General features: G+C 40.6%; 1 protein-coding gene across 3 annotated transcripts; it reads right to left on the minus strand.

Annotated features, from left to right (window-relative positions):
* Nucleotides 1–25,506: 25,506 nt before the first annotated feature.
* LOC119655249 (protein yippee-like CG15309) lies at nucleotides 25,507–115,691 on the minus strand. 3 transcript variants are annotated; one of them, XM_038061043.1, is made up of 6 exons: nucleotides 115,277–115,691; nucleotides 32,537–32,758; nucleotides 32,176–32,421; nucleotides 28,404–28,447; nucleotides 28,233–28,341; nucleotides 25,507–28,174 (listed from the first exon to the last, which is right to left on the minus strand). In XM_038061043.1, exons 3-6 carry the CDS (start codon nucleotides 32,275–32,277, stop codon nucleotides 28,085–28,087), a joined length of 345 nt encoding a protein of 114 aa, XP_037916971.1. In that variant the 5' UTR covers nucleotides 32,278–32,421; nucleotides 32,537–32,758; nucleotides 115,277–115,691; the 3' UTR covers nucleotides 25,507–28,084. The 3 variants fall into 3 exon arrangements, with proteins under 3 accessions (XP_037916971.1, XP_037916972.1, XP_037916970.1); XM_038061044.1 differs by lacking the exon at nucleotides 115,277–115,691 and adding an exon at nucleotides 67,014–67,782 and having other exon boundaries at nucleotides 32,176–32,322; XM_038061042.1 differs by lacking the exon at nucleotides 115,277–115,691 and adding an exon at nucleotides 67,014–67,781.
* Nucleotides 115,692–121,563: the final 5,872 nt, after the last annotated feature.

A 121,563-nucleotide genomic window follows, 5' to 3' on the forward strand; every position in this document is an offset into this window, starting at 1 on the left:
TATGAGAAAGATACCCAGAAAAGAAAACCAACATGTACGAATTGGGCAGGAGTAAAGTTACCGTGCAGGGGCTCGGAACACCAGTACCGGCGGCTTTTGGGAGTGAGCAAGCGGGTTCCCGGCCGTCGATATCCCTCGACCGCAGTGCCTCGGTGGTGGACAACTTGGCCAGATTTAGAGAAGGAGATGTTCAAACAACTCCGCCATGCTATTAACATAGTACGCTGCTCCCAAACCCAAGTGAAGGAGAAGGGTTTGAGGCAAACCTATTTTGTACTATTTCCAGTACAATAAAAATAAAATGCTGAGATTAGGGAAAGAGATAAATAGGGTATAGTTGGAGTTATTCCACTATGCTCAATCCTACCTGATCTCTCTTGCTGACAGGTCCCGCGACAGGCCGAGCAAGAAAATGCATACAATGTCGTTAAGAACATGATGATTGAATTGAGCCACAAGCCTCGGAAAAATGCTAGGGCGTTCTCAGTTGACGCAGCAAGACGGGCCCCGGTCCTGTCGAGAAATGGGTTCTTGACGCATAGACGGCGTCAGGACGGAAGGAAGTTAGTCTAAAGAAAACGAACAAAACAAATACGTGTCTGCACGCTAAATGATGGCATCCTAAGTGGAAAGACCGAGAAACTCACAAGAGCTTTTCAAAAAAGGCGCATTGATATCTGCGCTCTGCAAGAAATCCGATCGTCTGGTGCCAAAAGCTGCGACATTGAACGCGAACGCTGCAAAAATGGCTATAAACTTCTCTATTTTGGTAACCCACACACTCAATATGGTTTTGGCATTACTATCTCAAAGGGTTTCCGTGATGCCATTAAAGAAATCGAACGATTTGATAACCGGCTGATGAAGCCCACCATTATATAAGCATATCGCAATATTCACTGTTTTACCGCGTACACACCACAGACAGGTCGACTTGATGCCGAGAAAGATGCCTTCTGGCAACTTCTCGATGAAAAGACTTGTCACGTCCCTGCTGCCGACTATTTCATCATTGCCGGCGTGTGGGTGAAAAGGCAGACGGTAACAGGTGCCATGGGGGAAAGGGGTTCGGAGCGCGCAATGAGGGTGGCCAGCGTATAATCGATTTTGCGGACACCCATAAACTTGTACTTATGAATACATGGTTCATCTAACGATTGTCTCATCTTCCTACATTTTATAATGAGAACAGTAAAACTCAAATCGACTATATTCTCATAAAACGCCGGCATTTCACCGCTGTCACTGATTGTAAAGCCGTTCCCTATGAGACCATTGCACCTCAACATCTGCCGTTGATTGCCGTCCTGCCAGTTAAGCCACCGATAAAACACCGGGAAGCAAAGAAAACAGTCGCTGTCACCCAAGCGGACCATTACAAAAATCTTTACGATAAACTAAACATTCGTGATGGCGAGAGATCTGTATCGACTTGCCAAAAGCCGTAACGAACGCAAACAGGATATCGGACACTTCTGTCGCGTTAATGACAAGGACGGTACTTTGCGCACCAACCGTCGAGCCACAACGGATAGATGGCGACATTTCAACTGAAGAATTTGTTCATTCTCCACTTTCACAATCATTGCCTACATATGGAGCATTTCCACCTGTCAGCGCAACTGAAGTCGAGTAGGCAATAAAACGAATGAAATCCGGGAAAGCCACAGGACCTGACGATCTCGCATCTGAGCTCTGCAAAGCGAAGAGCTGGGACCCAACACAACGGCTCAGTGAATTCTTTAATCGGGCTTTTCAGGACGGAAGAACACCATCTCACTGGCAAGAAATTACTACAGTTCCAATATGGAAAAAGAAAGGTAGTCTAGCAGAAAGTTCAAATTGCCGTCCGATCCGGTTAGTTTCCCATACCATGAAGATTTTGGAACGCGTTCTTGACAACCGTATTCGCGAAATCGTTGAAATAACCGTGAATCAAGCCGGATTTGTCAAAAACTGCGGAACTAGTAACGCAATGCACGCTGCGCGATTACTCATAGAGAAACACTGTGAAAGGCATCGCCATCTTTACATTGCATTTCCAGATCCAGAGAAAGCCTTTGACCGTGTGCCAGAAGAAAAGTAAAGATCGAAGTGTAGCGGGTGTATCAAAATCGCTTCGTGTCCCTGTTGGTGTTCATCATCGGCAAAAGAGAAAGCTCAAGGAACCATAGCAATTGAAAAAGGTGAAGGAGTCTGTAAAAGAAGTAATCTGGTCAAGACTGACCGAGAACAGAGCTCTGACCCAGAAGAATTACCTTTTATACAGCTTTGGGCTAAAATAATTGAGCTAATAATTCGCTAAGGACAAGCAAAACGTGCACCAAGCCATTAAGAACATGGTGAGAGCCATCAGGGGGCTTTACAATAGGTCACAAGAAGAAGAAAAAAAGCCTTAGGAAAAGCCGAATATCCCGGCCACAAGAGTGTCACAGGCGACCCAAGTGACACCAAAGCACAAGGTCATCGACCTTCGATCAAGTACGAGAGTGCGAGACAAAGAGGGGGAGGCTTTAGGGAATGAATACCATCATCATCATCATCAACCGGCATCCGGCCTAGGCTTACCTTAACAAGGAACTCCAGGCATCCCGATTTTGCGCCGAGGTCTACCAAATCGATATCTTTAAAAGCTGCCTGGTGTCCTGACCTACACCATCGCTCCATCTCAGGCAGGCTCTGCCTCGTCTTCTTTTTCTACCATAAATATTGCCCTTATAGACTTTCCGGGCTGGTCGATGGGGAATCAACAGGCACCTAAAAGGAAAAAAGGAACCTTGACCAGTCCAACAAACGGAACTAAAAGTTCAGAAGGGCCCAAACTACCCAAAGTAAGAATGTCGGCTAGCAAAGCGAAACCGAAATAACATAAGAACGGTGGTTGAACTAAGGCCGTGAACAAAAAAAGGAACAAGAAACCAAAGGTGCGAATTCGCCCGAGAGAATGGTAATCTCCAGCAAAAGAAATCTAACGCATGCAGAGATACTGAAAAAAGTGAAATATAACCCCGACCTAAAAAAAAACTATCATTCGTGAACCGTACAGAAATCTTGACAGTGGTGTATGGGTCGCAGATTCGACTGCTGGAGCGGCGAAATAGGCGTGCGGTCGTCAAGCAATATAGCATGGGTCAGGCGGCTAGTGGTTTTGTGTGGGCAAAAATAAACGGTATATTCGTATACAACTGCTACGCCCCACCGAGCCTCACACTACCTGATTTTGAAAGCTTGTTAGACGACCTTGTTCACGATGCAGTGGGTCGAAGGCCAAAGGTAATAGACGATGACTTTAATGCGTGAGCTATCCAGTGGGGAAGCAAAGAGACTCACGCAATTGGCGGTGCTTATTAGAAGCATTCGCCCAGATCGATGTAGTTCTGGCCAACGAAGGTAATGTAAATACTTATCGGAAATGGAGATCTGGTTTAATTGTAGATTTGACTTTTGTTAGCCCTACGCTGGCACGTGACACATTTTGGCAACTTAGCGAGGACTTCATTTAAAGCGACGGACGGAGCCACAAAGCAGGAGACCTGCACCCCGGAAACCGAAATCCAAAAGAACATCAGGGTGGCCTGCAAAAGCGGTGGATGAGCATTTAAGTGGTGTGGTTAGATCTGTCTAGCAAAGTAGGCACCTCCACTGATAGAGCTCTCTTTGTCACACAAAGCATCTCTAAAGCATGTGACACGGCGATGCCTAGGGGATGCTCATTACCCACTAGAAGACCCAATTATTGGTGGAATAGTGAACTTGCCAGCCTTCGATCGATTTGTCCCAGAGCCAAACGAACGGCTCAGAGGGAAATAGGTAGGATCGATCAAGGGCAAAAGGAGCATGCTTATAGAGAAGCCCGCAAGAACCTCAAACTCGCCATCCAGTGGAGTAAAATGAATGTTTTAAGGAGCTCTGTTCAGAAGCAGACATAAATCCGTGGGGTAACGCCTATAAAATCGTGATGATTCAAAGACCGACCATCACCGCACATCACATGCCTATGCTCTTGTTGTAATCCAAGGGCTATTTTACTAGGAAGAGACGGGTACTGACACATTCCAGGGCCCCTGAATGTGACGCCGATTCCACCAGGCACCAGGAGCAAGCTGTTGGAGATCTGCAGTCGAATAGGCGATAGCAAAGCCTTTACGGCATACGGAACAAGGCATGTAAGCTTGCTGTCACATATAGACCGGATATATTCGCGGAGCTGTTCGAAACGTGCATGTCCAAGAGTATCTTTCCTGTATCATGGAAGTGGCAGAAGCTGGTGCTGTCGCCTAAGGCTGGCAAACCTCCAGGGGAAAATGTTGGAGCGGGTAATTTGTAATAGATTATTCCCAGTCGTCGAGAGCTAAGGGGGCCTTTCAGATAGGCAGCATGGGTTCCGTAAAGCCAGATCAACCATTATGCCATCAAAATGGTTATTGGCTTGGTCCAAAATGCAATTCACGGAAGGCGTTGTACCGGCAAATATTGTGTGGTGGTGACCCTGCATGTGAGGAATGCAACCCAATTGGGCCAATTAGAACCTTATACGAAAGTCTCTGGCGACCATCGATGTTCCTGCCTACCTCGCCGCTATTATCGATAGCTACTTGCTAGCGGACGCTCTGGTATAATACTGATAATGAACCCAAGGAGTACATTGCCTCCACGAGTGTCCCACTGTGGAACATCATGTATAATGAGGTACTTAACCTTCCGGCTCCGGAGGAGGCCACGGTGGTGGGTTATGGCGCTTGTGGGCGCAAAACATCGCGAGGATGCTGAGTTGTACTCAAGCGAAATAACACCGCGAAAGCTGAAGTCAGTGGATATACGGTCGTATCAAGGCCGGCTCTCAAATACCTGGTGGTGATAATTGACACCAAATTTAGTTTTAGAAAACACCTAGAATATGCATGACAAAAGGCAGGCAGTGCAACCGCGGCACTTGCAAAAATGTTGCCGAATATTGGTGGATAGAACACTATCGTAGATTGCTTCTAGCCGGAGTGGTGTGTTCCATCCCGCTCTACTGTGTGGACAGAGGCGCTTGCAAACTCTCAGAAATGGAAGCAAGTGAACTCGGTTTACCGACTGATGACTTTGAGGTTTTGCAGTGCTTTTAGATCCACATTAGATGAGGCAATATTGGTGGTGGCAGACATGATACCTGTCGACATTCTGACAAACGAAATGAGTCTGCTGTACCATGCAAGACGTATGGAGGGGCACACAGAGCGTAGAAATGTGGCAAGGTCAGAGTCGCATGGTCTGAAGAGTCGGTGGTCGCATAGGCTCATTCCCAATAGCACGGTGTGGTTTGAACGGAAACATAGGAAGATCAACTACCACATTATCCAGTTTCTCACGGGACACGGTGGTTGCTACAGGCAGTATCTGCACCGCTTTGGGTTGGATGATTCTCCGAATTGTCCTAAATGCGGCATCCAGAGAATGTGATGTTTCACTGTCCAAGATTTGCAAACCATGCTATCAAATCATGCCTCCAAATAGTGAAATTGGACCTGACGGAAGATAGGACGGAGGCGGTCCATATTACCAATCGCAGGAAAAATAACACTGTCAAAATCCGCGTTGGTAGGTCATTTCAAAATCGATCATTAGATATCTGGGGGTAAAGATCGATGTCAAGTTGAGCTTCAAGGGGCACCTGGACTATGCTCGCAAAAAGGCAGCAAAGTCTACTTCATCTCTAGCAAGGATGATGCCAAATATTGGAGAACCAAAATTTAGTCGCCGGCTGTTTATCGCAGGGGTAGTAAAATCCATCCTGCTATACGCGGCTCCTGTCTGGGCGTGCCCACTGGATAACACAGCGAACCAGAGAAGGGTAAGTTTGGTATACTGGCCAATCCCGCTGAGGGTGCGCAGTGCATATAGAACGGTATCAGCTGAGGCAGTGTGCGTCATCGCGGGAATGATTCCGTTGGATCTTCTTGCGGATGAGGGACCCTGCCTCTACCGGAGAAGGAGAGTGAATCCGACCGAAGTAACTAACGCAGTTCCTTACGGGGCACGGTGGATACAAGAAGTATTTGCACCGCTTCGGGTTGGATAAGTCTCTAGACTGTCCCGAATGCGCCGCTACATCCGAGGACTCGGAACATGTTATGGTCCATTGTCCGAGATTCGCGAATGAAAAAAGGAAGATAAACGATGCCCTCAACGAAGTGATCAGATCCCACAATATCGTAGAGAAGATGCTGAGGTCCGCAGCAAACTGGAGTGCGATAAACGGAACAGCAACTGCGATACAGGAGAAGCTGAAGGAACTAGAACGAACTTGGAAAACATGACGGACGCGTGACTTAGCTGCGCTGGTGTAAACTAGAACCCTCCTCGCGAAGTAATACTTCACGGTGGTCTCGCGAGGATATAGCTGGAGAAGCGGCGGTAGTTTCAGTGGATGAGAATCCCACACACTGCTGCAAACTGGCGCAGCAGCGTCTTTGTAAGATTTTTTCCTCCAGCCGAATAAAAAAAAAATATATATTTAGTTAAAAAAGCCCACGGACCCTCTTCCGGACCGAGGGGCGACCAACCTAAAGATGGGCTAAAGGCAACATCCGAAGGCCCGCATCAAAACGGTGATGCGTTTTAACGCAAAGTGTGTGCGACCATGCGAAAATGTATTACTACCTCCCGATTGTCGCAAACACTTCAGCCAATGACGCGGAGGTTCTACACTACAGAGACATGGATCTTATATTGAAGACAGTGCGGATCGAGACTGAAACCCATTAGGTCAGATTGTTACCGGACAGGACTCTTCGGACTATAGCACAGGTTGCAAGGATAACCGCTTTTTGCATCTCCATGTATAGTCCAGCCCAAAGATCGAGCGTTTTCTGCGGCCCTAATCCCGTCGCTGAAATTACCACTGGGCCTACTTCCGATCTTTTATAGTCTCTAAGTCTGCTTCATATCGTCTGCCAAGGGGCCGTAGTTCCGGATTTTTTCGTGCTGTTGTCAACAGTGTTCCGGTCCAACGGTACGGCTACATCGATTATGAAGCACGCTCGTTCTTCCTTCAGAAGCAGAACTAGATCGGGTCTGTTATGATTAACACTGTGGTCGGTGGTAATAGTGTGATCCCACAGTAATTTAACCCGATCATTTTCCAAGATTCTCTGCGGAGTATACTCATAGTAAGGATGGTAGGTTGCCACTAAGTTATACTTCAATCCAAGGTTTTGATGGAGAATCTTGCAGATGGAATTATGACGATTGGTGTACTCGGTACTGCTCAACATCCAGCACGCAGATGTTATGTGCTGGATGGTCTCCTCTTCACAGTTGCATAACCTACAACTGGAGTTTGTGAATGAGGAGTCGTGAAGAATGTACCGTTCATAATTTTTTGTTGGGAGCGAAGCATCCTGAATTGAAGTTAGGAATGCTTCGGTCTCATAGAAAAGTACACCATTTGTCAACCATTTGTTGGAGGCTTCGATGTCAATGCCTGACAACAACAAATTTTTTATATGACCTCCGTGAATGGCTTTCTCTTTCCACATGTCGATCTTCTGTTGGACTGAAGTAACATTCGACATGGGATCCCATTCTCTGCTTCTCAAGATCAAAGGAAATAATTTATTATCTGCCATGACGGCAGCCTGGTGTATTTGGCTAGAGGATTGTTTCTCAAAGAAAAACTCTCGACGAGAATGCACTTGATTGTAGTGCAACGTTTTTAAATCAAGTACCCCCCTTCCTCCCTGATGACGAGGGATAGTGATCGTCAATTTTTCGGCCGCTCTATTGCATGCATGTTGTTGTTTGCAAGAACTACCCTTACCCGTCTATTGACAGATTCTAAATCCGTATTACTCCACTGTATCACACCGAAAGTATATAGAAGGACGGGAATGGCGAAGGTGTTGATTGCCGTGATTTTATTTTTCCCATACAGCTCAGTTTTAAGGACAAGATCCAGACGCCGTTCAAATTTCCCCAGGAACTCAGATTTGATTATTGCCACAGCAGGTGTAGTTGCTTGCAATATGCCGAGATATTTGTACACGAGACTGTCTGTAAAAACTGTATACAACAACAACCGGATACAATTTTGATTTTTATTCTTTGATTCATTTTTTATCTTTTAAATAAAAAGAAAAAAAACTAAAATTAACACGCTACAGTCGACTTCCGAAATAACAAATCCCCAAAGAACGAACGCCCGTTTTTCACATTAGGTACGCTAAATCACGCACAACAAATCGCTTGAAATAGCGAATACAACTTTCAGGACTTTCAACAAAGTTTAAATTATTGGAAACATTTCTCGTCTTTTGTCAGCATAATAAAATGGCAATAATACACGATACAAATTTAACGTGAAATAAGAGAAGAACAAAAACTGAAGAGGATATTCTAAAACATTTGCATAAGCCTTTGGTTGATGCCTAGTAAAAGATAAGCAAACACTTTTTGCAGTTGTTTATTATGGCATAGGCTTATATTATTTATTTATTTAATTTAATTTAACGGACAACAAACAGAGAAAACTCCAATTAATTATTGTCCTCAGGAGGAGGAGAAAGCAAAAAACTTATCCTACGCTTAGAACTACTTCAAGTAGAGAAGTACAAAGGACCAAGTTGTTCTGCATTGTAATTTCGGCAAAGTCAAGGAATGGGCGAATGAAAGTAGGCTTCGAGCTCTGCGAAGGGCACATTGAAAATATCTGCGTTATGTGTGTTATAAGACGCAGGACGGCAGGTGATGTCGTCAGCGGCGGAGCAGTCTATCAGACCCGAGGAAAGTTTAAAAAATGCACATACATAGATCCAGATAGGATCTACGCTGTTGTAGGAAGAGAAGGCGCAGAAAGCGGAGGCGAGAGGGGTGGTCCACACGAGGGAAACTTTTCTTAAAGAAGAGGGAACGGGTGAATTGACGTTGCACATTTTCAAGGGCAAGACAATCACAGTTACGGGAGGGAGACCAGATCACGGAGCAATACTCGAGGATATTCCTCACGAGGGAATTGAAGAGAGCTAAGGAAGATTGGATGGAGTCAAAATCAGAGGAGGAGCGAAGCATCGAGGCAATGGGTGTCAAAGCGGAGCTTATTGTCAAAAGTGACTCCGAGGTTTTCAGTGGAATTTAAGCAGGAAAAGGAATGCCCGTTAAGAGAGTAGGAGAAAGAAGTGAGTGAGGATTTTAGTGAGTAATACATAGAGTGACACTTTCTGACGTTTAGCGCTAAACCATTAGTCGAGCACCAACGAACCAGAGTGTTCAGGTTAGATTGAAGGGAAACACAGTCCATAGGTGACGATATAGCGGAAAACAGCTTAAAGTCGTCTGCAAAGAGCAAACAGGGACAAGTAAGGAGGGGAGGAAGCTCGTTAATAAAAAATAAAAATAACAAGGGACCCAGAATATATCCCTGTAGAACGCCAGAGGAGGGGGAGAAGGAGCGGGAAGTACAGCCGTCAAAAGAGACGCGCAGGATCGGTTGGAAAGGTAAGAGGCAAGTCATAAAACAAGTTGTATGGGAACGTTTAGAGACGAGAGTTTGGATAAAAATGTCTTATGATTTATAGTGTCGAAGGCTTTAGCACTTCTTGCCGTGAATATAGACATTTGGTGACAAAGTTGGTAAAGTCAAGCAGGTTGGAGGTAGTGGACCTACGTTTAACGAAGCCATGTTGCTCTTTCACTATGTATTGGCCAAAGTGAGCGGACAACCAGTCGCTGACATATCTTTCCAGGATTTTGGAACTGGAGGAGAGGAGGGAAATGGGATGGTAATTCTCGGCAAGGGTACAATCGCTGATGAGAGCCTCTTTCCACAAGCCGGGAAAATGATTCTCTTCGAGGTTTTTGTTGAAAATAAGAGATAGTGGAAGGGATGTGAACTTACCAGTTTTGAGCAAAAAGAGGTTTGGAAGACCATCGTAGCCAGATCCGAAATTGGCATCAAGTTTGCCAATGAGGTACTCGACAAGGACAGGGGTAAGAAGTGGAATAGTAGCCGATGCGGGGCAGGCTGCATCCTCTATCAGGAGGGATTCGGAAGAAGGAGGGCTTAGACAGGGAAATATACACACGATATGATAAAGGGACATACGTTTGGCGGAAAGACAAATATGGTGACAGAATCGTAGGAGGAGAAGGGGGAGGAAAAGATGATTTCGGCACGGAGAGGGGATTTGACAGCTATTAGGGCTTCTCCGCCAGTTGTCTTGCCAAGCGCAGCGCGGTCTCTGTCACAATGAAAGACAGAGTAACCTTCGAGGAGATCAGAATCTAAAATCCTGTCATCCAGCCAGGTTTCAGAAACGCAGATCATGATGTTGGAATGCTAAGGCAGGCAGTTTGAAATCCGACAGCTTGATCCTTAGACCCCTTACATTTTGGTAGAAGAGTATATAGTTGCCGGAATCATTCAAGTTCGGCGTAACAAGCGGGCGGACCGGAAATTTTCACGAAGCTTAGTCCTCTGATAAGGCTTGACGAGGAGCCCCTGTGCCCAAAAGGAAGATTGGACGATAACGTCGAAGCCGGGAGGGTATGTCACTTCGAAGGAAGCTATCACTCGGTGAGGAGAGCCATCCTTCGTCAGCTTCACACATGATTATATATAACGCAGGTATATAAACACCCTTAATATACTTCTATGTATTATGTGCAATATCCAATATGAATATTTAATGTTTTATAGCACCCCGTGTGGAAGAATAATTCGTTTTTCGTATAAAAGGCAACCGGTTAGAATTTAATTTACTGTTAACTTCCTATGTATTTCCCTTCATACTTTAGCAAGCTTAGGACCGTCAACCTAACGTATTAAAATTGTATATGCATGACTATTTACGCCCATGAAATTAATATTTTACCATTGAACAGATTCTAAAACCAAAAATAAAAGAATACGCTTACTATAGTCGTAAAACAGAGAGAATAGTGAAGCCAAAGTCGGAATTTTTAGGATGCAATAAAATCCGGTTTATTATTATTATTTATACCCTTACCATATCATTCAGATGCCAATAGAAATGGACAGAACTAATAAAAATTACGGATAGAGTATACATATATACCTTAGATAAGAGCAACACGTATCATGAACTCGGCTGCCTAGCTGAACACATCAATCAGCAGCCGAACGATAACATTACGGATCAACTACTTAAGGCAAAGAATCTGCATCCACGTATTCATTTGCACTCGAAATAATGTTTCTAGCCGAGAACCAACCCAAAACCAGCCCAAAGTCAGTACAAAGCCAACCCAAAGCAGCCAAGAGAACAATCATAACAAAAATAGATCCTCAAGCGATGCTCAGGTCGGCTCATGCTAGGTAATGCGGTGTTGCTAGCTGGTGTTATGTTTTGTAATATTTTGACCGCGCTCGTTGATGCTAATATGGTTAGACCTTAGGGTGATATCACTTTTGTAATATTACATACCCATCTCACGGGCCAGGATATTCTCTCTGCGAGCTTGGATCCTTGGGTGTATGTAATTTAGTGCCTATTTATTGTGTCTTTTTTTCCAGAATACCTAGATATCTAAGTTTTTAGATTCTAGTTTTTCTGGATTTGCCAATTTTGCGACCGATTGAGAAAGGTGTAAATCCGCTGTTAAATTTTAAATCCTCCTAAGTTTATCTCCCATTTGGGCATATAAAGGCTTGGAAATGCCAGTTCTAATGGAAGTGTTGAAAGGCAACAGAGCACGTAAATATCAAAAATTTGATGAAGCTGTTTTCGAATGGTTCAGTTTAGTGAAAGGAGGGAACCTCCCCATAGGAAGAATTTTGAAGAAAAAAATCCCATGATTCGTAAAAAGTTTGTACTGTCCAGCTTTCAGAGCCCGCGACGGTTAGTTATAGCGGTTCAAAATTAGATATGGGATCAATGAAAAAAAAATATCTGGAGAAAGCGCAGCAATCAAGAAGCGGTGGATGGCTGATTTCAATATTGTTCTATAATTCCACAACTGAAAATATAAATGAAAACGTTATTTTTTAGAAGTGCTTACCAAACAACATTTTGGTTCTGAAAGCAAATTGTATTGATTGTAGCCAACGTAGCTGGGTCAAATAAGCTGGAATCTTCAATAATAGGGAGAAGTAGTAAATTTCTTTGTTTTCGACAATTATATGTTAAACAGTCATGGAGGGCAAGGGATTTTTTTCTTGTTGGTTGATCGGTGAGGACAATAATGGGTAAAGTTCAGTCAAGGAACAAGGGAACCATTCAGAGTTTCAAGATATATTTTCAGAAATGTAGTTTGAAGAAAGTCCTGCCACCTTTGGCAAATCAAAAAGAAATTTCAGTCCGTACTTGAGACGTTACGGCTACCATAAACATTTTTTGGCACTGCGTTTTTTCATGCATGCGGGAAATCAACGAAAATGAAGCACTAAAAATTTGACAGCTTATTCGAAATTGAATATAAAGTAGATGGTTCTCAGCTATTGGACTATGTTGAGATTGACGACGATTTTCTTGATGAACATCGAATTCTGGGAGATGTTCCCTAAATTGCAGGAAAGCGACAGTGAGACTACTTTAAAAATTTAGGGATATAAGCAATATAAGATTACAATCTTTTTTATTAATAATTATATGGTTTGCTTACATTTAATTATTCGCGGAAGGAGTCTTCGAATTTTATTTTGTTACATACATATTTGGTTCTTGTCTTACTCTTTTGTATTAAAGATATGTATATATACACATATATAAAATACGAACATGTGGCTGTGAATTTTAATAATAATAAGCGAAATCTCTTCCTGGTAAATGAGAATTCACCTAGAGAGGTTTTACTATATATATAGTTCAAAAAGCCCAGGGACCTTTTTCCCGCCCAACCGGACCGAGGGGCGACCAACCTAAGGATGGGCTGAAGGCAACATCCAAAGGCCCGCATCACAGCGATGATGCGTTTTAACGCAAAGTGTGTGCGACCATGCGAAAATGTATTACTACATCCCGATTGTCGCAAACACTTCAGCCAATGACGCGGAGGTTCTACACTACAGAGACATGGATTTTATATTGAAGACAGTGCGGATCAAGACTGAAACCCATTAGGTCAGATTGTTACCGGACAGGACTCTTCGGACTATAGCACAGGTTGCAATGATAACCGCTTTTTGCATCTCCATGTATAGTCCAGCCCAAAGATCGAGCGTTTTCAGCGCTTTATGTAAGTTCTGCGGCCCTAATCCCGTCGCTGAAATTATTACTGGGACTACTTGGATCTTTTGTAGTCTCCAAGTCTGTTTCATATCGTCTGCCAAGGGGCCGTAGTTCCGGATTTTTTCGTGCTGTTTTTCAACAGTGTTCCGGTCCAACGGTACGGCTACATCGATTATGAAGCACGCTCGTTCTTCCTTCAGAAGCAGAACTACATCGGATCTGTTATGATTAACACTGTGGTCGGTGGCAATAGTGTGATCCCGCAGTAGTTTGACCCGATCATTTTCCAAGATTCTCTGCGGAGTATACTTATAATAAGGATGGTAGGTTGCCACTAAGTTATACTTCAACCCAAGGTGATAGAGAATCTTGCAGTTGCATAACCTACAACTGGAGTTGGTGATTGAGGAGTCGTGAAGAATGTACCGTTTATAATTTTGTGTTGGTAGCGAAACATCCTGAATTGAAGTTAGGAATGCTTCGGTCTCATAGAAAAGTACACCATTAGTCAACCATTTGTTGGAGGCTTCGATGTCAATGCCTGGCAACAACAAATTTTTTATATGACCTCCGTGAATGGGTTTCTCTTTCCACATGTCGATCTTCTGTTGGACTGAAGTAACATTCGACATGGGATCCCATTCTCTGCTTCTCAAGATCAAAGGAGATAATTTATTATCTGCCATGACGGTAGCCTGATGTATTTGGCTAGAGGATTGTTTCTCATAGAAAAACTCACGAAGAGAATGCACTTGATTGTAGTGCAACGTTTTTAAATCAAGTACCCCCCTTCCTCCCTGATGACGTGGGATAGTGATCCTCAATTTTTCGGCAGCTCTATTATGCATGTTGTTGTTTGCAAGAACTACCCTTACCCGTCTATTGACAGATTCTAAATCAGTATTACTCCACTGTATCACACCGAAAGTGTATAGAAGGACGGGAATGGCAAAGGTGTTGATTGCCATGATTTTATTTTTCCCGTACAGCTCAGTTTTAAGGACAAGATCCAGACGCCGCTCAAATTCCCCCAGCAACTTAGATTTCATAATTGCCACAGCAGGTGTTGTTGCTTGCAATATGCCGAGGTATTTGTAGACGTCGTCCGAATCCATGCCCTCAATTCGGATGTTATTTTGGCTGTATCCTTCGTTGTCGGTGTGTTTTCCCCGAACAATTGTTTTTATGCGACATTTCTCCAAACCCAACTGCATGCCGATATCCCTGCTGAACTGGATGGTGATGTCCAGCAAGGAGCGAAGTTGGTTCTCGTCTTTGGCATACAATTTGATGTCGTCAATGTACATTAAATGGCTTAATGTACATTTCGACAATATGCCATGCTTGACTTGGAACCCGTATTTGCTTTCATGCAAAAGATGGGATAGCGGATTCAAAGCCAAACAAAACCACAGTAGGCTTAGAGAGTCGCCTTGGAAAATGCCACGCCTGATTGGTATCTCTCCTGATGTTTGTGAGGATACCGATAGCTTCGTGCTCCAATTCTTCATTACTGTTCTCAGAAGAAGAACGACATTCGGGTTGATTTTATACAAGCGTAACACTTGTAGTAACCATGAATGTGATATAGAGTCAAATCGATGTAGGATGTCGAGATATTTCGTTTCTGATGGACAGCCTGCTTTACCGCGACCGTATCGATTATAAGCTGTTCTTTGCAGCCTCGGGAGAGTTTTGCGCATCCTTTTTGCTCCTCAGCTATCAATTTGTGAACATCACGATGTTTTGAGATGTTCGCGCACAGAACTGAAGTGAAAACCTTATAGATGGTAAGAAGACAAGTAATTGGTCGACATTTTGAAGGGCAAGAAGCATCCTGTTTCTTGGGGATGAGGAAAGTTATCCCCTTGGTGAAAAATGGTGGAACTAAATCAGGATCGGCAATCATCTGATTAAATTGATTTGCCAATATCCTGTGAGTGCTCTTGAACCGCTTCAGCCAGAAGTTGTGAATCTTGTCAACTCCTGGCGCCTTCCAGTTACCTGCCTTGTCAAGGACTGCTTTAACGTCGACTTCAGTTACGTCAGGCATGGTCATTTCGGGGAGGGCCTCGCATGAACGCATAAGGTGTGGGAGCCACGCTGCTTCTAAATTGCAACGACTGGATTCGCTCCAAACACTTCTCCAGAAGTCTTCTGCCTGATCCAGATCGAGGTTACTTTCCCTATCTGAGCTGGTGAGATTTTTGTAGAATCCCCGTTGGTTCTGGAAGAACAAGGTGTTGTCTGTCCTTCGCTGAAAGCTTTTCTGATACCTGCGGATGCGATTGGAGCATACCGCAAGTTTCTGCTTCAGCACCTCGAGGATTTCTTCGATTGGCATATCATTGGACAGATGGTAGTTTCCAATGATGTTCGCAACGCATCTATGCACTCTTGGTGATGGATTTCCAAGGAGTGCTTGCGTCACACGACCAATCTCCTTGCTCAACTTTTCGACTCTTTTGTTGAGTCGAAACACCCAGAACGGTAAAGTCCTTCTGCGCATACCTCTGTTATTCGGTCTAAGATGCTGGTTATGGAGACGAATAACCGTGGCAGCTGCAACGTAGATCAGGCTGTGAACCTCTGTAGCAGTAATCTCGCTAGCCGAACGATCAGCCAAAATTCTGTCAACGGCAGCAATGATGTTAGTAGTTGCCGAAGTAAACTTCAGTTTTGGGATCTTTGGCCTAGCGTCTGGGAGAATCTCAGCATACTCTGTGAATGCGACCTGGAATGCGGTCAAAGCCTCATTATAAATTGGGTCGACATCCCCAGTTACTCCTGACTACTGGATTCATGGAGTGCCTTACAGGTGGAGTACTTGTGTTACTCCTTTGACTAGTCCGGTAATTTGATGACTCCAGCCCGAGCTCAAGTGAAACCTCTTGGAAAATTTGTTGCCTAGTTGGTAAGGCAACTCGGTTGTTATTCACGATCACCCGGTACCCGGACGACGTTCTGTTCCGGAACATGACTTAGCTCCGGAAATCGGGTTATGAACGCGTCATGTAGTCGATGTCTGTACCCTGATGAATTCCGTTCCAAATCCGTGACACGGTAATAGGCGCGGACGATAAATTCGTTGAGTTGGTTCGTCCAAACCATACGACGCCTAGGTCTCCCGTCCCTGGTGGTTGACGGCATAACCGCCAAAACATCCAAGGGCGAAGAGCCGCTCTGATGTTGTTGAACGACCCTTAACCGTGTTGGGTACTGTCTTCGTGTCCCTGGGGTCCCATTTAAAGAATTTAAACCAAAGTCCCCAATTTTATTCCCACGAGTATTGGGGAGGCAGTCAACCCTTCAACAGAGCCCCAATGTTGCAATGTCCCAAGGTTACCTCCAAAGGTAGGGAAGGTATTTGGAGGGGAGCCGCTGAAATACAGTGTAACGTCACTGCAATTCATCCGATTACGGATTACGGATTTGTTAAGGAGGTTTACTCCCCCTGAACGGGAAGAATCGATAAGGGAGGACGAACAAAAAGGGAAACGTTCTGCTTGTCCGCGGCTACTTATTTACAAGATTAACTTGCGATATTCGTAGCTGACCCGGTGGGTCATGTCATTATCCGCAACCCATGACACGCGCCTGGTCGCATGCAGCTCTGCGTTTGCAACTCAGGTGAGGATAAACCTGGTACCTGTATATATATATCCTGTGTGGAGTTGCCAAATCTCCCATCAGAGGCATCCCTTCGTGCGGACAAGGGGATGCTCGGCGAATGTGTCATGGCCATGCACATGCACGCATTCGGAGATGTGCGTGTATGGGTATACTTATGCGCACGCCGAGTAGGTGGGCAGTAAACGTCCACCCGTGGATAAAAATTGGCTATGGGAAGGATACCCAGAAATAAAACCAAACATGAAGGAGCAGAAGGAGAATGGAGTTACGGTGCAGGGCTTCGGAAACCCAATACCGGCGGCTTTTGGGAGTGAGCAAGCGGGCTCCTGGCCGTCGACCGCAGTGTATCAGTAGTGGGAACCTCGGCTAATGTGGCATCTAAGGTTACAAGCGTACGAGAGGGACTGGAACTAGCTCTATTGACGGATCCGTTCAGAAGGAGCTCAACTCTTCGTAGATCCCCTCCTACACGGGCGCAGGCCCCGCGATCGCTACCCGAGCGGGAAGCGCATAGCGGAAGTCTTCAATGAGGAAGAATCGTTGACGCCGAATCACCCCAGCGATATTTTAGGCAATAATCAGTCTGGAGCTGCCTTTACTGCCCTCGGTAAAAAGATCATGGAACTGTGTGAGTTTATAAAGGAGCGCAGGAACATTCACCAAAATATAAGGGCCATGATAAGAGGCATCCGTTTGGCGTACGGCAAGGCCCAGAACGAACGAGTGGGAAGTCGTCGATTGTAAAAGTGAACCAGGCAACTCAAGTAACGCCTGTTCAAAACACAAAAGGGGAGATACCGGGGAAGAGGCTGTGCGAAAAGCTGAATGACTCAACAGACCAGCAAACTCCGAAAAGAAAAAAGGACTCAACTCCCAAAAAGGCGGAGTTTATGAAAATTACCACTGAAACTGTCAGTGAAACTACTGCAGCGGCGACCTCGAGAAAAGGGATCGGACCTTCAATGACGGATGCAGAAGCTCGGAGGAAAGTAGAACCGCGGAAAAGAAATGATCGGAGGAAGATAAGACCGGAGGTGATTATCATTTCCAAACGAGGCGAAGGGTCATACGCCGACATTCTCAGGAAAGTTAAGGCAAACCCCGAACTCACCAATTTGGGAGTCAATGTCAGCCGCATTATACGGTGCCAGGAGGGAGATCTTATGTTGGAGCTTAAGAAATCCAAGGATGTAACTGCGGACAAATTCTTGAGCCAAATCGGAAAGACTTTAGGGCAGGAAGTCGACATAAGGGCTAGCAGGCCGGAGATCACTATAATCTGCAAAGATATAGATGGAATCACGACAAAGGAGAAGGTTTGCGAAGCGTGGGGGAAGCAGTTCGATCTTGCTGGACTACAAGAGTCAGCGGTGAAAACGCTAAGGAAAGCCTATGGAGGAACCACAAACCGCCATCATCAGCCTACCAGTAGAGAACGCACTCAAACTGTTAGTAACAGGGAGAGTGAGAATAGGCTGGGTTGTGTCGTCTTAGGGAACAGGTAGCGTTAAAACGGTGCCTTAGATGCCTTGGCTTTGGTCACATTGAGAAGGCATGCACTAGTCCAAATGACAGGTCAAAGCAATGCAGGAGATGCGGAGTGGAAGGCCATATCAGCAAGGACTGCAGAGCTGACCCAAATTGCCTACTGTGCACATTGCAGGCAGCAGCAGGTGCCCGGAATACAGGAGAATCCTTAACATAAATCGCAGATGAGGTTGATCAAATTAACCATAGGATCAACGCTGCTGCTGCTACTGTACAAGACAATAATCTTGCCAGTCCTCATGTATTCCTGGGACACTAGGGGATATCGAATTGGTGTGAAGAGATCTAAATTCCGTGCACTGTTCCAAGATGATGTTGATGTGGTCAATGCAGGAGGATCCGGAGCGAAAACCAGTCCGCTCTCTGTCGATGAAGCTTCCAAAATGTTCTTTGATTCGTTCCAGTATTATTTTAGATGTTATCCTTGCGACACCAGGGAGCACACAGATACCCCCCAATGGTCACACTCAAAACGAGTGTCTTTCTTAGGAGTCTTAACGATCATCCCCTTCTTCCACTATTTGGGAAAGGTCTCGGATTCCCAAGATTTCCGTACGAGTGGTTGTAGCAGATTTGCAATAACTGCAGATGCAGTGATGAATAATTCGGCAGGGAGACCGTCAAACCCAACGGCTTTACCCTGTTTGAGTGCATTGATGGCCGAAATGATTTCTCTTCTGCTTGTTACGGTGACTAGCCATTTCATCTACAACAGAAGGAACTTCACTGGATGAGGTCCGGTTAAGAACCATGATGAAGTGTTCTTTCCACCTCTTCAGTTGTTCATCATTGTGGATGAGAAGTCGACCGTTGACGTCTTTCATAGTACCATCGGAAGATTTGTGACTGCATGCAAGTTCTGCATGAAATCACTGCGATCTTCCGCTCCCCTGAGCAGCGCAATTCTGTTTGTCACGGCGTACACTATGCTGAACTTCTCGGGATTTCGCTCGATATCGGAGTTCGAAGACTAGGCTATTACTCGTAGTGGTCAGTAGAGCCTTCAACCTCTTCCGTTCATCGATCCGCTTCCACGATTTCGCAGTCAAACAGATCTTATGAGGCCTTTTCGGGATGCAGTCGACATTCAGTGTAGCACATGCGAAAAGATCATTTTTGATGGCATACCAATGCTTATCGATATTCTCAGGCGGGTTACTCAATGTATCTGCCCTCTGATTAGCACTCCCACTGTCAGGCGACAGCTGGATCATGCAAGCAGTCGATGTTGAACTTTGTGGGTCGCAGTTCTCCAACCCTGCGAGAGTGGAGTGCAATGTGCAAGCGAACGTAAGCGACCATCAGATGGTGATCCCTTTCAAAAGGCGAGGTGGGAGTGCTTATCGCCAGGGTAGTGAGATTAATCTTACTTTACATAGCTTCAATTTGGAGAAGGCTACTTCAGGTCTCCGGACGAGAAGATGAACCTAGCTCCGTAAGAGAAATTTTAAGTGAAATGCTGATACGGGAAAATCTGATGCTGCCAACACAAGGACACCAGGAGAATTCGAATGCAACAATTCTGGAACATCTCATTAGTAAACATTGCTATGAAAAATCTGTTATCAAAACTTTGAAACGCTTCTTACTAGAAACCACATTTCCAAGTTCCAGGAAAGCACTTATCACAAATTATTCAACGAATTACACATACATACCGAGGCGTGGAATAATTGATCTTTTAATACTATTTTTTTTAATTACATATTTAGTATAAGAAAAAAACGACATTTTATCAATTTTAAAAAATGTTTGCACATTTTAAGTTGTGGAAAATTTACAGAATGCAAAGAAAGTGTTTTTTTTTCTGATCCAGACTACCATAGAATATTGTGTGTTCTCCCGCGATACGTCATTTTTTTCTGAAGGAATTCACTTTGGCTATGAAAGACAAATAAATTTGTGTAAAATGAAACACAACAATATTTTCTTACATTTTAAGATGCTATTAAAATTATATTAAGTTGTTTTCATATAATCAGAACTGCTACCAATAATTAAACCCAGAATTCCTGTTTAGTGGAAGAGACCGAGTTCTGTGCAAAAGACGAGGGAATAGTAATCGAGAGTAAAAAGGGTGCAATTCTTCGCTATAAGGGAATTCCTCCAAATTATAAGTACAATTTTGCGTTTGGAAATTTATTACTTGCAAAGCGAATAAAGCAGAAAGCACACGAATAAATAAATACACTTGGCCTGGGCGTTTGCAAAGAAGCGACAATAATAAATAGTTGGAGAATGAATGTGAAAAGTATCCCGAAAGCAGAAAATAATAAGACCACAAGGAAATTATCTCCAAATTATAGAAATGAAAACTCTATTATTCACCAACAGTGAGCAAACCCCTAAAGCCACCGAAATCGTTTTCGGATAGAATTCATACATATTAAACTGCAACTAGGAAGTTTTAATGACCCGATGAAACAAATACATAATCAACTGAAATTAGATTGAAACAACTATAATGGGAGTGAAATAGTGGCTATCGTAGATAATTTCGATAGCAAAATGGAAAAAGTATGAAAAGTCCGTTTTTTTACAGAAACGTTGGAAAACGAATCAGAAAAACTTTAGTCCAACGTATAACACTATAAATTATCGGCAAGAACAATTTGAATTAAAGAAACAGGTACGATTTTTTGGACTTCAGTGGGGAGTCTGTCATGTAATATTATTTTTTTTTTCATTTCGTTCAGCTTGCAAAATCTCTCTATGTAGAAACGTAACGAGGCCCGATAAAAGCAGGCCAGGTAAATGTGAAGGGCACCACCCTCTTCAAGTCTCTCCACTCGTCTATGCTGACGATATCTCCATCATGGGAAGAACAACCAGAGATATACAAATTGTCTTCATCGCGAGATCTGCTGCACATTAACGAGGCAAGACGATATATATTTGGCAACATCAGCATCCAAAACGAAAGAAACAACAGCAAATAACCCTTGTCAATTGAAAACGATAAATATAGGAGACTACAACTTTGAACCGTTTATTTCTCCTATGATTATGAAATTCGCGCACGGTTATTGGCAGGTTACAGAGCCTTTTTCAGTTTACAGAAACTATTTCGCTCGAAACTCTCACCATACGGTCAAAGCTATTACTGTACAAAACAATGATCTTGCCAGTTCTCATGTATTCCTTGGTGGTTTGGGTTCTTAGCAAGCAAAATTGCAATCTCTAGCCACGTGGAGGAGAAAATTCCTTCGAAGAATTTTTGACCTCCTACAAGTAGCCTATATAGTGACGAAATCTACATATAAGCAATACCACGACCGTCTGGTTATGATAAAATCCAGTTCAATAAGTTAATCCATATGGATGAAGATGATTCAATCCGGAAAGTTTATAAGGGCAATATCTATGGTAGAAGAAGACGTGCCAGACCCTGCTTCAGATGAAGTGACGTCTGGAGTTCCTTATTAAGAAAAGTCTAGACCGAATAATACTTGTTGCGTCGTTGATGGTAATAATTCGAGGTAGAGCTGACCCATGAACTCGATGACTTAGCATTAAAAATTATAACTGGAAGTAGCGGAAAAAAAGTAATTCTACTCACACAAAATATCTTATTTCATTCTACAATGCAACGGCAATGATTTTGACCCATAACAGCAATTGTATGACAAACAGGGAGTTTCAAAACCACCAGACAAACGGTATGCCTCATGCCATTCTCAGCAAAAATATAGAATATTTTTTTTCCATTTTAATTTTCATTTATAATTGCAATAATTCAAAAACTATGATAGCTAAGGTATTGAAATAAAAGCTGGGTCATAGATAAGACTTCGCTCGTAAATATGACTTGTGAATAAATAACGTGAGCCGTTTGTAATTAATAAATTTACAAACACAAAAACTATGGTTTTCCCTCCCAACATTTTAATGTTTAACCTGATTTTTTCTATAATTTTCTTACAAAAAATAAATCTCTGTTTTACTGTGCTATCTTGATCTTGTTAATATCATTTTACCCTAAGTACTCAATTTGTAGTAGTCATAAAAGGTTAAATGGAAATCCACTCATTGAAAAAAAAAACAAATCCTAAATCCAAAGACATAAAACAGCTAAAACCTTTCCATAACTATTAGATAATCCACATAATTGATCTTTGTTAAGTTTCATTCATTGGAAGCCACCATTAACACTTCAGAGTAATTGGCTTTTACAAACTAGGATTTACGTGAGAGCAGTTGAAATATAATTTAACTATAGACAAAAATTACCAATTAATTCGGCTACCATTCTAAGTGTTACTGTAACTTACTAAAATCATCATCATCTGAAACAAGCATAACTCGCAAGCAACTTCAACAACAAAACATAAGAAAGTGGATTCAGTAGTCTGCTTTTGCGATTGGGTGCAAGAGCGAATTGGGGAAAGTCCTAACTTCACTTAAAATATTTTGTTCGTTGACGAATGTCTTTTTGTGCAAAAACGGGCGGTAGTAGTTAGAAGTAGACTAACTCGTGAAACATATGTATTATCAAAACCGGTTAAATTTAAAAATCAGGCGGAAATTATTAGAGGCCAACTAAAGAGGCTTTTATTCTTCCAAATCTATTTACAGATCGCCGGATTTAAATCACTGGAAAACTCCATGTAGTGATATTTGGAAGAAATGGTTTGTAGGGAGACTTAAGGTTCTTAGAAAAGGCTCCTTCAAAAATGGCGAATGTTACTGCAAACATATCAAGCAGAATTGTGAAAAGTGTAAACACAAAACCTTATAATAATTTGTGTAAACCCAAAACCTTATTAAAATCGGTTTACTGTCTGTCTGTCCGTCACACGCATTTTTCTCGGAGACGGTTATAGCGATTGACACCAAATTTGGTAGAAAGGTGGAAAATGTGAACGCTCACGCATACAATGAGTTGCATCATTTTACGTTGAATTTAAGGGGGGTCCCCATACATGCAAAAGGGGGGTGTAATTTTTCTTTTCATCAAATATAGTCGGTCTCGATAAGTACTTTCTGAAGCTAGGCTTAGTTTTGAGATCTGTTAGAAAGATAAGGAGTCCGGGGGGTTGAAAGTGATCATTTCTTTAAGGAGGCCATTCTCAGAAACCACACAACCGAAAAATCTGAAAAAAATCAGGAGGCTGCCACTATATGGTGCCTGGGCTCCGAAATACCTTCCATCATACCGACATCAGTTGAAATAAAGTTAATAATTATATATTACCATAATTTTTAGTAATTGGCTGCAAACCCCCTTAAGTTCATCCTAGCACCAGTTGCAGTGCTATAGGCTATAATATAAAGCATGATCTTACCAAGTTTGGTGGAAATCGCACCATTCCTAACAAAGTTATAATACCTCAAATTTGTTGCTTCTTTGAAAATTCAAGACTATGAATATCGATATCACCCGAAAGTTGATACTTTCGAATAATATATTTACGTGCTGCCTACTAAGAAATGTACAAAACCTTTCGTGTCTGAAGCGTCCAGCTTCCGGTTTCCCGATTAGTTTATATATATATTTTTTTTAAAGAAACATTCCGAATACAATTATCTTTGAATAGTCATTGATCAAAACACCGACCATGTGTTTTTTGTCCGTTAAAAGCAAATTTCATCGTTTCCATGCTAAATTCAGCGTGTCATTTTTATTTAAACTTGTAAAAGTAAACCATATAGGTTTGTAACCGCCCCTACTTCGAATATTTAGGATAAAATGATGTTAGCATGATTTTACTAGAATAAAAGATTATTTTTTTGTAAAAAAAATAGTACATTGTGTATGGGTTCGGGTAAAAAGAAAAATTTTGGAGAAGTACAATTTTTGCGTTTGGAAATTCATTACTTGCAAAGCAAAAAAACACAGAAAGCATCTGGATAAATAAATCGACTTGGTCTGGGCGTTTACAAAGGACGACAGTAATAAATTGTTGAAGAATGAATAATATTCCGAAAGCAGAAAATATTAAAACCTTGAACGAATGGTCTCGAAAAATTAAACAAAGTGTCACAATTAGCGTTAGCAAAAAATTATAGCTACTATTTAGTACTCTATGGCTTGCGTATTTCATTTTTGCTTCTTTTAGCCAGGAACAATTACTTCTGAGAAATTCGAAATACAAATTAGAGAAATGCATCGGGAATTGCAGCAAGTCGTTCAACATTTGCAATTAAGAAGAAGTAATTCTTCTTAATGATAATACTCAATCCCGCATTGCATAATCAACAACCCACAAAGGAAACAAACTAGGATATCAAACTCTGCTTCATCATACTTTACAAACAATGCAATGGTGATTTAGCGCCCCGGTTTTCAATAATTTCCAAGGTCATCAATGTCTGAGATCCTCTAAAGCGGATAGACTAGTACAAAGGCCTGATTGCTGCTACGATTGCCCGTTCATATTAATAACAAAATACACGCTTTCCAAATTTAGCTCCCATTGACTACCTCTTGTTTGAGCACTTACTGAATGTCCCTTCAAATTCCATCATTTACAAGACAGCTTCAAAGAATTTATTTGAATGAAAAAAATAGTTCTAATAATAAATAATAATAATAATTTTATTTAAGGCGAAAGAACGGTTTAAAGCCGACTTTTCTTTTGTAACAACCCAACGGTAAAATACTGACACTTACGGCTATATAGATATCGCAAATAGGAAACGTTATTCGGGCATATAGTGTGAAACTGCAAAAAATGCAGTGGTACGGATTGTGTTAAGTGGCTTAAGAATGGAAGCTTTATGCCTAGGAAAACATTTGTGCAAGATGAACGTTAGCTTATTTCAAAGAAAAGTATTTCGTAAAGTTGTCCATTAATACTAGACACTTATGCTAAACATTCTGCGATAGGTCGATATTTGGATAACACGGAAAACACTTCAAGATCAAAATATCTGTGCTTATACTTCATCAGTGTGGACGATGTATGAGTCGGCTGCGGTTATTTAGCAGACACTTGGAAATAGCCTAAATATTACTGATAAAATAATCGGATTTCCAGCTACTAACTACACTCGAATCGATGCAATTCGTCTAAAGCCTGCAACGATTATTCATTGAAGTTTAGAAACCAATCATGGATTTTATAAAATTCACACTTTCCTATTGTTCAATATATTTTTAGGAAGCAACTGAAGCTCTAGATTACTACAATTCGTTTTAATAATTCCAAATTAATAGCATTGCATTGGTTTATATTTCCGTTTTTATTTAGTGTTATAGTATGTATTTGTAGAAATTATAAATAATGTAAGAATCAGTTTGTTCTAATTTTATATTTTAAAACCATCATTTGAATTATGAAAATATTTTATAGTTACCAATGTATGTACTTCTTTTTTAGTGTTTTTCCATGTAATACAACTATTGTTTTTATACTTTATTTTTTATTAATGAATATCACACATTTTCCTTAAATAGTTTGGTCTCACCGTTCTCATATTACAGATTAAAATTATTAAGAAATTTTCTTATATCACAATTGCACATTTTTCTTTCTATGTATAAAACTATAAAGAACAAAAATAAATCCACCTTATCTGAGGATGGAAGAAAGCGCAAATTAAAATGTTAAGGGCTTATGAAAACTCTTAAAAAATCAATACTGCTTTAACCTCGGAAAAATTTTAGACGACCAATTCACATTCAAAGCTGAGAAGAAAACTTGAATTTGCATTGATTGTGACTGGTTGTGTTTGCTAATATTCTCTCATACACTGATGTTTACAAACAAATAGATTTGAATATTTAAAAATATAAAGGATGACGGAATCGAAAGCTAAAAAGAAATTTGATCAAGTTTAAACTGTACTGAATTGAATTCAATTGCCAATTCCTAATGGAGTAGAATCAAGTAATTCCGGCCGAATTTTCCTGGTGCTTGAACTTAACATTAGCCCATCATTAATGTGAGGTAAATGATCTTAAAGCATGAGTTCATCTATTGCATTTCACGCGCCCAATGCTTGTTGGAGATTCAGATTATTTTTTTTTTTTATAATAATATTAATTCTACACATTCAAATGTAGTCCACTTAAATTTTGAATATTTTTTCAGTATTTCTTCTCAACATGAAGCTAGCTGGATGATTTTCATATTTAATTTCCAATGAATCGTAGCAAGAATTAGGGGGAAATAACCTAAGTTTTTTCGTGGAAGTGGAAATTAACTCAACCAGTTCACGAATAGACTGCAATACAGCTTGCAAGAGATAACCTAGAAATAGGATCATCCATCAATGAAAGTGTCCCAAATATGACTTTCACCACAAACCTCAAAAATAATATATTTTCTTCATTGTAAATTCAAGTACCGATCTCATTTTTGATCCTTTTGGATTTATTGGCAAAATAAATAATTATTCTAGGAAAGAGTTAGCAACTTAATTTTCCACTCTCGATGATAATTCCATCTTTACAAAGCAAGACTGTATCGAGCATAAAGTACTCCATTGAGAAAAAGTAATCCAATTAGGAATTGTCATAAGCCTGACATTCTTAGCAGACTGCAATCACTACCAATTACACATCCATAAGGTTCAGTTTCTAGCTGCTAACCGGTTCATAACGAGAGCGTAAACGCATATCCGCGTTGTTGCCGCCATTTTCTCTTTCTCATTATCAATTCTATATTTTTCATGTTCATACTCGTTTACTTATGGTGTATTATAACCTTAATAAAATTATTCCTAATATTTTTATTCATTAGATTGTTTGGCAGTTTCATCGCTTGTTTTAATGTATTTTTTGCTTGTCTAGAAGTTACACAGTACACGATATATTTTTCTATTGTTGGTGATGCATATCTTCAAAGTATACCGCATGTATATACGATGGTTTTTGTGAACTTCTTTGCTTTATCTTACAAATATTTAAGCCACATATTGGGATTTCTGTTTACTCATATAGGTGTTGGAACTCTCGAGGTTCTGTCCTACCCGGATTTTACAAATATATTTGTAGACAGCACGACGAGTATATTTCAAGAACATGTTCATATTACTTTAGAATTGTGCAACTTAGTTCCATATTTTTAAAGCAAATAATCATAGATGTGTGAAATTATGTAGTAAATGAAAGCTATCTAATATATTTCTTGGATATACTCTGCATCTTACAAAACAAAGTGTGCTCCTTCAATCACAGATTTCTACGTGATTTTAAATTTGTTCCGTCACCAGTGCAGGAGTCTAATTCGAAAGCTGCTTGCATTTAGTGGCCTCAAATGTCAGTGCAACATTAGCGGGCTAAAAATATTATGATCTGAAAGTTCTACGCAGCTAAATACTAGCGCGATTCATCAGCTGAAGACTAGTTGCATTAAAAACAATTGAGCAGCCATTCTTGCTCGTCTGCTTAAACGGACAAATTTCGGCAGCATTCTATCAAGTGATCGAGTTGTAATCCCAAAGAAATAATTATAAAAAATTCGTATCCGAAGTGGACATTTAGCCAAGGCGCAAAACATGTAAGCCCACGTATATGTCAATCCTTAAAAGCTAAATCTGATCTTACATCCGAATATTATATACATTGCGACGTTTCGTCTATTTACTCTCTTAAGATTGTTTCGATAGTGAACAAATTTAGAAGGGAATAAGAGATAGACAAATGTGAAGCTTGTGAAGCTGCCGTCGTCAATTTTACATTGATAATACATCTGTATGTTTGACAATGTGCCATCTGCTTTAAGAAAATCCTTTCTCGGCTACTCCATTCACATCTATAAACACGGTCAAGCGTTTACAAAAGCACATCAATCCCAGCCATTTTCCTTGATCATATGAGCTAACTCAATAATATATTTGCCTTCCTTATATTTTTGACTCGATTCGAAAGCGTGTTCCTGTAGGAATGAACCTTTTTAATGTTCTAATAGATATGACGAGATAGGTAGCACTTACGTATTTCCATCCTAGTGGCGTTTTGCAACATTCACAATAAATGTCGGCAACTGCGTGAAGCCCGGTTAGTAGAATTCGTTCTTCTGCCTGGCCACAGGCTACATTAACTCTATAAAGTGAACCTTTCATTAGCAATAGTTCATTACGATTTAGAAAAATTCGCATACTTACACTGAATTGAAAAGATATGCTCTACCTTGACTACCTTGAAATGACTGAAAAATCATTAAACACATTAAGTTGTAGTCGAATTAACCAAATGCTTCTAATTCACTTTCACAAGCTTTCTAAAATTGAAGTAAATTTTTATCCTTGAGCCAGACATTTGAGATTTTATTTGTCAAAATTAAAATTCAATCAAATTATTAGACAATATCCTGAAAACAAGTGTTGAAAGGGCACGAATTTCGAACATGTCTTTTTTTTATTTCTCTCAGCACAAAGTGTGCATATACGTACACCTGCATAACCTGATTAGGGACACTGAGCGTTTAGACAAAATATAATATTCTAACACAGCAACTCGAGGGAAACATGAAATTTCCGAAGCGAATATAAAGAAAATACTTTTTTATATTATTAAATAATACACAAATATCCCAAGAATAACAAATGGAGCAAATTATTTACTAGATTTTCTATACTAATATAGAATATCAAAAGTTTTACTTGTTGGCAAGAGATAGATAAACTGCAATTGGAGTTATTCTACTTTGCTAAATACTACCTGATCGCATTTTGCTGCTAGGTCTCGCGACACGTCGATCACGAAAATGCATTCAATATCGTTGCAAAAAACAGAATATGCAAATTGACATCTCAGTCGACATAATATCGCTAAACATAGTAAAAACTTCTTCGCTTCCCAAGTCCGGGTAAATGAGGAGGACAGCATGGTAAGGCGTATCTGGATATTGCCTGGTGATAGATTACCCCAGGCCAACTAAGAAAATGCATGTAATGTCGGTAACAAAGTGACCATGTCATGCGGAAAAATGCTAGGATGCAGTCGATGTGGTAGTGCAGGTTCCCTTCCTCCCAAGAAAATATGCAGCAGGAGTCATTGATGCAAGGACGGCGTAAGGACATAACCATAAGAGGGTTTGTACACTTTACAATGATACTTTCCCGGTAAGACGGAATAACTTTTCAGAAGTGTATTGATATTTGTGCTCTGCACGAAACTCGATGATGATCGTGCAAAGATTTGCGACATGGAAGGTACACGTAAATACGATTATGATCTCCCTACTTTGGTAATCAACATACTTAACATGGTGTCCAATCTGTGCATTTCTGCGACCCACTTAACAATGTCCAGCGAATTGATGACCGCTTGGTCCTCTAGAATGGATCTTTCAATGATAGACCCGGCATCAAAAGCGAACAAACCATTTGCATATTTTTTTCATGGAACCTGCGCTCCCTAAATACAATAGAAACTTCTAAGCAGCTAGCCAATACCTTGTTCCATTATAAAGGCTGATGTCATAGCGTTACACTAGTTATGCTGGAGAAGAGCCAGTACCCCATATATTATAGCGGCCATCCAGTAAATAGGTGCTTGGAGTAGGTTTGTTAGTCAACAAAAAAAAAATAAATCTGCTGTTATCGGCTTAGAAAACAGAAGACGACGGAGAAATGTTGCCACCACCAAGCATGAAAGAAACAATCTGTGTAATCATCGTCTTAAAAATCATCGTGATGCTGAGATTTGCCCCATCCCCTTCAAGTCCACACAACTACTGCACTATACTGACGATGTCGACAGTAAGGGAAGAACAACCCGGATTGTACAAACTGCCTTCATTTATTGGAGAGAGACCTTGGGCTGCACATCAATAAAGGCAAGACGAAATATGTGGTGGCGCCAAAAACCAAAGAAAAAACAAATTCAAATAGCACTGCTCAACTGAGAATAATAAAGATAGTAGAATACCACGCTTGATAATGTCTCCTATCTAGGATCGAAAACCACAAATGATAATAGTTTTGATGGCGAAACCCGCGCACGTTTATTGGCAGCCAAAAGAGTATGTTTCAGCTTACAAATCATAGGCTCAAAGCTCTTACTGTATAGTACAATGATCTTGCTAGTTCTCATGTATTCCTCGGAGACGTGAGTTCTTAGCAAGAAAAATTGCGCATTCGAAGGAAAAATTTTTTGCCTTCTAGAAAAGGATGGAATATTCCGTGGTCTATATAATAACTATATTTGTTTGGTCACGGATAAAGTCCGGCTAAATAGGTTGCGGTGGGCGGATCACTTAATCCATATGGGTAAGAATGATTCAGCTATTCTATAAGGGCAATATCTATGGTAGAAAAAGAAGACGTGGTAACCCTGGCTCAAATGGATAGATAGTTTTTAGGAATATCGTACTAGTGAGCTTTGAAGCAAAGCTGGGTTGTCTAGACCGCCATTGATGATGACGATGACATCAACGCACAAAGGATATCGAACACTTCTATTGTGTTAATGTTAAGAATGACAAATTGCTTCGCAATTGACGAGCCTCGACGGATAGATAGCGGGAATACTTAAAGCAGATTTCAACGGAAAAACTTCCTCATCCACCTTGTCTGCAAGCACTGCCAACATTTAGGAATTTACAATTCCACCTGCCAACGCCACATAAATTGAGGAGATAATCCAAAGAATGAAACCAGGGAAAGTTTTTGAGACTTTGCGACTGAGTTCTGGAAACCAAAGGGCTACGATTTAACACGCTGGCTCAGTAAGTTCTTTAATCACCTTATTGAGGAAGATAAAATATTGCCTAACATACAAGTTTCTGAAGAACTTTGAAATAAAAGACATTGGGCTCCCTAAATTGCATTCCTGGATCTAGTAAAGCCGTTCGCTATTTGGTATGCGCTGTGAGAGCATCTAGTGCCAGAGGAATTTGTATGTTGAGTAAAACTTTCCTAATGTCTTTGCAAAGATGTTCGCTTGAATTTAGGCCATAATACGCTAGGATTACATCTAAAGTGCGGCCATAAGCAATCGGTTTGAGATTACACCCAACGTGGAAAAATTATGAAGCGAATTCGATAGCATGCTCACGTCATTTGCGTTCACGGAAACTCATTAATGAACGGCCCAAAAGCCGACGAAATAACGATAGCTTTAGATAGGTTATGATTTAAAAGCCTCTCCACTTCACTCGGGCTAAGCCTGCTACCCAGCAAAGTTGCGAATCAGAGCCAAAGTCAATCTTCCAAAAGTGACAAAGGGTAAAGAAGAGAAAAAAGAAAGTAGGTAGGTGCGTGATACTATTGGCCAATTGTCAAGAAGAACATAAAAAAAGATAAAATGGGATTGCTCGTAGGAAGCACCGCGAACAGCATATACAAACAATCTTCATCTATCTGCACCATTCATCTCTTCGGTACAATGAATTGTCACAGAAAATTAGGTTAGGTTTTATTATAACCTTGTTCAAAACAAGAACTCTGCAACTTTAGTATTTATATTTAGCTTTACACTTTTAAAAACAGTGCTTGGTCTGGAATCAATTAAAAAGGAATTAAAAAAATATTGAATAATTTTGTAATTTTATTTGCGCAAATATTAAAAAGGTTTGCACTTTGAAATCCAGTTTTCAATTGAGTAGTTTATGAGGATGAGATCTAGAACACTTTCTAGCCGATTGTGAGGTAGCGATTCATTTCAAAAGTCTCGCAATCGTGTTAGGTGCAGATTCAATGTTCAATATGACTAACTTTCAGTAAAATCTCAGATTGCGTGAATATCCTATACTACATTCTACATAAACATGAACAATACGTAAGGTGGGGATCTCATCCCATATCCACACCAGATCTTGCATAATTTGGCCGAAAATTAGGTAATTTTAGACTGGAAGCGAAACAATTTTGATGTTGTAAAATGAATATATGTACATTCTTTCTTTCACTTGTATCAAATCAATGTACTCACCTTAGATATAAGCTCGTCGTGACTAGCTAAATGCGCCCGACAATGGACGCAGGAGTAAGTTCGGTTAGTCGGAGGTAGGTAGGCTTGAAATGTTTTCACCATTGTGCCGTTAGATGCTGTGCCGTTTGCGTGCCCGTTGGCCGCGTCCTTTGTTAGAACCGTAAGAAATTTCAGTTATTTTCAACGTGAAATTATAAATTATATCCAAATTGAAGTAGTTGTGGATACGACACAACTAAATGAAAACTAATGTAGAAAAAAAGAAAGAAAGAAAGAGAAAGAACACAATAAAACAAAACGAAAAAGGCATTTATAAAGTGCAAAAATCAATATATGAAACAGAAGAAAAAAATAGAGCTACCTGGTTTTCTCTGTTCGAGTCCAGGCCGATGCCGTTGGTAGCTTTTCTTTTTGAGAAGCAGTAACCTATTTTGCAAACTTTTATAAAGCGTTTCAGAGAAAAAGACCTCAAACTACTGCACTATCTTCAGTATGTATATGAAGCGAGTTGCCGCCGTTGATTTTCTTCGTTTGCTATTATGAACGCCTCCGCCTGCAATTTCCTGTTCCCAAGCAGTATATTCTGGAAAAAAACAGCGAAACACCGAATTTGAGCAAACTTCATATAACCATATCAACAAATATATATCTTGTTACCTACTAAGATAATATTAACAATATCAGCGACAATGAAATTATGATTGAATGCTTCACTTTCAAAACAAGTAGAAAAACCGAAAGCTAGACGCTTCAGGTATAAAACGTTTTGTGTTTCTCTATGTGAGTTAAAAATTCACTTACCCTCTCCTTTCTTAAAAGCCATTTACAAAAATAATTTGATCTATTATAGATCTGTGTTAATAGCAGACAACCTGATACGCTTTTCACTAGGAGTTCAATATTCTTAGCAAATGTGAAGAAATTAACCCAACAGATACAAACAAGTCGGGTAACCTCAAGCTGGACGCTTCAGGTATGAAGAGTTTTGTGTATTTCTTTTATAAAAACATTTGAGTGGACATTTGTCCCATCAGTTCCTAGCACATAATATATGCATATATTATGTAAGAATATCCACTTTCGCATGATATTGACTTTCAAAATCTTAAATTTGCAGAGAAGTGACAAATTTGGCCAGTGCGATTTTCACCAAGGATTACGCTGTGTGTTATAGTCCATCAATTATAGTCAATTACTAAAAATTATAGTAATATACCATTTAACTTTATTTGAACAGATATCGGTATGGGGGTATTTTCGGAGCCACGGCACCTTATAGTGGCAGCCTCTTGATTTTTTGGTTGGGTATTCTCTGGGAATGGGTCCGTGAAAGAAATAATCAACTTCAACCCTCCGCATTCCAAACCTTTCCAACAAATGTCAAAACTAAGACGGCTTCGGAAAGTACTAACCGAGACCTTTTATTTTTTACACTACATGACAATATTTGATGAAAAAAAGTGTACACCCCCTTTTGCATGTATGGGGATCACCCCTTAAATTCGACGTGGAATGATGTAACTCACTATATGGGTAAGTGTACCTTTCCAACAAATTTAATGCCAATCTTCATTTCCGAGACAGAACAGAACAGGTATGACAGTGAATCGATTTTAATAAGTTTTTGTTTTACATAAAACCTTAAAAAGCTATTCAATACTCATCAATCAATCGATACACTATCAGTGAAGAATTACAACACAAATATTTATAAAGAGTCGAATTTTATTAAGATTCTGCCTGTTTTTAAGGTTTTGTGTAAAAACCTTATTAGAATCGATTTGATGTCTGACTGTGCGTCTCTCACACCCGATTTATTCGCAAACAGTTAGTCAAATATCTCGGAAGTAAGTTGATATTTTTGAATAGCCAATTGGAAAAAAAACAATGCATTTGTATGTGCATTTTCTTCCGTTATTGTTTGATTAGTTTTATTTTAAACAGAAAAGTAGCAATAAAACAAAACAAGTCCGGATTGTCATTCAAAGTCTTGAATTTGCAAACAAGTCAGGAAATCGGAAGCTGGGCGCTTCAGGTGTGAAAGGTTTTGTTTGTTTCTTCTGTTAGTATATTTGAGTGTAGAACAATCCCATTTGTACGTAGTCCATTATGTATATGCATTTAGCATGTCTGACTACCCACTTTAGTGTCATATTGATATTTAGTTGCAGTAAATTTACATGGTAAAGTCAATTTTGGGTTACTGTAACTTTGTTACTAATAGTGTGATTTTGATCAAACTTAGGGATAATATGCTTCCTATTATATTTTATACTACTACCAACTTTTATAACTCTGGGATAAACTTGAGGGGGGTTTTACTCAATTTCCCCAAAAGCATGGTAGTATACTATTATTAACTTAATTTTAACAGATATCGATATGGAGAGTATTTTGAGGCCTGGGCATCATATAGAGGCAGCTTCATGATTTTTTTCAGATTTTTCGGTTGGGTAGTTTCTGAGAAACGCTTCATAAAATTTAATACAAATAGTACAAATTGGCTAATTAATATTTTTGTAGTGTTCATCAGTTTTTAAAATTGTGAGAGACCTTCTTTTCATTGATCCTACAAATTTTTCGGCAACTCATGCAGGAATAAACCTCCAGAACTCCTTTATGTGATTCTCCAAGTTCTTTTTGCCTGTTATCTCTCTTTTGTTTACCTCCTTTTCAACGTGTGCCCACAAGAGTCTTATCAGACTTAAACCTGGGTTCGGCGGTGGCTGAGCAAAAGTCTTTTGACATTATGGAATGGATCCTTCCTTGCCAACCCTAGGCGTGTATGTTGGACCATTGTAATGATCTCTCCTTCTCTGTTATGAAAATTGCCAACGGTTTTAGAACGACCTGCTACTTTGTACCAAAATTCTTTTTAATGGATACTGCAGTTGGCTTGGAGATGTTTCCCAAAATCTGCCGTTCTATTTGGTCCGATTAGATTTTCATGGTTCAATCACCATCTGTTTTGCCAGAAACGGATCCACTTTTTTTAAAGTTTTTTTTTTATTGCATAATGAATAGTAAACTTTTGCTTTTTTGTTTTTGAACTATTTTCTGAATGCTTTTATAGTATTCAGTAATCAACTCATTGGAGTCGCAGAACAGCTCATTGTTCATCTTCGGCCATTTAACGCGCAACGAATTGATCGTTTCGTATAAGCCAGGGAGTGCAAAAGTTCTATTTACAACACGAAACATAACGGCACCTCCCTTTGAGCAGCAATCGCGTTACGATTTGTCATATAAAATGAGAACTTGAGGTGTGAAAGTTTTTCTGGTTGCGATAAACGCTCACTGTTTTTGTGTAATATTTCTGTGTAACATATAATTAATAAAATAATAATAACGATACTAAACACTCATAGAGAGTTAGTTCTATCTTTCATAACTCACTTAAAAATATCATATGGTTTTCAAGATAAATCAGCCATGCTATTGACATAGTATGCTGATCCGAAGCCCAGGTAAAGGAGGATGGTTTAAGGCAACGTATTTTGTATTATCCTCAGTAAAGCAAAAATAAAATGCTGAGATCATGGCAAGAGATAAATATAGTTGGAATTATTCCACTATGCTAAATCTTACCTGACCTCTCTTGGTGATAGGTCCAGCGACAGGCCGAGCAAGAAAATGCATACAATGTCGTTAGAAATAAGATGATCGGATTGAGGAGCAAGTCTCGGAAAAATGTTAGGGCATCCATCTCAGTCGACGCGGTAGGACGGATTCCGGTCCTGCCGAGAAATGGGTATGGGTTCTTGACGCATGGACGGTGTCAGGACGTAAGTAAGTTAGTCTAAGGAAAACAAATACGTGTCTGCACACTAAATGTTGACACCTTAAGTGGAAAGACCGAGGAACTCGCAAGACCTTTTCGAAAAAGACGCATTGACATCTGCGCTCTGCAAGAAATCCGATGGACTGGTGTCAAAAGCTGCTACATAGAACGCGAGCCCACACACTCAATATGGTGTTGGTATTGCCATCTCAGAGTGTTTCCGTGATGTCATTAAAGAAGTCGAACGATTTGATGATCGGCTGATGAAGCTCACCATTATATCAGCTCATCGCACTATTTACTTCTTCACCACGTACGCACCACATATAGGTCGACCTAATGCCGAGAAAGATGCCTTCTGGCAAATTATCGATGAAAAGACTTGTCACGTGCCTGCTGACGATTATATCATTATTGCCAGCGACCTTAATGGTCATGTGGGTGAAAAGGCAGACGGTAACAGGTGCCACGGCGGAAAGGGGTTTGGAGTCTGTAATAATTTTGCGGACACCCATGTGCTTATGAATACAGGGTTTACTAAACGGTTTTCTCATCTTCCTACACTTTATAGTGGGAATAGTAAAACGCAAATCGATCATATTCTCATAAAACGCCAACATTTTACCACCGTCACTATGAGACTATCGCATCTCAACTTCGGCCGTTGATTCCTTAATTCCTGCGAATTAAGCCACCGAGAAACGCACTGGCCCGTCGCGTATTAAATGACGGCGATTACGATTACCCATAATTACGAATGTGGAAGAATCGTGGAACCAAATTAAAGACATGATCCACAAAGCGGCAACCCTTGGGGTCACCAAGTCAAGTAAGCGGTACATCAACCGAGATACTTGGCTTTGGAATGACGATATTCAAATGAAGGTCCGTGAAAATAAACGCCTCTACTATAAGTTTCTCGACAATAAAACGCTCGTAAATTTGTAAGAATGCCAACCGGGAAGTAAAGCAACTGCACATTCGTGATGGCGCGAGAGATATTTATTGACTTGCAAAAATCGTGACGAACGCACACAGAATATCGAACACTTCGGTTGCGTTAATGACAAGGACGGTAATATGCTTACCAACCGTCGAGCCGCAACGGATAGATGGCGAGATTTCAACTGAAGAATTTGTTCGTCCTCCACTTTCACAATCAATGCCGACATATGGAGCAGTTCCACCTGTCAGCGCAGTCAAGGAGGCAATAAAAGAAATAAAATCAGGAAAAGCCCCAGGACCTGACGACATCGCATTTGAGCTCTGCAAAGCGAAGAGCTGGAACCTAACTTTAGGACTCAGTGAATTATTTAATCAGGTTATTCAGGAAGGTAGAACACCATCTGACTAGCAAGAAAGCACCACAGTTCCAAGATGCAAAAAAGGTAGTCCAGCAGAATGTTCAAATTACCGTCCGCTCCGATTACTTTCCCATACCATCAAGATTTTTGAACACATTATTGACAACTGATTTCGCAAAATCGCTGAAATAACCGCGAATCAGGCCGGATTTGTCAAGAACTGTGGAACTACTAACGCAATCGTGAGAAGCGTCGCCATCTTTACATTGCATTGTTGGTCTAGAGAAATCCTTTCATCGTGTATCACACGAAATCATCTAGTATGCTCTACAACACTTAGTACCAGAAGAATTCGTGCGCTGGGTTCAATTGGTCTATCACGATCCGAAAAGTAAAGTTCGAAAGTGTGGTGGATGTATCAAAACTGCTTCGGGTCTCTATTGGTGTTCATCAAGGAAGCGCCCTCACCGCGCCCCTTTGTTGTTGTTATAGACACCGTCACATGGCACATTCAACGTCCAGCGCGCTATACACTGCTTTATGCAGATGCTGTTTTCCTAGCGTCTAATAGCAAAAGTCGTCTCGAGTAACTTATTCAAAAATGAAATTATCGCCTCACGTAACACGATCTCATGCCGAATCTCAATAAAACTGAATTTTTGTCGACTGATCCCCATGAAACAGGCACAATCAATGTCAGCGGCAGTGACCTGCCCAGAAATGAGCGATTTAAATATTTCGGCTCAGTGCTATCAACCAATGGATAACTGCGTTATGATATTGCTTCACACATTAACGCAACCTAGATGAAGTGGCATTCCACAACTGGTGTTCTTTGTGATCGATGTATCAATGAACGTCTCAAATGTAAAATTTACCGTAATATCGTCCGTCCTGTCGCTCTCTATGGTTCTGAGTGAGAGACTATAAAAGACAATGAATGGCGTCTTACGGTAATGGAGAAGAAGATATTGCGTTGGACTAGTGGCGTGACAAGTTTTGATCACATCCAAAATGAGGATATCCGCGACCGACATGAGGTTGCACCGATAGTGGAAAAACTGCGAGAAGCGTCTTTGCTGGTATGGTCTCGTAATTCACGCAAACGAGAATTCACTTGCCAAGATTGGTATTATATGAACATCGAAGTCGATAGTAAACGACCAAAAGGCCAGCCGAAACAACTTTTGCTTGATACGCTCGATGGGGATTTAAAAGCCTCGCGATTGCATCCAGATCAGGCATTTGATAAAACAAAATGACGAAACCGATCACGACAAGCTAACTCCGTTTGTGAACGGGACAAAGCTAAAGGAAAAAAAGATATGGTTTCGAGATATTTGACTTCAAAGTGTACTGCAGCAACTCTCCAACTTTTTTCATATACAAACGCAGTTTGTTTTTTTCAAACGAAAGATATATGCACCAAAGGAAATCAACTGAAATTTCTTTTAATTGTTAAACAGTAGCAAAACTTACACTTTATTTTCAGCAATGCTTTACAGGAGCTTTATTCCATAAATGTGAATATGTAAGTATTGGCATTCTATCATGAACAACCAACATAATAGGAAATTAATCATGTTTGATTTTAGAATTCAGCTGGTTATATAAAACAATATCTACATCAATCAATTCGACTATGAATCCAGCAATTTTAGTTTAACCTCATATTTTGGTCAGAATTTTTATTCTTAAATATTTTTAAGGTTTTGTATAAAAAAAAATCTATTCATCAGAAAGTTCTGAAAAGCCTTCCTCAATTCATCTTAGGACAACAAAGTCATGAGAACAAAGATAATATTCAGAGACAATCGAAAAGAAAATGCATCCGTAATAGACAATATTCTTCCATTTTTAACACCCTTATTTTTCCCATCCCCGAAATGGAAATGAATACCATAAATCATATACAATTAAAAAAAAATACTCATTTCATCTATCCATAAAACCTCTTTCCTCTCTCTGAAAAAAAATTTAAAAACTCATTTATTTATTTATATACAAATCGTCAATTTGAATGTGAATATTGCTTGGCCGGTTAAAAGAGAACATCGGCCTTGTAATTAAAATTGATCGGTTCCTGTTTCGGAATGCCGGCCTAACGATTGTTCTGGTGGAGGCGAGAAGAAATGCATTTTTGTCGCAAAGATTAGCGGAACCGGAGACCAGCTAATGAACTTGGAGCAACTTTGAATTGGAAAAAGAATCTTGAACAGTACAAGTAAAATTTCAAAGAAAGAGTGTGTGTTTTTGTACATTCGGCAAGTTGAGGAAATTGTTCACATTCAGGCTTTGAATTTGTAGGCGATTTTCGAATAATGCAGGTGAAATTTGAAACAAGTCGGGAAACCGGAAGCTTGACGCTTCAGGTATAAAAGGTTTTGTGTTTCCCTATGTGAGGAGTATAACGTAGTTCTCCATTGGCTTATAGCATTGACCCGAGATATTGAAATCGCTCAATTGTGGGCAGGTTACTGCCATTGCGAGAACTCAGCGATATAAATATGTCGAGTCAATGCTATCTGCCAATGGAGAACTGCGTAATGAAATTATTTCACGCATTAATGCAACCTGGATGAAGTGGCATTCCCCAACTGGTGTTCTTTGTGATCGACGTATCAGCGCACGTCCGAAATCTAAAATTTACTGCAATGTCGTCCGTCTGCCGCTCTCTATAGTTCTGAGTGTTGGCCGACTATAAAGGACAATGAACGGCGTCTTGCGGTAATGGGGACGAAGATGTTGCATTGCACTGGTGGCGTGACACGTTTTGATTACGTCTGAAATGAGAATATCCGCGATCGATATGGGTTTGCATCGATCGTGGAAAAACTGCAAGAGAGGCGTTTTCGATGGTGTGGTCACGTAGTTCACGCTAACGAGAATTCAACAACCAGTATTGATCAGAACATCGAAAGCAATGGTAAGCAACCAAAAAGCCGGCCAAAACAATGGTGGCTTGATACGCTGGATGAGGATTTAAAGGTATCGCGATTATATCCTGATCAGGCATTTGATAAAATAAAATGACGAAACCGATCATCACGAGCCGACCCCGCTTGTGAACTGAAGGCTGAAGAAAAAGAAAAAGATGTGAGGAGCGACGAGTGCACGACAACTCCGTGTAATATAGCTAAAAATTCCATTGCCCTCTATTTTCTAGAAGGCGATTCAAATAAATCATTTGATGGAAAGCCCTGTGTTGATAATGGTCAACCTCATACGCTTCACACTCTCAGTTTAATATTATTAGCGAATGAAAACAATTTAACCAACATCAAATATAAAAAAGGGCTAGGGAGAATTAGATTCTTCTTAAATGGAATTTTAATATTTCACTGGGATTTCAATTATTCTCGTTAATTATGACGTCAGCATCTTATTTGTGTGGCTTAGAATGCTGTTAATTAGCACGAAATTGATAAGTTTGAACTGCTATAACCCCACTAATAGTTGGATTTTCATGAAACCTGGCATGTGTATGCACGAGGCTGTCCTCTATGTCGGTGCAAAATTTAGTACACTTAGGATGAACTTAAGGGGAGTTTTTTAGTCTATTTCTAAAAGTTGATAATATACTATTAGTAGATTTTTTGAGCAGATACCGGAATGGGACATCTCTCGAAGATTAGATTTCAGATAAGTGTTTTACACAAAACCTTGAAAAGTGCTGCAGATAAATAGATTCTTCATAAATGCGACTTTAATATTCCACGCGAATGTCAATTATTCCGGGTAATTATGACGTCAGCATCTGATTTGCATGGCTTTGGAAGCAGTAAACTCGCGCGAAATTGCTAAGTTTGAACTGCTATAACTTTGGCGTTAATTGCCTGATTTCCATGAAATTTAGCACGTATATACGAAATATTGTCCCCTATGCTAGTACAAAATTCGGAAGTCCTAGGATGAATTTAAGGGGGGTTTTTCAGTGAATTTCTAAAAAGTAGTAATATACTATTAGTAAGTTTATTTGAGCAGATATCGGAATGGGACATATTTTGAGGCCTAGGTTTCATCCAGGCGCATCACACTGATTTTTTTCGGATTTTTAGGTTAGGTAGTTTCCGAAAATGAGTCCTGTCTCACTTCAAGTGCGTACATTTTGACTCTTTACCCACGCGCTTTGCAATTTATGCCGAAACTAATGTCAGTTTCGGCAAGTGCAAATCGAGAGCTTTCATTTGATACCCTACACAACTATATCCGGTGAAAAAAATTTTTGAATCGCCCCTTTGCATGTATGGGGAGCCCCCCTTTAAACTCCACCTAAATTTATGGCACTCACTGTATGCGTGGGATTTCATAGTTCCCATCTGTCCACCGAATTTCGTTTGGATTGGTTTAGCCGTTTTGGAGAAAAATGCGTGTGACAGACAGACATTGAATCGATTTTAATAAGGTTTTGTTTTACACAAAACCTTAAAAAAGGAGCGTGCGACTTTTGAAAAGCTGGCGAGTGTCGAACAGTAAAGTAGTGATTTCTTTTTTCTAACTTTTCCTGTTGGCGGAAAGAGCCCCGCGCACGGAATTCTGGGGAAATCTGGAACAACCGTGTGGTTTTTCCGCACTCGAGAGTGTGCGGCTGGAAGGGTTTGTGCCTGCGCCTGCTTGTGGTTGCTTGGCTGCTCCGTTCCAGGACAACACGCCCTCGGCTTCATGCAGGACCAGGACAGTGAAGCCCATAGTGTTTTATGTAGGCACCTGTCGTGAGACTTAATCCTACGGTCCTCTTCAGACACGGATTGACTTTGTGACCACACTCAGAACCCCGTCGAGACAAGCAACAACGGTACCAGTCTATACCAAGTGCATGGCTTAGCATTCATACTGGTGGATGCAAGAATTACCTAAATCTCTACCGAACTATGGAGTACGGCACCCGTGTTGATACGCAACACCACGTCGAGGCCCGTAGGTCTCTTCTCGCTTGAGCATAACCACAACCACCATGAAACTCCCACTAGAGGGCCCAACCGCAAATAACCGAGCTGTCCTCACATACAACAGAAGTTCACCCGAAGTATGTGAGTTCAGGGGCTTTCCCGGTTCCCATGGTACCAGTATACCCCTGGTAAGGTTTCGTGACCAATTTGCCACTTCAGATGAGTCCCCGTGCAGACTCGGGTCTGATCGCCCTGATTAGGTCTTTGGAGCATTCGCCTACTGAATCACGACCGGCAAACCAAAGTGGTTACAGCGTCTCCCGGTGCCACCGCTATGGAGGTTCTCCTCGACCACTTGGTTTTGGTTGCCGCCCCATCTTCCTCGCCGCCACCTCTGAGCACCACAGGACCAGGACAAGTACTTGCTCGACGGAAGCGTATTTCGAATCTATTCATAAATAATTCACACATGCTTATTCACTTTTTACACACACACACGTGTCCGCCAAGATCCGGGATTGAAATATTCAGTTTGAAGAATTAACGGTGTTCTCATGGATATTTATTATAGTCAACAAGAAAGGTCAAAGTAATCCCCCAGAAATCTGAGAGCATTGCATTGGTTCCCCATACATGCAAAAGGGGGGTGTGAATTTTTTTTACGGTTCCACGTGCGCGGTAGCGCTTACAACACTACATGGAAAGCAACTTGTTACGAAACCACAACAGGAGCCTTGGAATGAACTGATAACACAACGATAATGGAATAACGAATTGCGCATTTTCTCTTGGAACGTGGGCTCTCTGTACAGAGATGGAGCTGCCAAGCAACTAGCCGATGTTCTGTCCCAATATAGAACTGATGCAACAACGTTGCAGGAGATGCGTTAGGCAGGGACCGGTTTCCTGGAGAAGAGCCGCTACACCATATATTATAGCGGCCATCCAGTAAGCCATGTGCTCAGAATAGGTTTCTTAGTTAGCCAAAAAATGAAACCTGCTGTTATCGGCGTTGAAAACACAAGCGAACGGCTATGCACTCTGTGCTTGCGAGACAAATTTAGAAATATAAGCCTCATTAACGTTCACGCCCCTATGGTACAGAGGAGACTGCAAAGTCCGAGAAGGATACCTTCTACGAGACAGTAGAACGAACCCTCGAAGCCTGTCCCAGATATGATATTAAAATCATACTTGCGGCTTTTAACAGCCAAGTAGAGATGAAGCCCGTATTCAGGCGATTCGTTGGCTGGCTGGCAGTGTCACACAAAATGATTGTTGGAAGTACCTGGTTAGCGCGAAAAGCGGTACACAAGCATACGTGGGTCTCTCCAGACGGGGTCACTTTCAACCAAATTGACCAATTGCTGATCGAACACCGCCACCTCTTAGCCTTAATGAATGTCAGAACATTAGCGAGCCAATATAGACTCGGATCACTATCTCGTTGCCATGGTGCTCCGAGCTCGAATAACAACACCATCCAGAATCCCCTTTGACAAATCCACAACACCTATAAGAGGGAAATGGATACCGCAATAGCCGCAGTCAACAAAGATCCTGGAGATGAAGCATCAACCAATGATCCTCACAATCACCTGCAGAACGTTATTATAAAAACCGCCACAAACATACTCGGCCCCTGCCGCAAAGAGTCGGAACGGCTGGTTTGATGGCGAATGTAAACTAGCTACGGAGTAATGTTGCACTCTCGCAGAGACTTATCATGTACTCCGGCGAGCGGAGAAGCGACTTCACAGATGGAAAAAGGAACCCTGGGAGAACCAATAAGTCTGTGAACTCGAAAAGTACAGTGAGCAACCGCACCAGGTCGGATAGTCCCATACGCCCCAGAACATCATTGGCCTATACCAAAGAGGCTTCGCTCCAGGCAAACCAGCAACAGATCAGATTATCTCTCTGCGGCAAGTGATAGAAAAACTGTTGGAATATGGGCACCAGTTGCACCATATCTTCATCGACTTTAAAGTCGCCTATGATACCATAGCCAGGGAGAAACTGTACACGGCCATGACAGAATTCGATATCCCAACGAAATTGATAAGAATAACTAGGCTGACCCTGACCAATGTGCGAGGCCAGATAAAAGCAGCAGAACCATTGTCAAGACCATTCGACATCAACTACGGTCTACTACAATGGGATGCCCTATCATGCGTCCTCTTTAACCTGGCCCTGGAGAAAGTGATCCATGATGCTGAGGTAAATGCGAGGGGTACGATCCTCTTTAAGTCCGCCCAACAACTGTCCTATGCTGACAATATTGACATCATGGGAAGAACAACCCGAGATCTTGGGATGCACATCGATGAAGGCAAGACAAAATATATGGTGGCAACGTCAGCACCAAAAACCAACCAACAGCATCAAACCGCACTGGTCAAACAGGAGGAATGAAGATAGGAGACTACAACTTTGAGACCGTTGATAATTTCCCCTATGTAGGGTCGAAAATTACAACCGATAACAGCTACGATGATGAAATCTGCGTACAGTTGTTGCCAGCCAAAAGAACCTATTTCAGCTTTCGAAAACTGTTCGGCTCGAAACGTCTCACCATAGGGTCAAAGCTCTTACTGTACAAGACAATTATCTTGCCAGTGCTCAAGTATTCTTCGGAGGCTTGGATTCTTAGCAAGAAGAATTGCGAAATCTTGGCCGCGTTTGAGAGAAGAATCCTCCGAAGAATTTTTGGCTCCCTACATGAGGATGGACGATTGCGTAACCTACACAATAACAAAATCTATGAGCGATACCATTACCGTCAGGTTGTGGATAAAATCCGGCTCAATAGGTTACGGTGGGCGGGTCACTTAATCCGTATGGATGAGGATGATCCCACCCGGAAAGTCTATAAGGGCAATATCTATGGTAGAAAAAGAAGACGAAGCAGACCTCACATGAGATGGAGCGATGGCGTAGGTTAGGATGCCAGACAGGTTTTAGGGATATCGAATTGGTGGACCTCGGCGCAAAACCGAGATGTCTGGAGTTCCTTATTAAGGCAGGCCTAGACCGGATACCGGTTGTTGCGCCGTTGGCGATGATGACTTGCGGGTTTGTGCAGGGCAGATGCAACTTGTCAGACGCCGCCTCTGCCCAGTCATGGGTATTCATATATATAATCAATAATTGATGTTTAAAACCGCCTAGTAATTTCGGCCTAAGCCGACTGAAGCTGATCTAGACCAGTTTGGGTTTACACTTTCTAAATCGGAGCTCATTGCGGTGACATCAGCATGTTATCTCCGTGTCTTTAAAAGAAGAAATGAACTTCTAAGCTTTATATGTTCGTGTCAAGTTCATAACTATAAATAATTATCGCTTTTCATAAGAATTACTTGTAAATAACAATTTCACAGGTTTCTTACAAATTAAAAATAAACAAGTCGGGAAACAGGAAGCTTGTAGTGAATGTACCCGTTATTCAGTTCGACAGACAGTAAAGCAATTTTAACACGGTTTTGTTTTTGTCGTTTTTTATCCCTTCTTTTTCTTTAGATCTGAGCTGATAATTCATATTAAAAATATGGCCATATTTTCAAATAAAATAAATGTTTTTTAAGCTTTATTATTTATTCGATTTAGAATACGATACAAGCTTGAGAATTTTTTTATATTTTTGCAGTTTTGCAATACCAGTTTTGGAATACCAGATAAGACCTTAGAAGTTCAAAATCAATATTATCATCCCCGATGTTGAAAGATTTAAATATTTCCTTGATAAAACTTTTTCAAAAATCAAAATATTAATTGGCTACTTTTCGCTTTATTGACTTGAATATTAAATATTTTTGCTTTTGGTGTGGCACACAAAGTTTGCAGTGTCAATACACATTAACCGAACCAACATTTTTGAAACTGAATTATGGTTTATATACGTAAGCATTGTCGGAAATGCACTTAATAATCTCAGGTTAGAAGCTTTAACAGCATGCCAAACATGTAACAATAACGACAAAATAACTACAAAAAATTCAAACATACGTTATTATTTTGAAAATAATTATAAATTGAATAAAAATTCGCACTTTTGTTCATCGTTCCTCTTCTGCATCACGGTTAATATTAATAATAATTTAAATTCATTTATTTATTTATTTCTATGTTGTTAGAATACATACATACATATTGGCGGAGAATATATATTTGTATGCAACCAACACAATCGTGCAAATATCTGTTCCCTGCAAATATTTATCTATCTTGCCAATAAAGCAGAATTGATAAAATTGATCATGTATGTTAATATCTATGTAGTATTAGGCGAAATATTTTTTAAAAAAAAGTGGAAAAATTTAGTTCTTTTTACTATCCCCTGTACTACATACAGGTATGTATAACGTGACAGCATCTATTACATAAGTTTTATGATGTACATATATTTATACGATGGGGTGCATTTGTATTATCTATGTAGGTAAAAACTTTATCGGCCATTGAATCCATGTATAGCATTTATGTATACAATCTGTACGTCAAACGTGTAAATAATAAATATACCATTTCGTACATTACAAGCGTATAATGATATCTATACCGTATACACGAAATAATAAGGCAAAATAATTAACTCTATCCATTAAAAGTATAGAAAATACTAAAACAAGACGAAAGTATTAAATTTATATGAAAGTTGCTAAGGACTCAAATACATACGAAAATTTCTAACCGTGTAGAATCCAAACTGCACTAAGAGTTACTAGTGCATTGTGCAAGAAGGCGAGCCTACGCATTAGCCCAGCATAAAACCATCGTAGTATTATTCACTAGGAAGCGTAAGCTTGACCACTTATCTGAGAGCCATTAGGTTACATGGCATGGAGGTGAAACGAGAAACAGGGGCAAAATATTTGAGAATTACAGTGCACCAAAAATTACTCTGGAAGACACAAGTCGGAAACATTTGTTGGAAAACTACAATGGCTCGGATGAATTGCAGGTCCGTAGCAGGAAACAAGTCGGGGAATCAGAAGCTGGACACTTTAGATATGAAAGGTTTGTTGACTTTTTATATACGAATATTTGGCTACACAATGTTTCCGCCTAAATATAGCTCGTAGTCAAAATATACGTTAAATATACCAGGGCAGTTCGCAGTAAATTTTCAACATAAATTACACTATTATAATGAACTCCGGATAATTAATACAAATTTTCCGGTTTCTTAGAGTTAATTTTCTTTATTTTGCGCTCCAGATAATTGATAACGCGGTATTTTATACTAAATCGCCAGTCCCTTAATAATAATCGTTGGCGCAACAATCCATGTTGGATCAGAGCCTTGAAAGTGTGTTAGAGCACTTCATTCACGACCGTAACGGTACACTAGGAGGCAATGTGGTCAGCATTGCGCTCGCCCGAGATTATTACCCTGATTTGACTCAGGTACTCATTCACAGCTGAGTCGACTGGTATCCGACGTCAAATCACGATACAAATTCCACTGCCACCAGTGAGATTTGAACCGCGACCTTCCGTACGACAGCCTTGCGCTCTAACCACTCAGCTATCCGGCCAGTCCCTTGCCGACACGGATTATCGGGATTCTACTGTATTAACTTTATTTGAACCGATATCGCAACGGGGGTTATACTAGGGCCTAGATACTATGTGCGCGGAAACCCACATTTTTTTTTAATTTTTAAACTAGGTAGTTTCTGAGAACGTATCCTTGAAATAATTGACAATTTTCGGCCCCTGCACTTCTAGTTCATACCCATCATGACTATATTAAGTGAAAAAAATGTTCTCCCCTTAAACTCAACGTAAAACGATGCTACCTACTGCATACAAGGAGGTTCACATTTTCCACTTTTCCAGTAATTTTGTATCAATAGGAGTAACCATTTCTAAGGAAATGGGTGTGACAGATAGACGGTCAGTAAACCGATTTTAATAAGATAAAATAATGGGGCTGCGCCCCGAAGATACTACTTTGGATATAAAGAACTGAACGCAGCACAACAGCCAGGAAATTACACAAATTCCAAACACTGGCTTGCGTATATATCGGTGGGGCAATGAGGACAGGTCCAACGGTATCCCTGGAGGTCCTTCTGGGATTAACTCCTCCCTATCTGCAAAAATAGATGCAGACAAGGAGGACGATCTTCAGAATAATAATAATAATCGTTGACGCAACAATCCAATTGGGTCAATGCCTTGAAGTATGTTAGAGCACTTCATTCAAGACCGTAACGGTACACTACAGTACACTGTAGGAGGCAATATAGTCAGCATTGCGCTCGCCGGAGATTATTACCCTGATTTGACTCAGATGCTTATTCATAGCTGAGTCGACTGGTACTCGATGTCAAATCACGATGCAAATCCCACCAGTAAGATTTGAACCGCGACCTTCCATACGACAGCCTTGTACTCTAACCACTCAGCTATCCCGACACAATGTTCAGAATGGCCGGAAATATCAAGAGGTGGGCAACTGCCTAAATCGAAGGAAGATTGATATTCTTTCAAGGCAGTAGCTTGAATTACTGATACCAAGGGCTACACATAACAACGAGGTTTCATTTCGCTAAGGATTTTGAAACACGAACTGAGTGTGCATTTGTCCCATTAATACGTAGCACGTAATATATGCATATATTATGTGAAAATATCCACTTTCAAGTGATATTGACATTCAAAGTCTTGAATTTGCACAGAAGCGACAGCTTTGACCTTTATTAGTAATAGTGCGATTTTCACTAAATTTGGTAGGATTATGCTCTATGCTTATTTGAACATGTATCGGTATGGAGGGTATTTCGGAGCCTAGGCACCATCATAATTTTTTTCAGATTTTTCGGTTAAGTGGTTTCTGAGAATGGATCCAGTAAAGAAATGATCACATCCGCACTCCCCACCGTTCCAACAATTGTCAAAACTAAGACCGGCTTCGAAAAGTACTAACCGAGACCTTTAATTTGATACCCCACATGACTATATTTGATGAAAAATTCTCTTCTCTCTCTTAAATTCGAAGTAAAAGGATGTAACTCATTATATGCGTGAGCGTTCACAGTTCCCGCCTTTCTATCAAATTTGGTGTCAATCGCTACAACCGTCTCCAAAAAAAAATGCGTGTGATGGACAGACAGTAAACCGATTTTAATAAGCTTTTGTGTGATGAAACCTCCATATATGTTCTGACATATCCGGCATTTGTGCAAATTACCTGGGGCCCTGGAAGAATACTTAATACTAGATGCCAAGTTGAAATACTTGGAAGAAGCAAATATGTTAAAATTTCTGACCTTTATAAGTTTACTTGACATACTATAGTTAATAGTACATTACCAGTAAAAAGGGGCACAATACAATAGGACATAGTGCAACTTCCCTTAACAGAATAATAAGAGAAAGTTACAGTATGTAGAAGTTTTCTATTCGTATGAATTTACGGCCCTCTAAGACATCGTACATAGATATGTATTCAAGCATCTGAGAAAAAAAAAAAAACCATAAAGTGAAGCATCTGAGATTAAGAGAACCCATATATGTATACGAGGCCCGCATGGAACATTTTGCTTTTACTTTTTTATTTTTTGGCTATTTGTATGTCAATCTAAATTTCTTTAGACATACATCGTATATAAGTGTAAAGTTCGCAGATGGATGATCAGTGCGAGCGATATTCATTCCTGCGTGCGAAATGTTCAGATGCGCACCTTTTAGAGTGATTTCCGCACTAGTAAGCGGTAATGGACAATGTGTTTTTAGTAGGATGAGCATATTGACTATGTCGTCAATACGTATATATGTATGTGTACAGTGCCTGACAAAAAATGTTTGCACTGCGAGTTAGAGAGGAAATTCAAGTTCAAAGGGGTTTTTCATGAAGCTGGAGAATAAAACTTTGCATCATGTGATTTTCTTACTATTTACATCAGCAGAAGTTCTATTCAAAGAATGTGGTCGAAAGAAAGGTTGAAGCTTTGAGGGAAAAGGTACGTTCGTCGAAGATTTGTGTGTTAATAGTATTGTACAAAAAACGTTGAAAATAAACATATATACAAACAATTTTTTAAATAATGAAGTTTTTAATGAAACTAGATAAGTGAAGGTATCTAAAAATGTTAAATTAGAAGAAATTGATTTTTGCTTTTCAGTATTTTGTTTGACCGCCTTTCGCCCTAATCACCTCTGCAACTCGTGCGAGCATCGATTGGTATAAATTTTCAATAAAATCGTCCGGAATTTCATTAAGCCATATCTTTTCTAAGTTTTTTCTAGATTTGACTTGTTCCTTATCGATCTTTGTTGCATTCGCCGCTTCATGGACGCCCATTAGTTCTCTATGGGGTTCAAATCTGGACTATTTCCTGGCCAGGGCAATGATTGTATGCCAAGCTTCTCTTTCCAAGATGTTACCTATGAATAAGAACCGGGTTAAGGATAAAACAGGTAAAAAATTTGACACGGGAAAAATTTCGTTTACTTACAGTACGAGCTCTATGACACGGAGCCATTAAAGTGCTCATGCAGTGCTTCTACCGTCTGAACAACGCAATCTTCGATAACTTTTTCGTACTTTTCTACGTTGACCGCACCGCTAAAACAGAAAAAACTACCAATTCCTTTGGATGTTAGGCTAGGCCTGAAAATAGATCTCATTCCGATATGAGCTCAAAGAAAGTAAACAATGATATACAGGGTGCGGCAGCATAACTTCCTTTTTTAAAATGCGCGCCACTCAGTTAGTTGATGTCATAGCGGGGCGCTAGTGGTCTCGTTCAAGAGGGGATACTGTAAAGTTTTGTCCCGACATGGTTCAGTCGCCATCATGCGTTGGAATAGTGAGGAGCGTGCCTTTGCCGTTCAGGTTTACTTTTCAAGCGAATGTTCGGTTATTGCAACACAGCGTGCATTTCGGAATCGCTTTAATTTAACCCCGTTGGCTCCCGTCCCTGACCGCAAATCAATTGTTACATGGGCCACTACATTCAGACAAACTGCAAGTGTGACAAAAGGAAGAACTGGAGTCCCTCGGCCCGTTAGATCACCTGAGAACATTGAAGCAGTGAGAGCGTCAATGTTGCGATCGCCACGGCGTTCTGCGCGCAAAAACGCATCTGCCCTTGGACCATCCGATCGTTCTGTGAGAAGAATTCTTCGTGATGATCTTCATTTTCATCCCTATAAGATGGCGATAGTGCAGGAACTTTCAGAACGTGACTTCAATTCTCGGATAAACGCGTGTGAGCTTCTTCTTGATGTCGTTCCCGAGGGTGCTATTATTTTTTTTAGCGATGAAGCCCATTTTCATTTGTGTGGATCGGTTAACAAACAAAACATGCGCTACTGGGCTGACACCAACCCTCGAGAATTGCATCAAAAGCCTTTGCATTCACCCAAAGTCACAGTGTGGTGTGCAATTTCCTCAGCTGGAATTATTGGTCCCTGGTTTTTTGAGGAAAATGAGGTTACAGTGACAGTGAATTCGGACCGGTATGTAAACATGCTACAGAATTTTTTTCTCCCACGGCTAGAAAATTTGGATTTGGGGGACACTTGGTTCCAACAAGATGGTGTAACAGCACACATTTCAAGACCATCGATGGCTGTTTTGAGGGAACACTTTCCATAGCGCCTTTTCTCAATTAGAGGCGATTTGGAATGGCCGGCACACTCTCCCGATCTGTCCCCTTGTGATTTTTTTCTATGGGGTTTTTTGAAATCCCGTGTTTATGTGAACCGTCCAAGAACCCTACAAGATTTGAAGACCAACATCCAAGAAGAAATTGCCAACATAACACCTGCTATGCTAACAAGAGTCGTGACAAACGCCAGAAATCGGTTTACGCAATGTATGGAGAATGGGGGACGTCACCTAACAGATTTGATCTTCAAAACCAAGTAAATAAAAACTTTAGACATGTACCTACATTATAAAAAATAAATAAATATTTTCCGATGCATACAATAGTTTTTATTGAGTTTTGAAAACAGGAAGTTATGCTGCCGCACCCTGTGTTACTATATTTTAGACCTTTATCGAAAAAAGCCATTAAATTCATCCCAAAAATATAAAATTAGGCACGAGCGCAAATACAGATATAATACTGGAGATTTCGAAGATCCTAGTATTAGTAACAATATTATATTAGGTCAAAATGTCCTACTTCATATAAATTTACTTTAATCCAAAACATCACATATAGAATGTAATGTGTATGCATACTGATACATACACGGAGGGTCCGCATCGGAACATCTTTTCATTTTTTTTCAGCTATTTGTACAGTAGTCACAGTTTCTTGAAACTTATACAAGTCCTTAAGATATACATATATGTAACTTTACACTTTCATTAGAGAATTCGATATCACGACTAAATTGATAAGACCGACTAGATTGAACCTGATCCATGTGCGAGGCCAGATAAAAGCCGCAGGATCATCCTCGACAGTATTCCACATCAACAAAGAACTAACAGAAGGGGATGCCCCATTGTGCATCCCCTTCATGTCCACCCAACTACTGTCCGATACTGACGATATCAATATTATGGGAAGAACAATCCGGCATGTACAGACTGCCTTCATCCACATCGAGCGGGCACGAAATCCTGAGCTGCACATTAATGAACGCAAGACGAAATACATATATAATGGCAAACGAAGAATGATAAACATAGGTAAATAAAACTTTGAAACTATCGATAATTTCTCCTATCTTCGGTCAAAAAGCACAAACAATAACATCAGCCAACAGAACTGATTTCAACTTACGAAAACCATTTGGCTCGAAACGTCTCACCATAAAATCAAAGCGCTTACTGTACAAGACAATAATTCTGCCAGTTCTCATGTTTTCCTTGGAGACGTGGAAGGCTTCTCGTCTGAGGTCTGCTTATTCTCTCGCCGAGTCATGGAGCTTGGCCAAATGACTTTGTATTTAAAGAAGGCAGGCAGGCTCGGACTGAAGATAAAAAAGGCCAACAAAACCAGTATTTTCAATCTGCGCTGCGCGAAAACGCGATGAATTACATTGACGGTACAATGACAATCTTGTATAAAGATTAGGAAAACAGAAGAAAAAGATATTGAATTTACATGCATTTTGAAGGGGAAGCCTCTGAGTGACCCATCGGTTACACTTTGTAACACACTCTCACCTCACACGTCTCTATATCTTTACCAATCCCGGAAATAAAACTCTCATTTTCGCATGCCTTGTGATATGAGTAGAAAAATATGTACTCCCCCTTTCAGAATTATGAAAAGCACCCTCTCCCGTTTATATTGAGGGACAAATATGACACTTATTTGTATAGATGAAGTCCATATGGATATCAATTCGACCTGTCTGATTAAACGTGATGCAATTGCAAAATAATTGATGGTACATCCCATATCCAGGAAAATAAATATTTAATGGTTAACTTTAGCCAACCTATTGATTATCATAGATGAAACACACACACAACAGTACAATAAAAGTGTTGTTTTCAATTCAGAGAGAGTAGCAAATTCGTAATTTTCTGTTTTATAAACCCGCCGTTATCAGTGCATTGCGTTCGATGAGCCGATAAGGTTGATTGCTACTAAAAGTGCTAAGGAAAATAGATTGCTAAGTGGCTGCTATTGACTTATGTTCATTCATCATCAGGCGATTGAGTGAGGACTCGAATTTTAATTTCAACGCTTCGAACAGACACGTAAATACGGACGACCCCTTGAGTATACGGAACTGAAGAATGAAGATGAATTTAAAGAATAACTTCTGTGTGATACAAATATATAATATACAAATGTTGGGTGCTATGGAGAGATTACACATGAGGAAATTGTAGCAGAAGTGATGGAATGCAACACCGAAATAACTGAAGGCGACAGCGAAGACGAAAAATCCCAGAAATTGAAAGTATAAAACTCCTATATATGGTTAAGCTTTCTCTGCACTTTCTGTACTCCGGAAATATTTTTATAAAATAATGAATTGAATTGATTGAGGAAGCCATTTTAAAGAAATCAGCTAAACTACATTTTACACCATCAAAGATCACTGAATTTCCAATGAACGAAAATTTAATTCCATCCAATCCAGAAGCAAGCTAACAGCTTGAAGCTCAAAGCTCGATATAACATAGTGAGCAGATCTAAATCGAGGAAATAATTAGGAATAAATGAATTCCTAAAATTCAATCACACCTTCAGCTCGCTATCTCTACAGTGCGCTGTGCATTGAGCACCTTCTACTATCTTCATCGCTGATTCTGATTGTTGCTAATAAAGGAGGTGAAAAGTGTTAGGCCTGGATCGATTTGAGTCAGAAAAGAAGCTCAACATTCTCGATACACAATTGATGACATTTAGGTTGTTATCTAGCCGTTCCAGCCAAGGCAGTATGGAGGACGTCACCCATAACAAAAAGAAGAAGTATTGGTGACAGAATGCACTTTGGCGGATTCCGATTTGGATTTTGAATTCCTCTGACATTTTACCTCGATGTAGTACGTGACGTTGCGACGACATCTATCTTTGCGGCAAAAAGAAGAAGAAAAATAAGCCGGTTACACGTGCAACTCAGCGAGTGGACGATTCGATTCATGATTGATATACTGTGCATGAACTGTGTGCATAGTGTTACGAGTGTATTCTGTATTACACATGCAGCAGATATGAAGTATTCTATTCAATGTTTGCAATATGCTCTTGCGTTTTGGATATTTGTTTATCCAACCGACAATCAAATAATGCACTTTTAGAGTACCGGCATATACATATATATTTTATTAATTCGTTCCCTTTGTGACGTTTTTTCTAGTAAAGGGAAAATTTTTTTTTGCTTTTTGATCACTCCGGATGTCGCCATGTGATACTCCTTTTCAGGGTCGATGCCAGCATTCCTTGTGGTTTATCTGATTAGATGTTCGTTGCCGGTCAGTTGAAATCCTATACGAGTACTGCTGCCGTGTTTCTAAGCCTTAACTCAATGGGTTCATCCCATTTCAGTTTTCTCGTTGAAATGCAAATAATATCTGTTGAAAAGCAATACGACGAAGTAACACCCAATTAAAATCATTTTTGTTTCATTTCAGAACTAAATAAATTTTCTAAAATTGTCGGCATGCTTCTCATATTTATCACAGTCTGTATGCGATTTGTTGCTTTTTCCTTTTTAAGGTTTTGTGTAAAACAAAACCTTATTAAAATCGATTCATTGTCTGCCTGTCTGTCACACGCATTTTTCTCCAAAACGACTAAAGCGATCCGAACAAAATTTGGTGGACAGATGGGAACTATGAAATCTCACGCATACAGCGAGTGGCATAAATTTAGGTGGAGTTTAAAGGGGGCTCCCCATACATGAAAAGGGGCGATTCAAAAATTTTTTTCACCGGATATAGTTGTGTAGGGTATCAAATGAAAGGTCCCGATTTGTACTTTCCGAAACTGACATTAGTTTTGGCATAAATTGAAAAGTGCGTGAGTAAGTAGTCAAAATGTACGCACTTGAAGTGAGACAGGACTCATTTTCGGAAACTACCCAACCTAAAAATCCGAAAAAAATCAGGGTAGTGCGACTAGATGAAATCTAGGCCTCGAAATATGTCCCATTCCGATATCTGCTCAAATAAACTTACTAATAGTATATTACTATTTTTTTTAAATTTACTGAAAACCCCCCTTAAATTCATCTTAGGACTTCCGAATTTTGTACCAGCATAGAGGACAATATTTCGTATATACGTGCTAAATTTCGTGGAAATCTGGCTATTAGCGTCAAAGTTATAGAGGACAGTCTCGTGCATACACATGCAAAGTCCCATGAAAATCCAACTATTAGTGTCAAAGTTATAGCAGTTCAAACTTAGCAATTTCGTGGAAATTAACAGCATCCCAAGCCATACAAATAAGATGCTGACGCCATAATTAACGAGAATAATTGAAATTCGACTGAAATATTAAAATTCCATTCAAGAAGAATCTAATTCTCCCTACCCCTTTTTAAGGTTTTGTGTAAACACAAAACCTTATTAAAATCGGTTTACCGTCTGTCTGTCCGTCTGTCTGTCTGTCTGTCCGTCACACGCATTTTTCTCGCAGACGGTTATAGCAATCGACACCAAATTTGGTGGAAAGGTGGGAACTGTGAACGCTCACACATACAGTGAGTTACATCCTCTTACGTTGAATTTAAGGGGGGGTCCCCATACATGCAAAAGGGGCGTGTAAAATTTTTTTTCATCAAATATAGTCATGTGGGGTATCAAATTAAAGGTCTCGATTAGTACTTTTCGAAGCCGGTCTTAGTTTTGACATTTCTTGGAAACGTGGGGAATGCGGGGGGTTGAAAGTGATCATTTCTTTAAGGGGGCCATTCTCAGAAACTACCAAACCGAAAAATCTGAAAAAAATCAGGAGGCTGCCAGTATATGGTGCCTTGGCTCCGAAATACCTTTTACACCGATATCTCTTCAAAGAAAGTTAATAGTATATTACTGTATTTTTTTGTAATTGGCTGGAAACCCCCCTTAAATTCATCCTAGCGGCACGAAATTCTGCAGTAATGTAGGCTATAATGTAAAGCATGATCATACCAAGTTTGATGGAAATCGCACTATTACTAACAAATTTATAATACGTCCAAGTTGTTGCTTCTTTGAAAATTGAAGACTACCAATGTCAATATCACCCGAAAGTGGATATATGCATATATTACGTGCTACGTACTAAGAAATACACAAAACCTTTCGTACCTGAAGCGTCCAGCTTCCGGTTTCCCGACTTGTTTATATTTGATGTTGGTTAAATTGTTGGCATTTGCTAATAATATTAAACTCAGAGGGTGAAGCGTATAAGGTGGACCATTATCAATCGCTTTCTAGAAAATAGAGGGCAATGTAATTTGCAGCTATATCACACGGAGCTGTCGTGCACTCGTCGCTCCTCACATCTTTTTCTTTTTCTTCAGCCTCTGTCCTGTTCACAAGCGGAGCCGGCTCGTGGTGATCGGTTTCATCATTTTATTTTATCAAATGCCTGATCAGGATGTAATCGCGAGACCTTTAAATCCCCATCCAGCGTATCAAGCCACCATTGTTTTGGCCGGCTTTTTGGTTGCTTATCATTACTTTCGATGTTCTGGCCAATACTATTTGTTGAATTCTCGTTAGCTTGAATTACGTGACCACACCATCGAAAATGCCTCTCTTGCAGTTTTCCCACGATCGGTGCATCCCGCTCAACGGAACTGCAGTACCTACGATCGCGAACTGCTCGCCGCGTACTTGAGCATCAAATACTTCCGTTTCTCCCTAGAAGGCAGGCCGTTCACAGTATTCACGGACCATAAGCCTCTCACATTAAAAACTGTAACCAGTATTACTAACAACAAAGACTGAGTGAAATTATGCGGTGTTTCCAACGATTAATTAATTAAAATAATTAAAACGTGGAAATGTCGTCCACGTACCTGAACCATAAAGTAAGCGCCGAGGATTTGAAGGTTCTAAAGCAGGTAAGAAAGATTAACCAGCTGGATGCTTATGAAATCTGGTTCATTAGCAAACAACCTATATGTAGCGCTGATCGCAAAATGGTTGATCTGATTGCCTGTATGGTGTTCCTCAGTTGAAACCCAAGTAGTCTTATGACACGCTCTGCACTCGATCAATGTGGCATCAGAGAAGAAGCGATGGAAGTTGTAAAAATCTAAAAATTTCGCACTATTATCGTTACGCGCAGCGAACCCACAGTGGCATTCAGATCACCCACCACGATCACAATGTCACCTTTAGAAAACCTCTCCTGAACTGTGAACACGGACCAATTCTTAGAAACATCTCCCATCCCCCAATTCTTAGAAACTCCCCGAACAGAAAATCTGAAAAAATCAAGGAGCTGCCACTATATGGTGTCTAGGCTCCGAAATACCTTCCATACCGATATATATTCAAATAAAATTAATAATGGTATATTAAGAGTGAGACACCAGTCGACTCAGCTGTCAATATCTGAGTTAAATCATTGCCTCCTATAGGGAACTGTATTCCTGTAGTGTACTGTTACGGTCTTGAATGATGTACTCTAACACACTTCAAGGCCCAGATCCGATTGGATTATTATTATTATAAGAGATAATAATACATAGGAAGTTTTAATTAAATCCAATTATTATTAACAGTTTTGCATTTTACGTGAATTTATTGCAAGATGTATGACGTCATCATCATATAACGTGAACTTATATGAACGGCGGCGTTCATGGATACATTTTAGTTTTCATTTTTGAGCGTTTTATATCTAGTTTCGAGGGCTCTGAGCGACAGTTTTGACCTAGTATCATTTTTGTTAGTAATAGTGCGATTTTCACCAAATTTGGCAGGATCATGATCTATACTGTAGCCTACATTGTGATTCTAGGGTGAACTTAAGGGGGGTTTTCCTGTCAATTACTAAAAATTATAGTAATGGACTATTATTAACTTTATTTGAACAGGTATCGGTATGGAGGATATTTCGGAGCCTAGGCACCATATAGTGGCAGCCGCCTGATTTTCTTCAGATTTTTCGGTTTGGTAGTTTCTGAGAATGGGTTCGTTAAAAAAATGACCCACTTTCAACCCCCCGCACTCCCCACCTTTTCAATAAAAGTCAAAACTAAGACCGGCTTCGAAAAGTACTAATCGAGACCTTTAATTTGATACCCATGACTATATTTGATGAAAAAAAAATTTATACCCCCCTTTTGCATGTATGGGGACCCTCCCCCCTTAAATTCGTCATAAAAGGAGGTAACTCAATATATGCGTGCGCGTTCACAGTTCCCACCTTTCTACCAAATTTGGTATCAAACGCTTTAATCGTCTCCGAGAAAAATGCGTGTGACGGACAGACAGACAGACTAAACCGATTTTAATAAAAATGGATACACACTGCAATAGTAAGTCCAATGATTACCTATGGGGCGGTAATCTAAGTAGAGAGAACTGAACTCAGCACACAAGCCAGGGAGTTACACAAACTCCAAAGACTAGCTTGCTTGTGTATCAGCGGGGCAATGAGGACATGCCCAACGTCATTCCTGCAAGTCCTTCTGGGATTATCCCTCCTCCATCTACACATACAGATTCAGCCAAGGAGGGCAATATTCAGGATCCCCGGGAGTATCAGTGAGGCGAGGAGCTACCCAAACCGAAGGAAGATTGATATTCTTGACATCCTTTCTAGGGTGTATCCCGAATTATTGATATCCAGGGATAACATGACGAGGTTTCCCTTCGACAAGAGGTTTGAAACAGGTTGGAGTAATAAGGCAAACTGGGAGAGCGTAGCTGGGACATACGACTTAAACCAGCAACTGATTACACTGACGGATCCCTCACAACTGATGGAGCGGGTGCCGCTGTCATTGGTCCAAGAAAAATGTACTTGGAGCAAATGGGTAAGTACACTAGCATATTCCAGGGGGAAATATACGTCATACACAGATGTGCCTCCTTTAATCTCCAAAGGAACTATAGGGAGCAGGATATTGCTACTTTCACCGACAGGCAGGCAACGATCAAGGCACTTAGGTCCAATCAGGTGAACTCTTAAACTGGTACGGGAATACATTGAGAGACTGAACACACTCGGCTCGTCCAACAAGGTCTGGACACTCTAGCTTCCACGCCATGAGGCAACCGACGAACTAGCCAAGCAGGGAGCAGGGACGCCTTTACACGGGCTGGAACCCTTCTGTGGAATCGAAAACGATTTCATGGCCGACATTAAAAAATTAAGAGGAACGGTTGAGGGAACTTTATTGGGCGGATGGAGTAGTCCAGGGTGCTTATTGGGGAAGCTGAACCCCTGCGCACAAAGGTTTGCTTAAACCTCACCAAAAAGAGTCACTGTCGGCTAAACTATCACCTAGGGTAGCTGGAGATATCTACGGACACTGCTTGCAGGTTCTGTACGGAGTGTGATGAAACTTCCATACCGCTCTGGGACAGTGTCCGGCACTTGTGCAAAGTAAGTCGAGGCATCTGGGAGTACACTTAATACCAAATGCCAAGTTGAAAGATCTGGAAGTAGGGAATATACTGAAATTCCTAACGGTTATAGGCTTGCTTGAGATACTATGATTAATAGGTACCCTACAACCAGCCAGCAAAAGGAGCACAATAGTTCTTTAAGGACGCGGTGCGACCTTCCCTTAACAGACTAATAATAATAATATGTATGTGCTAATAAAGGTTGCGGATAGTTTCCAATACGATAGTTACAAGTAATACATTATGTATAATTTTGGAAAGTTTGATGAAAATGCAACTATTATTAATGAATTTATAGAAGATAAAAATTGTGTATTTCATATGAATTTATCGTACCCTAAGACCTGTATCACATCATCATCATTTAAAGTGAACTCAATTGAACGGCGATATTTGGAAACACATACATATGTATGCCCAGGAATATTTTGAATTGAGAATAGATGCGGATGGGAAAACGTGAATAGGAAATTTCTCACGCAAGATGAACATAAAACATTTATATACTGAGGTTGCTATTTTAATTGTCTAGCATATGACACTATGCACAATTTCATTCGAATATTGGCACGATTGGCAGTTGCTTCTTTATGATCCAGACGATCTTAAAACATTGGGTAGCCGCCGGGTAGATTCTTTTTGATTTGATTTTCTCCTTTATCCAGTTCGAAAGTGGCGTCGTCTCATCTAGATCGGATTTGACACTTTCCTTGATCATATGCTTGGTCCGGATAAAATCGAGAGACTTTCAAATCACGATCTAGTGTGTCAAGCAATTGTTGTTTTTGTCTGCCTTTGGGTTGTTTCGCATCGACTTCAACAGTCAAGCCAATTTTAGGTAGTAAAGTTTTCATCAGTGCCAGAATGACCATTCTAATCTATTCATGCGAATCTTCGTTTGCATGGAGTTATGACCATTAAAAAGTGTGAAAAATTGAAGAGCGGGCTCTTCCTGGATATTAATGATTCTCGTATATATTGAGACCTTACCTTACGGTGACTTAGAAAACTGTTTCAGTGTTTGAATAATGTGAAACTCAAAAATAAAGAAAATTTTTCTTATCAGTCAGTGAAGAACTGGTTTATGAAATTGCCTCATGCATTAGCGTAACCTGTATGAAATGGCGTTTCAGAATTGTTGTTCTTTGCAATTGACGTATCAACGAATGTCTCAAGTCCAAAATTTACCACAGTGCTGGCCATCTATAAAAGGCGTCTTGCGGTAATGCCGACGGAGATGTTACGTTGAACTAGAGGTGTAACACGCCTTGATAAGATTCGATCCATATGGGGTTGCACTGACCGTGGAAAAATTACGAGAGATGCGTCTTCTATGGTAATTCGAGCTAACGAGAATTTACTTGCCAAGGTGTGAACAGCGCAGTTGATGGTAAGCGACTAAAAGGGTGGCCAAAAACAACGGTGGTTTGATACGCTGGATGGGGATTTCAAAACCTTGCGACTACATCCAGATCAGCCTTTTGATAGAACCAAATGACGTAACCGATCATGGCGAGCGGCCCCCACTTGTGAACCAGACAAAGCCCAAAGAAAGAGGAGTAGTTTTAGGAAAAACAAATTCATACTTTAAAATTAACTTACATTTAACATTCTTCTATAAAAATGTGCTCATTTATTCAATTTTAGTATTTTTTATTTCAAATTTGTTTGTATGTATGAAGAAGATAATTTCTATAGAAATTAGACAGAACGTTCACGTAAAAATATAATATTTGAAGTAAGTCGAAGTGGCATCAGAAAGTTCTGAAGAGGCTAACACTATAGAGATCAGCAGTTTTTTCAAGCTTGATATTTCGGATATAAAGGTTTTGTGTTCACCTGATGAGGAACTCTTTCGGCACGGTTTTCCATTTGTACATAACTAAAAATGCAAAATATTCCTTCATTTGCTAAACTCCAGATATACATATCAAAGACAAATTGATCTAAAGAATCTTTATGAATTTCCAGTTTACTCCATGCACAAAAGCATACATACATGTAATTTAAGTAAATACCACTGGTACACTAGGACACTACCCGCAAACTTAATGAGCACATATATATGTTTATCTCGAGTAATTCACACATATAGAAATAACTAAAACTAAAAAAGGAAAACTAAAATGTCCCCATGTCACTGCATATGAACGGCGACGATTGAAGATCAAGTTTCAACAGATTATTTGAAATCAACGGAACAAAAAGTAGAGGTTACTGCTACCAATCAACCGCGAGACAACATTGGCTGAAGGGTTGTAATAGGATCATGGCTCATTTACAGTAAGCAACCTATTCGCAAACGAAGAAAGACAAGTATTGCGATAAGGGTAGAAGGAGGTGGAGATCGTTATCTCTAGGTAATTTGTTTTTTTCCGCGAATGTCAATTAACAACAACGCCTCCGACCACCGTTTGGCAACGTAACCCGGAGGTCTAGTTCCAGCAATTGGAGGCGCAGTTGGCGCTCTCTGGCATTACTGCTGATACCACAAGATTTAATCACGCGCTTGTCGGCTTGGACGGGGAGTCGATTGGGCTCGACGCCGATGTTGTGGAGGAGTATTTCTACTCGAAGTTAAGGGATACCCTCGTCAAGCGACTGCCTGTAAATGAGTCAGCAAAGCTGAATCAATTATTAACGGAGCTCACCTTACGCGATCATTCTCCGAGTCAACTGCTGCGCGAGACGACGCAGTTGGGCGTGGTTGCAACGACGTTCACGCCTTCAAAAAACCAAGCTCCTTGGGAGCTCTGGCGGCGGCTACCCAGAACGCAGCTCCACGCCGCTTAACAATATTCGATCCTTTGAGTTTCAGCACTCCCGATATTGCGGATTCACAAACTGATTCCGCATCAACTCAAACTTGCGGTGGCAAATTCTTCAACCATATATACTTACGGCTACAAGCAAGTGGACGTAAATCTGGGACTTCGACGAATGTTCTCATCGCGTTTCGTTGCGCTGGATATCTGTAGTCCCATATTATGCGCAGACTTTCTTTCTAGATCCTGTAAATTTGCTCAGGTCTTCAAGAATCACCCGCTCTACTGTCAGTCTTTCGATAAATTTTGAAGAGGCAGCCGACCCTCGCATTGGTACGCTTTTTCAAAAATACAACAACATAACTACCGAAAGTAGTATCTCGCAGCCAGCTGAGCATGATGTACCGCACCACATTCGCACTACTGCCTCTCATATCTTCTCGAAACCATTCAGAAACTTGCTGTTGCTAAGAAAGAATTTCACACGCTTTTAAAGCAGGGTATTTGCAGGCCCTCAAATAGCTGCCGGTCTTCTTCACTGCAAATGATCCTAAATTCCAACGGCAAATGGAGACCATGTGGCGTTTACAGACGTTTGAATGCTCAGACCATTCCAGACCGCTATCCTATACCAATCATCCACAACTTCGCGCACAATCTCACTACCTGCTAACCTTGTAGTTCCAGAAGATATTCCGAAAACAGCAATATGCACACCGTTCGAAATTTTTGAGTTCACATGAATGCTTTCCGTCTGTACAATGCAGCGCAAAATTGCCAGGGATTCATCCACTCTGTCTTGCGAAATCTTAACTTTTGTTTCGGGTACTTGGATGATGTTTTGGTAGTTTCTTCCTCTGAGGGTAAGCATTTGGAAAATCGAGATTGTATTTTTTGAAGCCGATCTTGTACGTTGAAAAGTGCAAATTCCTTCAACAGCAGGTGAAGTTTTTATACCACATGATCCAACCGGATCCTGACAAGGTTCAGGTTTCATCATAGACCTCTCACAACCCAAGACGGTCAAGGATCTACGAAAATTTTTGGGCATGTTAAACTTTTATTGCCGTTTCTTTCCCAAAGCCGCACAACATCAAGCGACCGCAAACCAAATTTATAATCCGTTCAGCATCTTTTCCAAGAAATTGAGTACAACTCAACAAAACTCACCTGAGCTTCATAAAGCAGTTTACTTCGGATATCCGGCATGTGTCTAACAAGGATTATGATGCTTTGTCACGCGTTAAAATCCCTGCCACAATCGATTTTTCGGCAGTCGCCGAGGCACAGAAGGATGACGCAGTGCTTCAGAGACTCAACAACAACTCTAAATGCAAATTTCAAGAGTTTCCCCTTTTCTGCTCAAACAAAGTATTCTAAGCATTACACAAAGGGTGCACGGCGCGTGAGATTTGATCTGCGCCTCTAAAAGTAGCGTGCCAGGAGTCGGGGTTGGGTAGTGTGGAGGTGCAAGCTGATTAGCCAGGATTCGACTAAGCTCCGCACGAGAATCATTCAATTCACTAGTGAAACTCACCCGCCTGCGGGTAGCGGTGTGAAAATCACGAAGCTGGAGGAGCAATCGTGCAGAGAAAAAAATGTGGAGAATGATCGGTGAAAAGAAAAAGAAATGAATGAAATTTCATCTTATGTAAGAAATTTCAATTTTTCATTTTTCATTCCATATATAGTTACAAATCCAACATAATCCTTCATATTTTTCCAAAGTACGAGGCATACGTACATATTACAGCCATAGATATTATCCTCACCCTAAACAAATAAACCTCTGCGACCCAATTCATAAGGACTCATTTCGTTGTGGTATTGACGAATTGATATGTGATGACGTCATGCAGGTTGTAGAGTGCACGAAATTCACAAAAAATTGTAAAGTTTCACCTCCTATAACTTTGTTAATAATAGTTGGATTTTCTTCAAACTTTACTGTGCGTTATGTTCTTCATTACACGCATGCCAAATTTGTACTTCTGGGATGAACATAAAGGGGGTGCCGGGTAAATTTCTAAAATGTGGAAATATACTATTAGTAACTTTATTTGTGCAGATATCGGAACCAGATATACTTTGAGGCCTAGATTTCCTAGAGACACACCACTGTGATTTTTTTCAGTTGAATACGCTCTGCGAACGAGACCTGTTACACTTTTTGGGGGGTCATATTTTGAGCCCTCACTCCCCTACGTTTCACCCAATATCAAATATTGAACCAGTTTCGAAAAGTACTAATTGAGACCTTTCATTTGATACCCCACATTCTGTGAAAAAAAATTTGCCCCCTCCATCCACATGTATGGGGAGCCCCCCTTTAAACGTAACAAAAGATGGCGCCACTTACTGCATGTAAAGGGAACACCAAATTACATACTCTCAATTTTCGTAACAATCGGTCTAGCCGTTCCCGAATAAATCGGGTGACAGACAGATAGACACCACCTCGATTCTAATAAGGTTTTGTTTCACACAAAAACGTAGCGTTTGTAGAGAAAATGTTGTTTACTAAAATGGCATTTGTCTTGAAACTAAAATTGTGATTATCGATGTATAGTTGCAATACCCATTGAAATAGGATTAAACTACACATAAATATGTTTAACTTACTTCTAAACATTGTTGCTTGGTAAGTACCATTAAGAAGGAACGAAACATAGTTGTCTATCCACAATTGGCTTATCCACAACTAAACATATGTATATAATGCCGGGCCCACGCGTTTGACGCTTGCCGCAAATTCCAAATCCTCCATAAAAGTTTGGTAGAGCAAAACGCCATCCACACGTTTGCAAGTGCGTTAGGTTTTTCGAGAAGGCAAGCGAATTCTTTGATTTGCCCAACGAACCGCCATTCGATCGGATTGATAGCAAGCGCTTGCCACCCTACACAAGCCAAGCCAAAGGCTATCCACACGTTTGAAATTGCGATGGCTTGTTGAGATTTGGCAAACATGTATGTAGATCTGATATAATAATAGCATATAAAAGAATGTAATCTCATTGATGCCGTGCATAAGCCTACCCCCATTGTAGGGTTCAATTTTTCACAGATATAAATCATCCCGATATATAATTCTTCAACCGAAAGCACCGTTGTCAATTACTCATTCAACAGCAATTGCCGCCGACTGCATCTTGGATGATTTCATGGCAAACAATTTAATTTTGCTGCCAACTGAAATGACTGCACGTTTTGAGATATTAATTTCCAATGCCCTGCTCCAGACCGACTTGATACATAAGTTTGACATTTCACACCTCGCTTGGGTACGTTAAAAACACACAACGCCATGTACAATTACAACAGCCAGATAAACATAAAACACAACGCAATTGCAGGTTCAATGTGCCCTTTCAACGGAAACCATGAACGGTTCTCCGACGTCCGTTCTCAATCGACTGGAGAGAACAACCGACGACAGAAGACGGTGCTTCTTTGTTCTTTGACGTAGTGCAGTCTGACTCTCCGCCGTTGGTTTGTTGACAGAGCAGATGGATGTCTTGCGCGCCGTCTATCGAAGCACACCAGGACTATACTAACTCAATTATTAGGTGAGCTATCCCCGATTTGCTTTTTCCGTTCTTGGGTTGCTAATCCACTTAACACTTTTGTGTCTTCAGAGCAATATTATCAAGTGAATTGATTTTCAACGTTTCCAGTAAACCGACTCGCGTTCGCGAATGCCCCACGCACTTCCAGCCGCCAGCCGAACACGTCTTTGTGAGTCGCTTGTTATGACTGAAACAAAGGAACATAAGCAAACCATCGCTGCTGCCGACAGCGTTGCTGTCCTCTACATGATCTTCAAGATGGGCCCTCTCATCATGTGTCGCCTGCCCTGATATTTGGTCAGTGGCAATATATTGATGTCAATAACACCAGGCAGCGAACGAAGACCTTTCTGGAGAACGGCATCAATAACCTGCTCATTCGGCTACGAGGGGCTTATCGCTACGCGAGCTGTTGAACAAACAGCTGTTCGTATAACGGTACCTTGGTTCGCCACCCATATTTTCCCAGCAATCCCTACGTCGCAACGTGAGTTATTTCCACCTTAATTTTCGATATTACCTTTGCACGCTGAAACTGAATTCGTTCGAAGATGCACAATGGCGACGCGAGCTCCACCGTCAACGACCCACAAGGTTTTCTACCTGCAAATAACCGCGAGGCCTCGGCATCAAAACAGTCGGCCACAGTTCTACGCACTTTTAGAAATTCTCACTTTGAGCACCTCGATTTCGGAATGAAAACAACCTCCTCTTCAAAATCTTCACGGCTACCGCGAACTAATTGACATTTGGAGAAGAAATAGTTCGGAATACGGTTTTTGCGTCGTAGCGGACGCTTCACAAAGCCACTCGCGGTATGTATATATCTACGCTGGCAGTAAACAGTTGCAGCTGGCCTAATTCACCATACGTCGTTCTCGCCACTCAAGAAGAACGAAACTGAGGGAGCACTGGCCACGAGCAGACAAAATTCATCAAAACGAACAACACATCCAAGAAAAACTACCGTGCCCGGTCAGCGACTGTTGTCCACAAGCTCGCCTCGACCCGAAGAAACGATGCAAATGTTCGGCGCCGTCATCATCCCCGCGAACGACAACAACTTGCAAGGCGTTCAGCGCATTTCGGTTTTCATTCCAACTTCCACGAAAGCTCCACAGCCAACACACATCCGCGCGCCGTTCATTCCTTCTCGCCGCGAACCCGCACTCCCTTCTAACAATGCTTTGTTTTGGTTTCGGTACCTGTGCCAGGCAAACAAAGACGCTTGCCCCTCATCATCCCGCCGCCTGCGCTCATAATCAAGGCGACTTGTTCACACATGCCCCTCTCCGAACTTGCTGTCATATGTTTTTCTGTCAGACTTTCGGGCACAGTTAGATACTAGACAGCTACCTCACTCCCCCTTGCCCCTCAAGGGGGGAAATCAGTGCGAGTACACACGATTTCAAATTGTTTTGCCCTTGAGCATGAGCGAGATGTACCTAAAACCCGATCAGCTGTGTTTGACATACCGCCCGGACTTGCCAATGTATTGGTGAGATTGGCAAGTTTTTGCTTATGTATAAGTGAATACGTGAAACAACTTTTTGCTAGATGGGTGACCACGCCGTAGTATCAGAATAGCAGGAGCTTACCGATCTCTCTCTTACCAATACGATTTGATGAAGAAGATTATGCCTTTTCCTTGTTTAGCGTCTCTGATGTGTACAGATAAGCTTCTGCAAGCACATTTGCAAGTGGGGTCATTTTTGTAAGGGTACTGCCTATAGTAGATCTACTGTGCTTTCGGGTTTACAGCCGTCATCAAGCTCAGGGAGCTTTCTCCCACGTCGTCCTCCCAACGGTGAGCCATGTGGGCTATTATAAACGAGGTAGGCCCGTCACCTGCTGACACCAATCCCGTTGCCGGGCAAGCCACGCATTCTGGCTGCCATTACTGCGGCGCAAGACGGCTACTTCCAAACACGTTCGCTAAAATCAAACCTACCCATGACAATCCACACACACATACACAAAAAACCAGATGGCTTGAGTCCCACAGTCATCTTGCAATGGTATGTTAACACCTCGCAGTCCGAAAGCTCACTATTGTGCAACTTTTAGATGCGAAATTTCTCCGTTCCACAAGAGCACTGCGTAATCGAAACTTTTAACCCTCAGCCAGGCAACTTATTTTTAAAGCGAACCGATGAAAGCCTAATGTATGAACGAACTTATTTATAGATTCTTGCAAGAAAAGTAAAATTGCTATTATTCGACACGCTTTCATTTATGGATTCGGTGCATTCTTTGATATAACACGAACTTAAATCTTAGTGATTTATTTATTTGCAACTAACATATTTTCAAATGGTTTTTCGAATAAAAAAAACACAGTAGTTATTTATTTTTTGGAAAACACCAATTACTTTGATGGATTGGAGTTCGGAGGAAGCAGTCTACACCTCGCAAGGAGATAAGTTTCACTAAATTTCTCCATAGTTTTGCAATTTCACAAATGAGCGTATAAGATTAAAATGATCCTATATTTTCAGTGGCTTTTGTATATTGTATTCAATTTATTTGTGTAGTGTATTCAGCTTATTTATTTATTATATATAAAATTTCCCTCATCTTTAGAGTTTACCTCGTTCAGAAGCGGGCTCGACTCGTCTTGATCGGTTGCGCCAGTTTGTTCTGTCCTAGGGTTGTTCTGGATGTCGAGAGGCTTTCAGATCGCCATCCAACGGGTCAAGCAACCGTTGCTTCGGCCAGCCTTTTTGCTCTCTCCCATTAATTTTTATGTTCAGATCAATTTTGGCAAGTCAATTCTTGTTGGCGCGAATTACTGCCCTATCGATGCAACCCCATATCGATCGCGAATTCCTTCTTTTCGAACGTGAGCTTGGCATGATACGTCAGCAATTCAATGGAACATCTTCGTCTCCATTACCGCGAGAAATTCTTCATTGTATTTTATAGTCGGCTGACACTCAGAACCGCAGAGCGCAACAGGGTGAATTGCTTCTCACGCTGTTTTTCCATGGGTAACCGCGTAGCGTATATTGCGTCAATAGTTCCACAGTTTTTGGCAAATTCGCCTTGATTCACGGTTTTTTGAACAATGTCGCGAATACAGGTACTCTAATTGGAACGGTCGTGCTTTCTTGCCAGTCAGATAGTGTTCTACTTTCCTCAATAATCCAATTGAAGAATTCACCGAGCCACAGTGCTTGCGTTCCCCTTTTTATTCACTTGACAGTCGCGCTGACAGGTGGTATTGCTCTAAATGCCGGCACTGTTTGTAGAAGTAGAGGATGGACAATTCATCCGTTGGAAATCTACTCGAAATATTCTCGGCATCTATCCGGCGCAGCTCGCCGATCGATAAGCAACAATTACTAGTATGAACGTAGAGAAAGAAAAAAGCATTTCTATTTTAAATTCCCAAATATATTTATTCATATTTCTACTTTGGTTGATGCTTACTTACTGAGCTACTTACAAGTTATTTGGTGTCGGTTTCTCACAAATCGATACAAATTTCTGTCACCGACCCAAGTGTTCAATTTATCGTAAAGATACAAAGAAAGATTAACGATTTCGTCCAGGGAGAGGCCACTCATCAGACGCTGCCTCATCTTTGCCCTGGGAGCAGCGTGAACGAAAGTGGCAACAGCTGGAAATCACCCCTTTCTATATAACCGCAAACATGACAAGGGTGCGAATTACATGCAGCTTAAAACCGCCAGTACTTAAAGCCTAAGCCAGGCTAAACCTAGACAAATCCCAAACAAACAAAAAACAAGTCGGAATACCGGAAGCTCGTGCTTCGGGTATAAAGGTTTTGTGTTCATCTTATGTAGGAAATTTCAGCGCACATTTTTCTATCCGTATATAACTACAAATTCAACACAATCTTTCATATTTTTCCAAACTACGAGACATACCTACATATTACAGCCATAGATATTCCGCTCACCCTAAACAAACAAACTGTCTATTTCCGAATACTGTACACATATATGCACGTATATAAATGGATCGTACCCATATTTCCGATTTACTTCTTATATCTATTTGAATTAGGCACTACCCGCAAAGTTCATTAGCACGCATATATTATATACCTACATACACACATGTCTGGTTGACAAATAACTAAAAAACTAAAACAAAATAATTCGCTGCGACCCAATTCATAAGAACTCATTTCGTTGTGGTAGTGACGAATTGATATGTGTTGATGACGTCATGCAGGTTGTAGAGTTACAAAAAAATGTGAAGTTTCATCCCCTATAACTTTGTTAATAATAGTTGGATTTTCTTCAAACTTGACCAAACTGTGCATTATATTCTTCATTACACGCCAAATTTTGTACTTCTAGGATGAACATAAGGGTGGTGCCGAGTAAATTTCTAAAATGTGGAAATATACTATTATTAACTTTATTTGTGCAGCTATCGGAACCGGATATATTTTGAGGCCTAGATTTCGTAGAGATGCACAACTGTGATTTTTTTTAGATTTTTCGGTTGGATAGGTTCTGAGAACGAGACCTGTTACACTTTTTGGGGGTCATATTTTGAGCCCTCACTCCCCTATGTTTCACCCAAAATCAAATATTGAACCAGTTTCGAAAAGTACTAATTGAGACCTTTCATTTGATACTCCACATGGCTACATTCTGTGAAAAAAAATTTGCACCTTCCATTCACATGTATGGGGAGCCCCCCCTTAAATTTAACACAAAATGGCGCCACTTACTGCATGTAAAGGGAACACCAGACTACATACTCTCATTAATTTTCGTGACAATCGGTTCAGCCGTTTCCGAATAAATCGAGTGTGACAGACAGACAGACACCGTCTCGATTTTAATAAGGTTTTGTTACACACAAAACCTTAAAAACGTAAAGATCTCTGTAGTCACCCGGTTAGCAGCGATCGCTTACTTTGTTTTCCGATTGGTATTCTTGTAAATTCAAACTCAGTGACGAATTCAAAAGAAAAACGATGTGATTAACTCAATAAGTAATATCCCATTATCTGAATTACTAGATTAAAATTATTAAAGCTACAATGCCTCCTTAATTATTTACCTTAATTACCTGGTACAAACTGGATGCACCCACCACCCATGCCGCCATTCAACAACCTAGCGTTAGCCTGTTTAAATATTTCCAGTCTTTCTGCGCCATTTAGTTTGTGTATTTTTTGTATAATGTCCACGTTGTCCCAGGAAATGTTATGGCCGTGTTTCGCGACTGCAGACTTGATATGACCTAATGGATTTTTTTTGTAGATAGCTCCGCTTCTTTGATATGTTCTTCGAATTTTATTTTTACCAACCGCTTATTCGGGCCTATATATATGCTGGTGCTTCCCTGCACATGATGTTATAGATCTCGCTCTATTCCTTCTTAGTTTTCGGCTCATTTACAATCCTAAGCCTAGTTTTAAGTTGCGCATGTCTGCTTGTTGACATTGCCTCTATTTTAAATTCTTTGAGTGCATTCCTGATCCTGGACCACAAAGAGGTATACGTAATGCCGGACGTAACTGTTGTCTATTCGTTGGTGTCTAGCAACGGCGTCAATTATTTCCTATTGTTAGCAACCTATCCGTTCTTTCTGGAGATATCTTATATATAAGTCAGTTCTTTGTTAAGGTTTTGTGTGAAACAAAACCTTATTAGAATCGAGACGGTCTCTGTCTGTCTGTCTGTCACACCCGATTTATTCGGAAACGGCTAGACCGATTATCACGAAAATTGGTGAGGATATGTAATCTGGTTTTCCCTTTACATGCAGTAAGTGGCGCCATCTTGTGTTAAGTTTAAGAAGGGGCTCCCCATATATGTGAATGGAGGGTTTAAATTTTTTTTTTACTGACTGTAGCCATGTGGGGTATCAAATGAAAGGTCTCAATTTTCGAAACTGGTTCAATATTGGATGTTGGGTGAAACATAGGGGAGTAAGGGCTCAAAATATGACCCCAAAAAAGTGTAACAGGTCTCGTTTTCAGAACTTATCCAACCGAAAAATCTGAAAAAAATCACAGTGGCGCATCCCTACGAAATCTAGGCGTCAAAATATATCCGGTTCCGATATCTGCACAAATAAAGTTAATAATAGTATATTTCCATATTTTAGAAATTTACCCGGCACCCCCCTTATGTTCATCCCAGAAGTACAAAATTTGGCATTCGTATAATGAAGAATATAATGCACAATTTGTTGAAGTTTGAAGAAAATCAAACTATTATTAACAAAGTTATAGGGGGTGAAACTTCACAATTTTTTGTGAATTTCGTGCACTCTATAACCTGCATGACGTCATCATCACATATCAATTCGTCAATACCACAACGAAATGAGTTCTTATGAATTGGGTCGCAGAAAATTATTTTGTTTTAGTTTTTTAGTTATTTGTCAACCAGACATGTGCGTATGTAGGTATATATAATAATATATGCGTGCTAATGAACTTTGCGGGTAGTGCCTAATTCAAATAGATATAAGAAGTAAATCGGAAATATGGGTACGATCAATTTATATACGTGCATATATGTGTACAGTGTTCGGAAATAGGCAGTTTGTTTGCTTAAGGTGAGCTATGGTTGTAATATGTACGTATGTCTCGTAGTTTGGAAAAATATGAAGGATTATATTGGATCTGTAGCTATATACGGATAGAAAAATGTGCGTTGAAATTTCTTACATAAGATGCAACACAAAACCTTTATACCCGAAGCGCGAGCTTCCGGTATTCCGACTTGTTTATATTTTATGTTGGTTAAATTGTTTTCATTCGCTAATAATATTAAACTGAGAGCGTGAAGCGTATGAGGTTGACCATTATCAACACAGGGCTTTCCATCAAATGATTTATTTAAATCGCTTTCTAGAAAATAGAGGGCAATGAAATTTTTAGCTATATTACACGGAGCTGTCCTGCACTCGTCGCTCCTCACATCTTTTTCTTTTTCTTCAGCCTTCAGTTCACAAGCGGGGTCGGCTCGTGATGATCGGTTTCATCATTTTATTTTATCAAATGCCTGATCAGGATGTGATCGCGAGACCTTTAAATCCCCATCCAGCGTATCAAGCCACCGTTGTTTTGGCCGGCTTTTTGGTTGCTTACCATTCCTTTCGATGTTCTGATCAATACTGGTTGTTGAATTCTCGTTAGCGTGAATTACGTGACCACACCATCGAAAACGCCTCTCTTGCAGTTTTTCCACGATCAATGAAAACCCATATCGATCGGGGATATTCTCATTTCAGACGTAATCAAAACGTGTCACGCCACCAGTGCAATGTAACATCTTCGTCCCCATTACCGCAAGACGCCGTTCATTGTCCTTTATAGTCGGCCAACACTCAGAACTATAGAGAGTGGCAGACGGACGACATTGCAGTAAATTTTTGATTTGGGACGTGCGCTGATACGTCGATCACAAAGAACACCAGTTGGGGAATGCCACTTCATCCAGGTTGCATTAATGCGTGAAACAATTTGATTACGCAGTTCTCCATTGGCTGATAGCGTTGACTCGAGATTTTTAAATCGCTGAGTTCTGGCAATGGCAGTAACCAATGGAGAACTACGTTATGCTCCTCACATAGGGAAACACAAAACCTTTTATACCTGAAGCGTCAAGCTTCCGGTTTCCTGACTTGTTGTATTTTGATCTGGTTAGAGGGATGTTTGACATTCTGTGTATCATGCTGTGGAAAACCGCGAACTGAGAATGACTCGTTGTGTGGCTGTAGGTTTCCTGAAAATGTCGAAATTAAAACTTTCCAGGAATGGTATTTACCCCATTTGTTCCGTCTCTATGGTAAATGTTTTATGGAGTTTATTGATTTTTTCGAGCATTCCATTCAACAGCGATTTGTCCACGATGGCTAATACATCGCCGACATATCTAGTCCAAGAGACGGGCATTATCCCACACTGCTCCACTCCTTCTCCTAAACATTTCACTTAATAGAAGGAAAAGCGAGTCTCCTTTCCTTGGTTGAGGCGAGGTGTTTATTAAACCACGTTTTGCGATTTTTGTAGGGTCTGTTTTACGTGTACACTCGGGAAAAGTGCTTTTATCATACATCGAACGAAACTAGAATTTCATAGTACCTGATCTTAGTATCTTTCAGCTTCTCAACCACCTGTTCTTCACAACATATTTGGTGCGGTAATCGCCGATACCGTTAACTTCTTGTAATAGCCATTTTGAAAAATTGAAGGTGCGGGAATTAGTATCCGCGATAACCTCTCATGTTTCGTTACCGTTTTTGTGCACTTTGGGTTGTATTCTAAGCCTAGACGGAGAAGGATTACGCATGCTTAGTGCGGCGATGTTGTTGACAAAATCACCACATTCCCTTAGTAATTAGTATAAAGCCAGCAATGAAGAAGGAGACATGTTGTGTCCAAAACCATGTTTGCAATTTTCAAAAAAAGAAATCTATAGTAAAAATAAAACTAGGTAGCTTTCCCCTACTACAATATATTTCAATAGTTATTAAATACGTATTTCGAGAGCTACTTACTCTCTTCCTCAGTACTTAAGCTACCTAACTATTTTTAAATCTATAGTATAATCGGAAAGTTTTCTTTTTCTTTCAATAATTTTATTTCAAAGAACTATAGAAAACAAAGGAACTATCCATATAAATCCTACGATATGATGAAATCGCCACCATTTAATGGCCGGTGGGCCAATGCGTTTCTCACGCTGTTTTATCGATGGCTTGATTGGTTTCATAGGGAACGGCTCTGCAGTCAATGACGGTCATAACATGTTGCCGTCTTATGCGAATATTGTAAATTTTCGTTTTACTGTTCTCACTATAAAATGCAGAAAGATGAGACAAACGTTTGATAAACCATGTAATCACAAGTACAAGGTCTTGAGTGTCCGCAAAATCGACTATATGCTCGTCACCGTCATTGCGTGCTCCAAACCCTTTTCCCCCACGGCACCTATTATCGTCTGCCTTTTCACCCACATGACCATTAAGTTAGCCGGTAATGACAATATAGTCACCGCCAGGCACGCTACAGGCCTTTGTATCGAGAAGTTGCTAGAAGGTATCTTCCACGGCATCAGGTCGAACTGTTTGTGGTGAGAATGCGGTGAAGAAGTGAATCGTGCGATCGAATGATTTAGTGAGCTTCATCAGTCCTTCATTAAATCGTTCGACTTCTTTAAATTGCATTACGGAAACCGTCGGAGTTGACAATGCCAACACCGTATTGAGTCCGTGGGCAACCAAAATAAAGAAGTTTATAGTTAGATGTTGCGTTCGCATTCAATGTAGTAACTTTAGGCATTGCACCATCGGGTTTCTCGTAGAGCGCAAATATCAATGCGCATCTTCTGAAGGGCTCTCGCGAGTCCGTTCCTCCGCCGTTCCAGCGAGTGAACCAACGTTTAGCCTGCAGCCACATATTTGTTTTGCTTAGATTGATTTACTTACATCCTGACGCCGCCCATGCCTCAAGAACCCATAGCTTGAACTGAATACCAAAGAAGTCAGAAATGCAATGATTGGAGCGGAATGTTGTCAAATCAATCTTCCACATTAGAAACCGGAAAATCATCTTATGTCGTCGGCTTTATATGATAATGACGTCATACAGGTCTTAGAGTGCAATAAATTTACGCCAAACTTAAACAATCTATAACTTTGCTAATAGTAGTTGAATTTTATTTAAAGTTAGGGATAATAACCTTACACGAGTGCCAAATTTCTAAAATATAATAATATGCTACTGTTAACTTTATTTGACCAGTATTTTGAGGCCTAGATTTCCTACGTAGGTACACTATTGGGAATTTTTTCTCAGATTTTTCGGTTGAATAGGTTCTGAGAACGAGACCTGTTTCATTTTTTGGGGCACACATTGTGAGCCCGCACTCCTCTGTTTTGCATCCAATATCAGAAAAGGATCAGTTTCAAAAAGTACTAATCGAGTCCTTTCATTTGATACTTCACGTGACCATATTCTGTGAAAAAAATGTTAGCCTTGCATGCATGCGGAGCTCCCCTCAAATTCAACACAAAATGGCGCCACTTGCTATATGTAAAGGGATTCACAGATCACATCTTCACCAAATTTCTTGGCAAATAGTTCAGCCGTTTCCGAGTAAATCGGGTGTCACAGACAGACACACATTGAATCGACCTTAATAAGGTAAGGTGGGGATATCTAATGAAAGGTTTCAACTGAACTAGTAACTACTACTTACCGAAACTGATTGTGTGTCTTATACTGGGAAAACATAGGAGAGTCAGGTCTCAAAATATAAAAATAGTGTCAATCTTAGAATCTATTCAATCGGAAAAGCTGAGAAAAACCATAATGGTGCATTTATGAGAAACATAGGCTTTAAAATTTATTTCATTCCCATATCTGCTAAAATAAATTTATTAATTAATCATGTTTTAGAAATCCACTCGAAGACCTTCATTAAATTCATCCTGGAAGTACAAAATTCGGCGTGAATATAAGTGATAACATGAGACATACGAGTAATTCTGGAAAAGGCAATCCACCTATAGTATTATGGACATATTTAACATCGATTTATTGCACTCTAAAACATGTATGACGTCATCATCATATAAATTAAACTAATAACAATGGAGTGGCCCTTGGGAATATTTTAGTTTCCCATTTTGGGCCTTCTTACAGTTTTGTGTGAAACAAAACCTTATTAAAATCGATTCAATGTTTGTATGTCCGCCTGTTACACCCGATGTGCTCGAAAACAACTAAACCAGAAGGTGTGGTTTGTGACTTTCTTTATATAAAGAAAGTAACGCCATTTTACGTTGGGTTTGAGGGGGAAGGGCTCCCCATAAATGCGAAAAGAGGGGCGCAACATTTTTCACCGAATATAGCCATGCGGGGTATCAAATAAAAGGGCTGGATTAGTACTTTTGGAAACTGGTCCCATTATTGATACCGCGCGAAACGTAGGGGAATTAGGACTCAAAATATGACCACCAAAAAGTGTTATAGGTTTCATTCTTAGAACCCATCCAACCGAAAAATCTGAAAAAAATCAGTGGTGTATCTAAACGAAATCTAGGTCTCAAAATACATCCCGTTCCGAAATCTGCACAAATAAAGTTAAGAATAGTATATTACCATATTTTAGAAATTCAGCCGCAAATCGCCTTTAATGCTGAAAGTACAAAATTTGGCAACTATTATTAACAAAGTTATAGAATATAATCATTCCCAGAACCTATCCAGCCGAAAAATCTGAAAAAATCAAAATGGTGCATCTATACATGCATCTATGCCTGAAAATACATCTCATTCCGGTATCTGCTCAACGAAAGTTAATAATAGCATATTACTAAAAATAGTTATCGTTCCAATATATTGTAGTAGGAGCAAGCTACCTAGTTTTATTTTTTTTAGCATATTACTATATTTGAGAAATTTACCAGAAAACCTCCCTTAGGGTCACCCTAGAGGAACAAGATTTGGCATTGGTATAAAGGATAATATGAGGCATGACTTTGTGAGTTTGAATGGAATTCAGCTACTATTACCAAAGTTATAGAAAGTTTAAGGGGGTCATCCCGTGTGTCGAATCCGAGGAATCGATTTTTTTTAGCATCAATTCAAATCTAGATATAGTGTAGAATATATGGGCAAAGTGATTTTTTGATATTCGGAGTCGTTCGGAAATTATAGTGTTAAACACGTATTAAGTCACATGCCAGATTTATGTCGATCGCCGTAATAAAGCCCGTATTTATCGGTCCGAATGACGTTCGAATGACTTTGCTAAAAGAACAAGAGTTGAAGCCAAGGTTGTACATGTGTTCCTTGAAGAAACCTAAGATTTATGGACTAGGTATAGCAGTCAGTTAAGGTTTTATGGCTAAAAATTGCATTCTACTTTTTAAATGCGTTTTTCTCGAAACTACATGTTGAAAATCGGCTGCCGCCATAGGCCAAAATCTATCCAACGAAATTCTTTGAAATACGGTCCGCAAACTAGGATTATTGCGATTCGTTCGGTAGTTTCCTATTTACTCATTAAAGAAGCCTTGAAAAAACACCAAAATTCAAAAAAAAAAATTTAACACGGCACCAAAAATTGAGCTTTTAATATTTTTTAATAATCTTAGTTTGCGAACTGTAGTTAAGTCTGTACGTTAAAATGCCGTTTACTTTTTTTCTTTAGGACGATCGCAGCGCCCTCTCACCATAGGGTCAAAGCTCTTACTGTACAAGACTATGATCTTGCCAGTCCTCATGTATTCCTCGGAAACTTGGGTTCTTAGCAAGAAAAATTGCGAACTCTTGGCCGCGTTCGAGAGAAGAATCCTCCGAAGAATTTTTGGCCCCCTACATGAGGATGGACGATTCCGTAGCCTACACAATGACGAAATCTATGAGCGATACCATGACCGTCCGGTTGTGGATAAAATCCGACTCAATAGATTACGGTGGGCGGGTCACTTAATCCGTATGGATGAAGATGATCCCACCCGGAAAGTCTATAAGGGCAATATCTATGGTAGGAAAAGAAGACGGGGCAGACCCTGCCTAAGATGGAGCGATGGCGTGTGCCAGGACGCCAGACAGCTTTTAGGGATATCGAATTGGTGGACCTCGGCGCAAAATCGGGATGTCTGGAGTTCCTTATTAAGGCAGGCCTAGACCGGATACCGGTTGTTGCGTCGTTGATGATGATGATGATGTACGCTCAAGATATTAATAAATCTATGGTGAAAAATTCGTATTTGTATCTTTATCGAGTTCTTCACAAAAAAATTCTAAAAAAAACCAAAAACAAGTCGGGAAACCGGAAACTAGACGCTTCAGGTATGAAAGGTTTTGTGTATTTTTTTATAAAGAGATTTGAATGTGCATTTGTCCCATTAAAATATGCATATATTATGTGAAAATATCCACTTTCAAGTGATATTGACAATCATAGTCTTGAATTTGCTGAAGACCGACAGTTTTGACCTAGTATAACTTTGTTAGTAATAGTGCGATTTTCACCAAATTTGGCAGGATCATGCTCTATGCTGTAGCCTATATTTCTGCATGTTGTGATTCTGGGGTGAACTTAAGGGGGTTTTTCTGTCAATTACTAAAAATTATAGTAATGTACGCTCGCGGACAACACGACGATCCTTAGCATTCATAAAAACCCCGAGGGTGCCTTCAAATCCCTGGAATTTTATTTGGCTATCGAAAACGGACTACGGTTGGTTTCTAGAATGTGCGCACCCTTCTCGATGATGGTACCGAGGGTCCGCAGAATGCTCCCTTCTCCAGATTGAGCGCGAATTCCAGTGATATAAACTGGACATTCTGAACCTAAAAGAAGTAAGATGATGGGACTGTTGAGAGTACTCCTTGTCCCCTTGCGGCAATGCACTGTTGCAGTCTGGAAAGCCAAGTATTAGCAGACGCGAATTCGATGTCGAGTTGCTTCTGACGTCTATCGCAACATGCGCTCTCTTGACCGGTTTCTGACAGACTTCTAACTGCAACATTCCGGTCCAGATTAAGGGGCATCACAATTGTACAATGTTACGCACCAACGGAGACTTTCGATATAGTGGAGAAGGATGTTTTTACGAGCAATTAAATGCAATCCAGGAGAAGCTTCCTAAAGGGTGAAAAAAAAAGTTTACATCGCCCTTCCCCTGCATGTATGGTGGAAATCACTGTGCATGAACTTCATTCTGCGCATCCCAGTGAGACAAGTATTTTATTCTTATGTTAACGATTACATCAACGGAAACTAATCAACAGGTCGGGATACCGGCAGCCGGGCGCCTCGGGTATAATTGTTTTGTTCATCTTATGTGAAGAATTCTCTATGCACGGTTTCTCATTGGTACATACAAATGCAAAATATTCCTTTATTAATTACTAAACTCCAGATATACATATGTACATAAATATCAAAGATATAAATATTGTGCTAATCCCAAATAAATAAACGTTGTCCTTCCAAATTGATCTAACATATCTTCACGCATTTCTATTTTATTCCATGCACAAATATATACATATATATGTATATATAGTTAAAGTAAATGCCACTGGTACTAACGTATACACACGTCTACCCTATTGGAAACAACCCCCAAACTTAACTTAACTTATCTAACTTAACTCAAATGTCCCAATGGTCCCCGCCGTTCATGTACGTTTTTAAGGTTTTGTGTGAAACACAACCTTATTAAAATCGGTTTATTGTCTGTCTGTCCATCACACGCATTTTTCTTGGAGTCGGTTGTAGCGAAAGTGATTATTTCTTTAACGGACCCATTCCCCAAATATGCCCATCCGAAAAATCTGAAAAAGAATCGCGAGGCTACCACTTTATGGTGCCTATGCTCCGAAATACCCTTTATATCGACATCTGTTCGAATAAAGTTAATAATAGTGTATTACTATAATTTTTAGTAATTGGCTGCAGAACCACCTTTAAATTCACCCTAGCACCAGGAAATGCAACAATGCAACAATGTAAACTATAATATAGAGCATGATCCCCGCAAGTTTGATGGAAGTCGCACTATTAGCAACAAGGTTATAATAGAACGAAATTGTCGATCCTTTGCAAATTTAAGACTGAATGTGGATATTTTCAGATAAAATATCCATATATTATGTGCTACGTATTAATGGGACAAATGCACACTGAAATGTCTTTATAAAAGAAATGCACAAAACCTTTCATACCTGAAGCGTCCAGCTTCCGGTTTGCCGAATTGCTATATGATGATGACCCCAATAAATTTACGTGAAATCCAAAAGCTTGAACTTCTATAACTTTGTTAATAGTAGTTGGATTTCTTTTGAACTAAGGTTATGTCTTATATCCCTTAATACCACTGCCAAATCTTGTACTTCTAGGATGAAATTAAGGGGGATTTTCGAGTAAATTTCTACAATGTAGAAATATGTTATTATTAACTTTCGGAATGGGACGTATTTTGGGGCCTAGATTTCGTATAGATACTCCATTGTGACTTAAACAGGTGCTGAGAACGAGACCTTTTTCACTTTTTGGGGCACATATTTTGAGTCCTCTCTCCACCAATATCAGAAAGAAGATAATTTTCGGAAAGCACAAATTGGGCCCCATACCCTATATGACCATTATTCTGTCAAACTAAATTTGCTTCCCCCTTTCATATGTATGGGAAACCCCCCTAAGACGCAACACAAAATGACGCAACTTACTCCATGTAAAGGGATTCACAGACCACATCTTCTCACCAAATTTCATGACAATTGGTTCAGCCATTTCCGAGTAAATCGAGTGTGACAGACAGACATTAAATAGATTTTAATAATGTTTTGTCTCACACAAAACCTTAACTAGTCGGAATACCGGAAACTTGACGCTTCAGGTATAAAGGTTTTGTGCCCATCTTATGTGAGAAACTTTCTATGCAAATTTCCAAATTCAAATCATCTTATCAAACAAACATATTCTACTACCGCATACTGATGCATACATATGGTCATTTCGTTCATTTAGATGATGATAAATTCACAACTGGAAAAGGAACAAAATTTGTCGCAACACTCTGTTTTCCGCGAAATTACAAATCAAATAGAAGTTCGCATTGCTCTCTACACATGAAACAACTAAATATAAAGTGGTTTCCGATAATTACGTTTGAATTCTTGAGAGGTACATTTTGATGTAGACTGGCTTCCGACGGAACACTTCCATAGAGATGTTATAAATATAAGAGACTCTTTGTATTTCAGCAAAATATGTATACTCGTAAATCTATGATTTCACCGTGCCATTGCACATTTTGGCATCAACCATCAATCAATCGTGCATTTTTTTGCTGAAGTCACGGAGTGGGTCAATGATCTTGTTTTGGTTTTCTTTGCAATATCATTCAAACATAATAATTTGCATTTTTTGCTAAGATATGCGTTTTTGTACCTGATGATATCTGTATAAATACTACGATAGTTAATAAAGTTGAAAGTACATTAGTAACAACCAAAGAATTTTACTGGATTGTTATTCTGCTGCCCGTTAACAACTTGACGATTGTTAACAACTGTCATCAACCATGTGAAAATTGTTGGTTTTCTTCCGGATAACAATTTCAGGTTTATTTCCAAGCATATCTATGCTTCTTCGCTTCAGCAAAATATTCTTTGCAAGAATTCGGACCCGTGCGGATTCGAAACGTCTGCTGCTGGATTGTATGAATACTCTCAGTAAATGTATGGAACAATTTTTTTTGTGTTTGACCCTTTACGTGCTGGACACACTAACTGCTGGATCGTATACACTAGACACCAAACATCTACCGCTGGATCGTATAAATATTCTTTCTTTTGTGCAGTATCTTATGCACACTACCAGCGGTCAGACCGCGGCGAAAGTTATTAAAAAATAATATACATTGAACATCATTGTGTATTTATCGAATAGTGACGTTGAAAATGTTCAAATGGCCTCTTAATCATCCAATCCAGTAAATAGTCCATATTTGAATATCTTCGTCCATAAGAATAAAGCTGCAAATGTAAAAATTCTACGACTTGTTGTCAATGATATTTTTATACAAGTCACTCATATGTAGCAATGCCCATATACCGTACACAAGCTCCAATTCGTTCTATTTATTTGCTCATATGCACAGATAATGGTGCTAGAAACAAACAAAAGCTGAAACGCAATAACACTGGTTTGTTGATAACTCCGTAGTTGTTGTTGATTATTCTAGTTATATAAATATCAACAAATCTGAAGATAAGTGAAACGAACCACATATGTGTATGAACATTATGGAGATAGGACAATTTTGAACTAGAATAATCTATCGATTGAAATACATATCTGTGAAAAGAACGAAGTAGGAGTAAAATTAGAGTGCTGTTACTATTTAGATAAGCGGTTTTTCCTCTGATTTTAAAGATTTTCACATTATGCAGTTCGTCGCTCTTATTTAACTGTTGAAAGTCCGAAAATTGAACAATTACTTGAATCAAGGGCACCTTTCACACTCAGAGAACAATTAGTAGTGTTTTCAAAATTATGATGACTCGGGAATAAAATTTTTCTTTAGAAAAAATAAAATCAAAATAAAAAACAAGGCGGGAAATCGGAAGCTGGACGCTTCAGGTACGAAAGGTTTTGTGTATTTCTTAGTACGTAGCACGTAAATATATGCATATATTATGTGAGAATATCCACTTTCGGATGATATTGACATTCATAGTCTTGAATTTGCAAAAAAGTGACAACTCTGACGTATAATATTATAACTTTGTTAGTAATAGTGCGATCTTCACCAAACTTGGTGAGATCATGCTCTATGTTATATTGTTGAGAAATTTCGGTGCTGTATGAACTTAAGGGAGGTTTTGTAGCAAATTACTAAAAATTATAGTAATATACTATTATTAACTATATTTGTACAGATATCAGTATGGAAGGTATTTAGGAGACCAGGCGCCATATAGAGGCAGACTCCTGATTTTTTTTCAGATTTTTCGGTTGGGTAGCTTCTGAGAATGGCCCCCTTAAAGGAATGATCACTTTCAACCCCCCGCATTCCCCACATTTCTAACAAATGGAAAAACAAAGACCGGCTTCGAAGAGTACTAACTAAGACACATGACTATATTTGATGAAAAAAAATAATTTTTAACTCCTTTTGCATGTATGGGGACCCCCTTAAATTCGTCGTAAAAGGATGCAACTCACTGTATGGGTGAGCGTTCACAGTTCCCAGCTTTCTACCAAATTTGGTGTTAATCGCTGTAACCATCTCCGAGAAAAATGGGTGTGACGGACAAACAGACAGACGGCCAAATAGGCAGACAGACGGTAAACCGATTTTAATAAGGTTTTGTGTTTACACAAACCTTAAACAAGTCGGGAAACCGGAAGCTGGACGCTTCAGGTACGAAAGGTTTTGTATATTTCTTAGTACGTAGCACGTAATATATTCATATATTATGTGAGGGTATCCACTTTCGGGTGATATTGACATTCATAGTCTTCAATTTTCAAAGAAGCAAAAAATTTGAGGTGTTATAACTTTGTTAATAATGGTGCAATTTCCACCAAACTTGGTAAGATCATGCTCTATATTATAGCCTATATTACTGCAAAATTTCATGGTACTAGGATGAACTTAAGGGGGGTTTCTAACCAATTACAAAATTTTTTAGTAATATACTATTATTAACCTTATTTAAACAGATATCGGCATGGAAGGTATTTCGGAGCCCAGGCACCATATAGTGGCAGCCTCCTGATTTTTTTCAGATTTTTCGGTTTGGTAGTTTCTGAGAATGGAACCCTTAAAGAAGTGATCACTTTCAACCCCCCGCGCTCCCCACCCTTCCAACAAATGTCAAAACTAGGACCGGCTTTGAAAAGTACTAATCGAGACCTTTAATTTGATACCCCACATGACTATATTTGATGAAAAAAAATTTTACACCCCCCTTTTGCATGTATGGGGACCCCCTCTTAAATTCGACGTAAAAGGATGTAATTCACTGTATGCGTGAGCGTTCACAGTTCCCACCTTTCTACCAAATTTGGTGTCAATCGCTATAACCGTCTCCGAGAAAAATGCGTGTGACGGACAGACAGACAGACGGACAGACAGACAGACAGATAGTAAACCGATTTTAATAAGGTTTTGTGTTTACACAAAACCTTAAAAATGAAGAACCGCGGAGAAAACGATCAGGGTCTACTTCATCAAAAAATCAAGGCTCCACAATTGAAAAACCTTCACCTCACGCAGTTTTTAACCAAATTTGAGTAAAAAGAATTTTACCATAACCAAATTGCGGACCAAATCAAGAAAACAGTGACATCAAGTTGAGTAGATGACTCAGCAATTGAAGAGGATAACATATAAGGCAACGAACAGAGTCCAGCTCTTTTTAAGGTTTTGTGTAAAACAAAACCTTATTAAAATCGATTCAATGTCTGTCTGTCACACGCATTTTTCTCCAAAACGGCTAAACTGATCCGAACGAAATTTGATGGACAGATGGGAACTATGAAATCCCACGCATATAGTGAGTGGCATAAATTTAGGTGGAGTTTAAAATTTTTTCACCGGATATAGTCGTGCAGGGTATTAAATGAAAGGTCCCGATTTGTACTTTCCGAAACTGACATTCGTTTTGGTGTGAATTGCAAAGTGCGTGAGTAAGGAGTCAAAATGTATGCACTTAAAGTGAGACAAGACTCATTTTCAGCAACTACCCAACCTAAAAATCGCGCTTAGATGAAATCTAGGCCTCAAAATATGTTCCATTCCGATATCTGCTCAAATAAACTTACTAATAGTATATTACTACTTTTTAGAAATTTACTGAAAAAGCCCCCTTAAATTCATCCTAGGACTAGGAATTTTGAACCAGCATAGAGGATAATATTTCGTATATACGTGCTAAATTTCGTGGAAATCTGGCCATTAACGCCAAAGTTATAGCAGTTCAAACGAATTTACTACTTCCAAAGCCATGCAAATAAGATGCTAACGTCATAATTAACCGGAATAATTGACATTCGAGTGAAATATTAAAGTCGTATTTATGAAGAATCTACTTATCTGCAGCCCTTTTTAAGGTTTTGTGTAAAACTAAACCCTACATGGCCACATTCTGTGAAAAAGTTTTGCACCCTCCTTTCGCAAGTATAAGGAGCCCCCCTTAAATTCAACATAAAATGGCGCCACTTGCTATATGTTAAGGGCTACACAGACCACACTTTCTTACCAAGTTTCGTGACAATCGGTGCAGCCGTTTCCGAATAAATCGGTTCGAAGCTAATAAGGTTTTGTTTCACATAAAATCTTAAAAAGAAGCTAAAATTAAAAAGATGAAATGCATTTGAAGGAAGTAATGCGTCAAATACGGAAATTAAAATGAAAACGGGCAATCCTGACGTTTTTTAAATCAACTAAATAGGTTCGTACCGAACGTATTCTACTGAGTTAACAAAAAACACCGGGAAAACACTTCGAAGCACTTGCACATTTTATATTCTATTTTCGAGTTATTAGAAACTCAGCGAATGTCGGATTGACTGTCGCCAAAAATACTAGCACTAAGTGCTAAGCCTTTAGGCTCCTGACGATCCTATCTGCTTAAAAGATAAAGGGGCACCGATGGTGGTCGCCGGTGGTAGGTCGGTGGGAAAATCCGTTAAGAACTCCTCGCAACAACGAGCACATATGCAGAATGATGCACTTCTTCATGGTTTGAATCCGACTGTATGAGAGAGAATCCCAGGACATCAAGGGAAGCCGTGAGGGATTTAGATACAATACCTGTAGCTGACAATATTGTGGGAACTACAACCACCCGCTCGAGACGCCAAATTTCTTTGATTTCTCGGGCCAGCGAATCATAATTCACCTTCTTCTCCACGTATTTCCGTTCAATGTTGCCATTAAATCGGATAGCAGCATCAATAATATACGCGAAGCCACCCGTCTTGTCAACCAACGGCACGTCAGACTTGTTGTGTGCAATATATTCTATTTCCGAGTTCTCACAATCTCGGCAAATGCCGGATTTTACCTAATACTAGCAAGAAATGCAGACATTGAGGCCCAGACGATCCTACCTACTTAAATTATAAAGGAGCGTTGGTGGTAGATCAATGGGAGAATCCGTCGAGAACTCCCCGTAACATCGAGCACGTATGCAGAATTATGTACTTCTGCATGGTTTGAACCAGACAGTCTGCCTTACAGACAGCATGCAAAGGGCTCGTCTGCTCTTTGCTGTAAAAATAAGCGCGCAGCGAGTCGACTTCGCGATGATGTTGTGTCGCTACGTCAACCACGCCGCTACTTCCGATATCACGAGGTAGGTTCATCCGCGTCATGGCAAAGTTTGGATGATGCATTCAGAATTTGAACATAGTTGTCCTTATCAGGTGCTGGACGTTTTCCAGATCGGTCTTCGTCCACGCCAATATTCCGAATGCATAAGCCACTGAAGGGATAGCGAATACATTCAACGCACTTATTTTATTCTTCCCCAGAGTCGCGATTTCTGTACCATCTTTACATGTCGCAGGAATTCGGACAGCAGAGCATCGTTCAGATCACAAACTCGAGAATGGGTTCCTTGCAGAATTCCTAGCTACTTGTAGAAGTCTGTCTTAGTCGTAGCTTCGATGTGCAGCTCACCAATGCTATGTCCGGCATGCGGCTCGTGATGACTTTTGCGGATGGTTTCAATTCGACACTTGTCTAATCCATCCGAATATCACGGCTGTACATGTCTACTATTCGCAACAGAACTCTAAGTACATCAAGTGTGTCAGTTCTCATCTAGCACGTAGGCCATACTTTATTGCAAAACCATGCCTTCTAGCATCATTCAGTAACGATGAAAGGGGTTTCAGCTCCATGCAAAACCAAAGGGGACTCAACGAATCCCCCTCGAAGATGTCGCTCCATATATGGATGGGTTCTGAATAATAACTACCCTGAGATGATGTGGTGTGCCACTCTTCCATGACTGTCGCCAAAAACTTTGTTAGTTTCGGATCAATGTGATACAGATATAGGACATCGATTAGTCAGGTATGCGGGACGCTATCGAAAGCCTTGGCATAATCGATATAGCAACTAAACTTGCTTGTCCTAAAACTACCGAGTCGATAATGAGTTGCTCTTCGCACCCCTTGACGCAACTCGACAGCGCTTCTGCTCCTTGGACAAAATGTTGTTACTCTCGAGGTGCGCATTGACCCTTTCACTAATAATAGACGAATTTGTGGAGAGTTGGTAAGCAAGTAATCGGTCTTGTATCTGCGGGGTCCTGCACCGTGCTCTTCCTAGGGATAAGGTAGGTATTTCCCGCAGTGAGGAAGGGTAGAAATATTATTATATTAAGTTTCTTAATATTTATTACATTATTATTAAGGAAAACTTAGCAGTCTTGAACTACCAAAAAATATTGTACATAATGCAAAATACGTTTTGTCTAGTTCATTTGAAAACGAGCCGTATTCCTACGTCCAACATAGTTATATACAACTCCTCCAGCGTATACTTTAATAGTAAACAGAAAATTTTATTGTTTATTCTAAATATATAAATATGTTGTGTATAACAAAGAAGAAATGAGATATTAATCAAAACTGTAGCGCATTTTTTTATATTTTGTATTGCATGAGGGAAATCTAATGAGTTATCCTGTTGCACCATTTGATAAAATGACGACTGTGAAAATAACCCACACGGAAGTAATTGTTCGAAAACGAAAATAAACCAATTATATAATTAAGATACAAAATATAAACCTTAAAAGGTAAACATACAAAGTGATATACAACAACACAAGTCGGAATACCGGGAGCTGGTGTTTCGGGTACAAAGCTTTTGTGAGAAATTTTCTACCCACACTTTTTCCATTCGGCAAAAAACTCATATTTTTCTTAAACTACAAGAAATATGTACATACTACAGATGTAGATATTATGCTCGCCCTAAACAAACAAATATTGCCTATTACCGAATACTGTACTTATATATATATGCTTGCCTATAAATTGATCGTATACATATTTCGTGCATAAAAGTATATGTTACATATAAGGTATGTATACTGAATACCGCTTGTTCAATGTACAAACATATCTATTTGAATTAAACACTACTTAAAAGATTCATTTACATATACACATAAATACATACATATGGCTGTTTCGAGTAATTGATATTTATATATAAATGGTAAAACAACTAAAACGAAATGCTTCCCTGGGACCTCCGATTCACGTCACTTTGTTGTGGTATTGACGAATTGATATGTTATAATGACGTCATACAAACGTTTCACCTTCTATATCCTTGTTAATAATAGTTGTTATCCCTTATACCACTGCTAAATTTTGTACTTCTAGCATGAACTTAAGGCGGTTTCCAGCTAAATTTCTAAAATATGCTAATAAACTGTTAGTAAGTTTATTTGTCTAAATTGACTACTATTGTTTTTACAGATTTTTCAGTTGAATAGGTTTTGAGTCGTTTCCGAATAAATCGGGGGTGACAGACAGATAGACAGACGGCTAACCAGACATCGACTCGATTCTAATAAGCTTTTTTTCCACGCAAAACCATACAAAACCTTAAAAAAGGATAAAAAAATTTTATTATAATTACAATGACTGACTTGAAAAAATTAGGAAGCTACGATTTATAAAATAAACAGAGATTTCAACAGGATTAAAATCAGATTAAATGAAAAATGAGAAAATGTTATATAAATTCCATTCAAATTATCATAATTAATTTGAAAAAACATAATTGTGGTATTTTATGTAAAACCTACAAGAAAAATTGGAATTCGAAGCCTTACCAGCTTTAAATATACATAATTAGTTCTAAGGTCGTTTTTACATGCATTATATATAAATGATAATCATGAATATTGTTATGCTCCAGCCCTCCCCAGGAAGGCGTGCGAAGCGGCAGGAAGTGAACGTTTAGGTTAGGGTGGGTCGCCGTAGGGCCACCATTTCATCTGTGTGTGACCTACGCGCCAGAGTTAATTCAAGGCTAGTCGTTCCCTGTCCATCCCGCGCGCGTTAGACTTCGTTTCGATTTTGTCCCCTCCCTTATTAGATAGTTTGGCAGTATAGTTCTTTTTGTGAAGAAATTTTGTATGGTATCAGCTGGCCTCGTGACTGAACGTCTCTCTGAGAGTATTTTACCCGGGTGGGTTTATTTTTTTTTTCTTGTATTGAGTGTAGGCACATGAGTAAAATCTCTGTACCTTACATGGTGATAATATTTGGGAACCAAGAACCCCGGCCCTTATCTCGCCGAACTGCTAGCATTTGGATTAGCTCCAGGACGTGCCGTCCGGTTCCATATATTATCTCGCGCAGTCGGTGTTCACGACTGGCGCACCTGTTTGGGGAGTTTTGGTGACCGTGTTGGTGCCAAGGTTACTCACATCGGAATAGAATTGGCGCCCAACGTGGGGCCACAGTTGTTGCTTACGTAACAGGGCTCAATTAGCACTTTTCCAAACTGGTCTGGTTTGTGATACTCGATAAAATATAGGGTAGTGAGGGCTTAAAATGTCGGCCCAACAAATGAAGCAGATATCGTTCTCAGAACCTATCCTATCCTGAAAAAAATCGCAATGATGCATCTGTACAAAATGTAGACCTCAAAATATATCCCGCTTCGATATTTGCACAAATAAAGTTATAATGGTATATTAGCATATTTTAGAAATTTACCCGAAAACTCCCCTTAACTTCATCCTAGAAGTACACGGCACCAGTATAAGAGATACTAGAGTGCATAATAGACTCCCCGCCTTATTTCTACTAATGACGGAAATCAATCACTGTGTGTTTGAAAGCATTTTAAATATCAACTAAATTCAAACAGACTGAAAAGCCCACTTCATGTTGTGTGATATCACAACTCGACCCGATGGTGAAATATTGTTTCGGGCCTTGGTGCACACATAACTAAATAAAATCCCGCAGAAAGCTTTTTGGCTGCTCCGAAACGAGATTTTCCATCGTCCGACGGAATCCAATTTCTTTGGAGTCAGGTTTAAATTGTGAGGATCATTTCAATGTAAGTTAAGATTTCTTAAACCTTAACTCCAATCTCAATTCATCATATACGATTGCCTTAGAATTTTGTGTCACTATTATTCAAATTCATGTCAAGTCATAGGAAAAGATAGGCCGCAGAATATTTAACGTGCCTAAGGTTCGAATCCCGCTCAGTACAAATCCATTGTTGCTGCGTTCTGTGAATCTTTCAGAAACGTACATTTTATCGCCATTCAGGTAAAAATGAAAAATTTGTTATTACGATTCCTGCCGAAACGCAAAGTAACTTGAAGGACTGTCCGTTCACGCATCAATTTCACATTTTCCTGATTGATTATTTGAAAAGTAACAAGTAACAAACAGTAAACGGGATGCCTTCATGTAGATAAGATTCAAATTGCTCGCTCGATGACGTCACCATGTTTTCTTTGTCGCCTTGTGAGAATTCAATTTTTAAACCATTATAATTAACAAATAAGCATTCCGAATTGACTTTTTTTAACGGGTATGGTAATTTGGCAGATGAAACTATCATTTCGGGCTAAAAAAACCATATATACATATACATATATACATATATATGTGTGCATAAAAATGCGGTAAAAGACACTGTTTGTTTGCTTAGGATGAACACAATATTTACATCTTTAATATGTATAGCGTCCAGCTTCCGGTATTCTGATTATTTTTTGGACTTTATATATATAAATCTCAACACGATGTCTTCTCGATCCCTGGTGTTACCGAAGAAAAACTTCGGGAAATCTGCAGACGTACTGGGGATAGCAAGGCTCAGGGATTGGACGGAATTCCGAAGAAGGCTCTGAAGGTAGCAGTCAAGACCAGACCTGGGTGTTCCTAGCTACTTGGCTTGGCTAATGGAGAGTTACCTTTCGGACAGACTTCTCTGGTATGAGACGGACGACGGGCCGAAGGAGTACATTGTGACAGCAGGTGTGCCTCAAGGTTTTGTATTGGGACCACTGCTGTGGAACATAATGTACGACGGAGTGCTTGGCCTACGCGTGCTGGAGGAGACAACGCTGATTGGTTTTGCGGACGACCTGGTGATAGTTGCAATTGCAAAGCAATTCGAGGATGTGGAGCTTTATGCAAATGAAGCCATTCATACCATCAAGTCATGGTTACGAATGGCCAAGCTGGACCTGGCGGACGAAAAGACGGAGGAGGTCCTCATTACCAACCGTAGGAAGAACAACACGTGTGTGTGGCAAGTGGCAACAACGGTGGGATAACGCCGAAAAGGGCGGGTGGACCCATACATTGATCCCGTGTATCGAGAAATGGGTCGACCGAAAGCACGGAGAATTGAATTACCACCTGACATAGTTCCTTACGGGACACGGTGGCTATAGGAAGTACTTGCATCGCTTCGAGTTGGACGAGTCTCCCAACTGTCCTGAATGCGGTGCTACACCCCGTTATGTTCCATTGTCCTAGATTCCTGCAGCAGAAAAGGAAATTGAACAGCATCTTCGGGATGGACATCGAGCCCTCCAAACTGGTGCAAGAGAGGCTGAAGTCGGAGGAAAATTGGATGGCGGTAAATTAGTCAAGTTGCCGTGGTGCAGACGAAACTCCGGGAGTTGGGTCGAGCTTGGAAGGCGGCGCGACGGAGACGCGATATGGACGAGCTGGTATAACGAACCAGAGCCTCTCCCGCGAAGTAATACTTCACGGTGGTCCCGCGGGAAGGGGCGGAAGAGTGGGGGTGGTTTTAGTGGGTGCGAATCCCACACACTGCTGCAACCTAACGCAGCTGCGTCTTTCTAAGATTTCCACCTCCATCCATAAAAAAATATATATATATATGTATATCCCTTATTCTTCCCGTACCTGAGGTGAGTTGAGAGGTAGTTGTCCACCAAATTCGCTAAGTATCCGGGGACACCTATGTCAGCCAATGCCCCTTTAAATATATATATATATAGCCTGGCGTACCAGGTTGTTTATCCTCACCTGAATTGCAAACGCAGAGCTGCATGCGACCAGGCGCGTGTCATGGGTTGCGGATAATGACATGACCCAGCGGATCAGCTACGAATATCGTAATTTAATCTTGTAAATAAGTAGCCGCGAGCAAGCAGAACGTTTCCCTTTGTGTTCGTCCTCCCTTACCGATTCTTCCCTTTCAGGGGGAGTAAGCCTCCTTAACAAATCCGTAATCCGGGGTGAAGGGATCGACACGCCTATCGGATGAATTGCAGTGACGTTATACTGTATTTCAGCGGCTCCCCTTCAAATACTTTCCCTACCTTTGGAGGTAACCATGGGACATTGCAACATTGGGGCTCTGTTGCAGGGTTGACTACCTCCCCAACACTCGTGGGAACAAAATTGGCGATAATTTTTCAAATTCCTTTGATGGGACCCCAGGGACACGAAGACAGTACCCAACACGGTTAAGGGCCGTTCAACAACACCAGAGCGGCTCTTCACCCTTGAATGTTTTGGCGGTTATGCCGTCAACCACCAGGGACGGGAGACCTAGGCGTCGTATGGTTTGGACGAACCAACTCAACGAATTTATCGTCCGCGCCTATTACCGTGTCACGGATTTGGAACGGAATCCATCAGGGTACAGACACCGACTCCATGACGCGTTCATAACCCACTTCCCGGAACAGAACATCGTCAATCAATACCGGGTGATAGTGAAAAATAATCGAGTTGCCCTACCAACTAGGTAACAAATATTCCGAGAGGTTTCACTTGAGCTCGGTCTGGAGTCACCAACTTACCGGACTGAACAAAGGAGCAATACGAATACTCCACTTATAAGGATTCTCCCAGACGCTAAGCCAAAGATCCCAAAACTGAAGTTTACTTCGGCAATTATTAACATCATTGCTGCCGTTGACAGAATTTTGGCTGATCGTTTGGCTAGCGAGATTACTGCTACAGAGGTTCACAGCCTGATCTACGTTGCAGCTGCCACGGTTATTCGTCTCCATAATCAACATCTTAGAGCGAATAACAGAGGTATGCGCAGAAGGACCTTACCGTTCTGGGTGTTTCGCCTCATCAAAAGAGTCGAAAAGTTGAGAAAGGAGATTGGTCGTGTAACGCAAGCACTCTTTGGAAATCAATCACCAAGAGTGCGTTGCGAACATCATTGGAAACTACCATCTCTCCAATGATATGCCAATCGAAGAAATCCTCGAGGTGCTGAAGCAGAAACTTGCGGTATGCTCCAATCGCATCCGTAGGTATCAAAAAAGCTTTCAGCGAAGGACAGACAACACCTTGTTCTTCCAGAACCAACCGGGATTCTACAAAAATCTCACCAACTCAGGTAGGGAAAATAACCTCACAACTTCTGCCTGAAGCGGTTGAAGAGTACTCACAGGATTTTGGCAAATCAATTCCACAATTTTTCACCAAGGGGATAACTTTCCTCATTCCCAAGAAACAGGATGCTTCTTGCCCTTCAAAATGTCGACCAATTACTTGTCTTCTTACCATCTATAAGGTTTTCACTTCAGTTCTGTGCGCGAACATCTCAAAACATCGTGATGTTCACAAATTGATAGCTGAGGAGCAAAAAGGATGCGCAAAACTCTCCCGAGGCTGCAAAGCACAACTTATAATCGATACGGTCGCGGTAAAGCAGGCTGTCCATCAGAAACGAAATATTTCGACAGCCTACATCGATTATAAATCAGCCTTTGACTCCATATCACATTCGTGGTTACTACAAGTGTTACGCTTGTATAAAATCAACCCGAATGTCGTTCTTCTTATGAGAACAGTAATGAAGAATTAGAGCACGAAGCTATCGGTATCCCCACAAACATCAGGAGAGATACCATTCAGGCGTGGCATTTTCCAAGGCGACTCTCTAAGCTCACTGTGGTTTTGTTTGGCTTTGAATCCACTATCCCATCTTTTGCATGAAAGTAAATTTGGGTTCCAAGTCAAGCATGGCATATTGTCGAAATGTACATTAGTCATTTGATGTACATTGACGACATCAAATTGTATGCCAAAGACGAGAACCAACTTCGCTCCTTGCTGCTGCCAATTCAACAGGGATATCGGCATGCAGCTGGGTTTGGAATAATGTCGCATAAAAACAATTGTTCGGGGAAAACACACGGACAACGAAGGATACAGCCAAAATAACATCCGAATTGAGGGTATGGATTCGGACGACGTGTACAAATACCTCGGCATATTGCAAACAACAACACCCGTGGCAATTATGAAATCTAAGTTCCTGGGGGAATTGGAACGGCGTCTGGATCTTGTCCTTAAAACTGAGCTGTACGGGAAAAATAAAATCATGGCAATCAACACCTTCGCCATTCCCGTCCTTCTATATACTTTCGGTGTTATACAGTGGATTTAGTATCTGCCAATAGACGGATAAGGGTAGTTCTTGCAAACAACAACATGCACAATAGAGCTGCCGAGAAATTGAGGATCACTATCCCTCATCATCAGGGAGGAAGGGGGGGTACTTGATTTAAAAACGTTGCACTACAATCAAGTGCATTCTCTTCGTGAGTTTTTCTATGAGAAACAATCCTCTAGCCAAATACATCAGGCTACCGTCATGGCAGATAGTAAATTATCCCCTTTGAACTTGAGAAGCAGAGAATGGGATCCCATGTTGAATGTTACTTCAGTCCAACAGAAGATCGACATGTGGAAAGAGAAACCCATTCACGGAGGTCATATAAAAAATTTGTTGTTGCCAGGCATTGACATCGAAGCCTCCAACAAATGGTTGACTAATGGTGTACTTTTCTATGAGACCGAAGCATTCCTAACTTCAATTCAGGATGCTTCGCTCCCAACAAAAAATTATAAACGGTACATTCTTCACGACTCCTCAATCACCAACTCCAGTTGTAGGTTATGCAACTGTGAAGAGGGGACCATTCAGCATATCACATCTGCGTGCAGGATGTTGAGCAGCACCGAGTACACCAATCGTCATAACTCCATCTGCAAGATTCTCTATCACCTTGGGTTGAAGTATAACTTAGTGGCAACCTACCATCCTTATTATAAGTATACTCCGCAGAGAATCTTGGAAAATGATCGGGTCAAACTACTGCGGGATCACACTATTGCCACCGACCACAGTGTTAATCATAACAGATCCGATCTAGTTCTGCTTCTGAAGGAAGAACGAGCGTGCTTCATAATCGATGTAGCCGTACCGTTGGACCGGAACACTGTTGAAAAACAGCACGAAAAAATCCGGAATTACGGCCCCTTGGCATACGATATGAAGCAGACTTGGAGACTACAAAAGATCGAAGTAGCCCCAGTAGTACTTTTAGCGACGGGATTAGTCCCGCAGAACTTACATAAAGCGCTGAAAACGCTCGGTCTTAGGGCTGGACTATACATGGAGTTGCAAAAAGTGGTTATCCTTGCAACCTGTGCTATAGTCCGAAGAGTCCTGCCCGGTAACAATCTGACCTAGTGGATTTCAGTCTTGATCCGCAGTGTCTTCGATTCAAGATCCATGTCTCTGTAGTGTGGAACCACCGCGTCATTGGCTGAAGTGTTTGCGACAATCGGGATGTAGCAATACATTTTCGCATGGTCGTACACACTTTGCGTTAAAACGCATCATCGCTGTGATGCAGGCCTTTGGATGTTGCCTTCAACCCATCCTTAGGTTGGTCGCCCCTCGGTCCGGTTGGGCGGGAAGAAGGTCCGTGGGCTTTTTTAACTATATATATATGTAGGTCTGATTACAGATCTTTAAAATAAAGCCAACGAAACTGTTAAAGATAGGAAAAGTGAAAGTAAACAGGCTAACTCGTGATGTCTGTAGAATATGCCACATCCAAACGTCTATTTACCGTTGAGATTTGCGTAAAAACGTATACATCTCCCACCTTGACAGAAATGCAGGTCTTATTGTGGTTTTATACCTATATCTGATCTTGCTCTCCATGCGTATTTTTCCTGATTTCATTGTTGAGTAATACAGCTCGCTTGCTAGTCGCTTTGCCAGAGCTCACCATAAGAAAAATGAATCGAACATTTACAAAATTGTAATCTAGCAGAGTCAAGTTTTGTCTGAATGATCAGCTCAAATTTTGTTTTTGATTGTAGGCGAAGCCGGACCCAAAATTGTTCCCCAGCATATGGCGTTGATTTGCTTATGCTTATTTCGTTTACGCGATAAGCGTACACAAGCATAACGGGAGACTTACACACTTAGCCTATTGTTCCCCTGTCACAGCATGCAGCATGGCCCCATTTTATGTTCAGTTTGAAGGGGGGCCCCTCATACATGCGAGAGGGGTGTGTAAATTTTTTTCCACATAATATGGTCACCTGGGTTTTCAAATGAAAGGGCTCGATTAGTACCTTTCGAAACTGATCTTATTTCTGATATCACTCACTGCATGTCTGGGGGTCCACAGTTCCCACCTTCTCACCAAATTTCATGTCAATCGGTATAGCCGTTTCTGAGAAAAGTGCTTGTGACAGATAGACAGACAGACGGACAGACAGACAGACATTGAACCGATTTTTGCAAACAAAACCTTAAAAAGTGTATGTACCAAACGTAAAACGCGGGAGTTTTCTGCAATTTTAATTTTTCTTTAGTAAGAACTTTCGGCGAAGTGTTAGGAAACTATTAAAAACAAGTCGGAATACCGGAAGCTCGTGCTTCGGGTATAAAGGTTTTGTGTTCATCTTATGGAAGAAACTTCAACGCACATTTTTCTGTCCGTATATAGCTACAAATCCAACATAATCCTTCATATTTTTCCAAACTACGAGACATACGTACATATTGCACCCATAGATATCACGCTCACCCTAAACAAACAAACTGCCTATTACCGAATACTGTACACATATATGCACGTATATAAATTGATCGTACCCATATTTCCGATTTACTTCTTATATCTATCTGAATTAGGCACTACCTGCAAAGTTCATTAGCACGCATATAATATATACCTACATACACACATGTCTGGCTGACAAATAACTAAAAAACTAAAACAAAATAATTCTCTGCGACCCAATTCATAAGAACTCATTTCGTTGTGGTACTGACGAATTGATATGCAATCATGACGTCATACAGGTTGTAGAGTCCACGAAATTCACGAAAAATTGGAAAGTTTCACCCCCTATAACTTTGTTAATAATTGTTGGATTTTCTTCAAACTTGACCAAACTGTGCATTATATTCTTCGTTACAGGCATGCCAAATTTTGTACTTCTGGGATGAACGTAAGGGGGGGTGCCGGGTAAATTTCTCAGATGTGGAAATATACTATTATTAACTTTATTTGTGCAGATATCGGAACCGGATATATTTTGAGGCCTAGATTTCGTAGAGATGCACCACTGTGATTTTTTTTAGATTTTTCGGTTGGATAGGTTCTGAGAACGAGACCTGTTACACTTTTTGTCGGTCATATTTTGAACCCTCACTCCCCTATGTTTCATCTAATATCAAATATTGGACCAGATTCGAAAAGTACTAATTGAGACCTTTCATTTGACACCCTACATGGCTACATTCTGTGAAAAAAAAATTTGCACCCTCCATTCACATGTACGGGAAGCCCCCCTTAAACTTAACACAAGATGGCGCCACTTACTGCATGTAAAGGGATCACCAGATTACATACTGTCACCAATTTTCGTGACAATCGGTCTAGCCGTTTCCGAATAAATCGGGTGTGACAGACAGACAGACAGACAGACAGACAGACAGACAGACGGACAGACAGACACCGTCTCGATTCTAATAAGGTTTTGTGTGAAACAAAACCTTATTAGAATGAATGAAATCAGTACATCCATTCCCAAGTTATGGCGTGACCATGGCGTTTTATCATTATATCCATATAAAGAGATATATCTATATATGTAAATCCTCCTGCACTAACCATATCAGCACGTTTCAAATCATTGGACCAGTATTTTAGTATTATCAGAGTGACATATGTTAGCGAAAAAAGTCACGTGCTGTATCGAGATAAAATTTCCAAGGATTTGCAAGTCCAAAGCAGAATCCGTCAAGTTTGCATCCTGTTGTCCGTATGATTTCTTCTCGTTATTGATGACATTTCCATACTGTACTGTTCGGAAGATGTAGGGGATGGACCATGATATCTTTTCTCAAATACTCCGACTATGCACATGCTATCTGCTTAATTAGCTAGTAAGAGTTAGATTAAAGATAAATACCAACAAAACCAATGTTCTTCTTTCCTCCTTCCTAACTACATTAATGGACAGAGCATTCAATGCATTTACGAATTTATACATCTAAGAGGAGTGGTTCTGCCGATGGCGATACTGAGTTTCATGTCGCTTGATGCATCCACAGCGATAAATCCGTCATGCTCGTTTAGTCAAAAATCTGGGCAACAGCTTTCTCAACGCCAACATAAAGGTGAGACTGTTCCACTATTCTTTCTTTGTTATCATTATATAAGAGTCACCACTGTCACTCAAAAACTCCAAGAATTTGCCAACGCTGATCTGCGTACTCTACCTTGATGCAATTTCAAACGAAGAGCTTTGTCGGCCAATTACCGTGTTAATTAAAAGGCGGAAGTAGCAACCAAGAAAGGACGCGCAGAGAACTGGTCCAACACAACATTTTTGTCTCCATTACCACGAGTCACCGTTCGTTGTCTCTAATACTCGGTCAGCACTCAAAAGAATTTTTGTGTAAATGCGCAGTGTCTATTGTCTGTGTGGAGTTGCCAAATCTCTCATCAGGCGCGTCCCTTCGTGCGGATAAGGGAACGCTTGGTGGATGCGTTATGAACATGCACATGCACGTATCAAGAGACGTGCGTACATGGGCATGCTTATTCGCAGGCCGGGTAGGTGCGAAGTAAACGCCCACCCGTTGATAAAAATTGGCTATGGGAACGACACCCAGAAATCAAACCAAATATGGAGGACGAAAAAGCCAGTTTTTTTACGGGGCAGGGCTTCGGCAACCTATTACCGGCGGTTTTTGGTAGTGGGCAATCGGGCTCCCGGCCGTCGATATTTAGCGACCGCAGTGCATCAATAGTGGAAAGCTTGGATATTTGGGCAACTAATGCTACAAGAGATTTTAGTCGAGTGGAAATGAAATATACACCGGATCCTTTTGGCGAAAACTCAAAACGTGGGAGGTCACCACTGACACATTACCCCTAGGCAGTAGAAACTCATCGAAGGACCCAGAACGGAATTTAGAGAGTCCCCGGACTGACATAATTATCAATGCTGTAAAAGACGACCATGGAAGGCAACAAACTGCAACAGCGTTTGTTTCACTGAGGGAACATATAAATGAGCTCAGTGAGTTCATCGATTAAAGACGAAATATCCACCAAAATACCAGGGCTCTGATACGTGGCATTAAGTTGTCCTATATTAGAGCCGTGGAAGGAAAAAACGCCCAAGCGTCATGTGACAAAGTCACGCGGGAGACGCAGGTGACGCCTTCTCAACATAAGGTAGGTGATAACGCGGGCAAACAGAGTAGGGATGGAATAAGTGAATCCCTGGTAACCAGTAGTCAAGAAGAAAAAGGCTATTTCGCCGAAGAAAGCGGCGCCGGAAAAAGTTGCCGGTAGTTCTTCGACTACGGCCCCGACTTTGACGAAAGGGGAAGAGCTCGTAAGCCCGAACAGTGGACACAGGTGGTCGGCATTCATCATTTCAAAAGTCGATAACGGTCACCCCTTTACGGTGCTGCCGATGCCTCTTAATAGGCATATAGGCCTACAAAATAAAGGATCGTAAAGTGGCTTATTTGGCTTCCGAACCAGCATTAGTTTCTGTTCCACTTCTTTGAAGCAGGGTGTAAATGTTTGAACGGATCAATTTGGTAGTCTTGACGACCACTAACAGTGCTTTATTCGCCGCGCCTTCCTGGAGCCTGGAGCTCCATTTTCGGTAATCCTCTTCATATTCTCAGGGACTTAGCTTGTGGTTATGTTAACAATTTCATTGGGATTTACCTAAACAGTGGATAGATTTACCCCGCTTGAATCTTGTTGGAATGTTAATAATAACTCGCAGCAAATCGGAGTTGGTGATCGGTGATGAAAGTTGATCCCTGATTGACGACATGACCGTCTTGTATTCACCTCCCATGGATCAGAGTCGCTTCCTTTCATAATCTCTTGTAGTGCCGAATTTTATTTCCTAATTTCAGAAATGGCTGTTTACGACTTTTTTTAATGTCGCTCTTCCAATCCAGTTTGGTTCCTGCAACATTAGTTGCACCTCCTGCTCTTAATGCTGACTATACGTAATTCTTCGATTTCTGAATTCCAACCGAAATTGGGTATTCGCCTCTTAGATGCAATGCAGCGTGGTATGGAAACGCAATTTGCTCTCTGCACCTTTCAAACTATCTACGACAGCTTTTCTTCTGCGTTTCCCGTCAGCGTATCCTGCAATAGCATGTCCTCGAACATTCGCTCATCGAATTTCCTGCAAGCTTTACCTGGGAAATTGTAGCCTGATACCCGCTGGGCCATTGATAATCCCTGGGTAATGCGTCACTAATAAACATAAGATCTATCAGCGAATTTATATTCCGTTTTTGACAAGTGCTGATCCCATCACTATTTACCAGAACGATATTCAGATGGCCAAATGCTTCGAGTAATATATTGCTTATTATTTCACGACTGCCCCAATTGTTACCCAAGTGTTAAAATGGCCAGCTATTATCATTGCGTGATGTGATTTACATAGGAAGCTAATCTTTCCATCATCAATAAGAATTCATTTAATAAGAAGCTTAGTACAGCATGGCAACTGAATATATAGATACCACCTACTTAGTTCTTGTTAATCCGTCTTATGGGCTATTAATGGTGCTTTGAATGGCACAGTTTCTGCAAGTTGATATTACCACTTCTCTCTGATAGCAAACAACACGACAACAAAACTTTTAAACATTTGAAAAGGCCCTAAGCTGCCTGACAATGATTCAAATTCAACTGTCGGAAATCAATTTACAGACAGCTGAACCTTGTTGAACATAAGACATATGCTATTGGTTATGATATAGTCGATGTTATGTGATGTTTTTCTTTGGATAAACATTGAGATTCTTATCCACTAGGAAGGAGCTGTACAGGAGATGGCAGCAAAGGTGAGATAATTCCGAAAAAGGCCATTGGTTCCTTACCTTGATACCGTGTATTGAGAGATGAATCGAACGCAAACATGAAGAATTGAATTACCACCTAACGCAGTTCCTTGCGGGACACGGATTGAATGAGTCCCCAGACTGTTCTGAATCCGCCGCTACACCCGAGGGCCCGGAGCATGTTATGTTCCATTGTCCGAGATTCGCGAATGAAAAAGGGATGTTAAACGACCCCCTCAACGCAGTTATCGGACCCAATAATTCCATGGAGGAGATGCTGAGGTCCGCAGCAAATTGGACTGCGATACAGAAAAACTTGCAGGAACTGGTAGAGCCCGGAAAGCTCGAAGAACGCGTTACTTAGTTGCGCTGATGTAAACCAGATCCCTAAAAACGGTGCTGTATCAGGTTGCCGCAGTGTGTGGGATTCCCACCCATTAAAACCACCCCCACTTCTCCGTCCGTATCCTCGCGGTATCACCGTGAAAATCGACTAGGGGAGAACAAACGGATTTTAAGGTTTTGTGTAAAACAAAACCTTATTAAAATCGGTTTACTGTATGTCTGTCTGCCACACGGATTTTTCTCGCAGATGGTTATAACGATTGACACCAAATTTGGTGGAAAGGTGGGAACCGTGAATGCTCACGCATATGGTGAGTTACATAATTCTACAATGGATTAAGGGGGGGGAGGGGGGAGCATATAAGCAAAAGGGGAGTGTACATTTTTCAACAAATGTTGTGATGTGGGGTATCAAATGAAAAGTCGCGGTTATTACTTGCCGAACCCGGTCTTAGTTTTGACATTTGTTGGAAAGGGTGGGACTACGGGGGTTGAAAGTGGTAATTTCTTTAACGGGCCCCTTTCGAAGACTACCCAACCGAAAAACCTGCAAAAAACAAGAAGCTGCTACTATATGGTGCCTAGGCTCCGAAATACCCTCCATACCGATATCCTTTCAAATAAAGTTAATGATAGCATATTACTATAATTTTTAATAATTGACTGCAAAACCCCCCTTAGATTCATCCTATCACCACGAAATTTCACAGTAATGTAGGCTATAATATAGAGCATAGAAAGTGGATACTCTTACATAATATATGCATATATTACGTGCTACGTACTAATGGGGCAAACACACCCTCAAATGTCTTTATATAAGAAATACACAAAACCTTTCATACCTGAAGCGTCCAGCTTCCGGTTTCCCGACTTGTTTCATATTGGAACGCTCGTGCTTTCTTACCAGTCAGATAGAATCCTATCCTTTGCAATTGAAGCACCCTTAGCAATAGTGGTGAGTCCAAGCTTTGCGCTTCCCAGAACTCAACTGCGATATAATCAGGTTTTCCCCAACTTCTGTGGTACTGACCATAGAATATCCAATAGGCAGTAGCCTCACTGAAATGCCCGGACTTGCTAATGTATTGCGGAAGCTTATTGTACACATCATAGGCCCTAAATAAGGACAAAGCATAATGTTCTTCAAATCGTATTGGTAAGAGAGAGATGAAAAAAACATGTCAGCCATATTTGATTGAATGAAAAATTATGTGTCATGGGTTTTGTCAGATTTGTATATTTCTATATTTTAAATCGAAAAAAAGTGAAATTTCTGAATGGAAAAAAAACATTTGAAAGACATCCGTCTCGCGTAACCTGAAGGAAATTCTATTTGGAAGCATGCTATGCGATAGTTTCATTCATGAAATACGTGCACCGCGAGAATTTCTTTCCAAAAGTTGAAAATTTAAAGTGTACATTTCAATTTTTATTATACTTCAGTGCAAATAAAAAGTAAACAAATAATATAACGAAACGTGTTTTGAGAGAATTTTATATGAAAACGTTTAACTAATGAATAAAGTTTATCCCAAATTAATTGCACACAAGGGTTTTGAAGTTTACTTTACTTTGAATGTAATGGCTGAAATTGTAGTAGATATGCATCATTTATAAATGTTCAAAATGCAAACCTTCCTGTTTACTAGAAAGTTAGAAAAAAATACTTTTCGAGAGAAAAAATAAGTGCGAGAGTATTAAATAACGATTATTATTATTATTGTATACACTCAATGTAATTCATACACCAAAACAATTCTCATATATAATGTCTCCAGCCGTCAATTTCCCCATTAAGTGTTCATTGCCGGGAATGAGGTATAAAGCCAATAGCCTCCCGGCCTTATTTTCACTAATGATGGAAATCACTTCTATGGTGCAATTGCAACAAAACCTTCAAAGATCGTTTTTGAAAAAACTGTGTGTTTGAAATTTTCAGCTTTTTAAATTTGAACCAAATTCAAGCAAACTGAAAAGCTCGCGCCATGTTGTGTGATGTCACAAATCGAACCAAGCCACTTAAGTAGCCCGGCAAATGGCAGTTGGTCATAAAAGTAGAACACTGTCAAAATTAATTTTATGCGTGAAAAACAAAGGAGTATGTGCCTTGTTGCACAAATAACTCCACAAAAACCCAGTAAAAAGCTTTTCTGGCTCTTTCGGAAGAATTCTGTTTCTTTAGAGTCAGCTTTAAACTGTGAGAATTATTTCAATCTGAATTAACATTTTTTTAACTTTGAGTCCAATCTTAATTGATAATATATGATTACGGCAACGGGACGGGACATTAAAATGAACAGTGAATCGTTGTTGACTTCTCTCTAAAATATGAAAGTCAACCTGTACAAATAAATTAACTTGATTAGGAGTACTTATTCTCCTAAGCCAGAAATCATCTTTGGCTCCCCCCGAATTTTGCGGTTCAATACTAGTAACTACTACTAATATAAATTTTCTTTGAAAATGAACCTCCCTTTAGTTAAAGGATTGTAATATCTATCTATCGCTATTTCGCCCCTACTGTACCCGTTTTTTACCACTGAATCGCTCTTCTGTCAATGGTGTCACTAGCAGCCGATGTATTATACTGTAGTAAGCCGCCATTTTCTGCCCGTATGTGTGTTTCGATGTCCTTGGTATGGTTCGCTGTGTGTGAGTTTTCTTTCTGGATATGTCAAACTTATTATTATTATTATATGTCAAACTCGAGTTTATTGTTGGTTCTTATTATTGCTAGGACCAAAAACGCTGTGAAAGTTATGTTGCGGTGTATGTTATTTATTGCTTCTAGTGTTTCCTCGATGTCTTCATTTGGAATTATGACCAAAATGTCGTCTACGTAACGTGCCCAAAACTTCGGCATGATGCCCCGTTTTTCAATTTCTTCTTCAATGCTTTTCATGAAGATTTCGCTTATCAAGGGGGATTGTTTCTTAACTTGAAAAAATTTCCGTTTTTCAGTTTTTCTTCTAGGGCACTGTTGTATTCGTTCTTATCTATTATTACAACCGCGTTTCCTTTGTCGGCTTTCGTGTAGAAAACATCCTTTTCTCTTAATTTTTTAACTATCGGGTCATATCGATATATTTTTCCACTTGTTGTTCTTTTGTCTAGAATGTCCCCCATTTCTTTACGAACTATGATATTTCCTAGGAAAATCCTGGGAAACATCGCAGCCTTGAGGATGCCAAACCCGTCTCTACCGAGAATGAGGATCCAGCCAAAAATCCAACTTTCACAATGGAAAAGGAAGTTGACCAACGGATAGCGTTTTTGGACCTAGCAATAATAAGAACCAACAATAAACTCGAGTTTGACATATCCAGAAAGAAAACTCACACACAGCGAACCATACCAAGGACATCGAAACGCACATACGGGCAGAAAATGGCGGCTTACTACAGTATGATACATAGGCTGCTAGTGACACCATTGACAGAAGAGCGATTCAAAAAAGAAATAACTTACATAAAAGACACAGTGGTAAAAAACGGATACAGTAGGGGGGAAATAGATAGAATATTACGCAAAAAGCAAAATAGAATAAATTGAGAACAACTCACAACACTCTACAAACAACAAACAAGTCGGGAAAGCGGAAGCTGGACGCTTCAGGTACGAAAGGTTTTGTGTATTTCTTAGTACGTAGCACGTAATATATCCATATATTATGTGAGAGTATCCACTTTCGGGTGATATTGACATTCATAGTCTTCAATTTTCAAAGAAGCAACAAATTTGAGGTATTATAACTTTGTTAGTAATAGTGCGATTTCCACCAAACTTGGTAAGATCATGCTCTATATTATAGCCTATATCACTCATGGTACTAGGATGAACTTAAGGGGGGTTTCTAACCAATTACAAAAAATTGTAGTAATATACTATTATTAATTTTATTTAAACAGATATCGGCATGGAAGGTATTTCGGAGCCCAGGCACCATATAGTGGCAGCCTCCTGATTTTTTTTTAGATTTTTCGGTTTGGTAGTTTCTGAGAATGGCCCCCTGAAAGAAGTGATCACTTTCAACCCCCCGCGCTCCCCACCCTTCCAACTAATGTCAAAACTAAGATCGGCTTTGAAAAGTACTAATCGAAACCTTTAATTTGATACCCCACATGACTATATTTAATGAAAAAAAATTTTACACCCACCTTTTGCATGTATGGAGACCCCCCTTAAATTTGGCGTAAAAGGATGTAATTCACTGTATGCGTGAGCGTTCACAGTTCCCACCTTTCTACCAAACTTGGTGTCAATCGCTATAACCGTCTCCGAGAAAAATGCGCGTGACGGACAGATAGACAGACAGTAAACCGGTAAAAGGGATAATGCTCCTATCAGAGCGAGCATTACATTTTCATGGCTATCAGACAAAATAAGGAATACGCTCTCAAAATACAACATCGAAACAGTAAGCACAAGCGGTAACAGACAACTGAGAACTAAGCTAGGTTCAACCAAAGATAAATTGAATAAAGAAGAGATGAGTGGAATCTATAAGGTCAACTGCCCAGAATGTGAAAAAGTATACATTGGGCAGACTAAAAGACTAGTGACAACTCGATTCGAGGAGCACCTAAGAGAGTACAACAAACGTAAAAGCGACGATCCTCGAAACATAAAGTCTATGGTTGCAAGGCATATGGTGGAAGAGGGACATGCCATAACGATAGACAATGTGGATGTGATAAAGTGGGTGCGGAAACCCCATCTCTTAGATGCAGCAGAAAGCTTATACATCATCAATGAAGGGAGCCAGGTAACCCTAAACCACGACGAAGGAAACTGTGCATCGACCCTGGTGAAAAAGCTATGCTGCATGTAACAAATACAAAAAATAGAAAGATGTGGAAAATATGGGTAGGATAAATTAATTAAGCATGATGTAATTATTAGAGTTAAAAAGTTTCGACATAAATAAGGGTAGGTTAAGGTAGATTAATTAATTAGGTACTAGCACTTAGGAAGGAGGCACGTGGGGAAAAAATAGAAATATTTACTGGATAAGGAAAAAAACCTAGTTCTCATTTTTCAACTTAATTCGCTTTCTAAAAATTAGAAGGCAATGGAATTTTTAACTATATACACGCGGACTTGTTTTGGATTTAGTTTACAGTTTTCTAGGCATAAAAAATACATGTTATGTTAAATTTGATTGCAGAAGCAGTTCCGCGGTGACATAAAATAAGTCAGTCCACCAATGATTACAATGTTACTAGTTTCTGAACTACTTTAGGTACCCGCTCGTACCAGATCTTTTCCATTTGGAAGGAATCGATGTTAGAACTAGTTGTACATCATTTTAGTTTAGTTTAGTTAAATGGGGGGAGCCGCAGCTCCGAGCACTCAGGCCATTATTAGGCCCATTGTACTATCCCCGTAAGTTGCCTATTCAATGGCTTCCCGCCTGCGGTGTTCGCAGGCTTTAGCGAATCTGAGAACATTCTCAAGAGGCAGAGAGTGTGCAGATTCTTCATTGAAGAAAACCTTTCCAAGATGTCTTCGTCTGAGATCTGAGGATGCCGGGAAGCTGCATAAAAAGTGCACGACACATTGGCTGCACACAGCCCAAACTACTACCCCAATCTTTTCCATATGGTAGTTTAAGGGGCAGTGTCCCGTCAAAAGCCCTACTAGGGTTTTCATGTCCCACTTCTTAAGGGACAACAAAAATGCCGCTCTAGTGGCCCTAGGTTCCTTCACAAGGATTTTCGCTTGCCGGCAAGAGTCCAAATTTCTCCACTCGGTTGCGTGAATCCTTGCAATTTCACCCATCAGAGTAGACTTGACAGTAGATGGTCGGTTTCCAAGAGCTGGTTCTGGGCCCACCATGTTAGAGTGCCCCGGCACCCACATCAGGAATGTTTCGTTCAGTCGGCCAAGTTTCAGCAGCACCTGATGACAACTCCTCACCAACTGGCTTGATATGTTGTTGCCATTTAGTGCTGATAATGCCGCCCGACTGTCGGAACAGATTCGAATGGTGCGACCCCTCCATTCTTCTCTTTCGGTGATTACGACAGTGTATGTCTTTTCAAAGACGAATCTGGAAACCATATTATCGGTCGGCATCAGGGCTACCGGATGTTTTTCAAGGAATTTCCATATAGACGCATGCCCGTTGGATTGGCCGCCTTTCCACGCCCCAATGGTATCGAGCTTATATGCGTCGTTGGCTGCTTTCCGTTTCACCTCCAAGTGGATGGGGGGTAAATTTAGGATGGCTTCAAGTGCTGCAGTCGGCGTAGTACCCATTGCTCCAGTAATACTTAGGCAACCAAGTCTCTGAATCTGCGTTAGCAGCTTCCTGCTGTTAGCAAACTTCAGTCTTGGCCACCAGACGATGCATGCATACATCAAAATGGGTTTTATTATGGATGTATACATCCAATATATCCGTTTAGGTGAAAGTCCCCAGGTCTTACCTATCGCATTCCTACAGCACCAGAGCAATCTGCAGGATTTCTGGTATTGTTCCTGGATATGATGCTTCCACGTTAACTTGGAGTCGAAATGTACTCCTAAGTACTTGACTGTTTGTGCCAGGTGGATTTCCGCCCCTGCTAAGGTGGGTAGCGTATAGCTGCCCCACCTGACGTTCCTAGTGGACATAACTAGTCCAGTCTTCCTAGCGTTCACCGTGAGTCCATTGCCGAGGCACCAGCTGTGGATTACATGCAGAGTTGCATTCAAGCGGTCACATACTGTGTCCACAAACTTGCCGGTAATTATTACGGCTAGGTCGTCCGCAAATGCTTGCGCGAAGACTCTTTTGTCCTCCAGGAGCCACGGCAGGGTATCCATCACCAAGAGCCATAACAGTGGAGAGAGAACCCTGATATGTGGATTTTTCTCCACTCTAGCATGTGAAGGATCCAACTGATTAGCAGCAGTTCCATTCCATGCTGTCTTGCCGCAAATGAGGCATAATTGAAGGCACCTTCGATGTCCATGAATGCGCCTAAAGCGTATTCTTTATCGGACATCGCCTTTTCAATTTTTGCCGTAAGTTCATGGAGTGCTGTCTCCGTAGATTTGCCTTTCTGGTAGGCGTGTTGCCTATGGTGAAGTGGCCATTTAGGAATGTGTGTATCCCTTATGAACCGATCTACTACAGAAAGAACGTTAGGCTGATCGGTCGAAAGCTTTTTGCGTCTGTGTAGGTGGGTTTTCCTGGTTTGGGAATGAACAACACCTTCACATCCCGCCATTTAATTGGAATATAAGCGTGTGCTAGGTATGCCCGATATATATTCCGAATGTGTAGACCCAGGGCATCCATTCCTTCTATTACTAGCGCAGGGATGATGCCATCCGGACCTGCAGACTTATATGTATCTATGGAACGAGTTAAATGCCCATTTCACTCGTTCCAGTGATACTACTTTGCATGCCAGATTCCAATCTCTCGGTTGAGGGCTGTGTCCACCTGTTGGCCCCGAGATTAGATTTCGGATGCTGCCTGGGAAGTGTACTTCAAGCAAATGATTTGCCGTTTCTTCATCGCTTTCTGTGTACTTCCCATTCTGTAAACGTAAGTAACCCAGTTTCTGGCTACGTTCTTTAACCAGAATCCGCTTCAGCTTTGAGGTTGCCTCAAGAGAGTTAGTCTCTTCGCAAAAGCGTCTCCAAGATGATCGTTTATGGCTCTTATGCTCTTCTTTAGAGCCTTCTGTGCCTCTTTATAGCGATTCACCCTTTAGAGCACGATTAAGGAGCATGCTTGTCGTTCTCCTCTGTTTTGCCAAATCCGAGTTCCATCATGGTGTTTTACCCTTCTTTGGCATCTTGAGTGGACAGCTTTCTTCGAAAGCTTCTCTCATGCTAGTTGTGATCATCTGGGTTGTCTTCTCAATTCCAGCAATGGTTTTGATGCGCCTCCCAGGGATCGTGACTCGGGCGTTCAATTCTGTTTGATATATTACCCAATCTGTCTTCCTCGGATTCCGAAATGGAGTGGGTGGAGGTAGATCCATGCCCATAACGAAATCAATGCATCTGTGATCCGAGAGTGTGATATCGTTTGATACTCTCCACTCTCCGATCAGAGCCGCGATTTCAGGAGATGCCACCGTGATGTCGATGACCTCTCGCCTGAACACGTTGAAGAAAGTGGGTTCATTACCCACATTTAGGATCTGCAAATCGGTTCCTTCTAGATACTCCAGTAGTCTCGATCCTCTTGCATTGATATTCGAACTTCCCCAGCATATGTGGTGAGCGTGGACATCTCATCCTGCTGGATAGCTCTGATGAATGTTCCACTGGGAACGTCTTCTGCGTCGTAGGTCAAATATGCAGAGCACCATAGTATCTCTTTATCTCCCTGTTGACTTTTTATGGTTAGCTTAGCCGATGTGGTGTCGCCATCACATAGGTCGTTAACCAGGTTCGCCTGGAAGTCTTTGGAGACTACCATGCAGGTGGAACTGACTGCCCACCAACAACCCACGGTTCTTGTATGAGGTATATAAATGTCTTGCAGCTATTGATCCGACGACTGATAAGTGCAGTCGCCGCTTTACAATGCTGCAAATTTACTTGGGAAATGTGGCACCTCATTTACGTTTCAGATGTAGATGCCGGGGGCTGCATGTCCCCTTCAATGGTTTTAGGAGCCGACACTTGTAACGTGACGGTCCCCAGCCCACAGTAGAGCCGGCAAGCCGATTTTTCCCGAACTTTCTTAACATCAGGTTCGGGAACGCCGATAATGAGAAAAGTTCCCGGCCTATCGGTTCTCTCTCCTGTTTTGCTGCCTAGCAGCAACCAGATGGAAGTGTTAAGGCTGTTCTGTACACCAAGTTGTTCCAGAACCCCGACACCATTTCGCTCTTCTTCTGGAAGCCAGAGAAAGCACTTTTTGATCGATGGAAGCTCAGAGACCCTTTTCAAGGTTAGTCGCGCACCCTCCCACACATCGTTAAGGGAGGAGCAGTACTGCCTGAGCCACTCGTTCGTGTCTTCGTCGGCAAAGTTTAGCCGTAACATTTTACGGTATACACCTACCGACTCAAAGCAAAGCTTAAGGGGGTCATCCCGTGTGTCGGGTTGGAGAAATCGATTTTTTTTTGCATGAATTGTATCTATATATAGTGGAGAATATGTGGGCAAAGGGATTTTCCGATATTCCGAGTCGTTCAGAAATTACAGTGTTAAACAGGCAAGGAGTTTGCAGCCGCGGCTAGAGTACTCGATGAGAAAGAGCATCGAATCTTTTTTTACCTGGTAGTTTTTTACCTGAGCCTTATAAATTCGAACACAGGTATAAATATAAAAAGATGGAAAACCAATCAATTGTCTGAACTTATTTGCTGTTTGGAATAAAAAGGATAATCCAGTCTAGATTGAGCACTGAAAGGCATCCAAGCTATACTCAGTTATATTTTGTTGGAAGTATTGTGCTGTTTGTGTGTTCAGTGATTTTTTTAAATGGATCGTACGAAGGGAGGGGCTTTAACGTTCAACGTCATGCTGGCACTAAAAAACGAGTATTTCATGGCTATCGATACTTATGAGAGAAGAAAAAGGACTTCGCATCAACATCAGCAAAGTAACTTTTAGCACGCATGAACATGGATGTTCGAATTGCGAAAAGTTTTGTATATTGTATATTGGATTTTCCTGGAGTTTTCTCCGGTAGTTCTGTAAATTTCTGCAAATAATAAATATACGTAGTAGTAAAAAAGGAATGCGTAGGACTTGTCGAGAAAAGAATGGGAACGCGGCTTAGAAATGCAAAGAAGAATCACAAAGGCATTGGTGGAAAGGGGCTGGAAAACTTACTGATAAGAAAAAATTATAGGACAAACTCTTCAGACGCTGCCTCACCTCTGCCCTGGGAGCAGCGTGACCGTGAGTGGCATCAGATGGAAAACGCTCCTTTATATTTTCAGGAAAACACGCCAAGGGTGCGAATTATATCCAATCGAAACCAATAGTTTGAGCCTGAGCTGGCTAAAGCTAAATATCCTAAACAATTTACTGATAAGATTATTAACGACCTCACTACATTTTTTGGGCTAGCTACTCGTCGACACGCAAATTCTATAGAAGGAATGAAGCAAGAAATTTGGGCAGCTTTCTTCCATAAATGTTCTACAGGCGAAAATCCTCAGGATCAAAATTGTCCAGCGGGCGAGGAAAGTTGGTGCAAATGGCGCAAAGCTAAAGGAGAACCGGATAGTTTCCACCACGAGAAGGCCCCTTTGACTGAAGATGTTCAAACAGTCATCAAACCAATGTACGGAGGTTTCTCACGAGATGATCTCTTGAACAGATGTTTAGGAGCAGAGACCCAGAATAACAATGAGTCGTTAAATGCATTGATCTGGACTTTCGCTCCTGAACACCCTCATTCTGGGGCCAAGGATGTAGAAATAGCCACTTTTCTGGCTGTAATTATTTTCAATGAAGGACTCACTGGCTTTCTCAAAATCCTAGTGACAATGGGATGTCAAGTTGGTCACATATGTCAGGTTTATGCCGACCGCCTAAATGAAGCGCCAATTTGGCTGTCCGAACGACAATCGACTGACCTCTCTAAAAGAGCCAGAATTGAAACCAGAGAGCAACAATCGGCCTTACAAGACTTTTAAATTCAAATGCGTTTTTCTCGAAACTGCATCTTGAAAATCGGCTGCCACCGTAGCTCAAAATCTATCTAAGCAAATTCTTTGAAATTTTCACGACTTTTTTAATACATATTTCTACGGTCCGCAAACTAGGATAATTGCAATCGGACAAGCCGTTTTTTTTTATTCATAAAAAAAGCCGTAAAAAAGACCAAAAACCAAAAAATTAAGTTTAAAAGCCCACCAAAAGTTTACCTTTTAATATTTTGTAATTATCCTAGTTTGCGGACCGTAGAATATTGTCCACATTAAAATGCCATTTAGTTTTTTTTCTTCAGATGAACACAGCGCCCTCCAGCGTGGCAGCAGAAAAACACCTTTTTTGGAGATGGGTGCACAAATTGACACGTATTCCAAAAACTAGTTACGATATCAAGCTGAAAAATTTATCACATATACTAGAGATATCAATAAACATATGTTGAAAAAATCACGTTTCTATCTTTATCCAGTCCTCCAAAATAATTTTTCAAAAAAAGGCAAAAAAAAACGGCCTTCACACGGGATGACCCCCTTAATGCCTTGCGTGGACGTAGTCCTTACAGCTAGGAGGAAACTCCTCCTAAGCTGTTCGCACTGCTCAGTATCGTAGCCGGATGGATTAGAGTCGTCATACAGGATCCATCCATCGGCTTCGATAGCCTTGACTGCAAATGAAGGCCTAGCCGTTGCCGGCCGAGCCCTCTTTGCCGCCTTTTGTGTCGAAGAGTTAGAATCGTCCGAGGGCCGCGGCCGCTTCGGTTTCCCCTTAGCCGCAAGTGCCCCGAACGCTCCTTTCCCCTCAACCTTGGCACAGCTCTTTGGTTGTGCGTTGCCCGGAGGCGGTTTGCCCGAAGGCAGTTTGCTGTCCGTGGACAGCCAGACTTTAGCCTCAGCAGGTGGCGCCGATTGGAGCCTGGGGTCAGGAGTACTGACAGAAGGGGCCTGCTTCGGCTCATCCGTTAAGGGCTGGGTCCCAATTGAATTGGTTCCCACTTGAATAAGTACATCATTTAGAAGTAGTTCTAAATTAATTCTAGAACTATATCATTTCCCTACAGTGCAGTATCTATATGCGATTTAGTGCTTATTATGTGTACTGACAGGCTTCCCCAATACATCCACAAGTCCGGTCCATTGGTGGGGATACTACTTATTAGATACACCGTGGTATCTAGCTGCGGCGGTGACAGCTGGAATAGCACAAATGTTGGCAGTGTTTGTCGAAGTGCAGAATTGGCTAATTCGGCGTCTAACGGTGGTTTTATTCGATGATCTTATAGGAAATTCCTTTGTTATCAAGTATATAACTCGCTATGGTGATGAAAATATCCGCAGTCAATCAGACGTTGTGGCCATGATATATAATTTACGAAAGAAGAGCCTTTGACGCACTAGTCATTTTATCTGCGCTAATGATAACTTGTTAATGGAGACCAGCTTCAATATTCAAGCTGATTGGAAATTGACCAAAGGCCGACCGAAACAGCAATAGCTTAATCCGTTAGGCCATGGTTTAAAAACATCACGACCCCACACGGACCACGGAACTTGTGACTGAAAGATGTATCGAATCCCGCTACCGAATGGGACACAAGGAGGATCAGGAGGCCAGTGAAATTAGACTTAAACCAATTATTCAGAAAGTAGCTCCCAAATGTTGCTGTAACAATAACCTAGCCTATTCTCGGTGCGTTGCTATCGTGTCATATAATTCCCGCCTCTGCGTCAACAAGCCGAAGTGCTTCTAGAACGCGTTGCGGTTTCACTAGAGTTATCAGAACCATCGAACATTAAAAACTGAAGTTGAGCAACTGGAAATGGATGTGATGCAGTTTTGATTCTATCCATCTCCCATCTTGTCATAATGTTTATGTTCCCTTTCCTTTTTTCATACCATTAGATATTTGAACACCAAAAGCTCATAAGTAAACAATGTAGAACTGGTTTGCTTTCAATTGTCCACAGTTCTTGGCCAGCTGGGGCAGTCTTGAAACAATGTGGGTCGATAGCTCTACCGATGGGCTGACAGATTACACAACCACTAGAGCGAAGGTCACTCAATTGATATCGGGGTCACCTTTCAAAAAGTCGTGTGGTTCGAAATCCTTACCTTCACCGATTGATCCGATTCCGATGGGAGACCCAACACTCTGCAACCTATTCTTCGAAAGAAGTTACCCAGCACAGCACTTCCTCGCACTTTTAGAAGGCCGTTCAACCAATTCACTCCGCGCAGTTCGCGACGGGTTCCCAAGTTCTTTGTTCACTACGCATCAAGAGAAAAAGTGTCGCCTATCACCCTCGGCAATATGTCCATTGTTATACAGGTTTGAAATTTGCAAGTCAAACAATTCCGTTCTCGAATCCTCAAACGCGCGAAACTTCTCCAGATGCAATCCGCTGCGCGCTCCACAAAATTTTCTACACGACCTAGATGATGCGAAAACAGCTGCAAACTTGCAATCATATAGCTGCGCTTCTCGATTGGCATGCAAAAAACAATCAATGGAAACAAATACGTAACAGTGACGATGTTTATTTTTGCTCCGTCTCGCTCCCACGCAAGCTTGACCCTCGTCTGATCCATACGTCATCCGAAATCAGCTGTCAGCAATGCTTCCAGCAGTCCCAATAGCAAAAAGCTCCGCGTCCGAAGTCACCACTTTACCAAACGAATTGCAACCCCGGGAGTTACAACACTCAAAACTCACTTCAGTAACGACAGTGTTGAGTAGATCGCCTTCAATCCATGCACAATACTTTTTTTTCGATGTTTCTCAAGCAATACTCACTTGAGCCAATTAGCAGCAGCGGCTATAGGCAGTGCGAACGCAACTTGTTTTATTCCCATTAATTTTTAAGGTTTTCGGTACAACGAAACCTTATTAAAATTGGATTCAATACCTGCCTGTCTGTAACTGGTGGTGTACTCGAAAACGGCTGAACATATTGTCACGGAATTTGGTGAGGTGTAGTTTGTGAATCCTTTTGTATATAACAATTGGCGCCATTGGGTTGGTTTTGAATATGGTCATGTGGCGTATCAAAAGAAAAGGCTTGATTTTTTACTTTTCGAAAACGATCTTGTTTCTGATATCATATAAAGTGAACTTATCTTTTTTTGTAAGTTGAATATCAGTATCAATTACTAAGGACAGGCATGTGCTAATCAAGTTTGCGGGTAGTGTTCAATAAGATACATTTGTGTACACATGTATGCTTTCGTGCACAAAGTGGAAATGCGTCAAGATGATTATATCAGTTTACATATATATGTACGTATCAGTATACGGTAATAACAATGTTTGTTTGTTTAGGATGAGCTCAAAATTTATGATTTTAATATGTATGTGCATAGGCATATTCTTTTGGCAATACATTTTGCATTTCTAGATTATGTACAAATGGAAACTTGTGCGTCAAGCTTCCGGTATCCCGACTTCATTTATCAAAAAATCACTCACTAAATACTAAAATTTAGATCGAATTCCAACATTATGCTATGCTACCGATACTTTCGAAAAAAACTGGTTTGCAACGAAACGCTTTAAAGAAAAGTATTATGAGCATGAATGAACCTTTTGCTGTCTGCACCAAATAATAATTTTTTGTAATTTTTTAAAATCCAGAATTAATCTCGTTTCAGTACGTTTAAAAGTGGCACAGTAGTTATTTAAACATATATATGTATATACGGGTTTCATATGAAATGACCGACGCACCCAAAGTTCTTTCCTCGTGACTTGCCCACGATGGGTGCAACGCCATATCGATCGTGAACCTTTTCAACACAAAAATGATTGGATGGATAGTTGAGTAGATATTTTTTGTAGGATCGGACTTTATGGCTTCATACTGCAGTACTATACGCTATACTCAGAAGATGCCCCTAATCAAGCCCCTTTTCAGGGTTTAATATGTACAAAGTACTATTCCCCCACTGTGTTGATAATTTTATGAGAACCTGTCCCCCTTACTCCCCAAAGTAACGAAATAAACGAGAGTGCGCACGATGTTAAATCGCTCTAAACAGGAAAGTCGATTTATCTGTGTTCAATAAGCCACATGGAGTTGCCATTATTTTGGTCAAATCGGCACCTTTTTGTCTACGCATTAGGGAATTCGTGAAGCCTTTTCTAGCTACTTATAATCTTATGGATGACCACGGCAGTTCAGTTGTTGTTTTCATCTATGCCTTATTTTATCATGTTTGACTGGTGCTAAACTGATCAAAAAACTGACGGTGTAGGACAGGGTCATACACATCACAGCCTTCGAACAAAAAATAAGCATACTTTATCAAATCAGAGAGAGGCAGGGATGAAAACAACAACTGAACTGCCATGGTCACCCCCTACGATTCTAAGTACCTAGAAAAGACTTCACGTATTCACTAATGTGTAGGCAAAAAGCATTAAAGCACCAAAATATTTGCAGGCTTCGAATAAATCAAGAAGAAAAAGACAATTAGTTTTCAATTGAAAAAGAAGGCAGTTTTCAAGATTTTCATCGAATACAACTGCGCTGTGCATTTTGAATATTTTAGCAGAAAGAATATTATTTTAATGTTAGAAGATATTTTTGGACGCTTGAATTGAGTCGCGAAAGCCGAGAGGTTTTTTTCGGCAAAAAGCTGAAGCATCTTACACCACAATATCACACCGTCACATACTATCACCATTATATGCGGATGACAAAACACGCAACGACTACCAACCAAAAGATTGATGGCTCTGATGAATATATCGAAAACTGTTGCTAAAAGATGTTTCCCGGACTGGATTAAGCACTGATATAAGTGCGGTGTGATCGATGGGGATTGCTTTGAAGGGAATAATATTTTATTTAAAATCTTCTGAATAAAGATTACCACCGTTGGAATTTGTTTTAGGAAATAGTTCACTGTCGATTTCCTAGGCATATGCCTAATTATAAAATTATAATTAATTATAAAACCTTCCATAAGTAAATGGCTCCAATTCCGCTGTCCGGCTTTTTTATTCGTTTTGAAAGACGATTTATTGAAAGGTTTCATTCATTATTTAGACGTTCATCTAACCATATCGACCATATCGTGATCATTATTAGATTTAGAAATTGTCTACTGGGTATATGGAACAAGGGAAGCGATGATATCAGCGTCAACCGAAATCATCACTTGATGGTCACTTGGCTTTGTTTGCGGATTTCGTCCACATCTACTCGGAAGGATAGGTAGGCTCCACCCCCGAAATTCAACCCGTTTGTTGGACCCGGCTATCGTTCGGCAGGGGGAAAACGATCTTGCTGACATCTAGAAGAGCTCGCCAAGCATATTGATGAGTCTGGGCCACAATCAAAAGTGTTTTTTTCCCTGCAAATAGAATTATTTGCCATGTCAAACGGGGCGCCATCTGGCTGACTCTCGAGACTTTAAAGAGGATCGAGGAGCTTATAGAACTGAAAGCTTTCATTGTCGCTTCGAGCCGGGGCGAAAGTGATATATTTGAACTCTGGTACCGCAGCAAATCTCTCGAGAATTGAAACGTAGTATGGGCTTGACAAAAAAAAAATTTGTCCTTACACTAGTCAAGGAAGCAGAAACCACGTCAAATAATAATGATTTCACTACCAATCTTTCGATGGTAACAGTCTCCATCCACCACGATCAACAGGTAAAGAGCTCACCAGTTTTCAAGCGTATGACATCTGGTACACCTCTGCCTCTTGTGGATGAAATGGCTAGTCACTGTAACATATGGATACGGACTATTACTCAATACAAAAGTAAAATTATCTCGGGCAAGAATGCACTCAAGCGCCGCAAGCCCACTATGCGCAGAATTATTTGTCGCAATTCCAGCTGTCTCTTCCGGTCATATTTGCGGTGGCGTTCTCCACGCTCCCTTGTCCTGAGAACTCGAAGAACTTCAAGGACAAAGGCATCCTTCCTAAAATTGGCCAAATTGCTCGGGAATTGGAAAGAAAAGCAAGTAGAATCGGGCTGGAAACAAAAACCAAGAAAATGAAGTCAGAGGATCATCGCACTCCTTTTATCTGTTTTAATGGGCAAAATATCTAGGTTGTCGGCCAGTTTGTCTACATTGATAGCATAGTTTCGGTCGGCGGTGGCAGTACCAAGCTTGCAACCACCCGTCGCGCTAATAATGCTAGATCTGTCCTTATTGTTATGCCTACAATTTGTAAATGCAAATACCCCAACACTAACATCGAGTTGAGAACACTATATGTTACACATGAAAATCGACTCGAGATTGTAGGTGGAAGAGAAAAACGAGGTAGTATGTTATTTGACCTCCGCTTGCATTCTGCGCCTATTTTATGTGCATTGTTGCATCGGTGCGTCGATATGACTGTGCGGCTGTATCTATATGACAAATAATAAACGGCTGTGGAATTTGTCAAAGTGAAGTAGTTTTATTAAGATGAGTATAGGAATTGTTGGCAGCAAACATATAAGTATTTTTCTATTGTAAGTATTCTTTTTTGGACATTAACAAGATAGTTACTTAAGAAGCATATTAAGATGTTAATCTGAATTGAACGTTGACACTTGATTTGTTTAAAACTGGAACTATAATATAATAAGCATATGGAGCGATACACCGTGTTGGACGACCTCTCATCGAACCACAAACCGGTGCTATTTTCAATATTCAACATATGTATTGAAAATCCACCGAATATGATCAAAAACACCAACTGGGATACCTACCGCGACATTCTAACACAATACACCACAACGACAAAACTGGAAATATTGGAACAGGTAGAGACAGAAATCCAAAACCTAACCGCCCACATAATTTCAGCCAAACAGGAGAGCACAACGGAGGCAGAAGCAAAGGACCAAGAATACTAGCAGCTCCCAAGAAATTTTAAAGAGAGAATAAGGGAGAGAAACCGCATCGGGAAAAGAGGAAGAAACACAGGAGATCCCAATCTGAAAAGAGAAGCGAATCGGCTCACCAACGTCATCAGAGAAGACATCGACCAATTCAGGAACGAACAATGGGAATACTTCCTCCAAAGCTTAGAGCCAGGAAACAACAACTTCTAGCGGTTCACCAAATACTTCAAAAGAGGCTCGAGAAGGCGAATGTCTACGAAATATACAGAACCTGGTCCTAATGGCCTTGGATTCTACAAGGAGGGAAAGGCCGAAGCTTTCGCGGACCCACTCGAACTCCAGTTCAGGGAGAACACCACATCGGACGACGAATCAGGAGACGAATACGAGTCAGGAACGGAGAGACAAGATGACTCAACACAAAGAGGTGACTTGGAACTGCAAACGGACCAACTGGAAGTCCAAACTATCATCCAAGGACTAAGCAGCAAAAGCTCCAGGCTGGGATATGATTACAAATGAGTGCATCAAGAACGCACCGAATTAATAACCGCAGTAATAAATGCAGTACTCCGTCTCAGAAAGCATGGAAAAAGTCCATCATCATCCTTCTGCCAAAACCGGGAAAGAATCCAACCTTCTCACAGAACTGGAGACCCACCAGCCTACTTCCAACAATAGGAAAAATAGCAGAAAGGATAATACGTAGCAGACTGCAGGACCACCTCACCGCGCTCAACATTAACCTAGAGGAACAATACGGATTTCAACGAGAGCATTCATGCGAGCTACAACTGGGCAGAGTAGTCCAGCACATTCGAAGTGGATTAAACAAGCGGAAATCGACCGGACTAATCATGTTCGACATATCGAAAGTTTTCGATAAAGTCTGGCACGCAGGCCTCATAGCCAAACTGGAGAAATTTAAAATATCTCATTCACTAATAAATCTAATCGAATCCTTTATTACAGAACGGAGTTTTAGGGTGGTATTGGAGCAGCACCAATCAACCGAAAGAAGGATAGAGGCAGAAGTACCCCAAGGATCACCGCTTTCATCACTGTTATACACAGTACACACTGTGGACATCCCAAAAAAATTCAACCGCCTCATAGGCATCTCCTTATTTGCGGACGACACATGCATCTTCCACACTTCGAAACAGGCACGCTTCATCATAGACAATCTCCAGAAGGCAACCAACACAACGTTGGAATACTTCAAGAAGTGCAAGATCAAAATCAATCCGGAGAGTCTTCAGGCAATCTTCATCACAAGAAAAAGAAAGCAGAAACCGGGAAACATCAAAATCAACAATCAGCCCATCGAATGGAAAACAACAGCGAAATACCTTGGGCTAACTTTCGACAACCGAGTAAACTGGGAAAAACATATCAAGTCGAAACGCGAAGCCTGCATAGGTACGTTAAACTCTCTTTAGCCTTTAATTAGAACTAAGAAACTAAATATTAAGAACAGACTTTTACTTTATAAACAAATAATTCGTCCATCGCTGCTATACGGGAGCAGCGTCTTTTACCAAACT

This window comes from Hermetia illucens, chromosome 4 (assembly GCF_905115235.1).
Source record: "Hermetia illucens chromosome 4, iHerIll2.2.curated.20191125, whole genome shotgun sequence".
In the NCBI taxonomy this organism is placed as follows: domain Eukaryota; kingdom Metazoa; phylum Arthropoda; class Insecta; order Diptera; family Stratiomyidae; genus Hermetia; species Hermetia illucens.

Coding starts and splice junctions, on each gene's coding strand:
- LOC119655249 (XM_038061043.1), bottom strand. CDS start 32,277: ATGGTGAAAACATTTCAAGCCTACCTACCTCCGACTAACCGAACTTAC. Junction 28,342..28,403: donor GCATATCTTTTCAATTCAGT/GTAAGTATGCGA, acceptor TTCACTTTATAG/AGTTAATGTAGCCTGTGGCC. Junction 28,175..28,232: donor CGCCACTAGGATGGAAATAC/GTAAGTGCTACC, acceptor TCATTCCTACAG/GAACACGCTTTCGAATCGAG.